The sequence below is a fragment of the Lonchura striata genome, chromosome 1 (genome assembly GCF_050655825.1).
Source record: "Lonchura striata isolate lonStrDom1 chromosome 1, ASM5065582v1, whole genome shotgun sequence".
Taxonomy (NCBI): domain Eukaryota; kingdom Metazoa; phylum Chordata; class Aves; order Passeriformes; family Estrildidae; genus Lonchura; species Lonchura striata.
In genome coordinates, this window is record NC_140703.1 from 62,578,458 (window position 1) to 62,698,666 (window position 120,209).

Genomic DNA, 120,209 nt, shown 5'->3' on the forward strand with positions numbered 1-120,209 from the left:
AACATAAATATTCAAAAACAATTCTTATTATCATATTTAGAGGAAGGGGAGGGGGGGAAAAAAGGCTGACCCAGGCTCTCAGCCACTTAATATTGCAACCACTTGCTTCACTTCATAGGGCTGTAGCCACTTGTCCTTGCACATGTGACACCTGGCCAGGAGTTTGACAACTTGGGGCAAATTACACCTTCTCTCTGTCCTTACCTGACTCTCAGAGAGCTTTGCTGGTACCTGGACAAGCAAGCCCCCAGCTCGCAGCCCTGCTGCAGCTGTACCACTCATCCCTCCTCTGCTGCTCGCCAACCAGACCAGCATCACATTGGCTGTGCTCACACACACCCACTCAGACCAGAAAGAACACTCTGGTTTAAACCAGATAAAAATAGGTTTTCATGAGAATGCAGAACAGATTGGAGTGATCAAGTGCAGGCAGGGCTCAAGCAAGTACACTGACCTGCCCTTTTTACACTCTTTTCCCACACTTGCTTATTTCCAATCCACCTCAGTTCCTTCCTTTCCCCACTTTTAATCCATCCCAAACATACTAAGTCTTGTACATTCCCACGGCCCTTGGAAAACATTCCAAAACAAGTTGTAGACAATCCCAAAAGTGTTTTTTCCCACCACATCCCTCAATAAGCCTTACACCCATCATCTTATTGTAAATACCTCTAGGTGTTTCTCCATGACCCACAAGAGGGTCATGTGTCTCCTCTGCAGGGCTTCACACTTCATTAGCACTGAGGCCATGGAAGCTTAATGATCCTTTCTACTGCTTGGAGTTCCCTTTTTTCTCTTCAGTTGCTTTGTACCTCTCCTGTCAGGGCAGTGCAGGGTTGGCCTGACCTAGAGGGACATCTGAGCTATGTGAAAGCAAGCAAGCCAAACTCCTACTGCTGCTTCCCTATGCAGCACCACTCCCCGTCTGATGCCCCACAGCACCAGGTTCAATCAAATCAAATCAAAGTCGTTGGTTCCCATCAAGGGAGGAAAGGCACAATGGAAAAACAGCAACTTCAGGAAAAGGAGACCAGCTGGCTGCCAGTGTGTACAGAGCCTGTAGCCAGGGGGAAGCTGACTAGAAGCAATGAAGGTGTTCCTGTTGTTTCCAAGGTAACTTCCATCTTCTGCCACCCAGGTGAGGCTCAGCCTTTATCATAATGTGAGCAGAATGCAAATAATGGGCCTGATGTGGAAAACAAAGCACACACAAAATGCCATATGTTACCCCAGCTGCTCTGCTAGTCATTTCTTACCTTCCACCCCTCCACATGAGCCTACTGAGGCAAAGTGGCAGGAACAAGGAATTCAGCCACTGCAGCTGGACCTTCCTGACTCTCTGTCAGTTGGAACTCAGCTAATTCAAAATTATCACAGGTGGCTTTCCAACTGGAGTTAACAACTCAGGAGCCCAGGAACCTCATCAATGCACAGCTCTTTGGAGCCCACACCACATGGATCTGACCTTCCCTGTATGCTTATCTGAGAGGATCCTTGAGTTCTCCAGCTTCCATCAGTACCAGCTAGGCTTGACTCTTGCCTCAAACCTATCCTGGGATCTTCTAGGGAAATAAAGGAGTGAAGGCTGCTCAGATTTTGTCTCTGTGGCAACCATGAGAGAGCTGGGCAGCTGTCACGGAACCAAGTGGCACTTGTATGGAGTCACATGGGTCAGGTGCTATTGACCTCTGCACCACTTGTGACAAAAGTCACTGGGTTTTAATTGCCTCTTCAAAACCAGCATGAGAGAGGAAAAGAGGAGTGAGAGCATGTGCCCACAGTCATGCACTGAGTGCAATACTTTAATCCTTTGATGTATGCATTATTGTTCACAAAGGGAGTTCCCAGGAGCAGAGAAACTTAAGGCCATCACTAAACTCTGTGCAGTTCTTCCTGTCATTATCATGCTGTGTGCTGGCAGGCAGCCCACACCAAAAATGCCAGCCTTCCACAGAGCCCTCCCAGGACACACTCACAGACTGTGGCCCTGCTGCTGCCCCTGGTTCAACATCTTCTTTCCAACATCTTTTCAGAGACCTCAGCAGGAAGAGGGACACAAGCACCAGGCTGAGCTGTTAGGGCAGAATCTAGCACAAGACCAGCACCACAGTGCTGAGGGTTATGGGAGGATAGTCTTTAGGAGGTTTCTGCTCAGTATTGATACTCTAGCAGGACAAGTCTCCTTTCCCCAGAAGGGGATCTGCAATGATACTAAATGCAAACATTATCTGAAAAACTTGGCAGCAGGAGGCCCTCCTTTCCATGTATTTGCAGCTTTCCTGCAAGCTGGCATTATCTACTCCAGGTGTCAGCTCTGATTCACCCGCAAGACTCTGTGTCACAAAAGATCACACAAATATGACTTTTTAAAAGTATTTCAAAGCACAAAACCCCAGCACTGCCAATATTGAAGAGTTCCTAGCACAGTGTGCTAAAAAGCTCTGTTTTGGAATATGGACTTAAATTTGGGACTCTTGCTAGCATAAGCAGTACTTTTTTGGTGGTTTTGTTTTTGTTTTTTTTTAACCAAATATACCCCCACCTACAAGCCTTCAACCCTCTCAGGTCACAAATGCTGACAAGAAATGTGTTGGTGCCTAAGAAGCTGCTCCCCAAGACCTGCTCTGGCAATGCTGTACCCCAGGCAAGGAGGCTGGCTGAGGTCTGCTTACACATGTAGGGGCTTCAGCAATGGCAGGATGAGTGGATCTGTGAGCAAGGAACCTGTCCATCCCAGAGGATCAGACTTCTCCATTTGTGAGGCTGAGCTGACCAGTAGGAATCTCATGGCCTGCTTTCTTGAAGGATGTGGAGAGATCCACTTTGCCTTGTCAGCTTCTGAGATGATGTATCACAACCATCAGCTGAGGCAACCAGTGAAATTTCTGTCCCATACCTGTTTGTCAAATCCTGCTCATCAGGGTCCTGGAAAATGGAGTGTGGAAGGAGCTGCCTGGCTGCCCCCCAGTTGGTGGTGATTTTCTCTAGCACTCAGAGATAGGCACAGGCCAACAAATTGTTACCTCCTGGAACATGGACAAGTAAGCCTATAACGTCTCATCTGGGCTTACGCACACAGAAAAAGCAGAAATCTCGACCAACATGCAAATAACAATAGCAAGTGAAATGATACAGGCAGCTGAAGCATCATCCTATTTTGACTGCTGTACCCTCTCAATTAGCAATTGAATAGTCTTGGTTACAGAGTCATATTAAAAACTCTTCACCAGGAGGAATTCTTGGTTCACCAGCTAATACGAGACAGTGAAAATCTGCCAAATGCTTGGGAATTTGAAATGCACTGGGCACAACTTTGCAAAGGCAAAAGAAATCTTCTTTCTCAGCCTGTCAAAAGATACCGTCTTCAACTCTTCAAAAGAGTCAGCGGGGATGAAGTGCTTCCAACAGGCTATATTTCTTACAGTGTAGTTGTTCCATTTCTGATCCTCCAGCCCTGATTCTCAAAGAAAATTCTACAACATCTTTGTGAGGTAAATCTGGGAACTGTATCACATTACTTTCCCGAATACTAATGTTTTAGAACACATTACCATCCTTCTCTCTGCACCTTTTCCAATTATCAATCTCCCAGTGCTCTACATCATGCTACTATTATTCTACAAATTACCTGCATCTCTTTTCCCCCTAGGATATAACCACCAATATACTCTTTATATTCCACGGGTGCTTTCAGATGTCTAACTCAGACACAGGTCTAATTAAACCCAGGACAACTGTTCCCAAGATGCAGTTAGGTTTGAAATTCACCTCATCTTTTCTGAGGAGTGTACACGCCCCAAAACTCATCTGCTTTCTTCAGATGTATAAGCTGGCACCCGAAAAGCTATTACACCTACATAAAAATCTTTATCTTGAAACATTTGGCTCTTACAATACTGGCATGCCAAAAGGCTTCATAGACTGCAAATAGGAGGGGCAGCAAGGGAGTGACTGGATATGGTTTCTAAAAAATAGAGCACTATGACATGCTTCACAGAAGATCTTAAATTCTGTTTCACAGGACAGAGTGGGGTTTGAGCACTAATTTAAAAGAGATGCTCACTTTTGAGTAGCAACAATGACACACAGCTACAAATTCCTGCAAGCTCAAACTCCCCTTCACTCTTTCAGCCCCTGCCTGAAAGAAACACCTCTGCACTCCTTCAGGAGGCCCCTCTCCATAAGGGAAGCATCATCTGAGCTGCCCTTTCACTGAGCTTCAATTTCCCATCTGTAGAAAAAGGAAGGAGGACAGGCTCAGGCTTAGGCACTCCAGCCTGCCATCTCCCCCACTGCTTATCTGTCACTGCTTGTGTTTGGTCCTAACCATGGCCAGTCTCTCTCCACACAGCACCTGCACTGCCCTTGCCCAGGATTTTGTACATTCACTGTCAACTTACTGCATGAGAGGGACAGTGTATGCTCCCAATAGCTCCCAGGGCAGCTGTGTAATTACTGTTGTACATTTCCACAGTGGGAGAAGACTTGAATCTCTTCTCCTTGAAGCCAGGCATCCTGAGACCTTCAGAGATGACTTGGAGAAGAAGCACTGCTTGTGGAAGGCAGCAAGCAGGGCAGAGGATGAGGGAATCCCCACAGTGTGGGCCAAGCCAATGCTGCAGCAATGCCCCCATGGGAAGTGCTGACAGTGTGGGACTGAGCTGGGCAGAAGAGTGAGTAGTTCTGGGACCAGCAGAAACCCAGCCTGCAGGATAACCTTTGGAAGGAGAATCACCACAATACATATTTATTCCATTTAGAGAAAAGAGTAGGTAAACTTTGACTGTGGCCAAGGTTTTAATAAAGCATGAGACCTGCTGAGGCATTTCTCATACCTGTAGTATTTTAAGCATTCTCCTCCCTCAGGTTGCTCTGTTAGCTGTTAAGGGCTGGGTTTACACTGCTCTTGTTCTCTCTCACTGCATCTCTAACAGCATCTCTTTCCTCAACTGGACCTCTAATTTCTATAGATTTATGGCAGTATAGTACCTTTAGGCTTTGGGTGAAAGTGATGGATAGTTTCAAAAGTTAGGGAGAGAGCCACTGTCAAGCAGGCACCTACAGAGACAACGTGACCCCAAGGGCTTCCTTCCCATAGAAAAACAAGCTAATGCTATGTAGTCATGACATTCAAGCCTCTATTATAATACAGAAGCATAGAAATACAGAAATATTAGGGTGTGAGCAGCCTAAACTTTATCCTTTTTAATGTTTGGCTACTTGACTTTGCAATTACAATGACTCTTTCAAGGAATCATTTTTATATTCAATGCAGTACTTTTTGCAGTGGCATATTAACTTTTATGGACTCTGTTTAAGTAGGGGAAGATGCCTTGTAATTTTCTGCTGATTTTCACCTTTTTTGCATCTTTCCCTCACACACTCTCACTCACTGAGAGTATAGTCACAAACCCGTGCACAGATATGCAGAGGACCAGCAATGCAAAAGCCATCCACATCCTTGTCCCCATGCCACGGATGACGGGAGGTTGATGAGTCTGATCCTGGAGCCTTGCACAGACAGGCTCATTGAACTTGACAGCACCACTTGCGTGCAGGGAGATGACTCACTTGAGCAGAGGCCGTGGGATCTGCCCCTACTTGTTGAGCCACTTTCTTCATAGCAAATACTGGCTGTTCAAACAACACTCTCATTTCTATTTTGGGTCACAGTTTACAAGCACAGACTAACAACAGTGGAAAAATGGAAATCTGCTACCAGCCAGCGCTCTCCCGGCACTCTCAAAAGCAGCTTTCAGAAACTACATTATTGGAGAGGATCGGAATGGACAATTGCTCTAAATAACTTAAAAATATGTTATTATCTGCCAGAGACTTCTCATCTCCTAAGGGGAAGGTGAATATCTGGCACTTGCTCTAGCAGGTTAGAGGAGTAATTACTAGTGCGGAGACATCAACTCATCTTTGATAAGTTGTCAAGGATTTCTGAGACTAGTGAAATATCACAATGTTTTCAAAATATCAGCAAATTTTCTAGTGAAGAGCTGTACAGTCATGGGTGCTTGACTGAAGCATCTCTTAATGGCTGTCAGAAGTAATTTGCACTGTTGCTCAGCAGAGGCAACGGATGGTTTAATATCCAGGCCTTTTGTTCTGCACAGGCATGTCAGCTAAGTAGATATTGTACCCAAAGGAAATTGCTACCCATTCTTTGTACATTTGCTTCTCTTTGTGTGCAATCGCCTGCTACTCCACAGGCCGGTTCAAAGTCCCTCATCAAAACCATAATTGTGGTTCAATCAACAGTGTTTTACAAGAGGGAAAATGAGTTCACCACAAGTGCTCAAAACAGACGTCATGCCAAACTTACAACTCACCAAGGTGCATGGACACTTTGCATGACCTGCCTTGATTTGCAAAAGCTGAGTTTTATTGAGCAGTCATCTCAATGATTTCGTGTTGTTCTTCTTTCTAATATAGCAGTGGGCTCCCTTCTGCAAAGGATTCTGTATGCCTTGAATGTGCACGATGAGCTGGCAGGCACAAGTTACTTCTGATGTCTTGGTTTTCTTCAGCAGAAGCATGGTTGATACGTCAGTGAGATCAGAACAAAAGGTCAAGGAAAGCAAAACAAAGAAATTTAATCATGAATCTGCTACTCATCTCTCCACATGCTGAGAAAATCGTTACGTATTTCTCTTTTTCAGTTTCAGCACTCTACATCTTGAAAAGTGTTATACATCTATTAACATAGTATTAATACCTAAGACTAATAATGAGGGAAAAGCCTACCTCAGCCAAAACAAGGACTCAAAGTCAATCAAAAGAGATTCCAGTGGAAGAGAAATCAGACTTCTTTATTCTTAGTATTGTTAGAAAGATACTTTTTCTTTCACCCGAGAAATTCTCCATGTGAACAAAGAAAGTTCAGGTATTTTAACAAAGAGGTTAACATTCAGCTTTGTTAGAAAAAGATTCAGTGACTCATCCTCATATATCAAATGAAGAGTTGACCTGATCATGTGGGGTCTGCAGAAATGACAAGTACATGTGAAACAGGGAGTGAGTTTCAGGAGGGAGGAGGACATATCCCACAAGCTGCAAGTGCTGATTTGAGGGCTGCTGCTGCCAAATGCTGTCTCTGGGAGAAAGTGTTCTCAGTGGTAAGTCTGCACTTTTCAACAAAAAGCAGGCTATCAAGAAATGGTCTCTGATAATAAGTAATCCTAGAATTACTGTATTTCTTCCCCCCAGCCCCATGTGTCATTTGCCAGAAGATAAAATGAAACAACATGAGGCCATCAGGACTATCTGTGGTCTCTGCCTCTCTCATGACCATTTGGCCCCTGTGTACTCATTGGATTTTCTTAATCTCACTGGTTTTATTTTCTGTTTTCCTTGGTTCCTTTTCTGTTTATTTTCCTCCCACTGACTGAAATGTCATTTCTGTTTCTTTTCTTTTCATGTTTACGCCATAACAATTAACTAGGAGGCAAAATTTCAGACCTTATTTAACCTCATCCATCAATAGAAATCCAGTAAAATATGATCCAATTGCAGGTCTATAACACTTCCTACTCATTCCCGCTTATTTATTTCAATTTGGTGGAAAAACTGTTCTTTGTGTCAAAGAGAATGTATTTTCCTCTGGTCTGTAATAGCATTGTTAGCTTATGCTGAAAGGAGACAAACCACTCTTGCATAATCATATTTATTAGATCATTAGCACTGTTTTAGAGGAGTGCCAACAAGCAGCATATAGGAAAAAAGTGAGTTATCAGCAAAGGCCATTAGGTGGAAAAACTTTGGAGGGAACTGGCAGGCAGCACACCGCAGTAATGAAGCAGACACCTCTGATATCCCCAGTTAATTATCTCAGTGAGAGTTTGTTGTGAGGCGCTGCTCTTTGCTGTGGCTGAGCTGCAACTAGGTGCAAGGGTGGGACACGAGGTTAGATGCACAGCATGTGGCTCATTTCCTTTAATGACAGCAGTGACACATGTGGCATTGAAGAGTCCCAGAGTGATCACCTCTGAAGCAGTGACACCCACAAACTAGATGTCTTTGTTGCATTTATATGTACACACAATCTCAAAATTGTATACACCTGCCTATGCTTTCAGGCTGGCAAGCTTTCCAATAGAAGTGCCCTGTTTTTATATAGGAGCATTGTAGATTTGTTCTTCTGGTCAATAATGTTGTTTTTGCTCAGTTTAGTCACACAGCCTTCTCCTAGTCTCATTGGAAGCTCCCTCTGCAAAACAGTAGTTCATTAGGAGATAATTTATGCATCAATAACATACCTTGGTGACTGTTCATTGACTATACCTACAAAATAAGGGGAATATCAGTGCCATAAAATTAAGTTTGTTAAATTATAACATAAGGGAAATAAATCCATTGTAACATTTTTTTTCAGTAGCTGAAGAGAAAATGCCTTGCTCTTCACCAACTCATTAGTGGAAAGTCCAGGAGATGAGCGACTATAGATGCTGCTGACCTTTTGTGCTGAGGTAGTACATTACTAGAGAAGAAGATCAGAAAAAATATCAAGGAGTGCAGAAGAACAGGTTAAACTCAGTTCTATGTAACATTTTCTATATACCTACAATGAAAAGGCACTTTAGAAAGTAACAAGTTGATGAAACCTCACATTACCTTTGTACTATTACTAGGTTGAAAATGTTGCATGCTTAAAGCTCCTTCTTGAGAGACAATGGTGAAAAAGGCTAGATAATATTTTTTTATGCCTGAGAGGCACAAAAAGTACCTTGAGTTAAAAAGATAATGCCGATTTTATGGTCATTAAAAAAATTATTTTAAATTAGGCTCAAACCAAGTATCTGAAATTCTCTAACAAGTGTTTTCTTCCTTTGAAAAAAATAATTTGCAGTTGCGTCTTTCAATTTTCTCTCTTCCCCCACTCCCACTCCTTCCTTGATATGGTGAAAATCCTAATAAGCAAGAGTACAAGCTGCCTACAGCCAAATTTACTGCACACTGTCAATCTGATGGAAGACATGGTATGGGTTGGAACTGCAAGCAGAGGCGCAGCACCATTACTGTGAAAATGAAGTATTCTCCAATATATAGCATAGATAAAAATGTATGGCTGTAAATATATAGAAAGAATTAAAAATTATAAATGAATGAATGAAGGCTGCCATCTTTTCAGAACTGCCTTTTTGTGTTGTGTTTTGCAGCAGAAATGCCATGTTGAAGATTTCATACTGCCTAGGATTTTACTGAAATAGGAGCTCAGCCCTGTGGTTGATGTTTTCCAACTCTGTGCCACAGAACAGCTTGGAGTAAACAAGTCTGTTATTAACATGTTGCTCAAAAGCAGTTTGAAAACACAAAAGCTCCAACATATATTTTGTCTTAAAAAGACACACTGGAAATTCTTTGCTGCCTCAGGAAATAGGTATGCAGACCATACCCTGTTTTGGAGTAAGTTACACAGAATTTATTTTCTCTTATTTGAAAATAAATAATAATGATCTGCCCAGATGTTCTTTTTGTCTTTGCAGATTATTTCTTCTCTTTTTTTCCAGCTTACACAGACCAACTGCGCTACAAACGAGAGAATGATGCATTACAGTTGAAGATGGCAAAAGTTTTCCCTCCTCTTACTCAAGCAGTTCAAACAATAATGGTAGTTTTGAGATTTAAGTTTGAGTTTTTGTGGCATCCTCATAAGTCCATGAGGTCTTTGCTGACTGAAAATTCAGGTATTCAGAATAAAGGCAGCACTCATCTCCTCCAGCACATGGAATCCTCTCTGATGGTGTCCATCGCTGATACTCTGTGGGAACACCGGCTCCCAGGAGCACATCTTCCCTAGTTCTTGCTGGGCTTTGAGGAAAGCACATGGGTTCCAAAATGCAAAACTCCCATCAGCTTCAACAGGGAAGCATCAGGCTTTTTGCATCTTCCGCTGCACTGATTTTCACCAACTACCACCAGGTTGCATCAATTAGCCTGTTCCTAAAACATTTGAACAGAAATTCTGTGTGGCTGCTGATGATGCTGCCAACTCTTCATCTCACCTAATAGGACAAGAGGAAAATAAAAATGAAAGGCTGTGTAAGTCTCAATTTGGCCATCTCTCTTCTCAGACACATCTGTTTCCATGCAAGCAAGAAGAAAATGGGTGACTAACACACAGCTCTGCAGCTCAACAGCTGGCCCCTGGGTCCTCCTCCATGGCACTAAATGTGTCCCTGGTAAACACAAGGTTGAGATTTTAAATGAGGAATTAATGAAAATGCGTACTTTTTCCTGCTTGTTGTCCCTTTAAATTCAGTTTCCATGGAAACAGCTATGGAAAGGCTGCCTGGAGGAAGCCAGGAAAGATCTCTGCCTGGTCGCCTTCCCCTCTGGGTTGCCAGCTGAGCCACTTCGATTGTCAGGCTTTTACAGAGGTTTTTGCTATCGTCATTTACACATGGAATATGAGTGATGACTCCTCATGGATTCCCTCCCTAAGGAGTCCTGAGGTGGTCAGCCATGCTCCTGCCACCTGCTGCTGGGCTCTCTGCAAGTGGAGCTCCTCTCCTTCCATCTGGTGGAGCACAGGCCCATCTGAGCCCCCATGATGCTGCTTTGCTGCAAATGTCACCCCTGTTAGAGACATCCATTCCATTGCTTTTTTCTTTTGAAATGTGATGGTGCATGTGATCTGAGTACACAGACTGAGCTGGGAGCAGTGGTAGAGGGACAGTTTTGTTGTTAATTCAGTGTTTATCCCGGGGGAACATTTGAGATCCCTCCTGGAGTACTGCATCTAGCCCTGGAGCTCCCAGCACAAGGCAGACACTGACCTGTTGGATAAGGTCTGGAGGAAAGGAACTAAAATGGTTAGAGGGCTGGAGCACCTCTCCTATGAAGACAGACTGAGAGATTTGGGCATGTTCAGCCTGGAAAAGCAGAAGCCCCAGGGAGAACTTTTTGCAGCCTTTCAGTACGTTAAAGGGGCTCACAAGAAAGAGAGACACTTTTTATTCGGAGCCTGTAATGAAAGGACAATGTGCAATGGTTTCAAAGAGGGTGGGTTTAGATTGGACATCAGAAAGAAATGTTTCCAAATGAGGTTAGTGAAACATTGGAACAAATTGTCCAGAGAAATTGTGGATGCCTTATGCCTAGAAGTGTTCAAAGCGAGGTTGGATGGAACCTGGATGGACCTGAGCAACCTGGTCTAGTGGCAAGTGTCCTTGCCCAGGGCAGGGCGTTTGGAATTAGATGGTCTTTAAGCTCCCTTTCAACCCAAATTGTTCTATGATCCTATGAGCAGGATCCAAAGCAGGTTGTAAAGCAATGGTGTTTGTCTGTGTAGATCCAGATCCACTCTTTTTCCAGATGAACAAAACCAAAGGGTCTTAGACCTACAATATTTGGGGGTGACACAGTCCCAGAAAATGGGGCTGGTCTAACTACTGTTGAGATGCACCCACTTCCATTTTTATTAGCATTTGAGGAGCCCTTAGTAGGCCTATGTAAGGTTGTCTTAAAGAAAACTGAATTTTCAGTGGAAGTTAACTAACAGTAAAAGATTTATCCACCCTCCAAGCTGAGTTCTACAGAAAAACACAGTTCAAATGTAAAAACAAAAGCAATTTTAAAATGCAATTAATTTTAAATGTGACTTACCCTAGTCAATATAATAGTTCAGTGTTAGCCATTATTGCTTCAGATACATATAAAAATGTTGTCCTCCTTGGTTACCTAGATGATTGCCTATAATTAGAAAGGCAGACTCTCATATCTGAGATATAATACTACTGAGATCATTTTTTATGAGCCAGATTAGCAATTTCCTGCATATTGTACCAGAAAATACCCTCTGCTTGCTGCTGGTACAGACTCAGATAACCTTCACCGTTGAGCAACCAGACTTCAAAGAGGATGTAAACTTGTACTGGGGGCAATTCAGAGAGCAATGGACATAGCCAGAGGTCTAGAGAATAGACCTATGAGACTGAACTGAACAAACGGAAGTTATTTAGTATGAGAGGAGGTAAATCAAAGGGCTACATCTCAGTAAAAGGATAAAATAAAGAAGAGAGGAAGATAATGAAATGCTTTCCATGCCATAGAATCATAGAGCAGTTTGGATTGGAAAGGACCTTAAAAATCATCTAGTTCAAACCCCCTGCAGTGGAGAGGGACACCTTCCATTAGACCAGGCTGCTCAGAGCCCTGGCAAACCTGGCCTTGAACACTGCCAGGGATGGGGCATCCACAACTTCTCTGGGCAACCCATGCCAGTGTCTCCAGCATGTCCATGTCTTTCTTGTGCCTATAGTGGATAGAAGGGAGATAACAAAGTTAAACTGCAAAGGGGGAAAACTTCCCCAGAGATAGTGACAGCTGTAAAATAAGGACTTGGGTTTTTCTTAGCCAAATACACTCACCTCAACCTAGGATGGGCAGGCACTTTCCTGACACAGGATATTTTCAGTGTCTCAGATGCCCTCCTATCTTTGGACAGCCTAGCCCAACACTTCCTCATGAGTTCTCTTTCTGGAAAGCTAAGCTTAAATCTTTACTTTTTATTCCCAGGAAGTGATTCACCAGCTGTGTTTTCTAACTTTCTTGGCCTTTGAGCACACCATGATGCTCTGATTCCCTTTCACAGAAGCTAGTCCTCTAGCCACCATTTCCCTCCTAAACAGAAGGGCACTATCATGGTAGTACCTCCTCTCTCCAGGCTTCTCCTCCAGTCCTTCTAGATCATTACAGCATGCTGGGATAACTATTCTGGTACCAGGAGGGAATAACTTCCTGCTCTGCTCTGCGCTGGTGCTGCCTCACCTCGAAACCTGCGTGCGGTTTCGGGTGCTGCAGTGTAAGAAAGACATTAAGCTGTTGGAGAGCGTCCTAAGGAGGGCAATGAGGATGGTGAAGGGCTTTGAGGAGAAGCTGTATGAGGAGCAGCTGAGGTTCCTTGGTCTCTTTATATTGGAGGAGACCGAGGGGAGCTCTCGCTGCAGTTACAGCTTCCTCGGAAGGGAAGAGGAGGGGCAGGCACTGATCTCTCTCATAACCAGGGACAGGACCTAGGGAATGGCCTGAAGCTGTGTCAGGGGAGGTTCAGGCTGGGTATCAGGAACAGGTTCTGCACCCAGAGGGTTGTTGGGCACAGGAACAGGCTCCCCACGGGAGTGGGCACAGCACCAAGCCTGACAGCGCTCAAGGAGCATTTGGACAGTGCTCTCACTGTCCAAATGCGACACTCGGGCACGTCCTGTGCAGGGCCGGGAGTTGGACGCGATGGTCCTTACACGTGCCTTCGAACCTAGGCTATCCTGTCACACAGGAACTTTCTGCGGGGGATTCCCGTCCCTTCCCACGGCCCCGCCCGGGCGGGGACCCGAACCCGCGGCCCCGACGCAGCGGGGCCCGCCCCGCCGCGCCGTGCGGGCGGAGGAGGTTTGTCCCTCACGGGCCGCCGTGTGCCGGGTGCGCTCCGCTGCCGCGCTCGTCTCGCCCGGCGCCCGGCCCGGCCCGGCCGCTGCCCCGCCATGAGCGACAAGGGCGAGCTGGACCTCACCGGCGCCAAGCAGAACACGGGCATGTGGCTGGTGAAGGTGAGAAGCCGCGGCCCCGGGCCCGGCCCAGCGCGGCCTGTGGCAGCCGGGTCCCTCCGTTCGTCCCGCCCCGCCGTGCCCGGGCTGGCGCCGTGAGGCCGCGGCTGCCGCGCCAGGCTCGGCCGGTGGCCCGGGACAGCCGCTGTGCCTGCTCCCCTTCCCGGGGACAGCGCGGGCTTGGACCCCGTGCCCGATCAGTAAAGGAGACACCGCAGGGCTGCCGGGAGCTATCACAGAATCAGAATGTTGAGGGATTGGAATGAGCCTTACAGATCATTCAGTCCCAAACCCCCTTGCGGTGGGCAGGGACATCCAGGACTAGACCAGGTTGCCGAAGGCCTTATCCGGCCTGGCTTTGAATATTTCTAGGGATGGGGCATCCACGGCTTCTCTGGGCAACCTGTGCAATGTCTCACCACCCTCACAGTAAAACATCTTTTCCTTGTCCTTGCTAGTGGTTTGCGATGAGCAACAAACGTGGCCATGTAACTTTTATTTCTCCAAAACTTTGAGAGTTGGACAATGTTTTGAATGTGCCCAGATTCACGTCCTGATTAAAACTGTCCACATCCAGCAAGGAAAGAGGATGCCAGTGTCTTGTCATTACAGCTGCCTTTGGTGGTAGTGAAATACAGCTGTAGTGGAGGGGCTGTGAAGAGGTAGCGAGGGTGTCAAATCAAACCTGTTTGGTGCAGGGCCACAGTCCAGCCTGGTGCCACCACTAACAGGCTGGCATTGCTCTGTTCCCTGGAGTCAGTGTTTTTGCTGTCAAGACATTTTGCTGCCAATACCAAGCATTGTTTCAGTAAGGGGAACTTGAAGCTGATGGGGGAGCATGTGCCCTGCCTGCTTTGAGTCCCCTCTGGGTGTGCTTCTCTTTTTCTAGACCTATATTTATTCCCTCTTGGGAGAAACAGTTCCTTCATCCCCTTTGTCCTTTAGGAATAGTTTCAGACCATCAACTTGAAAGAACCTGCGGGGAGAGGTACTAGTCCTGGGTGGTGAGGGGGGTGTAACATCATCACACTTCAGCTACTAAAACTGCTTGCTGCGGCCCTTAAAAACGGTTGGGATTTCAGACTTGCTTTGCTGTGCAGAATTTTTGGTGGGCAGGTTGCTGTGTTGGCTTTCTCTTCTGATGGCTGAGTGTGTGATATCACAAAGCCCCAATGAGCACTGTGCAAGTGCTCTAACTGCAATAGCTTTTCCCTGGTGGCAGCAGAAACCTGCGGAACTGGATCATGACGTGCTGAGTGACAGGATGATAAAATGGCAGATGAAATTAAGAAATTAAGATCTGAAAGAACTAATCTGGTGTGCTTAGAGAAAAACTATCAGAATTATTTGTATGCAGCAGTTGGGTTTCTGCTGGTTGTTGTAATTCAGGAGGAGTGTTTTTTTCTGTACATGGAGATAACTCTAAGAATATGTCAAATGAGCAGAGCCAACATTGGACATGATTACAAAAAGCACAGAAAACAAAAGAGAAAATATTCTTGTACCATCATGTTGCCTCTATCCAGAATGCTCTGCGTAGCCATGGTCTCATTCCCCCTACTGTAGAAAGTGTGCAGACCCGGGAACAGTGAAAAGGAGATCACCAGATCTTGTCTTGGCAACAAGGAATGATGGCTGTGGAGGGAACTCCTAAATACCAACCTTTTAGGCTGGCAAGAGGATTGATTTGGAAATCTTGCAGAGATCTGAAGGAATGAGTAATGTCATGGGTGGATAAGGAAGAAGTGAATAGGCAAAGGTGAACAGGAAAGAATCAGTTCAGACACAAGAATTAGAGGTGTGTCAGATTAATTAATTGCTGGGGCTCAGCAAGAGCAAAGGAGGTATTGTTTTGCACAATGTGCATTTAAATTTTGGAACTTCTTGCAATTAGGAGTTCTGAATTTCAAAACTTTGCAGAAGCTCAAACACAATCAAATTCTGGCAAGAAAATTGACTTCAGAGATTAAAAAGTAATATGCTGACAAACCCCATGTCTGCTAAAACACCCTAGAAATTAGAAGAGCATGCTGGGGAAATAAATTTTCTTCGTATGTTCCTCCTGAAGTAACTGCCATTAGCTGCATTTGGGGACAGGACACTGAACTTGCTTGTCCTTTAGTCTGATACAGTTTGATGTTTCCTGAAGCAAGGACTTTTCAGGCAAATTTGTTCTTACAGCTGGTGCCACTCTGTTTAATGAGAAAACAGGACTGAAAGGAAAGCTGGACTATTACTCTTCCGAGTAAATGTTGATGTAGTCCTTCATGCATGTGTTCTGACCTTACATCTGTCTTCTTTTTTAGTAATGATAGTAAAAAATACTTAAAAGATGCTAACACTGATAGATGATAACATGGGGTATGCAGGATTTTATCTTTTGATTTCCTTTGGACTTGAACTTGGAAACAACCACATCTGTTAGTAGGACTTCCAACTCAGAGGCAAGACAGTGTAGTGTCTGTGTAGTACCTGTACTTTTTATCTTCACTAGCTAGGGCAATGAGGATGAATTTATCCTTCCTTTGAGGGAGAGAGCATTCAGTTCTGATGGAATAAAAAACCTGGCTTATTTGATTTCCTTTTAGCATGCTTTGTGCTAGCACAGGAAGTATTCCAGAGAGGCTACTTAACGGGCAATAAAAAAAGGTAGTGATGAGTATTTTAGAAGCATGAGCAGTAAAAGGAGGTACTATAAAGAGAGTGAGTTGCTTTAGTACAAATCCAGAAAGCCACTAGATTTTTATTTTTGTGTTTTCAGTGAAAGCTAAAGTAGAGAAATAGTAGTAGTATTTGGTTATGTACTTGTGGTAAAGTGAAGCCCATTTAGTGTTAGCCATTAGAATGTTAATTTCTTGCTCTCTGAGTGTGTTGGTCAGATTTTTTAATTTAATCTGTTGCATTGTCTTATAGCTAGAAAGATGATACCTTTATTTAATTATTTTTATATGTTTAAAGAAAAATTTAAATATAGAATCTGACATCAGGCTTAATTTCTGTTGTATGCACTGCATATGTATTGCTATATAGAGAAAGAGCTAATTTAGTTTTTTGCAGAAAAGTGGAATTAGTTTGTTACAGAGAGGGACTGCTTGTGTGTTCCCTTCTAAAGGAGGTAGGAAGCTGTGCCCAGGCTGAAAGATGAGTGGAGCAGGCGCCCTTGTGTCCTACACTGTCTGTAGCATGCCTCGTGTACTGCAGCCTGGGCAGTGCTGTGATGTGAGTAGCAAGAGGAGAACAGCAGTGGGAAGAAGTGAAGCTCCTTAGTACATTACATTTGTTCTAGTGATTAAACTGTAATTTTTTTTCTTTTTTGGAGAGAGAAGTGTTTGTACCTGCAAATCCCAGAATAAAGACCACTTGTCCTGAAACAACATTCAGTTGCTTTTTGGTTGGGCAGGTCGCTCTTTCTGTGCATATGTAGTTTTCAAAATCTTTCTGTGGGATCTGTGAAAATTCTGCCCTATAGAAACAGGTTGCTCTTGTTTTCTGTGCATCTTTCAAGGACTGTTAAGATTTTGAAACCTGACTCTTTACCATATTTATTATGTTAAAGATAAAAGAAAGGTGCAAAACAAGATGTCTATGGCATTTAAGACTTTATTTAGTCTTTCCTGATTGTTTATGTCATTAAGCATGTATGTTTGTGCGCAGCACCTGGTTTTATCTGAAGTACCTATGGGTAGCTGGAAGTAATCCTTTGATCACAGCCCTTCATAATTCTTTGTCTTGCTCTGCATAGCCCTTGACTGCAGGTAGGCCAGCAGAAAGATGATTAAATGCACTCTTTGAGACCTTCCCATACAGTATGATTGATCTGCAACCTCTTAATCTGACTTAATTCCCAGTCTGAATGTATTATATAGCAAGTCAGTGATTTTAACACCATGAGAGCCCTTCACTCCTTGTCCACTCATACTGAATGTGCATCTACCTTATTATCTGGCAGTATAAACAGAGATTAGGTGTAAGCATGTAGTAATATTTCTGTTGAGCCAGCTGGAGCATGTTATAGCATTTATCTTGACTTTAGAAAGAAAACGGTATCTGATCTGGTATGGGATCTGCTGTAGAAAGTTGCCACTTTGAAAACTGAAAAAATACGTACCAATAGATAGTGCCAATTCATGCCTTTCTGTTGTGCTTTTGAGGTATTTTTGACCAAAGTTGTCTGAACTTTATGGGAACCTGGACTGCCATTTAGTTTGTTTGAGCAGTTGGAAGCATCTCGATTTTGTAGCTGTTCCACATGTACTTCATGGGGTGCTGTGAGTCTAAAGGTAAATGCTAACTAAGCACCAGTTCCAAGATCTGGGGTTCTTGAATAATTGATAAATGTAAAGTTAGTGTTAATTTAATTTGAGCTTTAGGAAGTTAGGAGGTTGTTCTTTGTCAGCAAGTTCTTGGAACTGGCTCTTTTTCTCCCTAGCTTGGCTTAGTTTTTACTCTATACAAGACAAAAATTAGGCTTCAAAATGCTTCTTTGCTGCTTGAAACAGAAAATGCCCCAGGTATAGCTTAGTGTATTTCTCTTTGTTACTGGCTGTGCTGCACACTGTTTTTCCACATGGGCACAGATGTTTTCGGTAGCTGTGGACTGTGTGAGCCAGGTCGAACTTTGCTGTGCCAGTAAAAGAACATGGCTGTATAGTTCTGAGGAGTGTACTGCTTGCCAGAGCCTTTATTGCACATTTTGAGCCAGGTCACCCAATGCTGCAGATACCACAGCCTTTGCAATTAGTGTGTAGGTGAGGTAACAGCACTGCAGCAGCTTTTAATTCTCAATTTATGCAGGTCTTGTTCCTGTTCCTGGACAAATCACTACTTCGTGCAGTTGTTCTGTTAGAAGTCAGCCACTGCTCCTAGCTAGACCAGTCTGCTTTCCATATACTGAGCAGCTGCACAAAGACTTTGCCCAATGCAGTGAAGAGATGGGAAGGAGTGATGGGAGGCAGATTTGCCCTAGGGTGGTCCTGCTGTTGGAGGAGTGGCAGTAGGCTGTGCCTTCTGCTCAACGTGTCTGAGGTTCCCAGACTCTAAGCCTTCCCTTCACAGCAGAAATTGCTGAACTTCTCATTGCTGTGATTGGTTGGTTGATTTTTTTCTCCCCAGAGAGATGATAATTTCTAATGAATATTTAAAAGTATAATTTTACCCAATAAAATACTGGGACTCAGTTTAAGAATGTGATGCTGATCTTTTTCTGCCTTTTATTATTGGATAGTAGTATTTGAGATTGAAGTTACTAAGATTTTTCTCATTTGAGACTCTACATTGGTGTTATTTTTGTGCCGCATTATTCTCTTTATTCTCTCTTACTGAATATGTATACACATATGTGTATATATGTGTGTGTGTGTGCATGTACATGTATATAACAGCTCGAGAAGTAGGCTTGCATAAGCTTCATAAAGTTCAACAAAGCCAAACACAAGGTCCTGCACTTGGGTTGGAGTAACCCCCAGTATCAGTGCACAGGGAGGAAAGGACTGAGAGCAGCTCTGAGGGGGTGCTGGCAGATGAGAGGCTGGACATGACCTGGCAATGTCCACTTGCAGCCCAGAAAGGCAATTCTTTCCAGGGCTGAAACAAAAGCAGCCTGGGCAGTATGTCAAGGGAGGGGATTCTGGTGACACCCCACCCTGGATTGCTGCATCCTGCTCTGGGACCCCCAGCATAAGAAGAATGTGGACTTGTTGCAGCAGGTGCAAAGGAGATCACAAAGATGATTGCAGAGCTGGAGCACCTCTTCTGTGAAGAGAGATGGAGAGAGCTGGGTCTGCTCAGCCTGGAGGGGAAAAGGCTCCAGGGAGACCTTACAGGTGCCTTCCAGTGCCTCAGAGGGGCTGATGAGAAAGATGGAAACAGACTTTTTAGTAGGGCCTATAATTGTCAATGAGTAATGGTTTTAAGTGAAAGGAGGGTGGATTTAGTCTAGATGTAAGGAAGAGATGTTTTATAATGAGGGTGGTGAGGCACTGGCACAGGTTGCCCAGACAAGCTGTGGATGTGGCATCCCTGGAGGCATTCAAGGTCAGGTTGGATGGAGTTCTGAGCAAACTGATCTAGTTGCAGATGTCCTTGTTCATTACAGGGGTTTGGACTAGATGTCTGTTAAGGCCCCTGCCAACCGAAACCATCTATGGCTCTCTGCTGTCTACTATGTTTAGCTCATACTTTATTCTGAAGTGGTCAGGGTAAAAGTATTTAAAGTATTTACTTATACACAGTTTGTATAGATTTTTAAAATCTGTTTTTCTTGAAATCTATTGCCTTTTCTTAGGTCCCCAAATACTTGTCACAACAGTGGAGTAAAGCTTCAGGAAGAGGTGAAGTGGGAAAACTAAGGATTGTCAAGTAAGCCTTTACTCTAAATTTACTGATTGCATTTCTTAGAAATTATCTGTGTAAAATAAGAATATGTTGCACCTGTTCTAAGACATAATTATTTTTCTTGCCAACAGTGTGCATATTTCTCTGATCCATGAGTAATGTTTGCTTGTGTAGTGATTAGGAATATAAATTGTACAAAATTATACTGGGGAGTCACAATGTCCCATTACATGAGGTTTGATTTTTTAGGTTTGAGGAACCCTAACTGCAGAATTTGCATTTATTTAGCTGTGTTATTTTGATGCTCCTGTTCTCACATGCTGACTTCTCCCATTTATTCTTGGGCATCTGCATAACAAACAATTGAACAGCCCAGGAATGAAGATGAATAACTAAAGTAGAATTTGAATTTGCTTTTTTTATCAGGAAAGCTAAACTTGAGGAATTAGGTTATGGAAACATTGTTAAATATATTTTAATATTTATATATTTATTAAATATTACATATTTTCTTTTTCAGAAATCAAGGAAGAACGGAAGTAAGTAATTGCTAAAGTTTATGTTTTGAATTATAAAAACTGTTTAGAATGTGCTGGTTTCTAATGTCACGTACTTTTTGTTATACCTCTAGTGAAGCGTTGTTCCACTGAATCAGGAGGAGGGAATTCTGTTAGTAGTTCTGCCCATAGATGCCTGTGAGGCTTGCATCAGGTCTCTCTGTTCCCTCACTTTGTTTACCTTGTCTTCAGACACTTTGAGGTGTGTTAGTACAAAAGGCTAAGGAGGATGCACAGGAAAAGCATGCAGTGCTGGTGTGAAGTATCCCTCTTCAAGCTTCCTTAGCTTCACTATTGAGCGTACAATGTGAACATGGCCAAGGAGCTGTGTTTAAACCTCTTCTGGGCTGTATGCAATTCAGGAGTCCCAGGCTAGTAACACTTGTGGTACTTCATCACTTTTTCTGGAACTCAGCTAGCTATGCAAAACATTTTTCAGCACTCATACTGAGCAATGGCTCAATGCCATATATTTTAACAAGTAAAATCAAATTGTTCTCTGACTTCAGGAGGAGGTAATTTATCTTTTTGAAACATGAGTAAATTTTATTAGGTATATGAAAGCTTTGAATTCTGTATTTCAACAAGAGATCAGTGTGGAAGGACTCTTATATCACCCTTTATTTTTGAAATAGAAATATGCTATACTACTTATGTTTTCTCTCTTTTTGTTTCTCCATAACTTGGGAAACAATTCAGTTGAGTCTGTTTGGTAACACTGTGGCAATTGTGACTGTTAGGTGTCATTTACTTTGAATGAAGAGCTTGCAAGCATCAGTGATATTGGAGGAAAGCCTGCTTCAGTCAGTGCACCAAGGGAACATCCATTTCTTCTGCAAAGTGTGGGAGGACAGACCTTAACAGTGTTCACAGAAACTTCAGTAGGTAAGTTAGAATTAGAGTTGTTATGACTTTACCAGTATGTCTGCTTTCAATAAACTCAGTGCTGAAAAAGACAGAAGACTCCTAAGTCAGATTTTGGCTGTTTTGGTGTTTTCTGTGTAGAAAACACTGTTGTAATTTTTTTGTGTCTGTCTGTTTACTTGTGTGTGATTGAGCAACTGATTTAAGTTCTCTGGGGTTATCATGTACATTTCAGTTCCGAGTCTGCTGGAGACAGCAGGGGGAATGTGGACTGCAATACAGAGTGCAGTACATTGTGTACATTCTCCTTTAGGGTTTTGACTGAAAAACTATCATTTTCTGTTCCCATATATTTTTTGTATGAACTAGTATTTGTCTTTTCTCCTTGAACTGGACTCAGCTGTGACTATAATTTTATAAGAATGCTGATTTTTCCTCTGTTCATTTTTTAAAATTTAATCAATTAATAATTTTTCATTTCACAGCAACTAGAAACAGTTACTTGAGGATGTGGATTTACTGAGTAGAAGTTACTATTTTAACTGGGAGCAAAGGGTGGTTAGTTACATGAGAAATGATTGGGATGAAGCACTGAATAAGCATAGACCCTGTCATAATTGTTTTTGTTTGAGATTAGCAAGCATAACATGCAGACAGTGAGTTTCCCTGAAAGTGATTTAAATGCAAAATGGCTAAAATCTTTTGCTGTTGCATTTAAGTTGGGACAGTGACAGTACAGTCAAAAATATACTTTATTGTGCTTTTCTTACTTGATTTTTTTTTTTTTTTGCTTTGAAAAATGAACATGACACAAATATTCCAAATTTCTGTCAGATTCCATACAGTCACCATATTTCTGAAATTTCTTAGAGGCACCATGTGGTTAAATGTATAGGCATGTTCTGAGCTCCATGTCCATTTTCAACAAATTTCAAAGTGAATTATAGCTAGCGGGAAAACAGGTGTCTGAAGGGTGGACTGTACAGATGTCCCAACTGAAAGAAAGGCTGCTACTGTATTGGATGCCAGAAAATCCCCATGGAAAAACCCACTATACTGACCATGAAAAAACACTCAGTAAGAACTTGCATATCTTTGCACATCGGTCAATCCACCGTAAGGCAATAATAGGAAATTGAAATTCATTCATTCCTAGGTTCACAGACCAGATATAATTAGCATATTTTTTTTCTGAAAAGCATCTTGTCCATTTTCTTTTTTTAATCTGCACCATGTAAAACAATATGTCAGTTTGAACCATGGGCCAAAGATTAAGCTGGTATGGAACTGCAGATGTCATCTAGAAGAGTCCAGTTGAGGAATCAGGCAATGAAATATGGATAAAAAAGATGCACTGTTGCTCTCAGTCAGTACCCTTACTGAGGACTGACTTAAATCAACCAGAGCAAATAGCTTAAAGCAGTTGGGTTTGTTTTATACAAGGTGGGTTTTTTTTTGATTGTGGGTTTGTGATTTGTTCCCCACTCCACCCTTTTTTTGAGGACATTGAATATCCCAAGATCTATTCTCTGTGTAGTCCTTTAAACCTGGGATCCTTATGTTGGAGAGACTGTCTTTTTGATGACTTTTTTGAAATATGCTGTGATCTTGGAAGATGCTGTAGGCAGTTTATATATTCTAGATAATTCAGCACTTCACATTGACTCATCAGGTCATTTAGAGCAAGAAAAAAGATCAGATTTGACAAGTAATTTAATATTTTCTGCATGATGTAATTTCTAGTCTTCTGAATGGATTTTCTGTGGATTTTGTTTTGCTTTGTCTTAACTGAACTTGCTTCTCCTACTTGTAGTGTTGGAAGAAATCCTTTAATTCTTTCATTGTAAATGTCTGCATCTCTGGTGGTCCCTTATGGACAGCAATAGGCTCTTTTAAGGTGAAATTTATTGTGTTCGAAGTGTGATGAATTGCAGTTTCTTGCTCTTCTGCAGTGTGTATGTGTATCTGAGCTAATAGAAAGCTTGGTAAAGTGGCTCCCATCCCAGATACTATTAAAAATCTGTCCTGTGCTGGATTTCACACATGCTACATCCTCTGTTTGGATTAGCTGTGGGATTTCTCCAATTTATTTTATATTCTTTTCTTTTTTCTGTAATTTGAAATAGCCCCAGTGAATAATACTGAGTACTCTGAAGGTGGTAGTTGCAAAGTATCTCCCTGGTCCCTTTGCAAGGCTGTTGCATGTGTGGACCTTGCATTGTCTCCCTGCTGGGCAGATCACTGAGGCCTGTGGTGGCATTCCTAAACATGAATGTAGCAAAGCTGAAGCATGGCTTCTGTCATGTCTGCAGAGAGATCCAAAGCACACTTGTCTCTTGCTGTCTAGGTCTTGCTGTCTAGGCTGGTTTTGGTGTTATTTCTGCATTAAATATGAACCACATTCTGTTCCATAAACATCACCATATGTACATCAACAGTTGCTATGCTACAATGCTATTTGTGCTTCCAGTCATTTTATCTCATCTTTGTCATCAGCTATCATAGCTGTGATTTTTTGGCGGGTGAAAAGCAGAAGATTTTGCATATATTTTAATGTGTCTTATTGAACAAAATGAATTCTTCATATGTGCATATAGCTAGAAACTATCTAGGGGCAATTCATGGGCTTGATACATAGGGTATATTTGGTTAAAATTGTTTTCTGAGGTTCGTGCTGGCAGACACCCTGGCATAAGATAATACTGAAATTCAACAGTTTCTTTCCTCATAGAAGGAATGGGAAGACACTTTTGTTAAACATTTAACTGCAGACTTTTCTGATTATGATAATACATTGCCTTCCTTACTGCTTTAATTGCCCATTGCTTAATTTTTCTGCCAGCACATAGTTAAGGTTTGCTGGATCTTAATATAAGTAAAATTGTTAAAGATACTGATAAAAGTTTCTTATTGAACTGTTTTTTGGAAAAAATGTGCTACTAATATGACTTGTGAAAACATAGACCTTGGCAGGCAGTTGCATCCCAGACTGTAAAGGACTGATGGGTGGAAAAGATTTTACACTGTAGATACAGATAAAGTATAAGATATTTCTGTAAAGTTGGATGAGATGATTCATTTTATTTAAATTTTGAATATATCTTCACAACTCCCCCTTTGTAAGTGGGATAGCCGTATGTCTATTTTTGCATCTTTAAATTCTTTCATGCTCTTTCCATCTTACTGAAAGTAAAAAATGTTCAAAGAATTCCATTGGCAGAACACATACCAGAGCTTTGCTTCTGAGCAGCATTCATGCATGGACTGTCTCACTGTTTTATGCTTTACAGAACATTGCTGGCTTTTAATATTTTGTTTTTCTTCAGTTTCCTGAGCCTTCTCTCCTTCAGAAATTCAGTTAGTGACACTCAATTATTTTTTGTGTTCTTGTTCAATTATACACGTTACTCTGCCTATATACCAAAGAACAGCTCCTTTATTCTCACATTCCTTGAAAATTTTCCCATTGTTTTGAATTGTTGGGTTTTTTCCTTTATACAGCTTCTCATGTATGAAAGGACCTCTTCTGAGTTTGAACATGAATCACACCTACCATAAAACATACAGGGTGCAATTGTATTCCAGTGAAAATGAATATTCAGAGGTTTTTATTCTGTATTTTGTATATCTGTATTTTTAAATATCAGCTCTGCCCAGCCATTAAAGAAATGTAAAGGGAACAAATCCCAATAAAAGTCTTTCATTAAAGCAGTTACTTCTTTAATTACCCTTAATTATTCTCAGTAAAATACAGTGTGCTCAGAATCTTGATGCCTTGCAATACTGTTTCCAATTCTATTAGATAAGTATCTGAATTCTGAAATGCCTCATCAAACTGTTATTTAGGAAATAAACACCCTCACTGTTCTGCCATCTTAGTGCAACCTGATGAGGAGTTTTGACGTGTACCTGTCTACGTTAACAGTACTTTCCAATTGTTTCTGTTCAGGCTGTCACTTAACCACATATTCCAGTCTCCAGAAGATTTTGGGATCTAACCTAATGCTTCTTTGTTCTGTTTTGTACTTCAGTCTTTTCTGGACTACAGAAGCAGAAAACCTATCAGCAGCCTCATGATCAAAAGCAATAGAAGCAGCAGCAGCCTTTCAAATATATGGCATTTATGCAAATTTCCAAATATTTTTGAGATGAAACCCTTGATCAGAAAAGGAGAATTTGAGGCTCAAGCTGGTTTAATTACAGACATCATTTTGATGGCTCAAAATTTTGTGTGTGTTATTTAGACATACAGTCCATTTAGAAAACAATTGCTTACATTATACCCCTTCTCCATCTCAAAAAAATGGAAATTATATTTTTTTAATTACTTATGGATATTGGAAGGTTAAAAAAGTACTGTAAAGCAGGTTCAGCTGGTTGGCAGGGATAAGCTATTTTATTTTCATTTCTGTTATTAAAGCTATAGACTGTTAATTCCTGTACAAATTTAAACAATTGAGGATATAAAACACAAAATATATGGTCTGCTAGAATGGGCTCCATGTGATGGGAATAGTCTTTTTGCAAAATTCATTGATTTAAAATACCTTTTGTTTCCAGTCTCACTGATGTATGTGTAAAAAACCAACACCCCACTACCACAATAGCAGCAAAAAACCCCAACTAACCAACCCCAGTCTGTTGCCATTTGTCAACTCCTGCATGTTGTAGAGGAGGCTGAGCAGCTGTAGTCTGCGTTAATGAAATATATTCAGTAGACATAGTACAACTTCCTTTACCTTCTTCATTATATTAATTCTGAGAAGATTTTTAAAGCAGAACTTGTGACCTAATCATAACAAAACTGATTTGTCTAATGATGAGGAAGAAAAATGCCACTTTTTTGCAAGACCTGGATTTTGTCTGGTTTTTTGTCTCTTCTGTTGAGAACAGATACAAGCACACACACTTTCCCTGTAGACATGAAGTACATTTATTGCTATTTGAATCAGAGATGCTCTTAGCAATGTTCAAGTGTGATGTCTTTGGCAATAGTTTCAGTGAGGTAGCTCTGGTCTTCCATTGAAACTGAGTTGAAATTGATCAGCTTGAAGTCCAGTTCCATCTAGCTTCTCACTTCAGACAAGTGTTTGTATCTTTGTTTGTATGTTCTTCATTTTGTGGTCTCTGCTTGTTGTGTGTATACTGAATGTTTCCTTCATTAAGCTACAATTGAGTTAAGGTATTGGTTGGGCATTTATTTTATGTCATGCTGGAAGTGTGCCAAATATGCACAAAAAAATTACATCAATGAGAAAATACTTGGTTTTCTGCAAACAAGCTATCCTGGATGTATGTCTGCAAGTTGGCAGGGATCTTTACTCACTTTGTGAATACTCATGGCTGGGAAGGGGCCGTATAATGATTGTTTCTCATAGAGAAAGCAGGTGTCTTCGGCTGCTGAGACTAATGACAGCTGCCTGGTGTAAAGAAAGAAGGAGCTGTAAGATCCCGGTTTTTATGTTTGATTTTAGTCCTCAAGCTCTCTAGCCATCTCAATGAGAAAAGAGGGACAGAAGCCTTCAAAGTGAGAATCAGTGGCAAGAAAAAGGTTTTCTAAAATATTTCATATTTTCAGTTCTTTTAATATCCAGTCTGTAAATGGCAGAAATTATCAACCCAACTGAACTTGAAAATTACTCTCTGAGTTAGAGCAGTAATTCACTCTTGCCTGTGAGAGCAGTGATAGCTGTAACTTGGCTGAGTTGAAAGCAAAGGACAAGTATGTTTTACCATTTCTAACTGTATTTCAGGGAAATGAAAATGTTCTTTTTGTTCTCTGCATCAGAGGATGCATAAAAAGGAGAAATATAGGAGGAACAGTCAAATATAATACTGACAAATTAATGGAGGGGTTTAATCTTACAGGACTTGGTAGGGGTTACAACTCAGGTTACCACAATACATCTACTGGTAGCCATTTCTTGAAATGTGGGATTGGAATTTCTTGCAGAAACCTGCTTCTGAATTTGACTCTGCCATTCACCAGAGTGATAATTTTTTAACAAGTCACTTTGCAACACTGTGTCTGTTTCGTACTTATGATTCTCTGCTACATGGAACAGGAGATGTTTCTGATTATATGTATTCGTTGTACTTGACAAAAAATACCAATGGACTATAGTATCATTGCAGGACAAATAATCAGAGAGGAAAAGCTGGAAGAAATAAATTCTTCCACGTCCGGTAAAAAGGGTAGAGAAGAGGTTGATCAAGGTAAAAAAATTACCTAATGCCAATTAGGTTGATCAAGGTCAAAAAATTACCTCATGCCAATAAGTGCAAGTTTTGCAGAGCCCTGGTTATTTTTGTAATATACAGAAATGTTTGTCTAGGCTAACCAGAGAGGTAAATGAATAATGTACATTGCTTGAGCATAATCCTGCTACTGATTTTGTATAAATGTGTAACTTTGTTCTTGCAGAGCTCAGTAAGAGGTACAATAGAGTTCTCTCATTTAAGTTGTGAGTGAGTTTGGGCACTAAAGGACTATTTTTTTGTTGTTCCTGGTAGCAAATTATTCCTCAGAAGATATATTTATAAACATTAATCAAATCTAGTGATTTTGATTTTATCATAATTTATCATTCTTTACTTTGCAACCCAGTTGTTGGATGTAATTTCAAATAATCAACACAGAATCATTGTGATTACTTTTCTGTTTATTTTTTTTCACAGAAAACCAATCAGAAGAAAAATCAGAAAGTGGCAGTGCCGGTGAGTACAGATATTTTCTTTGAAGTACTTAAGAAATTACTTTTTACTGCAGATTTTGAATTTTGCTTCTTAAGAAATTGATAAATTTAAAAAGTGTCTTTTCAAAATATTTTTTAGAATATCATAACATTAAAAATAAATTCATAACTGTTTATCTGCTGTACCCAAAAGTTTAAATTATTAATGTTTTTTATTTAAAAGAGGGGGAATAAAATTATGAGGGAGAGGTTTAGAAATGTAATGTTCTTTGCAATGTTGTTTTAGATTTTTATTTATTTCTCAACCTCTTTTTTTGTTTAAATTTATTGTTTGTCTGCCTTTAGTTTGAATTATTTTCTTTTGGTTGAAAAGTTTGTGACACATTTCAGGATCTTTTGTTATTTGATTCCAATTGCATAGACTAAGCAATCATAAAAATAGTCCATAAAAAGCAGTATTATCTCTGGTGCACATGGATTAAACAGTACTGGGACTGAAGTGCACTTGTTACGTGGTAATGGCACAGACAGGAGATGCTTTATGTGAAAGATGTAAAAGAGTTTCAAACTCTTACTTTTCTTAAAAGCATTTCCTAAACAAAAGTATAATGCAAGTGGGTGTTTAAAATATCTTCCTGAAAGTACTTTTTGGACACTTAAACATGGAGATATCTGCTTTTTCTAGTATCTGATTTCTTTGAATTGCCTTTCAGCATCAAATATTGTCAAAAGTGCATAGTTTGTGTCTGGCTAGTGGTAGGATTTGGGTTTTGTTTTCTGTAGCAGGGAATTTTTTATAAAATGGAGATTCTGTCTATTACACTGACCTAAGCATGTCAGAAGGCTGGTGTTAGGAGTGTTATACTGTGCAGACTTGTACTGAATCCAAGGTGTGTATTATAGCTTGCAGTTCTTCTTAGTTAATTGGTAAAACCTGTTCACTCTGATTCTGTGTGAATCATAGTGCTGTTTTAAGGTAAAAAGGGCTACTTCCTAGAGATTGGTATTTTATACTACTTGAAAACTGAGATTCACTACTGTGCAGTGTCTCGTGTAAATCAGATATTGAGATTTTAACTGCTAAAATGAACCAGAATTTCGATACTTCCATTTAGTTGTTTTTTTTTAGTTGTAAGGGTGCACTCTTGGTTTTGTTTTGTTTTGGTTTGTGTTTGAATGGTTGAATTGTCTGCTCTTCACTTGGTGCCTCCTCCGTGTTCTGCAATCATTGTGTAAGATGGCCACGTGTTTAGTTGTTTGTACTTTTGCTTCAGCCAGAAGAATGACTTGCTCTATGGTGTGAGCTGTTTAAATATGCTAACAAGATGAGTTCTGAACCAATTTTATGGAATCAAACTGGCTATGGATTCACTCTCTGAATGATGGTGGTTAGTTACCCTGGGGCATATAAAGGATGACTCTCAGCCATCAGTTATACTATTAGCTTATTCACTTTTTTCTCAAAATCATTGTGGAACTCAGATGACCCGTTCCAAACTACCTCTCAGGTAATTCAGGCTATTTAGTACTCAATTTTTCTGTTACTATACTGTTTCTTACCCTACATCAAGTACTTTTGAGGCAAAGATGATGTCTTTTATGTATTTATTTAGCATGTTAGTGTAACAAGGTCCTTTTGGGTCTTACTGAAATAAAATATGTAAGATTTATTCATAGTTAGTAAGTAAAGAAAGTAAATGAGATATGACATTCAGAAACCATTTGATTTCTATCCTTAAAAAATTATTACATTGATAAGGTGCTGTCAAACTTTAATGTCATAAATCCTTAGTATTATGTATGACATTTTTAATCACATTCATTGTTAGGATAGTTGTAAACCACTTAGAAAAGCGATGATAGTGTTGCTACTCTGCATGATGCTGTTTGAGAGAGACTGTGAGTGATACTGGATTGCACCAAAGGCCATCTGGCTGGTGTCCTGTCTTCAGTGATGGTTGGCAGCAGATACCTTGAGACGAGAGTAAGAGTGGTGTAGAAGAACAATGGTACCTCCCCAAGGTACTTTTCATAGAATCATATAAGAGTTTGGTTTGAAAGGGATCTTTAAACCTCACTTAGTCCAACACCCCTGCAATGAGCAGGGGCATCTCCAACCACAACAGATTGCTCAGACCCCTGTCCAACCTAACCTTGAAGGTTTTAAGAGATGAGCATTTGCCTCCTCTCTGGGCAACCTGTTCCAGCTTTTTCCAGCCTTCAGTGGTTCACAACTCAGGGAGTGATGGTGTTTTACCAAACAGGACTTCATGGATTTTTCTTCTATGAAGTGTCCCTGTTGGTTGAGCCCATGTAAAATCTTTAGTAGCCATGATATTTCAAATAATATTTACAGTCAAAATATTCAGGAATCAAGACTGTGAGTTTTGTGGGTTTTAGCCCTGGGTTTCCACACAAGACATATCTGAGACAAGTTTCCTTAAACTAAATTTGAACTCCTTTTGCATTTTATCGTTTTAGATCAGTTTTTCCATACAGAAATCCTATTTGTTTAGAGCTTGTGATGAACAGTGCTTGGTGATTCAAATAGTGTTGTTTAGTGCCTGAAGGCTGGTTTATGCTAAAAGTAAAAAGAATATAGCACATGACACACTAAGCTAAAGAAAAAGAGAAGTGAGGATTAGCTTTGCTTGGTCCTATATGAGGATGAGCAAGCAATTTAAATCCAAATATGTGTATGTGGCTCTTGTTTGTTTATGGCATTGCTTGCACCTACCTGAAAGTGCTGTCAGTGGTGACAGAAGCTGTGAAAACCAAGCATTTGTGCCAGTATAAAGTGTGACCTGCTCCCCCCCAATAAAAATACTCAGAAGCTGCTGCTTTGAGCCTGTGTAGTCTGCTGAAAATGATACAGTAAAGAAATGCATTCTCATGTAAAAGCAAATTTAATTGGGTGCTGTCCTTGTGGAAGTGCGTATTATGGAAGCTGCATGGGCAGGAACTGAGTATATAATGTTGCCCAAGTTTTGAGCATGTAGACAGACAATATAGGGTGAATTTAGTAATAAAATTTTACCAATTGTAAGTGTATGTGTGACTGCAGACACAAATATACAACACTCAAACTGTTTGTAGATATCACTTCCTTAATTTCTTGAAATTGTATTTAAAAAAAAATGATTCACACGTTGATTATACATATGTTGGAATATTTGAAATTCATTGTGTGATGATAACCACTGAACTCCATGTGATAAAATCAGCAATTTTTTGGTAAAGATGGAGATTTCTTACAGTATAACATGGGATGATATAAAGCTGCTAAATGCACATTTGATTTTACCCTTTTTCAAGCAGTTAATGTATATTAATTAAACTCCAAAAGCAAAACTCTAACTGAAAAATGATTGTCAGGAGGAATAAAACAGTAACTTTTAATTTAAATACTAGCTTGCAACTCAGTGTTGAAGATAATTTAGATACAGACTCTGCCATGTTCAAGACACAGAAACAGGTTTTTGTCTTCTAAATATAACTGGGTTTGTTGGCAGATAAATACAACAGAACTTAAAATACAAGCTTCCCAGTAATCAGTGTGAGACTCATTGGTAACTGTTGAAACCAACAAAGCAATTATTCCTGCATTAAGGTATATGTAGTCAAGGCCTATGGTACTGGTTATAATAAATATTGTGCAAGAACAGGGAAAGTGCAATGGTAGAGTAGCAAAAGGATATGGGTTTAATGTAGGCCAGCATTAATTTGAGTTAAATTTTTTGAGAATTTGTGTAAATGTCCTTGGTGCCCTTAGAGTCTGGCTGTTTTAGGATATTGTATAAATAGTCTATCATCTATATCTGAGCAAACTAATGCACTTACTGTCATACAGATTCTCTCCTAACAACAGAACCTGATACAAAACAATGGGAGTTAATCCCATGACTGTATTTTGTCCTTCTATGATGTCCATGTCCAACTTGTAGAAGTACTGAATAAACAGAAGTGTGCTTTTGGCTTGTACCAGAGTTCTTGGTTTTCCTTATGACTCTTGAGGAATCCCAGGAATCTTAGCATTGCAGATCATTATTTCACAAATTGTGTTTGTCTTCTGTGAGGTATTTTGCTGATTGTTGCAGTTCACCCACATACCAGCATTTGATGGGTTTGATCACATTTGATGGGTTCAAGTTTTTGAAGTATTGCAAATTCAGAGCCTTGAATGATGGATCAAAGGGGCAGAGGAAAATCAAATGTTTTCTGTGTTGGCCAGTACAAGACTGAAATGTAACAGATGTAAGGCTTGCAGGAGTCAGTTTCAAAGTGAATAATATGAGGGAGCTCTGTGGGCAATCTCAGAAATCATAATCTTGGCGTGGCAGAAAAGTTACAGAAGTAGACTTTTATTTTCATATGGGAAGGCATAAGTGGCCTACATGTTAGATTTCTGCCCTGTTGGGAAAGAACTTTATTTGCTGTTCTTTTTAGAAAATGTGTTGGAAATGTCACGAGACCTGGCAGTGCTGCAGGCCTTAGATAATATTAGTATTGATAAGACTTCTAACCTCAAGAGTGCCTTTTCCTCTCTTTAGCTGATTCTTATCAACCTGGCTGGCAGGACACCTTTAATTTGTCTCATCTGAGACTACCAGTTTCAGCACTGAGAAAATGTACTGCTTTATCTCTAATACTTGCCAAAGGCCTTATTTAAGTAGCAGAGAGGCAATAAATGACTGGGTTTGGTGTTACAGTTGCTTGTTCTGTTTACATTTTTTCATGCTTAGCCTGTTCATTGCTAGTTTGTTTGCTTATTTTTTCTTCCTGATTGAGAGTCTGTATCCACCTCTGACCTGGTTTTTTCTTTCCACTTTATCTGTTTGCTATGGTACGAAATCAGGAATCTCCTAGGAGCTAACAAATAGCTTTCTGTGGAGCTGCAGCAGGAGATTTGTAGCTTGAAGTTTTCTATTAACAATTTTTTAAAAAAATTAATTCCTCAGATTTCTGCTACAGTAAAGAAAATTGCCTCCTTGAAAGCTGGCATATGGAAAGCAAAAAGAAAATTTTATATGATTTTTCCTCCATTATTTATTTATTTATTTCAGGATTATTAGACATTACTTGTATTGTATAACCTCAGTGTTGCACTGTGGATCTGTCTTCATCACAAAACCAAGACCTCAGCTGACAGAGGGTAACACTGAGTCCCTTCCTCTTCATCTCACAGTGCTCATAGGCCCTCTCACCACACTTCTTCCTCCCCATTCTCACAGCTGGGGGAGTCCAGCACTGCAGACTTCCCTGAGCATCAGACTCCAGACTCTAGCAAGCCCCTTGGAACTTCATCTTCCTGGGGCATTTCCCCAGCAAGCAGCCTCGGGTTTTTAAATCTGAATTCTCATTTCCTTGATGTGTTTCTGTTGCTGGTAAAGTGCCACCCCCTGACACAGGATGCCATATCTCTCTTCAAGAGCTGCGATCAAGGAGACCTTGTGCTTTGGTTAAAGCAGGCTTTCCATACTTGGAACAAAGCTGAAAATTTGGTGGTGTCAAAGGGGAAAAAATACGTATTCTGGAAAAGCGTAGAGTACAAAACTATACTATTTCAGTACAAAACTGAAATAATGCTTGGGGTGGAACTAGTGGAATCTCCCTTTAATGCCCAGAAAGATGATGGCTTTCATGAACTATGTGTAAACCGAGGTTATGTCCCCCAAAGTCACACCACCAATGAACAAGGCAGTATTGTAATTTTTAGCATTACCAGGAAAAGCTTACAGACATTCAGAATGACTCAATTTATAGGAGTCATCTTCTAACAACTTGGTTTTGAAATCCTAGCATGTTGAGCTTGCATATCATCATGTTGTAATGGTGTTTTAAATGAGTAGCTGCTGTTTACGGCTATAATTATTGTACCAGCTTTGAACAGCACAGATAGAAACAGCTTCTTGGGAGACTGTTGCATTAGCTGTGTGTGGTACTCCTACTACAAACATTTTTGGGAAAAGAAATCAGTTGTCTAGTTCTACAGAATATTATGCAATTTCAGAAGGAAAGGCAACTGCAGCTTCTTTTTTGGAGTGTTTGCTCATCCGTGTTCCTCAGGTGTCATCATACATCTTCCCCAGTCTTTGCCACACTGCTTGTTTTCTGGCATTTTGTTGGGCATGATGATGATTTACAGAGGCAGTGTTTTGAGACAATGTTCTCTGTGATATACCAATACATAGGAGTCACAGAATGTCTATTTCAAATGTAAATAAACCCCAAAATGTTTGTTTTTCTGATCCTAAATTTCTTGTGCCTTACTTACTGATTTTGTTTCAATACAGTAAACTATGCAAGCCTCTCTCTTCATATAAGGATTCCTTAATTTTTAAACTAGTAGTCACTTTCCTGTCAATATACCCTGTATTGCAGGGCAGCAATCAATGTTGAGTTTATGTAATAGTTATTTTGCAAAGATGATCCAGCCTAGGAAAATAGTATTTATTTTGTCACAGATCCAAGTGAACTTGTGCTCTTCATCCCCAATCCTGATTTATCAGTCAGTAGCATTAGGGCAACATGATCCTTCTACACAAATAAATGAATGGATTAGACTCTGTTCTTATTATATGGTATTATTTGTTGCCTGCCCTTATTCTGCTTGTATCCTAATGAGGAGTGGAGGAAGAAGATAATTTTCCTAACCTCTTCTCACCTTACTTAGTGGAAGCCTTGTAACGCTTTTAAGAAGCGAAAATAACAATGCTACTGATTTTCTGCAAATGTGATTTTTACCTACTGTAGAAGTGACCTGTTGTCACTTAAACAGTTGTAATTGGTACAAATGCAAAAAAGTAAAAATATGACATGAGCCTTTGAAAACATCAATAATACAATTATGAGGCTGTGAAACACTGGTCAGTGGGTGAGTCAGTACTGAAGGTACAGAACTGGAGTTGCAATTTGACTTTGTTGTGCAGCCTCTGTATTTCACAGCATCAAGACTACTTCTAGAAATCACATCTAACTCTAGAAGTCATTGGACAGTAAGTGGTTAGAGACTGAAGAAATACTTTGAGCTGGCATTGTATATGTTTTTCCCATATACATTGTATATGTATATGTTACTCTTTACTAGGCATCCCTGACAAAGCTCCACGACTGGCCTGACAAAAGGAAGTGGTGTGGTGAAACAGAAAAGAAAAATTGTTGTATCATAGGAGGAGAGAACAAGACATGGGAAAGAATGTGAAGGTCAAAGGATCAAAAATGGGAGTTCTCCCAGACATGTGAAGTGTCTGGGTATAGAAACAGTTCTCAGTCACCAGGGAAAACTGGGCTAAAACAGGCCTTAGTGTGACATAGTGCAGCCACTTGTAGCTTTTGTTCTCAATAGAAATCCATATAGTTGGTACCTATGCCAGTGTACTGCCAAGTTTGATAATGTCCTTGGCTTCTCTTCCGCCACTGAGGAAAGGTGGGCATCCAGATGTCAGTATTTTGGTCAGTTTGGCAGCTATTTATATTTTTCCATGAGTAGTCATTCAAGAAATTAATAGGGGCAAAAAAAACCCAAAACATTTTGTAGTCTATGGAATTTAGTCCTGCCTTCAGTTGCCTCTGTCTTTTCTGCTTGGTGACCCCTTTTCTCATCTGACAAAATAGGCAGGGAGGCAAGCAGTACTGACCAAGCCTGGGAGCAGGTTAAGTACCTCCTTGGGGAAATGGAGGGAAGTTCCTTCTTACTCCTACCAGAGCAGTTGAAGATCACCAGGGAAATTATGGTAATTGTCATTCCTTCCTGATACTTGTAGGGCAGTTCTGATAAGTTTGTTGTGATCCAAGTCTTAAGGAGAGAAAGGAGAATAGAAATACTTTACCTGCACATCATATACTAAGTAATGTTAATGTTGTTAGAACAACTGTGGGTATTTCTGACTTAAGCTCTTGGTTTTGAAGCTTTTGTATTGTCATAGTAGTTATTGAATATGAAATTTTCAGCTTTAAAGAAAAGACAGAAAAGGTAGCTGATGCATAACTGGGTACTTTTTCTGGCTCATCATACTGTGATGGAACATAATGGAAACCTGACTGAACATATGCAAAATATATTTATGTTATATTTAGTAATTTTATGGAGTGCAAAGGAAACATTATTCACAGTATTGAGGTTTTTATGTGCTTTTTTGTTCATACACCAAAACAAGACACTCCCACCCTGAAAAAATGCTCAAGTTTATATCTAGTTTGAAGTGTCTAATTGTAGCTGGTATGGCATGATTCAAGACAGTTGTGAATTTCTTTAGTCTGAATAGGGAAGAGAATTATTTTTTACCTCCATGTTCCTTTCTGCTGTGTAATTCAAAGAACTGAGGTGCCTTTGATCAGAGGTAGTATGTAAAAATTTCAAACCCTGGCACTTGCAAAAATGCATCCCTGCTCATGGAAAAGGGGAAATAAACAAGATTGAATTTAGTATTGCAGCAGATGACTTTACATGTGTGCCATAGATGTCCGTGCTACTTACACAGAAATATACAAAAAATCCAGTTAAAATTACATAAGGTAATGAATCATTGAATTTTAAACAAACAAACAAACAAACCTGCAATAAACCAACCAAACAACACAGGTATTTATTTTAATAATGATTAGAGAAGTACATTTTTCACTTTAAAAACTTTTTTTTTTTTTCAAGTTCTCTTTCATAGGTTGAGAAGGCAATAGATACTCAGAACCAAAAGCCTAGCAAATAAATATTTTATGCTATAGAATATTCTTAGAAGATGCTTCAGATGGTTTCCATGTTACATTTGATTATCAGCTTATGAATAACTTATATTCTGAAAATATTTTCTACAATAAATGCAGACTCATCAAATTGTCTACTGATTTTTCATGAGGAAAAGTCATCCTCCAATAAAAAACTGATGCTGCTTCCTGATATGGGAGTGCTAACAATTGATTTCCTGGTGTTTGGCATCCTAAGAGCCTAACTGAAAGGCAAGCAACCACAACATATTTTAATTAACATATATTAATTGTTTGAAATAAAAATTTGTTTTCGCTGTCCTTCTCTTCAGCTGCAATTACATTTTAAATTTTAGTCAAAGACCCAGGACAAATGAAGGTTGTAATCAAAAGTGTTTAAGTGCAAATGGATTGACATCCCAGGAACAACAGCCTCCTCCAGACTTTGTGCTGATGCAGGCTGTGTATTTGACAGCACTGTGAGCATGCTGCTTTAAAACTTGTGGATTCATTATGGAGCTTTTTTAGATTGGCTTGCCACTTTATCTTGTTCATGTAGAGAATTTTATCTACAAAGGGCTTTTCATGTAATTGTTCTGCATGATTGTGTTTCTAGTTCTTGTCCTAGAAGATCAACAGGATTTTGTATTGCTTTTAGGGAAGCTTTTCACAGAATTCCTACAGGTTCTTATAAGCACAAGATTAGTGGTTAATGAGGATTTTTTTTAATATCTCAATTTGAAAATAGCTTGGAGGGGGAGGAGAGAAGATGACACATGCTGGTGGCATATGTAAACAATAGTATTTTACTATGTATCTTTTGTGTGTATATAATTAATGCATTTGGACAAATTCAGAGACGTTTTGGGATACATGGACAGTTCAGCATGTCTGCCTGAAATGTAAAGTAATCTGATTTTTAAACATTAGAGTCTGGAAAAGTTCCACTTAGAACCATATTTTTTATAAAACCACATTTTTTAATGAACTGTAAGTCTGTAACCTCTCCAGAATACTCCATCAGAATGAATACACTGCGTAGAAATTATTAGTATTATGGAGAGGTTGAATCCCCTCATTTGATAAAATCATATTGGAATATGTTTCAGTTACTGCTCCCTGGTCTGGAGATGTAGCATCCCTGCATTAATTCACCTCTAGCAAGGGACCTAGTTAAGAATACCTGTTGTATGTTAAAAGTGAAAAAGAGATTCATGTTGAGGGATAAGTGGACCTTGAATTTGTATTCTCAGCCCTTGATACTAAAGATTGATTTGTTCCCCCTAAAATCCAAACCACAGCTGTTCTCAGCCTGTCTTCTGTTAGCTGTTTTCCTTGGTTGTCACTTCTAGTATGGATTGTACTGCCTTTTGTTGACATTATTTTTTTCCTCTATAAAATCAATGCTTTGGGAGACTACTTAGTTAGTTTTTTTCTTTCTTTATAAGCATTTTACTTGAATTTTGGGTTCATATAAGCTGTGAATGAAGATTGGTTTAAATGACAAACAATGTTTAGAGTTAGTGCTGCTTCTTCTTGCCTTTTGTGATGATTTTTCAGCTTGCTTTTGTGAAGTGGCTGGTTTGTAAGACTTGGGTTTAAATTAGTTACAGTTGTTCTATAGAAACTATTAAAACTCTGTTTAAAATATCAATTAAAAGATTTTATAAATAGTGGAGATGAGGAAAATAAAGATATTTATTCTATTAATTAGAGTGAATAGTGTTTCATGCCAGCAGGTAGTCTGTTCAGAACTGATAGTACTCATTGCATTTCGTAAGCCACTGTGCAAAGCAAGGGCTCTGTTCATTGCCTGTCCTTAGGAGCACAAATGATTGCTAGGAAATACTGATTGTGGCATTGTAGGATGCCAGTACTGGAAACCTGTCACACTAAACTTAATGTCAAATACTTTTTGATATGCTATCAAATAACTATCAAATAGCTATTTGATGTGTATGTATGATTAGAAAATTTAACATTCTGTGCAGATTGAACCCAATTCCTATAATAAAATTAATCTCCCCAAGCATTATTTTGTTGGTTTACATGTTTCTGGCAATATTAGTATAGCAATGTGGTATAAATTTGGGGTTAAGTGAGTTGAGAAACCATTTAACTTGAAAATTAAGTTGGTTATTTTAAACTCTCCTGCAATCTTGACTTTTGCAAATTCAATACAATACATTACCATAAACAATAATGAACAGTCAAAATAATTTATTCCAGTTAAAATCCATTCTGAATTTGTTATAAGCAAAACATACTTTAAGCCTGCTTATTATCTGAAAACACTCTCACTGCTGTTGAGCAGAGCAGTTAGGTATATGTATGTTCATCACATAGGTACACAGAAATTCAGCTAGACTCTGGTTGAAAGACAGCATTGAGAAAACATATTGCAAAGAGCATAAAGCAGTCCATCTGTGTTTACAATGTTAGCAGATAATTCTTGTTAAATTCAGGCATAAAATTTTCATTCAGCTTAAGTAAGCCAGAGATAGATGTCATTATGAGATTTACATACCATTAGCTCACATCAGTTGATTAGCAGCTGAGCTCTGTGGTACAGGGCTAGTTAGATGCATTATTTGTGATGCCAGGAGGCTGCAGTTCAAGGAGGTTTACTGGCTGCGTGCTCGTTTCCTTTGCCTTTGTGATTACTTGATAAAATGCAGTGCATCACTGTGAACAATCGACCCTCTTGAACAGTCCAGACTGGTCAGCAGTCTAAATCCACATTTTAAAGCTGTCATTATAGCCTCAAATTTAAGAGTTTCCAGGGTGCAGACAAAGGTGTTGTCCTCCTTCAGTACCAGTCGTGTACCGTTTTCAGACTTTATGAAGTACTTGAATTGAATAATATTTGAAGATACTGAAAACTCCTCTGGAAATCCATCCAGTCTGCTTTTGGACACCAGTACAATTCTGGATTTTATTTTTGCAATGAATTCAGGAGCATTACAAAAGATTCTAAGTCCTTGTGAACGGTCGTGGCTGTCAGTTATTTCCAGGAAAGTAGTCTCTCGGGATGCTAGCTGTTCCTTCTCCCACCTTGCTTTCACTGCCTCTGAGAGTACCTTAAGCTGGAAGAATTCGGCTTCTTGTGCCAAAAGTTGATTTTCTCGAAACCCCTCTGGTAGAAGAAGTTCTCCGTTCCGTAGGAAGTTGAGGATGTGTCTGAAAAGGAGTCCATCTCTGTCTATGAAGTAATGACCATCTGCATCAAATGGGCACATTATTCTTCCATTTATGATCCCCTCCAGAAAAGAATCTGGATACTTGGTTAGTGTCTGTTTTTGTGTGATATATAGATAACCACCGACATTCAGAGTAATCAGAGACGTTTTATAGTCCTTGTCTAGCTCGGAGCTTTCAGAGTTGCTGGTTTTTTCTTCGCATTCATTTTCTCTCCTGCTTGCTTTTCTCTCCATTATTGAAGCTAGGACAACAATACAGCTATCCTGCTTTGCTCTTGTCAGCTTGCAAAGAGAATGTTTCTTATTAAAAAGCACCTTTATTCAGCTCCAGCTTGATGTTGGAATAGAAATGCTGCTCGCATTGCTCCGACTGTCAGCTTGGCTTTGCAGTAGGTGGCGTATCAGCTGTGTGTGCAGGGAGATAGCAGGAATATGACTGTAAGAGAGAATTTGCATTTAACTGTGTAAGGGAAGAAGCGTATAACAACTGTTTGTTTTATTTCTTTCCCTTAAGTCTAAGTAGTTTGCATAGCTTAGGGTGTTCTGCACAGAAATACGTACTGCTATACTAAATGGCAACTTATTTTTAATACTTGAAGATGTATTTGTAGTGTCAGCTGGCCAAATCGTATTTTGTGCTTATGGTGTTAAACAGCTTCATTTGTGTTTCAAGGATTTTTATTTTCACGAAGCCTGTTTTTTCATGTTGTTTTTTAGTACTGATGACAGTACCTGATGCATACAGCAGGACAACAGAGAAATGAAAGGTGTCCCTGTGTGTATAAGGGGGGTATCATCTATGGAATGTGTGCATATGCATGTCATTTATTTATTTGGTATGTGTGCAGCAGTAAAATGTTTCCACAGAAGATACCCTGGAAGTAGTCCTAAGGACTTGATCTGATTATTCCAGATTTGTGGCAAAAGCTTTTATTTGCAGTCAGAGGGTCTATCCTCACCATCACAAGATCAGCAGCCTGATTAGGTTTTCTTTTTTGCCTTCCTGTGTGCCATAGACAAAAACAGTTTTACACTGAGGATTTACCATTTATATTGATGATGGTTTTTAAATCACCAAGACTGTCTAGCATCAGTTGCTTTTTTCTCAATAGTGAAACTCAGCTGCCCTGTGGAACAAAGGGCTTGTGTGCCTACAGATAGCTTTGAACATCACATAACACCATAGCTTAGCAACACTGGGGTAGAGGGAGGCAGAGACATCGGCACAACACACTGAAATCAAATGCCTGTCTTCTCTCCTGTACTTTGAGCCTCCCAGTTGCCTCTTAGAAGATTTCCCCTTTAAATGTATGCAGTTTGGAGCAGGAAAGGAGAAGCTCTCCACACATCTCTATGAGTGTTGCCTTGGGGAGTGGACAGATAGGAGCCACTGCACGCATTCCCCAGCACAGGTGGGAGCAAAGGCTTTCCTTGGGTTAGACCTGGAGAGGAGGAGGTTCCATCTTCCTCCAGATGTATTTTTCACTTTACAGATAGATGTGTCCTGCTAGCAGTGGAAAGGCAGATTATTTTTCTGTAAATTCTTCGGCTCTAAGTATATTATTCCTACTGCTCCCACTTTCTATAAGGTTGTTTATTGATACCACAGAGTAATCACTGTACTATTTTATTATTTGGTAACTGACTAGTGAAAATAAATGTTTTCTCTAACTCTTCTCCTTGCCAGGGTATCCTATCCCTAGTGTATCCCAGATACACTGAATTTTTCTGCTGCTGTATATGATATATTAAGCAAGTATTATTAATTAGGTTTGATTTACCAGGAATTAGTAATGGTTTTATTTTTAACTCTTTGATGCCATGGATATGTTTAACATAACTTCAGTCAGAGATTTCAATCAGTTTCTTATTTTTAAACATTTAGACTTTTTTTCAAGATTAACTCCTTTCACTAATTACTAAGTTTTTCAAGTTCAAGTCACTGAATTAGTAATTGAGAAAACGAAAAAGACAGGTAGTTTCAAATAAGACTTTTTTTCCATTACAGGAGACATCCATTCAAATTTATTTTATTGTCAAGTGGTTGAAAATTCACATAATGTGCTTAGATTGTGCATAACTAAAATATTGAACCATCTTATTGTCTGTTAAACCTTAAGAGAATGATTGGTGGTGCTTTCATCTCACACAGTGAACTTGAAATATTTTAAAGCTGAGCTAGGAGCATCCTGGTACAAGTAACCAGGGATTTCCAAGGAGAGAAGGGATTTGTAAAAGACAAGAAATTTTCCGTGTCCAATTAGACTGCATTTTAATAGACAGAATTCACAACAATGTGTATTCTCTTTTCATAATCTTCTCGATGTTCTAACACTTGCAGTTGATATTTTCCAGTTTTGTGAACAAGTAAGTATTCTTTAAAAGATCATGCAAAATCATTTTAGTGGTTTGTATGATAAAATATTCAAGATGGATTTGGTGTGGAAAATATACTCTGTGGAGTTCATGAATATTTACACTTAAACCTTTGAGACTTGAAAAATTTAGAGCTGCTGTAAAATTTTCATCCCCACAAACCCATGTAGCTTTATTTCACTGCAGCTGACAGTCATCTGTAAAACAAAACTAAATCCTGGCATTTCTCAGTGAAAATTTTCCACTTTCTGTGCCATACTACAAGACTTTACCAAAAAGCCCTCATTCTTTCTGTGCACTTGGTGATACGTATGGTATTATAGTGCATGTAATTTTAATGGGGTGATTTCATATAACTTACTGTTTTTTGAAGGTGTAGGTTTGCTGGGTTTCCTTTTTTCTTTCCTTTTCTCCATGCACTGAAAGATTATCCAAAAGTTCATTTTGGCAAAGATACTGAAATATTTCTTGCTATCAAGTTAGAGATTTTGACCATTTTTGTCCTCTGAAAGTCTTTTGTGTTGTGTACTGGTCAGTCTGTGATAGGTGAGACATGCCAAGTGCATCCCAGATCTTGCTTCCCACTTGGGTTGAAACAGAGTAGCTTGCTGCTGGGTGCTTTTCCCTGTTATTAGTGAATTGTTTCTTCCCTGTCCAGCTGAAGTCTTCTGCTTAAAGTGTGGGATAGCAATCCTGAAGTGGCTGCTTTTTCATGAATTATTAGTGTCACCTGTATGCTGGGTTTGTTGTTGAAGTATGGAATAGTGCTGGAATCCAGCAATTGAAAGGATATTGTTTTGGTTTCAGATTAAGTCAGGAAGTACACTGAGCACCCTTGTCCACACTTAGGAGAGTGGCTATAGTAGTAGTACTCCCTTCCCAAGTTACAAACACTTTGGGTTGCAGCAGAAGGGCAATCCACAGAGATTTCCAGGTTTTCACTCAGACAAGCTGTCGTAGAGACAGTGAAATTTCAGTGCTGTTGTCTAGCAGCTACACAGAAAAATAAAACTTAGGAGGAGGGGGCTAGGAATCTTCCCCTCCTTCTGCCCTACATATTTCTTTTTGGAAAATAAGTTCACTCTCACTCATCTTCCACCCTCTTCCTGAACCTCCTGGTCTGTAAGCTTGAGCATGCCATGGAGCTGAGGATTCAGGACCAGAATACAACATGGAAAAGTTGGTCCTTTACCCATGGTTCAGCTCACTTGCCTATCCAAAGATCAGCTTTACCGACAGTCTGCTGTCAGAGAAAATAACCTGGGTAACAGAGACCAGCTAAATTTTTTATTAGAGTACAAAAGAATATGAGGACAATTCTGAGCTGTAGGAGGGAGAGAAATTTAGATTAGGAAGCCATGCTAATGCACCCTAATCTGTTAGGGTTATTGAGGTATTTTGCTCGTCATTTAATGTCAAAACACAGAAAATTGGCCAGGTTGTTGGACATTTAGACCATTCAGTAGCTCCTGTCACTCAGTGTTGGTAGCATAGAAATTCACATTTCAAAAATATCTCCAGATGTTGATTAACAGCTGTTGAAGACAGCATAGTAATTAAAGATTTTCAAACCAGCAAGTCTGAATAATTTGCATTCGAGAGTTTCTAAAGGGCTGTCTAAGAAACTGTCAAAGTTGCTGTTGATATTTTTAATAATTTTTGAGCACTGCAATTCTACAAGACTGGAAAAGCAAATGCTGTGCCAATATCTGCAAGATGAATTAGAGGAGACAGGTATTTAAATATGAAAAGGTATTGTATGAAAAATGATAAAATATCTGACTTGGAAATCAATCAGTTAAAAATTAAGGGAGAGTAATATAATGCTAATCAATGTGTGGAGAGAAAATTTTTTTTGCCCTTTTCTTAAATTAGAATTTGTTCAGCAAAGCAGGTGATGCTTTTTTCTGATAAATCCTTCAGTATGTTTCATTTGCAATTTTGTAGTAGAATAAATACTGCCACAGTATGCAACAATATACCACATTAGTTTCCCTATCATTTAGCTATACAGAACTTAACCTGCAGGCTTCAAACTGTCAAATATTAAGCAGAAAATTATCACTCAGATGTTGCTGTGATTTGGTTCTTGGTCAGTTTTTTTCTAGTGAGTGATCAAGGAGGTAGTTGGTGATGGTTTTGCTGATGATACACCTGAGAGTATAGTCAGTAAGGTGATACATTGATGATGCTGCAGGATTTGGATAGTTGGTTTGGATAACATTTTATTATCACCAAATACAAAGTTTATATGCCCAGAAATACACTGTAGACAGAGTTTGCAGTATTTATGTTTGCAGGAGAGTTAGGGAGAGGTTCTGATCTATGTATAATAGGTCACTGACAGCTGAGCATGAGTTCTGTGCAGTGGTCAGCAAAACAAACACAGAATGTATCACTGCATGCCTAAATAAGGGAATGCCAAGTGATGACCTGGAGAGCCTGTTCCATAATTGCATAGCTATCAGGGAAGAATGTTCTGAGAAGGGCACCAGCTTTGAGGCAAGAGAGGTGCCACAAAATGCCTTTTGTCTGTAAGAGCAGAGCTGAGGTCTAGTGATGGAAGGGGCTGTTCCTTTTCCAGCCAACACATGCAAAAGCCTAGGAAGATGCATTGTGGTTTAAGTGAGCAGTGTGAGCTTACCAGGACTTCTGACTTGGATGCTGGTGTGCTGGTTTTGGCAGGGGAAGAGTTAACTTTCTTCACAGTGGCTGGTATGGGGCTAAGTTTTGGATTTGTGCTGAACACAGGGCTGATAATACAGAGATGTTTTTGTTATTCCTGAGCAAGGATTACACAGAGCCAAGGCCTTTTCTGCTTTTTGTACTGACACACTGGTGAGGAAGTTAGGGGTGCATGGAAGGTTGGGAGGAGACAGAGCCAGGACAGGTGACCCAAACTGACCAAATGTTCCGGACCATGTGACATCATGCACAGTATAAAAAGTGGGGGAAGAAGGAGGAAGAAGGAGTTTGGAGTGATGACATCCATTTTGAGTGATGGCATTTTTCTTCCCAAGTAACTGTTATATGTGATATAGCCCTGTCTTTATCCCAGCACATGAGTTTTCCAGCTTTTACCCTTCTGATTCTCTCCCTAATCCTGCTTGTGGGGCAGTGAGTGGCTGCATGAAGTTTGGTTGCTGGCTGGGGTTGAACCATGGCAGCTGGAAAGCAGCAGCCCATCTTCTAACAGCTGAGGATATGGTGGCACATGTGCCCACAGCCTGGCCTTACTGCATTTTCATCTCCTTTTTCCTGTCGCCTGAGAACCATGCATCCTGAGTGTGGTCATCTTCTCCCTTTTTGCTTGGCGCTGCTCACAGCAAGCTCCAGAGCCTGACCCACATGCTATCAAGTCTAGCTGTGAGAGACAGTATCTCAGGAGAGACATACATGAACTGGACTTTCTCAGGCCAGTAAGAACAATTAAGAAGCTGAAGGACTGGCATAATGGAAGGTTCAGGAAAACATGATTTATTTTTATTAGGCTTGATAAAGGTGGAGACTACATAAGTGCTTGGATAGGCAGAAATGCTTTCCTAGCAGGCTCTTCAGCTTAGCAGTCAATGGTCCAACAAGACAGTGGCTGGAAATCAAAGCTGAGTGCAGTCAGACTAGAAGATTAATACATTAAAATCTCCAAGCCGGTCCATTTCTCTCTCTCTCTCTCTCTCTCTCTCTCTCTCTCTCTCTCTCTCTCTCTCTCTCTCTCTCTCTCTAAAAACTACAAGCCAATCCCTATCAGACCATCTACTGCACAATTCCAGTAAATTCCTCTCCTGCCTGTTTATTAACATTGGCTTAAGTGTTTCTACCATATTCTGTTCTTTGATTGTCAGCAGGATTCCCAACTGGAATCTGTGTTTCCCCAGCATATCTATCATCTCACTGAGACAATAGTTGAAATTGCTTTGTTAATTGGCACCGGGGCATTCAGGCAGGGAGTTCATGGTGAGGATGCATTTGGCAGCTAATGATGAACGTATGGGTTCTGTCTGGAGCTGCACTAAGAGGGTCTTTGTACCTGCCAACGTATGTTGGGCATTTGAGAGTGTGAGTCTCTTGGGAAAATCTCTTATTTTCCCTTCTCATCACTGATCTTAGCTAGTCTTTCTGACCTATTTATTTATTTTTACTATTGACTTTGAGTAGGAGTTTTTAACAGAGAATTACCACTTCCATGCCTTATTCATCCATTACCTCCTGGGCTGCTGTGACTGTGGAAGTATCAAGGCAGAGGTGTGTAGACTTTTGGATATCTTTTCATTGCATCTCTGGTCTTGCAACAGTTGAAGACAGACCCAAGTCTCTGAATTTCAGTTTGGTGAATGAGATCTAATTAGGCTACAAAGGGAATAAAAACTGTGTTCCCTCACTACAGTCGTGCATCCCGGATGTTTGCGTGTATCTTTATGTATTCTGCTAGACTCTAAGGATGTGTTAAAATCCCAAAGAGGGTCTGAAAAAGTGGGACATAAGCCTTGGTTTTTGGACAGTGGATGTTCTTAGACAGCAGACAAGCTTAGTTGCAAGGTGGTGTTTGGGAGACTATGCACAGCCTTGTACATTGATTGGAACGTTTTGTCTGGATTTGGCCACAAAAGACAAATCTGGATCAGTGGTAATTAAAAGAGAGTATTAGCCAAGACAACGAGGATGAGATACCAGAGAAGTTGTGGATTCCCTAACTCTGGCAGTGTTAAAGGCCAGGTTGGATGGGGCTTTGAGCAACCTGGTCTAGGTGTTTCTAACCATGACAGGGGAGTTGCAATGGAGTGATTTTTAAGGCCCTTTCTAAACCAAACTATTATGTGGTAATACTAAGGATAAACTTGTTTAGTTGGCATGTTCGTTTTCTAAGTAGTTAGTGAGTAGGAACTCTATGCTTTACTGATTCTGATCCTTGAAACTCAAAAATAATTTGAAAATTCTGCAAGGTGCAGGGAGATTGATAGTGACATGTCAGGGTTCAGGCAGCTTGGTTAGATGGTTCAGGTGAATATAGGTTAGCTAGCCTTGAAACCTGTACTACAGAAGTCAGCAAAAAATTGTTATGGAGTTCAAGATAAGATTGGAAATGTTGTGAATGCTAACAAACATGGCTTTATGTAAAGTTTTTCTGGTTTAACACATCTAATTTAGTTTATTTTGAAGATTGTGAGTTTAAAGGAATAGCACATTTGCAGCCTGCTTAGCATTTCCTATTGCACATAGTCTAGATCCTTGTGGCATTCTGATATATATATAAAAAAAAACCAAAAAAAAAACAAGCACAGAACAAGATTAAAAGCAAGCCAACAGTTATCAGAAAGGAATTATGAGTAGGAAGCCTCTTGAGTTGTAGTTTGGAGGGCTTACTCCAGGATTTGCAAGAAGGACAGTGGTGAGAATCCCTGCTTTAAAAAATGTGTCATGATTGACACAAATGCTGGTCAGACAGTGAGTAACTATGACAGGACTGTCACAGTGTGACTGGGATTGCTTAATTCACAGAATCTGTTTTAACGACAGTGAGTTTTCACCAAGCCAAAGGCAATTATACACCTAGGCAATGCAGAGCGCATAGACAAAATGTAAGACTTAGAAAAGACTCAAAATAGTTGTGTTAGTAATACAATAGCTAGTCAACTCCACAAATCCCCAGAACTTGGTTTTTAGAGACATACTGATCTTAGCCCAGTTTTAGCCATCTAAGCATGAAACAGTCATGGGACACAGACACCGTGTACCCCCTCCTCCAAAAAACCCTACAAAAAAACCACTAAAAAAATCATTGAATTCTGAAAGAGGTGGGACCATTTTTTTCCTGACAGTCTCTCTTCCTCCCTCTCTCTGCTGAATTCTTAGATTCTGAATAACCTTCAAATGGCTTAAGTGAGGTGAGAGAAATTACAGCTCCTATATATGTTATTTTTCTTCCATGTATGGTTTTCATAAAGTCGGTTTGGTAGTATTATATCTAGTTTCTGGTCTCTTAAAGTTTAAAGTCTCTCTTAGTTTCTGGTTATCTTAAAGCATCATTTCAAGATTGAACAAGATGCAAATAAAAAACTCCAGAGTGATTTAAGTATGGCAAAAATGTCATGTAGTGAGATAATGCATGAGCTTAAATTGGTCCATTTATTGAAAAGGTGATTGAGAAGCAACTTGGTAATGATTTATAAGTACTTTCAAAGGGAGAAAACACCAAGTACTGAAAGACTCTTTATCATAGTGTAGAAAGTCATGAGATGAACCAACTGCTAGAAGCTGAAGGCAAATTCTTATTAGAAATCAAGCAGCAATATTAGTACCACTTTAGCCACAAATAAGTTACTAGGTTCTGTAAAGAAGAAAGACCATGCAATTTTTCTGTTCATGATGCATAGGAAGTCAGGCAAATTTGCCAAGTTGTCTCTTTTGACCATTAAGCTGGGAATCTACAAAACCACAAAAAACAAAAAAAAACAACAAAAAACAAATTTTCTTCTGTTTAATTCAAACCTACCTTAAAATATATGGCTTTTTTACTGCTTTCAAAGATTTAGTTTGGCTCAATCCAATAAATTTTAGATTAAATAATTTTAAAATACATTATGTCTAAGTAATTGTTTCTGGCATTATTCAGGGAGAGCACACTTAAATGTGTGGATGTAGTAATATTTCAGTCTATAAGGTGATAGGAAATCCAGAGGTGTCTCAGAGTGCCTTGGGTTATTTGGACATCAGTATTTCTAAGTGTTTCTGTCATCTTCTGTGACATTGCAGCAGTGTAGTGCTCTTGGAAGGACATTTTAAAACTGAGAGCTAATCAAGCCTTTAAAACTCATCCTTTCATGTAATGCAGGGCTGTTCCAGAGATGTTTAACACATATTGCGCTGGCTATGCCCAAAACAGATGGCTAAATTGACATGTGTTCCTCCCACATCCACACATCATGCACTAGAACATCATAGTAGAAGTGAAGAAGTTTGCCCACCATCACTTTTCTCTCTTCATTTCTGCATTAAATTGCTTTTAATTTTTGGGTTTACCTACCTTTATGGTGTAGGCTGCTACTGCTCTGTTAGTCATCGTTGCTTTAGGCAAAAGGTGGTCACGCATGGTAACAAAGTGACTGCGTCACTTTGTGGTGAATGTACAGAGAGGCGTATTACCTAAATACATGTATGTGGTGTCCTAGATTACTAACTGAAAGCTTTTACTTCTTTTCCCTGATTGTTACCATCTGTTGTATTATTACTTTTTTTGCATTGTGTTCCTTTAGTGTACTTTTTAAAAAAATTGTAACAAGGAAAATGTAATAGTCTTTTCCTGAGAATAAGAATAAAATTAGCTTTTTGCTTTATTTTCCACTAATTTTTGATTATTGGATTATCTTTGTTGATTATTGTTTTAATAGTCACTGTATTAATTGCTCATTTACAGAAAAGTTCCTAGATAATAATCTGAGTGCAACGTCTAGAGAGAGGAGTTGCAATCTCTTATTTAAAATTTGATCTCTGTGATCCATTCTTATATGTAAAACATCTGTAGGCAAAACAAGGAAGTCTAGGGTATACCAGCTATGCAAACATTTTTCCTGGTTATTTTTTGGTGTCTAAATAGCAGGGATTTTAGAACTTGATTTGAGACCTTAGAATTAGGTTATATTTAGTAAGTTCTTAATTAGTGAAAAACAATGCAAATGCTGACCATCTTGGTGGATCTTATTTTAATGTCCAGTTTTACTTAATTTTCTTTTCATTCTAGATAAACTTGCCTTGGAAGGAATAGTGGTGCAACGTGCTGAATGCAGACCTGCAGCTAGTGAAAATTATATGAAGCTGAAAAGGTAGGAGTCCTTCATGACAAATGATACGTGATATCTGACTTTGGTGCTTTTATTACTGCCTTACTAAGGAAGGGTGATTTCGGTATTATCATGGTCTTACACCAGATCTACACAGAACCAGAAATGATCTTGCTTTTGGGGTGGATTTACTGCAGGGAGGGAGTGAAGGCTGCTGTGGGCATTGTATCTCCCTCTGGTTTTGTCTGGTGGGATAATACAGACTTCTGCATCCATTCATATGCAAATCTCTTACTAGAGCACATGTACCTTTCCATATTGGAACATATGTGATTCAAGCTGAATTTCCTAGGATTTAAGGGATTACATTGGTCTGCTTGAGGTGCACTTCTTGAGTGTGGTTTTCTGTGGATCACCCAAGTTTAATTCCGCTTTACACTGTGCCATGCTAGACAAAAAGGATTTCTGTAAAGGTATTTAAAATGTCCAAAATAGGAAGGAGTTTCTGGAGAAGTGCTGGATCTAAACTGGCATGGTTCTTAGAAAAGTTAGTGACTGAAAATACCAGAAGTGGCATGGAAACCACAGCACACACATTTAACAGGATCATTTAATGACTTCTGAAAATTTAAGCAGATACCTCTAGAATTTGTCATGTGATTCATATATCTTATGGGTAATTAACTTGATATTCTCTAATAATCAGATTTGGGATTGAATTGTTCCTTATATTGAGTCCATCTTTATATATTTTAAGTATGTGGTTTTCATTAGATCACCTTTTTATACTATGAGTTTGTTGTAAATGGAGAAATTCAAAGCAGGAAATTTGAGGAAGAGAATTGTCTGTGACTGGTTTTAAAATTGTCAAAAGAAACATAAAATGCAAAGTTTTTCTCCGATGCCTGATCTGATTTCTGTGTATCATTTACATTTTCAGTATCTTGTATTTTATTAACCTTCTCTGTCATCTAAATTGCTCCAGTATTTCCTTATGGAGTTAATTCCATTTTGACATTTTTTGACATTTTATGTTCTAGCTGTTGGAAATTAGTACCATAGGTTTGTTCCTGTACAATGAAATACTTAATTTCAGATGGAATTCTATGATTGCTGTCATGGTTTTTGTCATCAGTAGGAAATGGAGTTGAGGCAAATGTAATGTTATAGAAAAGGACTCGTTTCAATCTGGCAATTTTAAATGTACATGAATATAGAATGTAAGATGTATTTGCTTCATACTTGTTCTAATCACTGGTTTCCTGATCCAAGTGCTTTTTTGCATTTTGTACGTAGTTGATCAGATAAGTTTCTTCATGTAAGGCCACAGAAGGAGACCAAAACAGAACTGATAGCTTGAATTAAGTACTACCCAAACTTTGAATTTTTCAGTCTTTAACTTTCTGTCATGCATGCCTGGATGCAGCTCCTCCTGGTCTTCAATTTTGTCATTTTCTACTCCTATAGGAACAACAGAAGTACAAACACAAAAGCAGATTTTGTCTCTGAAAACATTGGCAGGTGAAAACAATGGTACTGTTGTTTTTTCCTTCCTCTAGAAAAATTGCAGGCTGTGTATTCCTACTTTCTAAATTCACATGCTGTTAAGTGATTTTTTGCCTTCTTACCAAGAAGTTAAAAAAAAATTAGTCTGATCTGTTGAGAATCAGCATGAGATTTAGCACATCTAGCAGTCACAGCCTCAGAAGGAATTGGTTTATATCCAAATACTGTATCTGGTATTTGATTAGTAGGATCTAATTTTTCACTCCCTTTATGCTCTCCCACCCTCAACATGCTACAGTCTGTACATAAAAAAAGGTGACAGCATTAAAGATAAAACACATACATTATAGAGCTGTGTTATATTAAACCATTTTGTTCATTTTTCTACTTACTGTTGTGCTTTATATGAGAGAGACTCTTCAAAGATGGAATTTATAATATTGATAAAACAGCAAGTCTATTGTGTAGGCTTTGAGTGCTATAATACTAAGTTGAGTTGGGGAGGAAGTAAAATTAAAAGATAGATGCAATAGCTTCAAACATTTAAGATCTAGAAAATGGAGCTGCACACTCTCAAAATCTGTAATCACTTTTTTCTGAGAGCTGGCAGTAACCAAAATGGATTATATACTTCCTGGTATTAAATGCAGATACAGATCCTGTCTGTTTTGCCGTCTGCATCCTGGTTGAGGAGATCAGCTGAGGGATGCCTGGTGTGGCATTGGTCTCCTTGCTGCTCTGTAGAGTTTCAGCATGAGGATGAAGCCATGGTCTTGAGATGGGCTTGCTGGGAGTTAAGTGGGAGATAAGCATGACATGTGGGTTTAAGGATGGATGAGGAAACTACAGAAACTGGTGACACTTATGAGTGAAAATGTTAACAAATGTAGTAGTCAGGAGGGTTTTTTCCCCCTGGTTTTGATTTGATAACAGAAAGGATGGAGATGGCTGATGTTCTAAACATCTTGAATACAAGGTACAAATGTGTGTCTAGGGATAACTACGCCCTGACTAAACTAAAACAGAGGTTGTGTGACCTTCACTTGGTACTCCATTTTTCAAGTTTTGTTGTTGGCAGATTTATTTAAACTTCTTCAGTTTTCCTGAACTTCACATTCTAGAAGAGGGACAAATACCATGAAACTCCCACCATCCTGCACTAGTAAAGGTTTGTGCTATTGAACTTTCTGCAAAATTTTTATTAGCAGTGTATTTCTTCATAGCACCTTAATGATTGGTTTTACATTTTGCGTTATTGAGGCTAGCTGGAAAATAATATACGTGGTTTCCAAGCACCTGTCATGGTTTCTGTCTTGTGGGAGTGGATCTCATGATCCCATTTAAAAATATTTGGACTGTGTGGGGGAAAAAGTAGGCAGACCATTCCTAACTGCAGTCATCTTTGCTGTGCAGTGTCACAGAAAATACTGTGCCTACACTATGATAGTTCCCTTCTTGCCCCATGGAGCCTGTCAGACAGTGGGGGCACATGTGAACTGTGGTAGCAATGCATGTGTCACAGGTGGGAATCACACACATGGCTCACTGTGCAGCACAGTCTGTATTTGCACCAGGCTTGTGCTCCCACCATCCATGTGATCCTGTCAGGCTGCCTAAGGCAGGCTCCACATCCTCCCTAGCCAGTCCCACATGAACCAGACTATTTCCTGACTGTAGTCAACTTTCCACCATGAAGATGCATTGTCTGTGCCTTCATTTTGTTTTACTGAGGCTTAAGAGATTTTTATTTCCTGATGCCAATGTTTAACCACCTTGAATTAATGACCTCTCCGAAGAGAGAAATCTTCCAAGCAGTTTGTCTGCACTGGGAAGCATGGGGCACAGGAAGAGAGGAGTTCCCCAGACATTTAGAATCGCTTCAGGCTCCAGATGACTTGAGATGAGATGAGAATACTATTTTGATACTCCTAAGGAATCTTTGCTATTCACAAAAGAGGGGAAATGGAGGGCTGGGATTGTGCTGGGGGGGGTGGGGGGGTGGGGGGGAAAGAGGCATAAAACATTCCTTTCTTTTTATTTTTAATACAATTTCTAGCATATGAATTCTATTGGTTATGGCAACTGATACTTTCTTAAATTTTGGAAGAGACCATTGATCTGATCACTGGAGCTCAGTTTCCTTCTTTTTGTAAATGCTGGAAACAGGATAAAAAAAGTAGGTTTTGCTGGCTGACTTAAAATTCTTCTTTTACCTTAAAATGGTGTCATTACAGCATTGCATGAAACTTGCCTTCTTTCTGTATTTTTAATATCATCATGCCAGTTGTATCCATCTCAGATTCTTTCTGCCACGTTACCTGCTTCCATCCTTGCACTGGTTCTCACATCCATTCTCTTCATCCCTCTGATCATAGCAAACCCTCTTCTTCCCCAAATCTTTCTCAGTCCGCCTTTCCCATTTCTGCTTCTCCATTTCCTCATAGAAGAGAATATTTTCACAAGTATTTGGACCACATCAGTATTTTATACATTTCATTTTAAGGAAAAGTTAAGAAGAAAAAAATCTCTGAGAGTGACTTCTGCAAAGCTCCAATTTAGACTGACATGGACAAATTGAGTAGCTACAGAAAGGTCTCTAGGACTGCTCAAGTCCTCTGCACTGGGGTGGCTGGGCAGCAGGCTCGCAGTTCTCAGAGGAGGTTTTGAAGGCACATGTGAAGTGCAGCTCAAGCAGTTGATGAATTGTGTGATGTGTTTGTTAGCACTTCTGTAACAGTGGAGAATGGCAGGCAAAAACGGATGAATTCACTGCCCTTATTTCATTCTTAAATGTGATGCTGAAATGCTGGTCACCTTTCGCAATGGCTTTGGAATACTCTGGTTTGACTATACCTAATCTGAATTACTGAAGTCCACAAACTGTACACTAAGTGAAGAAAAAGAAGGAGTTCTAGGATTACCAAAAGCCCTGAAGAGCCAACATTTAACACTGCAACAAGGGTGGTAATTCCTATAGCTCTCTTAAGTAATTTAAAAATATGTCTTGAAGTGTCATTAGTGAAAACAGTGATTGATGTATGACAGCTTGTAACAAGGCTGGCAAGAATTTTGTGTATCTTCTTGCTTTGTCTTGTAAGAGTTTTATATAGAGAATATAATGAGAGTCCTTATAAAAGCTGCTGGAAGAAACCTGCATAATAGACTTTTAGGAATAATGGGTTGTAAAACATTCTAGAATAATGAACTTCCACATTTGAAAAGTCACATTTCTTTACAACCATATTATGGATGCCTCTAGAAGTCCTGAAGCTTCGTGTTCTAGGTCAAGCAAGTGAAATTAAATTAGTGCAGATGAGTTGCTCACCTTTTCTAAAGTACTGAGAGAGTATTGACTGACTGACAGTTCAGTATATTGCTGAAAATGAGCATTATGCCAGGGGTTTGTTGGTTTTTTTTTGGTTTGGTTTTTTTTTTGGGTTGATTTGGGTTTCTTCCTTTTTTTTTCACCCCCACAAATACTTCCCGCTAGCAGAAGAAAATGAGTCATTTGACCACCTTACTGCTTCCTATATATTCTTGTAGATATGCTTAGTTGGCTATGAATTCCTTTCCAAAATACATAAGTATGTATACTTCCACAAAGGCTGATGTGCTGCACAAATGATGCTCAGTTTGTTTGAGGTGGAAAGCCAGTTTTATGCAGGGCTGAGATTGCATATGCCTGTCAGTCAGTGACCTTGATTTTTTAAGTATCAAAGATCAGTTCCTCTGACTTGAGGTAAGATTCAGCATAGTAAAAAAACACATTCCTAGGATGTTTTAAGTTACTCATCAAGTACAAAATTTTTTTTTTTTCATATGCTATAGTATTTCCAATCATAGTTTTTCCTGAAGAGTTATGTGCGCTTTCTAAAAAAGTAATGTGAATCATGTTCATGTAGTTTAAGCTGTACTGTTAAGTTATGTATTTAATGTGATTCTTGTGTTCTTGGACACCCACCAGTTTTTAAGAATCAAGTAAATAACACTCTAATTGTGAACAATTGGACTGCAAAGTAACAGACACTCTTCAGTATGAATGTCCATTTTTGATCCATTTTTCACATTTTTTACCAGAGTAGTTGAGAGAAGCAAGTAAGAAAAACAAGGCTTAAGTGAGACGAGCTCAGCAGCCCAGAGAAGTGGTTATTCCTCATTTGGTCAGGAGTGTTGCTTTTGTTTGTTTCCTATATTTTTTTTTTGTGATCTTAGACTCTCTTCACTGTCCCTTGTCCTTTTCATTTTGTCTGTTGTTTTTTGTTGTTCTTACAAGTAGTGTTCTGAGACTGGATTTTAATAGGCCTTTTTATAGTACCATGCTTTTTTGTTCAGTGATATGAAAAAGGTTGCAATTTTGGTCATTGCTTCCAGCCATTATAATGATACTAATAATAAGGCATAGCCTACTGATGGTAATGCAGCAGGTATTTTATTGTGTTTTTCTCTTAAATCTGCAGCTGGATGCAGAAGGTTAATATGTTCTTTTTACTCCTTTGTATTCTTCAGCTTCTAGTAGCCAAGTGTATTCAGGGTAATATGAGGGGGATTGGGCAGGGGGGAAGAGGCATAAAACATTTTTTTTTTTTTTAATACACTTTCTAGCATATTAATTCTATTGGTTATGGAAACTGATACTTTCTTAAATTTTGGGAGAGACATTGATCTGGTAACTGGATCTCAGTTTCCTTCTTTTTTGTAAAAGCCTGGAGACAGGACAAAAAAAAGTAGGCTTTGCTGGACGACTTACAATTCTTCTTTTGTTTTACCCTAAAATGGCGTCATTACAGCATAACATGAAAATTGCCTTTTTTCTATTTTTTAAGTATCATCATTTCCAGGTGAGAGTCACAGAATCACAGAATGGTTGAGGTGAGAAGGGACCTCTGGAAGTCATCTGGTCAAAACACCCCTGCTCAATCAGAGCCACCTAGAGCTGGTTGCCCAAGATTGTGTCCAGATTCCTCTGCATTTCTCTGGAACTGAAATAGCTTCTGAATAGAGAGCATAGTGAATGTGTTCTGTGCCATTTTAGGAAGGTATGTTGTTGAGAGAAGCCTAGCATGAAGGTCGTTTTCAGAAAGAAGAGAGATACTTTGGGATGAATATTTAAGAGTTTATGGCAAATACTTCATTAATTTTTCCTTATACCTTGGGGATGGAAAACAGTAGTTGTGATTGGATAGTTCTCATTGTCCTGGGGCTTTTTTGACAAAATGCTCATGAAACAGAGGCTTTGCATTTAAGAACTTATCTAGTTTGCCTTTATGGTAATTAGCAAAATAGCATCCATTTTCCTTCTATCTGTTGAAAGCTGTGAGGCTAAAAATAGTCACCCTGGAGTATGTTCAGGCTTCAGTCAAAGCCAGCTTCTTCAGGCCGGAAAAAACCTTCACTCACTACCAGTGCTCAGCACCAGAAATTCTGGATATTTATAATTCTAGTAAACCTTAATTTCAGGGGCACTGATCTTTCTCTTGAAACCAGAGTCCTTGGTATTGTACAGTGCTGGAGGTCTTTTAACCTTACGGTTTACCAGGGAAGCAATAATTACAAAGATGTCTCTGCTGCTAAGGTGCTTTCCAGATTTTAGTGAGGGATTTGTTTAGTACATAGGAACATCCTTCCTCTTCCCAGGGTGGCACATTCCTTTTCATCCTCTTTTCCATCTGTAATATGAAAGTCACACTGTAGTGGGTTAAAATCTGAGAGTTCAGTTTTAGCTATCATGGCTGACCTGATGTTACTGATGTAAATAAAAAAGCTCATTTCTTTCTCAGTATCAGCATTTTCTTTGTTGCAGAGCTCACTGAAGCTCATGGATCTCTTACTGGCCACCATTCCAAATGCTGTAGTCATGTTGAGTACTGCCAGTGTTCTGGGTTCTGCAAAATTGCTTTGGCAACTACCAACCTGACAAGCTCAATTTTTCACAATATGTAGAATGTCAGCACCATACCACATCTTCTATTTTTAAGCTGCTTTATTCACATACTACTGATGATATTTGGAGTTTGTAGCAGATCAGTAGACTGGTATCATCCAACAGTTTCCTGCTGCAAAAGAGCTCCAAAAATTCTATGGTATCGTTGAGTCCTAAAAGCTACCTGGTGCAGAATCAAAGATTAGAATCATCAGGTGGAAAGTTCTGTTGTTGGTGTATTTATTTCCTGGCTTATCAGAACATTTCTGAAATTTATGAAGCTACAGAAAGGCACTGAGATGATGGTCTGAAAGGTGGCGGGGTGCACATGTGTCCCTCCAAGTAGCACCTGTTACTTGGGATGTCACCAAGCTCAAAGAAATTTCATAGGTGACAAGCTGTCCATCTTCTGTTTCTGGCTCTTTTTTAAAGGAATATCTGCCTGTAGGATTCCAGTGCTTCAAACTGGGTTTCCCTGTTTCCCTGTGAAAGTGGATGATTTAATTCCTGAAGACATGGCAAAATTCCAGTGGGACTTTAAGTCCTAAAGTGCCATAGGACCAGGTACCATGGGGGAAAGCCCTGGAGGTACCTCCTGTGCTCCTCAAAGGCTCTGTGGTTTGAAAAGATGACAACTTTAAAAATTAATCACAGCAATGCATTTTATGGAAGACTCCTTCATTCTCCAGATGCCTCAGATATTAATACAAGATACTGAAGCACTGCAACAATTGGTTAGTACTTAGGCACAATCCTGAAATGTTTTCCAAAAGAGAAGATATTGTGCAGCCACCTGCTAATGCTTCCGTCTGGGATGTTTTAAAAAAATGCTTTGCAGTTGAAATCAAATTTAATGCCATAAAATCGAAAAGGGTAGTAAAGAACTTTTTTTTTTTTGCTTTAAGCGAGAGAGATTATGTAAAATTCTTTGAAATTCACTCATCTAGTCTACTTAAACTCATTTTTTCCTCTTGAATCATCTGGATAGAAAAAATGGGATAGCCAGTGTCAAAGGCCAACAAATTATACTTAAGCTGCAAATTCAGTGAAGGAACTTTAAAATCATGAGGCTTATTTACACTTCAAATGCAAATCATCAGTAATATTTTTCACAAAAGCTCTTCTACAAACTGTTACTTCCCATAGCTTGAAAGAAGCAGAAATTAATACAAAGGGCCACTACCTGGAATATTTCTTATGTACATTCATGTGCATACACCAATTTGACAATTTCATATAAAAATAATGGCTTGCAAATTCATTGTTCTTGCCATGCCTTCATTTAAATACAGATATGTCTGCTTATGGCCTTAAGAAAAACATATGCTGCTATTTTAATTCAGTTACCATTGCAAGACTGACATGATTGTGAGAGAATGAGATGGTTTCTTTTGAAATGGTATTTTATCAACAGAATATGATTCAAATGTCAGTTCTAGTGATGTGTAAGTCCTGAAAGTGTTCCTTCCTTTCAAGTCTACATTGAGTTTGAAATTTTCAAGCTGCTTTGTGCATTTTAACGAAATAACATTTTTTAACTGAACCTTGTATACAGTAATTGCACCTTTCCTAACGTCTGTTATGATGTTTTTGCTAGATTGTTGCCTTCTTTGTTTGTAGTCAGTAGATTTGCCTGGGATTTAATCATTATCATTTTGGTATCTGATACTTCACTGAAAATTTTGCACTGTGCTCTAAGCCAGTACCACCATTAGGACTCAACACAAGTGCCTCTGAGTTAGTAGAAAGAGTATTACAACTCAAATCTGGCTGTATGTTTGTTGAATAGTACAGTGAAACTGTTACAGGGCTGATGTGCTTTATCCATTCCTGAGATTGAAATGAGAAGTATATTCTGAACTAACCTTGTACCTTGAATGCTGTGATGACCCCAACAGAAATCATGAAGAGTGCTCATGGACTCTACTGCTTAGTTCGTCCCCTGCTGGCTTTGGCAGAAAGCTAGACTTGAGGAAGCTTTGTGACAACTACCAGTGATCATTAAGGTTTAGGGTCAATGTTACTTTAGTTTATAATTTCGTAAGAGTTTCTTCTGTAGGACACATAAATATATGATAATGGGCATATTCTGCACCTGCAGCAGGGCAATCCCCAATCAGTGCAAACCAGGTGGCTGAGAGCAGTCGGTAGAGAAGGACTCGAGAATATTGGTAGATAAAGAATTGGACATGAGCTGGCAGTTTGGGCTCACAGCCCAGAAAGCCTCTCACACACAAGTTGTAGAGATCTGTTTTTTGCCTTGGAGTGCTGTGTTCTAGGTGACTCTACTCTGCACTTTCCCAGTGCCTCACAAGAAGACTGAAATGGTCCAACCCAAAGGTAAAAAGGGTAGTACATCACCTGAGAGTTGCCAGCTTCTCCTGTTTCAAGTTTGAAAGCAAGGTATACCATAAAGTAGTGAAACTTAGGATGCTACTTGAAATTAAAGTTTCCAGCAGAGTGCAATTAATATAGCAAAGCCACTAAATAGAAATTATTTAAAAAATGCTCTCATCTTCCCCCAAGTTTCTGACATACCTCAAGGCTGATAATGTTCTGCACTAAAAGTGTCTCTGTATGCCTGAATTAATATCCTATTGATATCCAAACGTATCATGTTGGTAGGGATTGATATATGTTACCTGCTCTATCAAAATGATTTAATTTTCTTTTCTTTGGGATCCATTATCTCTGTGTGGGTGTTGTAACATAAGCTAGCTAAAGCTATTTCTAGTTGAGCCATCTTTGAACAGTTTACAAACCACTGTGTGCACAGACGAGAACTTAGATTTAGAAGGAGGTGAACAAAGTCTTTTTCAAAATGGCTTAGATTTTTTAAGTAGTTGTTTTGTTTGGCCTAGAAGTAGTGAGACATGCATTCTGTCTGCTAAGCTTATTTTTAAAAGTTCTTATGTCATATCTGAAAAGATCCTAGCTCTCCAGCAGTGTTAACAAGAGCTGTTTCTGAGATTAAAGAAAGCCCTGTGCTCAAAACCTGTTACAAGGTTCAATATTATCTGTATTTTAGTTCACTCCATTTTTTTTCTAATTGGAAAAGAGACTGGAGAAACAGGAACACTAAAATATCCATGGACAGATTTTTTTTTGTAAAAAAAGAGAAGAAAATCCCTGCATTCTGGGATATATTCTGAATTGTGAAGTCATCTTGAAAGAGAAATTATACTGTATGTGAGTGTAGGCGGGAGTAGAAAAATATGTGATAAAAATAGCAGACCACGTGGAAATCAACACCAATATGTGGATGCATACCTGAAGATGTTAAATGATAATATCTGGGAGAGAACTACCCTTTAGATCTGTATTTATATAATGCATTTCAAACTAAAATGAAAAAAACCCAAACCACCCGTATATGATTTTCAAATTACATTTCATATAATTTCTTTGTTTTGAATTCTAATTTCAACTCAGGCATTGGCTTCTGTTTTGACTTTGGGAACTGCCTAGAAAAATCATGATAATTTTAACTATTTTGCAGTTGGTGGCTCATGTTGACAAAGAATTTTTCAATGAAGTCCATGAAAATGAAGTAGTCTTCCTCTGAAGTGAAATTTAGGGAATAAGTACTGCATCCTGAAACTGTGATCAAAATGCTTAGAGCACTAAGAAATCACTATATTACAGAAAAGACTCAGTTAATAAGAGGTTAACTGATCAAAACTGTAATTTTCAAAACAAGAGAATGTTTTTGTAGGCTCACATGAAGCACATCTATGGGTACAGCAAACAGAATTTTTTTTATATGCCATGTTTATGGTATTTGGAAGCAAAGGATATATTTTATAGATCGACAAAATATACAACTTCATTAGCTTAATTTGTACTGCATAAAATAAGCTCCCTTCTAAGTCAGTATGGTTAAGCAACTGGGAAAACCACTGATACTTATATTGAGCACTGATTTTTAATTTCTTACTGTACCTAATGTTGTCAGAAAACCACATTTCAGATGTGCTCTTAAGTATCAGTTGGTCTTTGTTATTATCAGCAGGAAGCAGGAACAGCACATGTCTATGAGAATGCAATTTATGATAAAATAGACCTAATTAAATCTCTTGAGGACTTATATTCACGCATGCTGTGGAACTGAATCATATGAATATTTCTTAATAAATTAAAGTATCTGTTTTAAATTTCTAACTCTGCACCTAAACCTTATTTCCTGGTCTTTATGCCACAAATTTAAACTAACATGAAATGCTCTTTATTACTGCAATATTGACCATGAGAGGTACTCAAGGCAACTTGGAGAGAAACACCTACAGCGTAGTTATACTGCCACATATTAGAGTAGGAGTAATGGTGTAGGTTTTATAAATTGATGCCTAAATCAGCCAACTGGAGTAGATTATTAAAGCTGTTTTTATTGCTATTTCTTCTTTTAACTCTTTTTAGCTTATTTTCATATTAGAAGACAAATACCTGATGTAGTATCTACTCTGGGGATAAAAAGCGCTTCCCACAATTTGTAGGATCTTAGCAAGGACAAAGCTAGCAAATAGATCTGCCAGATTTAAGACATTTCATTGTAGTTATACACAGTATTTTTACCCTCTTCTCTATCCTGTACTCTTAGATTTGCATGGTCTGGTACAGAAAGAATTATCAATTAATCCATCCTTTTGCTGCTTTAAAAAATAAAAAACTAACGTTGAATAACACTTGGATATTGGTTTGTACTCTGTGGAGGTGGTTTATTATATAGCATTTGGATTTTTTTTATTTCATTAAGCTGTATGTAAGTGAAATGCTAGGTGAGTAAATGATAGATGTTAGCCACAGTGAGCATATAGGTTTTTGTTCCTGACAGGCCTAAGAACCAATGCTTATGGAAAGTGAGCTCTTGTTTTGTGTATTCAGTGAAGTATGTTAGCTGCTGCATAGTCTGTACTTACGTTACGAAATTTGGCAGAACATAGGTTGGAATACGGCAGTTATTTGTTTAATTGCCTCATAGGCTCTTAAAAATCTAAGGAGTTGTTTTCTGTTACACTCTACTTCATGTTTATATGTGTGCAAAGTAAAGATGAAATAAATATTTTACTTGCTTCAATTACCTAAGTATAGCATTTGTGGAAATCTTCAAACTGGCTAAACAGAGGACAATAAATAGTATTGTATTTTTGTCTTCTGTGTATATAATGTGACTTCAGCTATATGAAGGAAAATAAGACTTGTGAAAGCTGCTTGAAAAGCAGCTGCTTGGTCTAAACAGACACATTCATTCATCTGAAATGATGAGAAAAGAGCAAACAAATTATAAGCTATTCTATTGTTACTGTTTTCCAATGAAGATTTCAAACTGTATTTTCTTTTAATATAATTTTAAAAAAATACTTCAAAATTATATGTAAGGAATAACAGGTAAAGCATCACCAGCTTTAGTGAATCCAAGCTGTCATATTTTAGCTGTAGATATGCAAATTAGGAAATAAAATGGCAGACATACTTTATTTGTGGCTTTATTTCTCTGAAAGGGTCAGTAAATTCAAATGAGTTTATGCACCTCCGGGACTTCCTGGTCCCCGAACATCTGGGTATGAGCCTGGAACATGGCCCTTGGAAACCATAACCTCACTTGTAGAGGAATAGAACCAAATGAAACGTATGTAATTAGTGGTGTGTTCCAGTCTGTACACGGGCAGCTGTGTGACTGGTGCTGTGTAAATGCTGCAGCAATGAACATGAGTAATGAAAATCAGGAATTGCCTAATTATGCATGAAGTAATTTGAAGAATATGGGCAGATCCATTTTGGAAGCTGATGAGTGAAGTACAAGTGTCCTATGTATCATCCAGAGAAGATGAAGAAGAATTATAAGCATATTTGCCCACATGTCACATATGCCATGATTTTAATAAAAGAATAAACACAATTCAAGTCTAGGATTTAGGAAATCTGATGAGTGAAAAATAGAAGTAATACTTGGTATGGAGATCTGAAAAGCAAGTGCACAAGCTCTTACTAAGTTCAGAAAGACCAGTGTCCTTTTTGGAAGCAATGGAACCCATCAAGTCAGCTTTTTTGTTTACCAAGGTCTTTTGATGTATTTCTGTATAAGAATGACTGATGCACAAGGCATTTATTTATCAAAATTCAAAAGGCAGAATTCAAACAATGTTGTGAATTCATGTCATGCTGCACTAACCAGGTAGTTAGTAGGAGCTTTTAGTGCCTGGTCTCTAAATCCTCTCAAATCAAGGAAGACTTCCATCCAGTGCAATAGTTATTAAATCATCCCATTAATGGTGCTACAGAACCCATGTGTTAGCTGTGTTTTGTGATCAGCTAATGTTTGGTTTGCTTTTTCAATTCTTTTATCCTTTTCCCATGACTCTGCTTTTACTATGTAAGCAAAGACGATGCTGCCATAATAGTGAGGGATTTTTCCCTGAAATAAAATGCAATGTGGAGGCCACCCATTCTGCAGTGCTCCCTTCAGAATGATTAAGTGTTGTTCTGTCCCCCAGGTGCTCTTCAGATAACCTGGCTTCTCATACTGGCTTGACAGTTACATCTCTTTATTAATCAATATGAACACAAGCAAGTGCCCTGGACTAAGTTAATGTCAGAATAAAATAAATTGAACCTGGCTTTCACTTCAGTTTTATGTGTGAATTGAAAGGCCCCTGTGAAAGGAATTGAGGCTAAAAAGTCATCTGCTCTGAGCTCTCAGGGACGAGGCAATCAGTGCACCCTGCCTTTTTGCCTTCTATTAAGATAAATCAGTAACTTCATTCAGAGTATAGGCATATTCCTTACTTTTTAAAACATAATGTTTTGCTTTGATTTTGTTTAGAATTTTTCTGAAGTTAAAGATTGTTGAAGTTTTGGCAAAATGCAGTACTTTACGTTCATTGCAATATTAATAAAGAAGGGAAAGAAAAATCGTTTTTAAAGGATTTAAAAGCTAGATGACAAAATGATTCTTGTTCAGATACAGCTTCTTGCTGCAGCAAATATGAGCCTTTTAGAAACAGCTCCATCAAACTAACTCAAGCCAAGGAGCTAGTAGCCAATCTTCAAGAAAGATGAAGCTCTAGACATTAAGAAAACTCAACAAAAAACTCATAAAACACCCCTCAAGATTACAAGAAAGAGATACTTGACTCTGTCCACAGTTTCTATTCCTTGTTGAATTATCCTTGAGGATGCCCTGTTTTGACTTCTGGAGATTAGAGTGCAATAGTAGTTTCATTATGTACACCTACATAATGTTTATCTAAGAACACCAAGTATTCAAAATTCTATCTGATGTCCCTCTCCTAAGTGAAGTACAGAAAATTAATATCTTAGGAAGGCTATTCATGGGCCTCTCCTTTATATTTTTTGGTTATTTTTTCATCCCCATTTTGCCTTTATTGCTTTTTGAAGAAATCCTTTTTTCTTTAAGTAATTATGACTTCTTGATCATACAAAAAAACTCTTCCAAAACCCTTCCAGTTATCTGTCATGTGTTTCTGTCTACATTTTCATTCTTAATTTCCTCTAGTTTTAGGAGGTGGGCCTATCTGAATGTCTGTATTGATGCATAGGTTTCCTGCTTGAGGCTATCCTCATTAAGTCATGACTGTTACTTCATTCTAAATAATACACTAACTCACAAAGTTTTTGTTTTAACTCTATTCTTATAATTCTTTTCTATCATGCATGTGAATATCCAGCTTTGTCATGTATGCCCATCTTGAAGAAGTAATTTAATTTCTCTGCAGTTTCACTGGCTAGCAGAAATAAATGTTTCACTTTTTTTCCTCTTTTGACTGGTTTTGGCTTAACTGTTTAGCTTGTATTTTATTCCAAAGTGGTACCTCTGTGTTTATTCACATGGTCATGGCATGGCCCACTGGGGTTTGTTAATACTCTCTGTAATATGCCTGTACCCAAGGGTCTTAAAAGGCTTTACACTTTGAGTGGTTGATTTTATGCTGTGATTTAGAGTGAGAAAATAGAGGTGTGAAGAAGCTGACTAGTCCTGCTTTGGTGAGTGTGAACTGATGGTACTCTTCTGCATGTCCTGACAGAAATTCTGTGGCATGCTCACTTCCCAGTTGCAGGCACAGACCAGGTTAATCTTATTTTTCTTTTTGTCTATATAGGTCATATGAATGCTTCTTCCCCTGCAAGACTCTGAAATCAAAAGCCTTGGTTTTGAAATAATTTTCTACTCAGAAAATCGTCCTTTCAATTTTCAATTTTCTTCTATAGCTTAGACTTACTTCTACCTATAGGATTGCAGCAATATAATGCCTTTGTGTTTTGTGTATTGGATCCCATCCTTCTCTTAAGAGGTGCCATTGAGCAGAAGCTAATTAAATCTACACACATTTAGCGTGACATTAAATTTTTTTCTTTATCTGCAGCAGCTGTTTATGAAACATGATTGCTGTCCCAGTAATTAATATTTCTCAGGACTGTGAGAAAAAAAAATCAAAAATCACAACAGTGTCCGATGTGTTTTTCTTGTTTTTCTTTCTGGAGTCTCATTTGTATTGAGCTGGAGTGAGTGCTTGGCATATCCAGATCTTCAGAGCTGCACGGAGCTGTGCTTAGTGACAGAGCAGGCTGTGGCTGCTCACTTTGGATATGGCGGGAGGGCAGGGCAGAGGGAGTGCCTCACTCTGCTCGATGGAAAGAGTGCTTGTCTTCTCAGTTTTCCTGCTAAATCCAGCACACTGTGCTTGTCCTGTGATACACATATCTCAAGGACTGTTGGGTTTTCCTGGTGTTCAACAGTCATCAATAAAGTTACTTTTTGGTAACCCATATGCACAGCATCAAGAAATTCCACCATTTTGCATATTTTCTTCACACAAGTTGTATGAAGAACTGCTTTCCACAGATGCAGTGGATTTTCGTGTGATTTAATGGCTGCTATTCTGGTATTAACATCATACAGTTGTTGTTCCCTATTCCTGGACTGAATGAATTCATACAACTCAGTCATACCTTCATATCTCATTTTTTTTATTTTTTGGCTCTGAAGACTTCTACTCTTTTTTTTTTTTCTTAGAATGTAACCTGTTACATTCCTCTGTGCATTTATACCGGGGAAAATTAGTGCCCCAATAGTTCTTGTTTGTTTTATTGTGCTTTCAGAGAGAAGACCACAATTTATAATGAAATACTGTTTCATTAATTGCAGTTGGTATCATACTCTCCAGGAAATAACCATCCTTGCTACTGAGGATACATAGAATAATAATGGTGAAATCTCACCCTGGCTTCTCAAGCTTTTTCCTCAGGCTCATCTTTGCATTGCTGTTTTATCAGTGTGCCACTAAATGTCACACCAATGACTTTTCAGATGCTTATAAGAAGGAGTCTTGTGTGTGAGACGTCAGTGGGTCTAAAGTCACCTGGCTGGCTGTACAGACCATGGGTGGTGTGGGGAGCCAGCTGGCCTGGCAGTGCAGGGCTCTGGCATTCTGAGCAGCTCACATGGCTGCACTGTCAGAGAGAAGGTCTTGCAAGGTGCTTTAGCAGTCCCTGATCTGGAGTCTAAGGTAGATTTTGTCATTTTTTTCTCCACAGCAAGCCATAAAAATGGCAGTTGTGAAATAAAAGGAATTGCATTAATTTCAGTCAGCAGCTGCTGAGGCTACTGGGAAAGCATATTTTGTTTTGGGAACATCATGTTTGGATTTTCAAAACAAAATTTTGCAGGATTTCTGTTCCATGAAAACTTCAAATGTTGGCTTACCTCCTGATTAAAATCTAGGGTTTTTTCTTAAAAGCACAAAAAAACATGTAATAAAAATTAAGATTTCCAGGCAGCCCTACTTAGGCTTCAGTTGAAAGATTTTATTTTTCTACATCTTATTAGTATGAAACTCTATTACATCTACGCTTTTTGCATTTGTATTTCTCTCATCACTGCGATGACTGTTAGTGTCCCAGTGTGCTGCTTAAATTTTCTTTTGCCTAATTTAGTTTCATTACTTCAATGCACAGCCTTCAATAACCTAAGTGCTTTTTTGTTTACGCCCTTGACATTCTCAGATGATCATGTTTTTCAGCCATTCTGTAGCTAAGCTATACCTATTTGTCTCGTAGGCTTCTGATTACAGAGTAAATATGCAGCTATGGAAAATACACATTCTCTAATGTATATTAGTAGAGCAGATGGTGCAATCTGTTCATTGAGAAATGCAGTTTCTAAAACTGATTTAATCTGGTTTGCAGCAAATATCATTCCAGTACCGTCTGTCATGGAACGTGTACAAAGGGAAATGTCCCATTCCAGGTTGTTTGTATTTAATTGCAATAAAGTGTTTATTTAATGTGTTACATGGGGTATGGCATAAGAGAACACCTCTTGTAAAGGCATGTTGTTTCAATTCACAATATTACAGTGTTCATTATTTGGTAGCTTTATATGTTATTATTTTTCATTGCCCTTTTGTATTAGAAAGCAGTGTGCTGCTGCTCCCCCTTGTAAACCCAGTTTTCATGCAGCCATTAACATAATTTGCGCTTGATAAGAAACAATGGACAGGTCTTTTCTTCATTTATCAAGTGGAAAGGAATTTTAAATTAATTATAACATCATTTTGTTTAATTTGGCATTTTTCCCTTTGTGATAAAGAAGTTTCCTTGTTTCTTCAGAATGGAGGATTTTCTAAAATTATGAAGGCCAGATAAACTGTCTATGTTCTGCTTCTGCTAAGCCAAATGTAGAAGAGAATATAGTGCATAATACCTGTCTTCTTTAACTCAGAGATCCTGTAGTCTTTAAAAGCAGGAGGTACTTGGCTTGAGGTGCTGAATTGTCATAGAGGTCTTGAGGCTCTGTATAGCTGGAGAAACAGCCTTGCAGAGGCAGTTTTCTTCTCCCCACTTAGCACAAAATGTTTGCAGCTCTAGCAATAAAGAAACTGGTAGGTAATTTATGTTTCATTTCCTGTTGCAGTGAAGGATGTGTGAATTCTCCAGAGTGAAGTTATTAAATTAAAGGATATGGTGGAGTAGAGCAAGTAGTCCAAAAAGTATTGCAGAAAGAACATGATATAAAAGCATCTATTTGGAAAAAAAACCTGTTGGACTTCATACCTTTCTGAATAATTGCTTGACTGTTCTCTACATTTTAAAAATTAAGTATTTGCTACAGCTGTTTTTTGGGGAGATTTTTAAGTGAATCTGTTCTCCTGTTCTTTTCTCTAGAATGTCTTAACTTCCTGTAGACTTAGAGCTAGAATTTAAAAATTTATCTCCCATGGAATTTTAAACAGCTCCAAAGAGTTTTCACAACTTACACAAAAGATGATTTGTTTCTCTTTTCCCCTAGAGATGCTTATAATTTTGGTTTTGTGCAAAGTCAATGAATAATAACAACAAAAAATAGTCTTTCAAGATGATTATGTAAACCAAAATGAAATTAATAGGAGACATGTCAGTAGGGAAAAAAAACAACTTCTGTTTTGTCTCATCAAAGAATGACTTGGGTTGGAAGGGACCTTAAGGATCATGTGGTTCCAAACCTCTGCCATAAGCAGATGTGCCATAAGGGACATGTTCTACTAGAAGATGTAGTAAAATATTGAGTATATGTGATATCTCATGATTGTTCTTGGAAGTATACCATGTATACCACTGAAGAAAGAACAGATATCCAGCAGTTCACATCATTCTGTGCTGACCTATGTTGACTGCTGTGTGTTCTCTGCCGACAGCACTGTGTATTGTTGAATCCAGAGAACATCTCCCATTGATGTTAAAGTGTTTTTAAAACATTTACAGCTCTAAATATCTCTTAAGACTGAGGTAACTTTTTATAAAGTTACAAGCTTATTTTTAGCATTTTTAAGTGTGGTGGGTTAACCTTGGCTAGCTGCCAGATGCCACCCAGCTGCTCTGTCACACTCCCTCCTCATCAGGGCAGTGGAAAAAATAATTTGGAAAATAGCATGGGTCAAGTTAAAGGCAGTTTAATGAAAGAAAGCAAAGGTTGTGTGTAGAAGTAAAATAAAAATATAGATTTAATCTCTACTTGCCATCAGCAGGCGATGTCCAGCCACTTCATGGAAAGCTGGGCCCCAGAACACATAGCAGCTGCTTCAGAAGAGAACACCTTCATGAGGAATGTCGTCTTCCTCCTTTCTCTTACCTTTTATTGCTGAGAATGACACCATGTGGTACAGGGTATCCCTTTGGTCAGTTGGGGTCCCCTGTTCTGGCTGTGTCCCCTCCCAGCCTCTTGCCCATTCCCAGCCCCTGGGGGTGTTGGTGCTGTGTGGGCATTGCTCAGGCATTTCAGGGTCTACTGTGGGGAAGGCTCAGCCCATCCCTGTCGGATTCAGTGCACTGATAGATGCTGTTTTACACTGCCATTTGAGAAACATGCACACACTGAAGTAAAAACTATAGAAGCTTTTTGAAAACTGATACTTTTCTCAATAATCATGGTATCACAGTTTGTTAGTACAGTAATAATGGTTTCACATTACATTTCATGTTTGGATTACTGACTAACAAATTCAGTTCATGACAAACCAGTGAAATTTATGTGGAGCATTTCTTCTTGTATGAATGCATTTTTTAAAATTGCAACCTTAAGTTTAATTAAGGAACTCTATGCAAATCAAGCTTTAAAATACAATGGTCCTGAAACTTAAGACTCTTTCTTTCCCTCCCCGCCCCCCTGCCCTTCCCTGTGGAAGAAGTACTCAACCAAATTACACATGAATGGAGTCTGCTTTCACACAGATCTTATGGAAAACCCAATTATCTGGCTTCCTGTTGGAGAAGCTAGACAATGGTTGTGCTTCAGCCACTAACTGTTTTTAGAATTTGTCATGCCAGACAAATCTGTAATCAAATCTTTGGGGTTTTTTATTTAATAACAGAATAGGTATGGCTTCACAAAGTCTGGGTGAGTTTCTTTGTGTTCACAAATAAGATGCTCTCTTCTGAAAATCTCTAATTAAGAGAATACTAATGTAGCAGACCTCAAAGTGCATGGAGCTAAGTTTATTTCTTAACAAGTAAGCTCTCTAGGGAATGTTCCAACGATGTTGTTCTGAACTACTAAACTTATGTTGGTTTCTTCTTTGAAACAAAGGCTGAGTTACTTTTTAAGTTACATTTTTCAAATGCAAAATGAAATCTTAATACTTTCTGGACTCAGTAGCCTGAAAATCTAGTCATGTCCTTGTTGTGCCTTGTTGTTATCAGTGTGCTTTTTAAAGAGAGCTATCTTGAAATAACTTTGAGAATTGTTGGTTTAAAGCTATAGCAGAGCTTGAAGCTGAATCTTGAGCCACAGTCTCCTCTCCACTTTACTGAGGGCTTTTATTGGGGCTAATGGTGATACAGCTGTGGCTTTGATAAGCACCACCCTGAAGATGATGCACCGAAGCCAAGGCTTTTTAAGAAAATAACATCCAGGTTTGCCTTCTGCAGCAGCATTTCAAAGACTAGACCATAAGGAGGGTGACTCAAACCAAATTGAATGAGGCAGGGCTGCTATAAAACCTTCCTTCACAACCTGATGAGCAGGAGTGGAGTCCTGTAGCAGGTGACCCTTTGGTGGCCCTTATTCCCCACTGCCATCACCTCCCAGCTGCAGAGCAGCCCTGCAGCTCCCAGCCCTGTTCTGCTTGCTGGGCTCCCTCTACACAGCTGGTGTCTGCCTCTGCCTTTGCTGCAGCTCCGTATTCTCTTGCTCTGCTTTTAGGAGCACAGTTCCCACTTGAGCAGGTGAGGGACGTCCAGCAGTGATTTTCCAGTGGAGATGGGAAGGTATGTAATATATTGGGAGAGGGAGCTGGGGGAGCACTTGTTTTGCAAAATAGGAGGAGGTAAAATGTAATTAACTACTTGAGCAAATGCAGCAGAGCAGTAGTTCTGTACAATTGGCAAAGGAAATACAATTGGCTGAAAGAATGATGATCGAAGTTTAAAAAAAATCTCCAGTTTTCTGGTTTAACTGATATATCTTTCAGTCTGTGCTGTGTTACCTTTTTTTCTTCCTGTGGCATGCAGGAGAAACTGGTACATTTTCCACTTGGGGAATGAGCAAGACTGCTTTTTCACATGGACTGAGGAGAAAGGTTTATTTTCTGCCTTTGCTTTGGTTTTTATAGCGTAGTGTTTCTAGGGTTGCTGAACCTACCTAGTTCTTCTTTTTAACTTAATGCTGGTTTTGTTTGGATTAAACATGATTTCAGAGTTCAGTTAAAACTAATTTCATTCTCTTTGTTTACAGGAAAGAGTGTTGGGTGGGTTAATTCAGCAGTTGTGTGTGAGCTAATTCTGCGTTTTAGTGCAACCATATGTTTAAACCATTGAACAGCAGCTGAACTGTGCAAGATTCCCCTCTAAGCTATCAAAGGCAGTGTGTAGTCATTAACCCATGGGTATGTGCAGCACATTCTCCCAGCACCTGCCTTTCAGTGCCCTTTGCATCAGTTCCTTGACAGTCGTTTCCAAGCATATTTTTACTGAAGGGAGGGGTGGGTCCTCAAAAGCTGTTCTTGCTATCCAGCATTTTAGGGTATGCAAGCTAAGAAAGGAAGAGACTGAGAAAAACCTTGAGGATTTGAGCCAGCTAGGTTTTCTAGGAAAGCAGTCCAAATGTTTTCCAGATTGTCACAAACTGTTAAATTGTTTACAGTAAATTTTAACTGGAAGATCCCCAATTGAGCCAGATGCCATAGCTGTTGCAGAACAATCAGGAGAGTGGTGAAGTATTTGGGAATTGGAGTTTTAGAGATGGCAGCATGTAGCTGGAGTCAGAGTGCAGGCAGCTATAACTTGATAAAGACATTTTACAGGAGAAGGGGAGGAGAGATTCAGATTAAAGAGATGTAGCTGAGGTGCTGTTGGGATTTTTTTTTCTTTGAGGACTTGTAGCCAAGAGTGCCTCTTTCTTTCCACCTCCTTAGCTGTGAGCAGTTTCATTGTGGAGTGAATTGACTGAGCTTGTAAATCATTTACCCTTTTACCAGTAATTCAAGAACTAGACCTTTCAGGTTAAGACGTACCTTTTCTGTCTTAACAAAGTAGTTTTTAAAATTCTCTTCTCTTGTCCCCATTAGCAAAATAAATATGATTTCTCTACCTGCAGCCTGACAAGAACTGTTCGGCTTTGTGTTGCCCGGACCAAAAAACCCCTGTTACTTCTACCATTGATTTCAAAACAGCTCCAAGCACACCAGATGAGTTTTGGCAGGAGTACAAAGATGATGTAATTTTGAGACAAATCTATTTGTTTTACTTTTAAAAATAATAATTCAGAATTTAAAATTCCTCTTCTAAAATCTAAATTAAAACCCTGTCTAGCAAGTAAATCCATTTGTTGTGGAGAAATTTGAGGACTGAGAAAAATGGGAGCGAGAAAGGAAATTGAATCTTTGCAAATGGAAGTGAGAAAGGAGACTATCTGCCTTTAATTCAGGAGCTAATATTCATGTTAAAATTAAAGGGCTGGGCTTTTTCTCTCTTGCTTAGTTTGCTAATGAGTCACTTTTCCTATATCACCTTTTCTAGTATTAGTAATGGGCTTGTGAGGCTGCTTCCCCCAGAGCCAGGATCTGCTCTGTGGTTACTCATCCCTACGGTATTTCATACGCTGGCATCTGCCTGTGCTCTATAAACTGCAGTGTCCAGTGTTGAAGAGTTGGCTCAGAGGCAGAGGCCTGTGGATCGCCACCTGGGTGTCTTAGCTGAACAAACCCAAAAGCTTTTATACCTGCTTTGTCCCCTTCCTTGCTATTTTTCAGGAGCATGTGTACCAGACTCCTGCCTATTCAACCAATCCTATTTTGTTGTCCTTGTCTTGCAGCCTTTGTGTTGCCTCTCTCTCTTTTTCCATGGGGGAATGATGTGTGTCATGTACATTTGCATGGTTCTTTATAGCTCTCTCCCCAAAATCTCACCTGCATTCCCATTTCTCCTGACATGTTACCTATTTTTTTTGTTTAGTATACCTTATCACTCTGCCAGTCTCAAACCTTGCCTGTGGTCAAGGTACCCTTACATGCTCCAAACAGCACAAATGGACATCAAGGTTTTACTTCATCCTAGTTTTACGCCTTCCTGTCACTGGAATAAGCCACAAGTATAAGCACCATGGTATAAAAATCTACTGTGTTTTAATACACTTAGAAAGTAAGATGAAGTGCCCCATATGGAGCTACAGCATGTAACTGAACGTGCATGGATGCACCTTTACCCTGACTTAGTCCTCAGGGAAGACCTTCCCCTTTAGCTCTGCTTTTGCTTGTTCTCCAGCTTGATCTTTTCACTTGTGTTGGACAGGAAACTGGGTAGAACAGAGATGTTTGTGGTATGTGCATTAATAAGAAAACATTGGAAGTATGACAGGAACCAATAACGGAGAGTTCTTTTCCTTTTGGGCACTAATTGATGGGCTAAAATGACCATAGGTTGGAAAGGACTGCAAAATCCTGACATTTTTAACAACTGCAAAGCTGCAAACTTCTCTGCTCTTCCAGAGTACATGAATTGTAATAAGGAAGTGTTCATTTCTTCACAATAAATGGTAGGACAAGAGGAAACAACCTCAGGCTATACTGGGGGAAGTTTAGATTGGATTTTAGGAAACATTTTTTCACTGAAGTGAATGTAAAGCATTGGAACAGACTGTCAAGGGTAGTGATTGAGTCACTATCCCAGGAGACATTTAAAAGGCCTGTAGGGACACTCTGGGACATGGTTTAATAGTGGATTTGGCAGTTCTGTGTTAATGGTTGAAATTGATGGTCTTTTCCAACCAAAATGATTGTGTGGTTGGTTGTATGATTTTCTATCAATCAACAGCCTAAAAAGTGATGAAAGGGCCTTTTCACCTGCGGGCAAGGGGGTGATGCTGTGGCCCAGGTCCTGACCTAAGTCCTGCTGAAAAGACAAGGGGAGTGCAGAGGCTGCCTTGCTTCACAAGGGTGAATGGGAATCTCTGCCCTTAAGGATATCTGGTCATGGATCCTTTTCACTGCAAAAAGGGATGGGTGCTGAATAAAAGGAGGAGGTAACAAACAAAATAGAGACACAGATCTAGGCAGATAAACCTAATGGAGGCAGAGACACGAAACAAACTTTGTCAACCATGGTATTGGATAGGCTGCAAATAACCTCATTTAATGTAGAATAGAATATAGTCATGGAAGATACCTCTGAGGTGTGATTCCTTTTTGAATGTAGTCTCAGATAAAACTCTTCCACCTTGTCCCCAGTGTGGACCAGGCAATGCCAGAGCCTGACTTCATCAGTGTCAGCATGCTTCCAGTGGGAGTATCTATAAACATGCACGAGCTTGATTAAAAATATCTATGATGTCAAGCAGATGTTACAGTTCTTTTTAAGTTAATTGCATTAGTGCATCACTTAACATATTTAAAGTTATGCATCAAGCAAATAGAGAAAATTATTCAATTATATCACTCCTAACGCTAAAATAGGTTTTATTTTATCTTTACGTTATTTGTTCACACAAGCTTAGCTGAGAAGGTTTTAGTCATTTGCAATACTAAATGCAGACAGGAAAGCTTGGATTGGTTTTAATCAATTATTCACTTTTTATTAATCCGTAAAATCAAATACATAAGAAATTGTTAGTTATTGTTGAATTGCCATTTATATCATTTGATGTTCTGTACTGGGGGAAGATACGATAGGTACAATTGGAGACTTCAGTTGTAACTGTGGTGGATGTCTGAGTATTAGACATGAAATTGTCATATACTCATATGATTCATTGCTTATCCTTCAACATACATAGTTGAAGATGTTGACTTCAGGAAAATCTAATATCTGAACATGTAATAATTGCAGCACTTTCCTTGAAATGCCAGGGTTTCAGGACTTAAAATTAGTTATAAATCATATCCTATATTAATAATCTGAAACATTTCATTATTTAACACTGGCAAATGCGCTTCTTAATGCCATTTTCATTCAGCTCATGCTCTTCTCTGTCTGCCTGTCTAGTCTTCATAAATGGGGACAGACTCCCTTTGCTTTGACTGCACTGGAGTAACACTGAGTGTCTGAAGAACAGTGGATTCATCCATGAGATGGAGGCTGTCATCCGCCTCCATGAATATGAGACAGTGGGGCTCTTTGCAATGAAACACAACGTGCAGAATTTGCATGTTGTTCTTGTCTTTGAGAATATATGACAGATTGTTTGGTGTAGCAACAGACTGTCATTTTTATTATTAGATAGTGTATGTTTTTACTGGTGTGGCCATTCTAGTAATTTCCTATGCTGTTTGTGTGTGAGCACTGCCATGGGGTTGTTTTAGCAGGATGTGCACCACAGGGTGCTGAAGTCCCTTAGTTCTCATGGAACTACTGAAACTTTTCCAGTATCTTATAAGAATGTTCATCTCTTGTTGATCACCTACTTGCTTCTTACATTACTGCTATTCTTAGCTTGAAAGGAAAGTCAAGAGAGATGCTACCTGAACCTCAGCAAGGTGCAGAAGTCCCAATGAACAAAAGAGGAAGAGGTGTGAGGCTATATTGTTATATTTATTTTATTAGATTGTTTTTGATGAGATTGTTCAGGATGTACCTGGTTCTGTCCTGTTTGGGATGCTTAGCTGTAGCAGCCAGAGGCCCTGAAGGCCTCCTTGGTGGTCGCTTGCCTAGGATAAGAAATGCCTAATCATGATGACTGGACCACAGAAACTCCCCTTCTGCATTCAGACCCTCCTTATCTCTCTGTAAGACTACAGGTCATGTTTGCCTCGACCCTTACTATTTACAACACCCCTGTACCCTATATAAAACCCCATCTCTGCCCAGCTCGGCAGAAGAGCTGTCACTGTACCACTTCACAAGATAGGCCAATAAAGACACCACTGTGGAACCTCATACAGCCTTCTCCTCTCTCTCCCTACATGTCTGCCGAGGCACTTAGCAAGCAAAGAGCTGAAATCACTAAAGAGCTGAATTCACCAAAGAGCGGATCTCTCTTAAGTGCTGAGCTGCTTGCTAGGATTGCCCATGGCTGGGAGCTTGCCTGAAGGACCTGGGCAGGTTGTGCTTATCAGCCCAGTGCTATCCGGGACACCTACAGCAGCCAGGGTCAGATGGACCCCGGGACCCCAGGCCGTAAGACGTAGCAAAATAAGGAAGCAACAAGAAAGCTTCATGGCCCATACCAGGCATCATGAAACTCCATGTAATGCAGCTGTCAATGCCTGGTTCTGGTACAAAATGACTGAGTAAGGGACTATGAGAGCATTAGGCTCTCAGTTCCCTTGGCTTTCAGTTCCCTGGTGTTGGACAGGGAATTTATGTGAGCAGTCAGAGAAAAGCTACAAAACCATGTAAAGATGGAGAGTTTGTGTTTCTTCCCCTCAAAAAGGTTTGGGCAGTGTGCCTCCTCTCTTCCAGTACATCTCTGCTGGATGTTAGTGCAGAGAGACAAGAAACACAACTTTCCTTTTTTGCATCAGTAAAACTGACTCCTTACTTACTGGTGCCCTATGTACACATAGCCAAGCACAAAATGGTACATAAACTTTCCTCTCTTATACGTAAAATAATTTCTTTAGAAATACAAAGAATTCAAGCCCTAGCAATGTTTCTGATTAATGCCTTCTTCAAATCTTTGAAACATTTGTTTTGTGACAAAAGATTAATCACAGTAGATTATCACTTCTAAAGGTCTTCTGTTTATTTTTTATTGCTGAAAATTACATGTATTTAAAAAATAATGAATATCTCTTCCTAGGAATGTATATACTGTCTTTATCTGTCTTTTTGTATGAGATTGCTACGTGTTGCCAAGTCCTATGGAATGATTTCCAGTCTGTTTGAATGGTTTTTTTTCTCCTTATTCAACTGTAAGCACAATGTCAAATCAAAGCTGTGGTATGAAATGTGTTTTGCTGGGAAATGATCATGATGAATTCCATGCCGTGCTGATTACTTGCTGTATTTCAAGGTGGAAGAGCTATATTTGATTTTGGGGGTGGAAGAGAAAACCACAGTGTGCCGGCTGGTGGCTGCTCTGTTGCTAATTCATTGGCAGTTTTGAGGAAAAAATATCTATGTTTTCTCTTTATTTTTTTAGGCCAGATATTAGCATGAAATACAGCTCTAACTATTTCAGCAAAAGTTCAGTGTAAAATTTAATTCCTTGGAGGTTTGTGTATTGTTCAGAACTATAGCTAAGTGTTTTAACTCCTGCAAATCATAATAAAGAGTAATAGGTAAAAAGCCACTGCTCCTTTAAATCAGTGCCACCTGTGACTCAGAATATCTATTGATTTTTTTAGTTTTTTCCTGCCAGCAGTTTAGTTTAAGATTCAGCAGGTCCACTCTGAGGAAATTCTGCATAAAGCACTGTTGGATATTCTTGGTTAATACTGCTTTTTAACTTCTGTTTAAGAAATTTTAAATAATAAAAGTAATTATATCTGTAACATGTTAAAATATCTGTCCAAAAGGCTAGTATGATTCCCCATTCCTAGGTTTTGTTATGCATATTTGATTGTATAATTACTGGAATGTACAAATTTATTTTCATCAAATTATTTCAAACATCTATGCGAAGTTTAAAAGTTAATTATATTCCCCCAGACATACTACTTTCTGAATATAACAGAATTGCAGCACGATTTTGAAAAAAACCCAAACAACCATGCTGTATTTTCCCTGCAGATAGTGTCTGTGGATGAAATTAGTATGGGCTGTTTGTCTTTACCCTTTGTAATGTGCTAAGCAAATTTCAGTGCTTCATCTCCACGTGAACCACTTGCTAATTTGGTGTTTATAGCATGTTTGTCACTCCCTTCATTCTTGCATTTTTGTGAGACCAATTCCAGATGTGCATCAGCTATTATTCCACATAAGATTATGTGACAATATTCCACCTGGAAGCCTAGTGGAAGGAAAGTAAAGGAAGGTAACCTGAGACTCTGAAATTGTGAAGGCTGCAGAAAAATAAATGGGAAGGGCAGCCATTAGAGAGAAGAGCAAGATGCATGTGTAGAATAAAAGCTGTTAATAAAAAACTTTACCTCCTGGGTCACAGAGCTTCCCATATAAATTTCCATATTGGCATGTGGCCACTGCTGTAATTGTTTCCATTAAAAAGTAGTATCAGGAATGTCGTGGTTTTTTTAGCTTTCACTAAGCAGGAGAAGGAGAAGTAGAGAAAAAGACAGATTTGTAGAAAAGATAGTGATTTCGTTTTGGTCTGTGCATTTTGTGAAACAAAAGAAGATCTTTGGTAACCAGATCAAGAAAATCTTTAAAATCATTTAATTAGATTGAAGGCCAAAAGATAAACTCTTGTGATAAGCAAAAAATGTTCAGTGTTCATTTACCTTCCAATTGATTTTCCGTCTTCCTTTTGCAGACTTACCATTTTTTCAGTAGCTTTAACTACTTTTAAGCAACAGTTGCCTCATATTCTACATTTTTATGATATAAAGATTTGATAGAAAGCATGTTTATCTATGTATGAGAAAAAACTGTCCCCACCTACTGTCCAGGAATACTAGCTATGAGGGATGATTTTCTTCCTTCCAAGTCGCTACAACTAGAGATTTTATTTCTCGATTTAATACTTCCTTCCAGTGTAATTTATTTAGGTTCTTCAGGTATTAATTCAGAAACACTGTGAATTTAAATTTTATCTTTCTAGGTGTAAATGGTATCTTTACAAAAATAAATCAATGATCTCAAACATTTACAGTTTTTAAAGATCTGTCAGTTTTATAATTTGTATGTTTTACACTAGTAAACATGCAGTTATTGTTTTCATTAATGTCACCATATTAATTTTTGTTTGGAAAGAAACAAGCTTCACTGTGCATTTATTGGGCTGTGTTATACTCTGTTTAGTGGAAATTGACTCCTCTCTCTACAAGATACACCTTTGGAAACAAAACAAAACTGATAATTAACATGTTCATCAGATCTGACATAAAGCCATTGTGTCAGAAGGGCCATTGTCCTGTGCTTTTCTAGAGCTTGGTTTCTTGCCTTTTTGTTTCAAGTAGAAATTCTTGAGTGCTAAATCTGAATTAAATTGAACACTCCCTCTACATCATATACAGAAGGTTTAAATTGCATAGGGATAAACTTGACAAGATGTCCTCAACCTCTGACCTTCTGAGAGTCTTTCCCAAAGAGAATTGAAGGTCACCTATTGTTATCTGTGTGTTAGAGACTTGACTGCACATCGATTTGAAGATGGGTGGATTTTTCTCTCTACATGTCTTTATAATGCTCTTAAAACTGTTATTTGCACTCTCTTACTGTAGTGTAGCGCCAAAAGAATGGTCACAGAAATGTATGTTTTTACATTTCAATATCTAAGAGAAGGTTATGGGTTAGCAGAGGTGGATGAAAAGCTTTTTTCATCCCTTGGCTGAGTAAACTGTCAGATTTTGTATTCATTTGGGTTGGATTTGATCTTTTTTAAGAGCAAGGGCTTTTTTTCCATCTGAGCATTAGGTTTTTGCAGTGAAATTTGTGTTCAAAGTTCAGTTTTAGTATCTTCGCTTCAACTGTTTGATTTTTCAGCATTTCAGTATCTTCTGTAGCATACAGCACCCTAATAGTTCAGTGTCCTTAAGCAAAAATAGAGTAGAAAGAACTTAATCCAGAAGAGTGCATCTGTTTTGCCTTATGGATTGTTTGCAACTGACCTTTGATAATGGCTGGTTCATAATTGCAGATTTTTAGAATTCACTTTGAGTGTGTGCTTGTCTAAAGTTTTTGTTCTTGTTTCCTTTTTTGTAGATTACAGATAGAAGAATCTTCTAAACCTGTAAGGTTATCACAGCAGCTGGACAAAGCTGTAACCACAAACTACAAACCAGTGGCTAATCATCAGTATAATGTAAGTAGTTTTTAGTATTCTCCCTTCTTTTCTTCAGGAGGAATTTGACTTAGAACTCCAGGACTGTTCTGCTGCTCTCCAGCAGCTCTTTTGCTCATGGTTGGCTGCTGTCTTTGACAATGCTATGTGTCATCTGATTTCTCCTTGATTTTTGTCTTCTGGGGATCTTCTGTCTCAAGACCCGTATAACCCTTGGGGCTAAGGTCTGCGTGTCGTAACTGTCTTGTATTATCTGATGGAGGGCAGACCACCTTCACCCAACCCTTTTTAAGTGGCTTTATTACATTCTTCCTCTAATTTTTTTTAATGTAATTTTGACACTTGTGGATGAAAGGCAGTTCTGGCTTTGTGCTATGAGATGTGGAAATGTTCTTTTGAGCCAAATAACTTTTCATCTGCAGGAGGGTAATGCACTTGAAAAGAATCATTAGTTTCCAGTCCTTTGGAGGAATTGGCAACAAGTAGAAAAGAGTAACAGCTGATAATTTTTCTCAGTTTCCTACCTTCGCAGTACATGTTATTGGCATCATTGGCTTTGTCAATATTACACCCACACTGCTGTTCCAGATCAGTTGATATACATATAAACTGTAGCGTCCTTTTCCTTAAAGATACTCTTTGAGTATGTTGAATGTGAGGAACATTAAGTCATACTGAAAATGAATCACTGTGTTAGTCATTTAAACTTTTACACTTTTTATTAAGATTTTATTTACATAAAACAAGTGACAATATACTGGATGATATTTAAGCATTATTATGAAAGTCAGTCTATTGCCACAGAACCAGAAATAATAATTTCGCTCTCATGGGTCTGTTTTGTAGTAGATACTGTTCAAAGTCTGCTCGGTACATGGATGATCATACCAGTGTAACTATTGCAGCTGAGGGAATGCCATTTAACCAAAACAGTCAAACTGATGTTTCCTACTGTGCAGATGCAGTTTTACAACAGTATATTGTTTTATGATGCTGCTGGTGTTCTCGTTTAGTTATGGAATAAGCTTTGGTGGGGTTCACCTTCTCTTTTTAGTGGGATGCTGTTCCATTTCCCTGACACCAGCATAATTATGGCAGTATGACTACAGCCTAGAGATAATAGCTTTGTAGCTTTATTCCAGCTGCAAACTGCAGGTCATCATATCATTATGGAAATTTAAATCTTGTGTGAGATTGAGGAGGTATAACCAGGCCTGTTAAAAGTGTTCATGCTCTTATGTCCTAATTATTATATTTTTATTGGTTACATAGCTGTCCATGGTCTTGGGAATCCATCCGCAGTGTGTTTTGTTTTCACGTCTACCTTAAAGGTATTCTGATGGGAAAAATATTGTAAGACATACTTGAGTTACCTTGACTTTGGCTTGACTTTAAAGGCTGAGGCATGACTACTTTCTACAAAATCTTTCTTTTCATTAAGTCTTTTATTAAGGTTCAGGTGGCTGAAAGGGTATTAACTGTGAGAAAAAGTCCATGAACTTCTAAAACTTCTTGGTTGAATTTTTCTGGTTTTCAAGCAGCAGCTGATTTCTTAGAACTTGCTGCATTGCATGTAATCATATGGGTACTGTGTTGGGGACAGGACTTTAACAAGAAAGAAATAAAAATGTACAAACTGTCATAGATGTTAATATAGTCACCATTTGGGTAGTTCCTGAGGGAAGAATGAGTATCTACTAAGTAAGACAGAAAGGGTTAACATTTCTTGAAGGAAAGAATATAAAATGGGGCTTAAGTGTGGCTGCTCCATGTACCTATAAATGAACATACAGCAGGAAGCAGGAGGGAAATAAATTACATGTGGATGGGGAATAGTAATAGCTTGTTTGAACTGAAGAACTGGGAGAGGGATTAGGTTATTTTTGCAAGAAATTATATTACACCTATATTTTTGTTTGAAGAAATTGCAATTCCATTACAATATAGACTAAGATTGTAATTTAGCTTTTCTTCTCTGGGGAAAAGACCTCCATTATATCTATAAATATTAAATGTATTTGCAAAGTTGCAAGGTTAATATTCTGGAACTTTTCTGTGACTTAATTATTTTTCATAATACAGCAGAAAGGTTCTTCAGGGGTTCTGGTTACCCCTTCAGAGGCTTCTTCTAGTGGTTTCTTTGTAGTCCTCTCTTCCCAGTATCCTGTACTGTAGAGGCTGGTACCCATGCTCCAAGAGACAATAACACCTTTAGGACTACTTTAGAGCATCTTTAGATGAAACTTCAGATTTATTCTCACGTCTCTATCACTTTTGTATTCACTGTCTACCAAAGCAGTTACATCAGCTTCAGTATTAACGATACTTTCAAGAAGGCAATTTTGGCAGCTTTTCAGCAAGCCTAGCAACATCCTGGGAAGGTAAACAAAGAGAAATTGATTTCCGTATAAAGTCTTCTGGGGATAAACTCACAACATCCGTGCTAAACAGCTTGTTCTAAAATGGTTCTTTCTTGAAATCAAGTAGTATTTGAATGTTTTTTTAAATTAAAAAAAACCACTGAACTTTAAAGACATCTAATTAGTTTACAGTGTAAGTGCATTCTATTACATGACTATTAAAGAGTGCCTACTACATAGAAGATTCTGTTTGCAAAGAAAACAGGAAGGAAAAAAGTGAAAGGCTGCATTGTAACTTCCTATGAGCAGTGTATTCACAAGGCCAAAAAGAAGAAATCAACAACAGAAGACACCAGGCTTTTTTTTTTTTTTTAAGCACTCATCAATGTGCTCTTCTATTAGACAACAGTGGAAACTGTTGCTGAAATTAGAGGAAAATGCTAGAGTATTGCTAATTAGAGAGTAGGCAACTGGGGCACCAGCAGCTAATAAGCTAATAACTATTCAATAAAAGGAGGGTTTGATACTCAGTTTTTTATGTGACTTGATTTTATACATTAATGAATTAAGAATATTCACATGGAATTTTTAAAATAATCGTCTGTTGGACTTCCAGAAGAAGCAAATGTTTTGACATGCTATTGTTTAAAGGAAGGCCAGTGTCATAGTTTTATGTTCCTCTTCTCGTGTCTGTGGTACAGCAGTTCTGCTGTGGATCCTGGCAACCAAGATGATGTACTGTCCCGCTAGTTTGCTTAGTGTTACAGTTTGCTATGTTGCAAAGCTATTCCTGTTTTGAAGATTTAGTCTTCTTTAAATGCAATGGCTAAAGAGTTAAATAATTACACTAAACTGTGTTATTGGATAAAAATCAATTGCATGATGGGTTTGTGTGGTGAGATTGTAGCTTTTATAATACTGCACGGAGTTAGAAAAGCAGGCAAGTATTTAGTTGTGCACACCTATTTTATTTTAAAGCAGAAGAGACTTCAAGCTACAGGTTGGGAACAATTGCTCTGGATCCAGTTTAATGATCCATTTCAGAATGTGAAGAAGGAAGTTGGCTGGCTGGGGACCTGGGAGCCATGGCAAAAATGGCAATAATCTTTAGCCACTTTGGGACAGCTACCAAGAGACAAGCTATTTTCACTCTGAGAGTAGGAGGGAGTTGGCTGGCAAGGATACATAGGAAAAAATTAATTGTGCCGTAAAACCAATCTTTCTTCTTAAAAATAAGATCTTTAGTATCTAGTAGATCTGTGCATTTTCATTTCTAGGCTTTTCATCTGAAGGTCTTTCTTTTTAGAGTAAGCTTTGAGCCATCAGAAGCAGAACAACTCCCATAGTGAATTATCTCATTTACAGCCAGGCGTGTGTCTCTTATTGATCACATGCATCTTTTCTTCTGTACATTGTGCCGCTATGGATTCACCCACACAGTTTCACCCACAGTGCCTGGAAGCACTTGATGATTACATGACTTACACTACCTTCTGGATCACTTTTGTTGGTTTCAAGGAGCTGGCTGGTTTTCTGTTTGAGGGTGGTTTTGGGGGTGGGTGGGGTGATGTGCTGGCAGGTGTCGCGGTTGGTGCTCTCTGGTGACTGGGGTTTGTTTGGGGTGTGCTGGTCTGTGCTTCTGATGATGAATCAGAGGAAGTATTTTTGGAGGCGATAAGTTTCTGTGAAAATATATAGTCATCTGGTACAGATCATAATGGTTAAGTAATTTTTAATATACATTTTGAAGTAGGATGATGTGTGGCAACAAGGGGCCTCTGCCTGCTTAGAAGGTTTGGTTTTTTAGGGACTAGTGCAACTTCATGTGTGCTACTTTGGTTTCTCTTGAAGAGAAACAATCCAGATCCTCAAAGTGTGTCTTTGAAGATTGGTGGTATATTGATGGAGTTGATACCTTGAGTGCTGTTTCTGGAAAAAATGAGGCAGTGTCCAAGGGCCTGTGGGAACATTCATTGGGTGGATGCTTGTTATGATTGTGGATGTAGCCATGTTAGTCTGTGGATTTTCCCAAGCATGGCAGTTTGGAGGTTGTTTGACATTTGTCATTGTACCTTAGAAGCTGGTACCAATAGAGGTGGAGTGAGAATACCATCTCAGTTTGGATTCCTATATTATTGTTAGTTTTTTCCCAGGTTTGGGAACCTGCAGGCTTGGTTTCCACTTTTCTTTTTTTTTAAAAAAAAAAGCAGATACATCTGAGAAGCTTTTTGTGCTGAGGACAAAATGCTTAGTTTATGTTCATAAAAGAATATTTGAATGTTCAAAAGAAAACTTTCCAGCTGAAAAGCACTGAGTCATTGAATAGGGTTTTATTAAATAAAAGAGGTTTTTTTGTAGCTTAATGTTCAGCACTGGGAATTATACAGCATTGCATGTGAATGACTTTAAAAAATGTTTTGTAACAGATTGAATATGAGAGGAAGAAGAAAGAAGATGGAAAAAGAGCTCGAGCTGATAAACAACAAGTGTTGGACATGCTTTTTTCAGCCTTTGAGAAACATCAGTATTACAACATTAAAGACCTTGTGGACATAACCAAACAGCCAGTGGTACGTACTGCAAGTCTTGTAAATACAACCATTTTCAGTAGTCACTATTGTGTGTGTTTTACATATCTAGAAAATAGTTTTATATATACTATTTGCCTTAGAAACTCTTCTCTAAATATGTTTTACGACAAACTGAAATCACCAAGTTTTAAGTTCAGCATTATAGGGCAGTGTAGGATACCAAAAATTGTAGTGAGCGTGCTTTTTCTTGACAGATGGTTGAAATAACCTAAATGGTCTCTTATTTATGCTTGATTTAATACTAGGAACCAAATTCTCATGTCTCCCCTGCTAATCCTGTCCTCAAAGAAGCTTATTCTCTTGGGAGTTGCAAGTTTGCATTTGTCTATTGTCAGTCCTTCCCTCAGCTTCTGAACTTTATTTTGGCACAGCAATAGGGGTTGCTCTTTTTCTATATTTCATGGCATTTGTATTAAATGAAGGGATTTAGAAGCTCATATTAGAAGCTCAGGCATCATGAGCTCAGGCTCAATACCTCCAAAATCACTGGATCGGTGGTTGATGTTTAGGATTTATTTGAGGTTTTCTTTTAAACAGTGTTTTGATACACAGACAAGAAAAGCACCAAGACATCTGCATATGTGATGGTGTTGTTGTCTTGCAGTGTCTGTCAGTCTTTTCATGGATGAACCATAAATTTTCCAGTTCTTTCCCTTCTTTCCGTGTTCAAGCTTTCCTTGAGCAGAGCAGGCAAGAATGGAGAGTGATAGTGACATGCAAAGGACCTTTGGTGTTTTTGATGTTTTTCACTGCCAACTTCAATATCTGTCCTCAACCCAGGTGCAGATTTCAGAACACTTAAGGGGATCTAATTGAGTGTAAATGGAGCAACAATGTCAGAGGTTGTTAGAGCTAAGACAGAAGACAGAAGAGTAACAGCTGGATTATGGAAAACATACTCTGTAAAAAAAAAAGGGGCAGAAATGAAGATGCATACTAGTTTTGCTCACTTCACATTTAGAATGAAGTGTATCTCTGTCAAGCCTTTGTATAAGTGAACAATCTGTTTGGTTAGAAGCTGCACAAAGATGTTACCCAAGTAAAATCCATGTAGGTTCACTGTGTTCTAGTGCCTTGAAAGAAACTTGAAAGTTGAGTAACATATCCATGTCTTCCATTCATTTATCTCATGAGTCAGCTCCATATCTCTGTGGCAGAGAAGTTGTGTGGGCCATGGGAGCTGAGAAGGAGGAAGGAATAGGAGGAAGATATGGAGGAAGTGGCAAGAAATTTTTAAGTGGGTTTTTTTTTTTTGGTAAGAGAAGTGTGGCAGTCACTATCTCAATCACTTTAAATGCAAGTCAGTACAGATTTATCTCATCTACTATGACATCAGCTTGCAGTAGTCACCCACAACTACCACTTAAGCTACTGAAGAACCTGAAGTTACAAATAAAGTTACTTTTCTTATGTAATTGTAAATGTAAATAGTAAATTAAACCCTTGCTACAGAATATGTTACCTGTTACACAAGAAGTTGCTGCCATCTTTTAGCTTTAAGTAATGGATATCCTAAATACAACAGGGTTTGTTTCCCCCTCAAAGTTTCAGAAGGATTTTTAGATCTTGTAAGTTTATTCCTCAGAAATTTTTATCCCATAATTACATTATAACATTTCACTTTATATGGAAAAAATGAGGAAAGGTAGAACAGAGCAGAAGATGCTTTAAATATATGAACAGATCACCTACAGATGAGCTTCTGTGCTAGAATTATATGTACATAAACACACTGGATCCCTTTCTGAGAAAAAATTGTGGCCCCCTGATTAGCAATCACCAGGCTCTAATATTCAGTATTTGGCATCACTGGGAGTAGTGTGGGGTTTCTCTCCATGGTACAGTATCAGAGCGCTATACTTCAAGATACATAGGCCAGCCTGGTGCAGTGCAGACCCAGGTGGGGACTCCTGGTTTCTAGGAGGAGAACTGATCCTGCAGGAAAAATCATTGCATCCCCTGAACTCATCTCTTCAAGCCACTTGCTCTCAGGTGTACAGCACAGCACAGTGGGATTATCCATGTTTCCTAATTGTCTAAAAATTCCAGCAGTTCAGTGTTGTCTGTGAATACACACTGATGCTTTGGGGTTAATGCTGTCAGCTGCCCTCCCTAACACCTCTCCTGCCTGGTTACCCCCTGCAGCAGAGATGGAAAGTAAGTGGAAATCCTCAGCTGCTGCAGTTCATGATTCCAGCTTGAAGTACTGTTTATCTGTGTCACAGACCTTATCTTGCTATTCTGTTTGGGTTGGTTTTGTTCCATTTTGTTACACTCTTAGAAGTTTTGCCCTGAGAGAAACTGAACTGCCTGGGTAATTAAGTCTGGAAAGTAGTTGAAATTAAAACTACTTTAAATAGCTGGGTGGGTGGGTTTGGGTGGGTGCTGTGGAAAGTTCAGCCAGAGTGGTTTCACTGCCTGAGCCCAGCAGCAGCTTGTGACCCAGCTTCCCAGGCAGACTGGATCTGCCAGCTCGAGAACTGCAGATCAGTGTACCTCATAGCACCGAGTGCAATGATAGGAGATTTTTTCCAGTTCTCTGTCCATGCGATCTAGAGCAGAATTTAACCTTGCTGCCAGATGTTTCTCCCACCCACTTCTGCCATGCTTTGAAGTGTCTGTCGGTGACACTGCCTCGAGTGCAGGGATTGCAAAGCAGGCAGTGGGTATGCAGGTGTGCACATCTGCACACACCCATGCAGAAATGGCTGTTTCACCTGCTCCCAGCACCTTTTGCACCGTGCGTGGTGCATCGCTGCCGTAGGGAGCGTGTGTCCCGGGTACCTGAGGGAAATAATGACGGCATCTGTGCAGCAGACGAGGTGTGCGAGGGGACGTCGGTGATCTCCTGCTGCCACCTGCTGGGGTTTGCATCCGGCGCCCAGAAGGCTCAGGAGCCATCCCTGCACAGTGAACTCCCTGCTCCTGTACCCGGCTGCTCTGCTCAAAGGAAACATTCTAAAAAACCCTAAGAAGCTAGTCCATATGCACATCCCTGACAGTCACCTTTCTTATGTGTTGGGCTGCTTTGCATACTTTTGATGTGTAGCTGGAGAGGGAGAGTAAGGATAAGTTTTACTAAAAGACACTTCTTTTACTGACTGAGAATATATTTTTTGTTTATGTATTTCCTAGCTTTTCCATTTAGCAAAGGAGGAAAGAGTGTAAGGAACGCTTAGACCATCAGCTTTTCTTATTTTCCTGTGTCTTCAACATGTATTTGTTGGTTTTAGTAGCTTGGAGTATGTTGATATTTGCACTTAGTGGAACCGTAGATGCAGAAAATACAAGCATTCCAACAACTTCAGTTCAATAGAAGCACTCCAGCAGGATTAAATTGCTCAAACTCGTGCAATTATTAATTTAATGTGGGATTCTTAAACTGTGGTCTATAGTTGCCATGACAATCCACTCATCTCAGTCCCAATTAATAATTAAACAAACAAGCAGGCTCTTGTGACTCTTAAGAAAATTACTGGTGTTTATTATAAAGAATGAAGGAGGGCAATATCAGTGAGTTGTGTTTTTTCAAAGATTATTATACTACTGGCATAATAGCTCTACTTGTTTTGATTTTTTCTTTCTCTTCCAAGCCCTAATATTTTAAGGTATTAGAAAATCCTCAGACATACACTCAGCTCTCCTCTAAAAATGAAGCCATAATAAAACGCTTAAAGCTTTGCAAAATGGCATGAAAACCAACAGCTTGAGGCTTTGACAAAGTCTGAATAAGGCAAGGATTTTCAAGATAATCTCAGCCCAAGCAGGAGGAAAGGTCAAGAGCTTTTAGCTCAACTGGAGGAATTCCGGCAGGAGGAAGATGTGTGACATAATAGTTCTCAAGAGGTGCTGGTAACTTCATTTCAGCCGCCCCTGGAGTACTTGCCTCTCAGAGAGACTGCCAGTGAGCCATCACCCCTGGGACTCCCCGTTGCATCCCTGGGGCTTCTGCTAATTCCTGCTGGTGCCTGGGGATCAAAGTCTACCCCAGAGTCCTTCCCTCACCAGTTAGTGCCCATCAGCCAGCCAGGCTGTCTGCCCCTTAGGAACTGAATCCATGCAATTGAGCAGGTGTGCAGGAACTGTGGCAATTGCCTGCCTGTTTCATTTGAACTTTTGTTTCCTTTCAGATATACTTGAAAGAAATTCTGAGAGAAATAGGCATCTACAATGTGAAGGGGACCCACAAAAACACATGGGAGCTGAAGCCGGAATACAGACATTACCAAGGAGAAGAAAAGAGTGATTAAAAAAAATACTTATGATGTAAGAGGGATTGCACTGAGGGAACTGTGATGTTTCCAGACGGGACTGAGCACAGTGCAATTCTGCAAGGATAAAGATAAATTAAAGCAGCTGATACTTCATAATTTTCTGTAGCTTTTTTCCCCAAGGAATATTTCTTATATGTTTCTATATATGCTTTGTGTTTTGACAGGAAAAGTTTACAGAATAAACTTGTATTAGATTTATCTTTATTAGAAATATTCTGAGTTCTCCTCTTACTTTTTCTTGGTAGCTTTGTGGCTTTTCCACAAAGTCTCAGTAACTTTGATGTAAAATGCTTCTTAAAGGAAACCATAACTTTGTGGGTTTGCATTCCAGTGTAACCAGGTTAATACCTTCAGTTCTGCTGGCATCTGTCAGGGCTTTGTCTGGAAGCTGGCAAATGTGCACAACCCTTTGTGCAGTGTTTGTGTGGAATGGACATGATGCTCCTCCTGGTATCAGGCTTTAGGAAAAACAGCCACAACCATGGTGCTCATCACAATCCTTATACTCCCTAGCAACAAACCAGTGCAGTTAAAAACCCATAAAGTCAGTGGGAAGATGTCAGTCCCCTCCATGTAATCACTGAGGAAAAAAATGAAATGTTTGTTAGGTACAGCAAGGAACAGTTTTCTCTTTTGTTAGGTTTCTTATGATACCTATGTTCTGTTTTAAGCATATAAATAAAAGTATTATTTTAATTTGTACCACACAATATTGACTTGAACACATTGTGATTTAGGTGGCATAAGTCTGAAGTGTTTTTTCAAAGCATGTTTTTATTGCTGCTTTTGCCACTGGGTTCCTCTGTGGTTTGCTAAATGTGTCTGTGCCTCTGTTCCCCCATTTTTGAAATGCACACTGCAAGGGTTATTCCTTCAACATCCTTTTTAGGAGGGAGCAGGAAAGGGACTATTTAATTTCATTCTCAAAGCTTTTATGTTAAAGAAAGAGCAAAGAACACAGAGTGGGCATAACCTCATTATTATACCTGTAAATTAAGCAGGTGAGGTTTGATAGCTCAGCTTTCACATTCTCTCATGGCCTTCAGGTGTATGCATCATTTCTGTTCACTGTAATGACGCAGGAGGTCTGTGTGAGAAGCAAACATTCTATTACTGGTCCACTTGGAAGCAATGACAGGCTTTGGGAGTGGTCAAGTGCTTTCAGAGGTTTGTAAAACAACTCTTATACATAAGTCACACAATTTTCCTCAATTCATTTTTTTCTAGAGTTATGTAGGTATCTCTCTACAGCTACACTTGGGGCTGGTGCTCAGCGTCCTTGCAGCATTAAGTGCTCAGTTCCCAGAAGAGAGACTGCTGAGAGTTTTGAAGAGCAGATTGCATTCCAGGGGCATGTGCTTTCATAAGTACTGCCACTGCCTTGTGTCTCCTCAGGCTCTACAGCAGGACCCAGCTGGCAGATGGCTGCAGGAGCCATCTGAGGATGCTGAGGAACACAGGAAGTCAGCCTTTGTATCTTGCTATGGAACATGATGTGCTCCGGGGCAGTAGCCAGGGCCTGCTCACACTGCTGTCCTCATTGTACTGCTCGAGTCCTCTGTGGATCTGTGTTCAGGGGTGAGTAGGATTGCCTTTCATGGGCTGGGCTCCTCTCTAGGATCCATGTTCTGCTTCAGCAGGTGAAGCAGAAGCACCAACCAAGTCTACGTAAGCATCTCCCTTGTACTGCTCCTCACATGGTCCTCTGAAACCATGCAGGGGCATGCCATGCAATCCTGACTAAGTAGTGGTGTAATTCCTTACGACAGGTAAAAATGACTGTGACATTCAGCAGGAAATGGTTACGTTGAGTGGAATCTCCAGCAGGATTAGTTTAGCAGAGTTTTGGATCTACTTGTATTTCTGGTTTTATGTGAGCTGCTTCACAGTTTGTCTTCAGTTGAGAGGGACATAATCAGTCAACACAAAATGCCTGAACATGTAAGTAAAGGAGGTAATTTATTGATCTGCAGAGTGCCTTTGGACAGGGTAAATAAGCTCTGCTCAGGAGTAATGGAAAATGTGCAGAGCACTTTGTTTTTTATAGGGTTTATGGTCTTTGCAAAGGGCTGATTTTATTATCATTAAAAACTTGTAGAATGCTAGAAGTAAACAGAAAAAAGCAGTGGAGTTTTCAACCAGCAAGCAACCAGAAGGGATGAGGAATGCCAAGGTGTACTGGTTTGCTTGCAGTCTTCTGTGAAGTAGCACCAACTATAAATAATGAGCAGGACAGTGAGGAAACACCATTTCAAAAATGGAAATGCTATATCAGAGTAAACGAAGAAAAGATAACCAGTGGAGAGTCCAGAAGCCAGGTAGCTGGTGAGCTACTTTTTTATGTGCTTCATGCATGAAGATTTTCTAGCATGTTCAGGTGCAGTTGGAATTTTAGCCTCAAAAGCTGCCACAAAATCCAAGTGGCATGAGAGAAGGGAACAATGAGCCCACAGAGATATTGATTTAGAGCATCAAAGATGCTCTCCTGTGCTAGCAGCAGGATCTGTGCCATGCATTCAAGGGCTCTGCTGGCTCCTGCCTGGTGGGAGCACGTGGTAAAGATGAGGGTGGTGTTTTTACGTGCCCTTGGCAGATCATCATTCAGCCTACAACTAAGCCATGGGATCTTACAGTACAAACATCATAGAGACAGAAGCAGCAAGCTAAACATGCTGCATATTCTACCTTCTGCAGTAACCCAGGGCACTGCAGGACTGGTCTAAATTCATGCAAGGCTTGAATAATGATTGAGCATTTGGGAGAACCTTGTTTGGATCCATTGCATAATAATCAGCAAAACCTCTCCAGCTCTGCTGCACTTGTTCTGCATGACACCCTTACATAAGTGCTGTTGGCAGGATTTCCATCTGCCAGAAGAGAAAAAGAGGCTTGGAGACATTCAGGTTCAATTCCCTGGTCCCCACATTTGGATTAAACTCTGGACTGGCAGCAGTGATGAACAATTCCCTGCTGGTCTTCCCACGTACTGCTGTCTCTGCTCAATGCTGAACTCCGCTCATGCAGATGTTCTTGAATATTAGTGGTCAAAACCCCGCTTGACAAGAGGGTCCCACAGGCACGAGCAGAAGTTTCTGTGTGCTAAACACCATTAAACAGGAGATTAAAAGCACTTCCACTCTCCAGTCTTGCTTGTCCTGAATGACCAGTTTGAGTCATTGGAAACTTCATAGACAGTAAGCTCAGGCAAGGACCTGAGCAGACATGAGGTGACAGCCACCCCTTTAAAGATTCCCTGCTCATCCAACCTCCCTTCGCTTTCCCTCCACCACAGGGAAATTAAGAGGATAATCAAAGTAAAACTCATGTGTTGAGAAAGAACAGTGTAATAACTGAAAATTAGTAAAATATAGTAGTAATGGTAAAAATTATTAAATTTATAATAAAAAGGGAAAAAACAAATTATGGACAAGTGCTCATCACCCTCTGATGGCAGACTCCCCCTTCTTGAACCCAGGTCAGTCCCCCCCCTCCATTATGTGTAAGTGACCCTTGGTTTATATACTGAGTATGGCATTCTGTGGTGTGGAATATCCCTGGTGAGCCCAGGTCCTTTGTCCTAGCTGTGCTCTCCCAGTTCTTTTGCATCCCTTCTCACTGGCAGCGCATGAGACAACCGAAAAATGCATGGGAAAACAGAAAAACGTCCTTGACTTAGGGTAAACACGACTTAGCAGAAAAACAACATCAGTGTGTTACTAACACCACTCGGATTCTGAATCCAAAACACAGCACTGTAACAGCTACAGAGAAGAAATTAACCCAGAAATAAGCATAGCTGAAAATCAGGACACAGGGGTACTGGGATGGCACATGCTGCCAGGGGCAGCTGGCAGGCTGGGGCAGCTGCAGCTGAGTGAAGAGCAGAGCTGACTCCTTGAAACACCTTTTTGTGGGCAGTGTGAGGAAGCACCAGCAGCTGCAGGCAGTTCTGTGGCTGCAGCAACCACACAGCTGCAGGGACAGCAAAATCATCCCTCCCTACTGCCATGGGAGAGGCCAAGGGCATCCAGCTTGGGTACAGACATAGCTGTAGGTAGAGCAGCTAAACCTCAGCCCTTGTAGCAAGAGCGGGGTTTTATTAGCTGAAGAGGGCAGAGGTACCCAGCTTTACATGGCCATTTTTCAACCACTGTTACAAAGAATTTGGGAAGTTGATCTTTAAAAACTTTCTTGACATCTATGTTCATGGACATTCCCTATTAAAAAAAAAATATCTAACAGCTGTACTGCTTTGTGCCAGCACATCTGCACCTCACTGGGGATAGGAAAAAAGGTTTGCTCTCTGAAATGCCAGCAGTGCTTCCTACTGCTGCTGGTTACAGATGGGGACACGAATCCCAGCTGTTAACTCCCAGGATAAAGTGTGGGCTGCAGAGAAAAAATGGTTCAGCATTTTATCAGTGTGTCCAGCTGCTGCCACATTGGTAATATTGCTATCACACAACCAAAATGGTCCTAAAAAGGTCTTCAAGGGTGTTTGAATCCTATCTGCCTGAGGTGGAAGGTGATGAATGCAGCTCTAGTGGATTAAAATGCCCAGCAGCCATGTGCATCCTCAACAACATCCCACCCACTCCTGCAGAACACACTGGCAGGGTTGCCAGCATTTGTAGGCACCCAAAAAAAGTGCCCTCAAGCCACCAGTCCTGGCCACAAGCACTTGGCTGTGATCTTTGCACAACAGCTTCCAGCTGCAGCTTCAACCAAAAGGCAGCCAGACACAGGGACTGGCAAACCAGCAAGATTGTGCTCTTAGGAATGGATTTGGTACTGTTTAGGGCAAAAACTTCCAGGCTTGGCTAGGGTTCTTTTCCTCCTACCAAGACATTTATCCTTGAGTTAATGAACATGTCTGACTGCTGCTCTGGCCCCACAGAGCCTGAGACCCAAACCTGCATAAGGAAGGTTTCTACCCAGCTGCCTAACCTGCTCCATAAGGGAAAATGCAATTTGGATCCTTCCCAAATCTACTGAAAGTATCTTTCCAGGAATGCAAAATGCAAGCCTGATAAGCACATTTTAAAACAAGACTGTTAAAGCTGTCCTTCAGTTCCAGTTGTATTCTAAGCAGCACCAGGGTAATTTGCTATCTTGGGGGATTTTATCAATTTAGTAACTCCAAAGCTGTTGTCTGGAGACTTTCCTTTCCAAATCACTTCAACTTTTCAGGCCGAGGAAAGAAAGAGCTGCTTGAGATGAAGATGGGCCGGAAGAGGAGGAATTACGCTGACTTCCTTCCCGACACAGAGCTGCGTCACGGACTGTGGATAAGTGCATTTACCAGCACGGGCCTCCCCCTTCACGGCATGCGGTGACTCCCACCTCTCCCTCACCCTGACTCCACAGCAGCGCAGCTGTGACAACCACTTGCCACTGCCGCAGTCCTTCCCTGCCACGCCCTCCCTGGTGCATCTGACAGACGTGAATCTGCAGAGGAGTAAGACTTATCCTCTTCCCTGAGAAACTGAAAGCAGCAATGCATTTTTAGGAAGTGCAGTGAGTGCAGCAGGAACACTTCACTTGCAGCTCACTGAAGAAACAATATCCTGCCTCCAGAGCCTTTGAACTGACACTTCCTTACAGCAAGCTGGAAGGAGCCTTTCCACCAGAGGCTGTGCCATACAGAAAAGCACACTTGCTTGGAGCACAGAACTCCCTAGTTAGGAATGTTTGCACACAGCAATTAAATATCCCAGTGAGCCTGGAGTACAGACAGGATGACACACAATTTGCCATTCAACCAAGCAGCAAGGCTGTGCTCATCCTGCTTTGAAGCACCTGCTTTTCAAAGCAGCTCCACGTCTGTACACAGGTGCCACGTGGCAATTTGCTCCAGGCTGGTGCCCAGGGCTCCCAGCCTTGGCAGGACCAGCCAGCAGGGCAGGAGTCATTTCCACTCCCACAGATCACCGCCAGAATTTTAAACATTGACTCACAGGAAGTGGGAGCCAGGCCTATGAAGAGCAGCACAGGCATAGCACCACTGCCCTGCCCACACTTAACTTCACTCAACTGAGGACTGCTTCCTCTCCCTCTCCTTTAATGCTCCCTTTTTTAATGAAGATGCATCAGGAAAGGGAAGATCTTCACCTGGCCCCGTTAAACACATTCTCGTCAAGAAAAGCACAAGCTGCCTCAATGACTTTTATCTAGACTTTGAATCTGCCTCCCAGCCTCGCTGGGTGAAAACAGGCTACACCAAAATTGTACCTCATCCAGCACAGCTGACCCAAAATCCTCTCTTGAAAAAGCTTAAAAAACTAAAAAATTATAAACCCCCATACATATATGAAGTTCCCACAGAACTAAAGTAGGGTGTATTTCACCAGACAAGAACCTGAGAGGTAATTAAAGCATACTCCACTCCCTCCTCCAGTCTCTCACTCCTCCCAGCCTTCTGCCACATCTATCTCACCCCTGCAGAACTCCCCTCCATCTCCACCCTCCAGCACCAGGGGCCAAAAATTGACACAAGACAGAAAAGATGTGAAAACTCTGAAGGAGATAAACAGTTAGCAAGTGGGCCATGCCCTCCTCTTTGAGGCACCGTAACCACCAATGCCTCTGCCATCACTGCAGCAGGTAAAAAGTTAATGATTACCAGTCCAAGGCAACATCCCTGGTCAGGACCAGGTTAGCAGCATCAGACACCCCCTTGCTCCAGGTGGGGCTCTGAAGGAATTTGTGTTCCTTTATTCAATCCAAACTGCCACCAGGTCAGACAGGCAGAAAGCGCAAGGAACCCATTACTGTTGCATCTCAAAAGAGAACCCGAGAAGCAACAGTATTTGCTCCAGGTCTGTCAAACAGATGCATTCCCTAACAAGGAACACAGCAGGAACATAAATTATACACACTCAGGTTAAGTCCCAAGTACAGGCATTCACCTGGTTTGGAGGAAGTCTAGGGCAGGGCTAGGCCATTCCAACATCTCTCTCCAAGAGGCCAAGTACAGAAAAACCCCAAGTCCTGCAACTTGACTGAATTCCAGTTCACATGCTCCCCAACAGATGTCAAATACCAAGTACCACAGCCAAGCTGTGTTGGGAAACTGAGCCATTTCACTTTCAGTATTCCCATTCGGCCTCCTGCCTTGATCTTGGAAACATACAGGAAAGGCTCAAGTACTCGTCTCACAAAGCAGCTCAGCCAGCACTCAGCTTGAGTAGCACATATTCCATTCTGAGATGTTTTTATTAATAATTTCTAATCTCTTCCAGAGATAAGTCTGCACAATCACAAAAGATGATGCTGGTCCACTCCACTATGGCATTTCTTGAACTTTGCCTTATTAACCTCAACCTGCTTTTGCACTCCAGTGCCACAGGCAAACTGAAATCTGTCTGGAAATAGTCCAGTTGTAGTGCTCTAGCACCAGCTGTGCTACTAACAGCACTCAATCCATGGTGCAACCTCTCCGAGTCACCTTGAGAGACACATCAGACCAAAAGACATGACCTAGAATCAGTTTAAATGAGTTTTATTTTAGACAACCTACATGATAGATGTTTTTTCATTTTTTTAAACAATGCCTCCACTCCAAATCAGGGTCAAAGTAAGTGAATAAAGCTCAAGATGACATCAGTCCAGTTAGACATTGCTGATTCCTGGTGTTGTGCCGATGAAGAAGAACAGCAGCCAGCTATGAAGACAAGTGATCCAAAACCATACTGTTTGATTTGTTACTGAAACAAGAGTAGCAAGTGTTAGTTAAAGGTCATGACAGTATCAGCAAGTTTCTGTAACTTGTGTATTCCCTAATTCAATCTGGGCTGCCACAGTCAGGCAGGCAGAAAGCGCAAGGAAATTATTTTTGCATCTTAGTGCAAACCAGGGAGCAACAGGACAAGTGCCCATGGTCTATCAGAGGATGCTGATCATTTTTACAATCGTACAGAGCAACTGGCACCACCAGCTGCTGTGCAAGCCAGGCTGAACACTGATTCACACCCTTCCTACTTGACATATCAAAGTTCAGATTCCCTCTCAAGCATATCCTAAACAAGTACCAGAGCTTACAATGTACCTGGCTGCCTCTGGAAACAGCTGCACCAACAAGCTGAAACGGGTTTTACTGCACGTAAGAACACTCTACTACTGTTTTACTCCACCTTGAAGTATGTGGAGTTATCTAAACAACACATCCAAAAAGTGTACCCCCATAGAGGGATGTCTTCCCATACAGGAGGTGCACAGAAGCTTCTGCTCCCACGAGGTACCTTTCAGGTGATCACCTGTTCCAGGGCCAGGACAGACATCTCCCCTCCATCAGGCTGTGGGAGGTGCTGTGTCTGTCTGGCCATTTGAAGTATTCCTTTAATTGGGCTACTGCTCCACACCAGCATCTGGCTCATATTTACATGACTTCCATACCAACAAGCCTGCGAGAGGCTTTACAGATAAATTTAGCTGTCTATATACAGACTTCACAAGTCCACAATAAGTGGGCAAAGCAACTGTTGATCCCACGCTGTGGTGAATTCCACAGGTCTCCAAGCAAGCCAAAAGCTCACAAGTGCTGGGATCCAAATAATGTCTTGTGGCAATCAGATTCCAACACAGAGTAGTTAAAGCAGACCACAGGAGCTCAGGTAGTTGGAGATGCCAGAGAGAAAAAGGTTAAGTACCTGGTCAAGTAATACTGTGTTCCCAAATTTCAGGCAATATTTAAACTGACAGCTCTTGTATAAAGGCATCAGATTAAGTGAAAGATGAAACAAGACCATGCAAGGTACTTCACAATCAACCCCCAGAAAAGGGACCCAAAGTAGAAGTGCTCCATTTCAGAGGACCTGCTCTTTAATCTAATGGTTTAAACCCATTCCCAATTATACACATCCCAGCAGGGCCAGCCCTTCTGCATTTCTTGGCCATTAAATTGCCATGAATCACAGCAGTGATACTACATCCCCCCTTTTAGTACAGCTGAATAGTACTCAAAGTTTCAGGAACTTTGTATACTATGAAAGCACCAATCAGGCTGTACTTGCACAATACTTAAAGTTTTCAAACTAGCAGCTACTGTTCAACTTGAACAGGGATACAGGAGAACAAGAGATGAAGGAGCTCACCATCTACTTGGATGCATTCACCCAGTTCAGTACTTACACATTTCTCGATTTCTAAGCCATCCTTAAAGAAAATCATATATGGGGTCACACCATCCTCACGGAAATCCAGGAGAGCCACCATTCCATCTGGATTCATGTTCTCCCCTACAAAGAACTTCAGAGGAACATGTCTCTAAGACATTTAATTGATTAATGCCAGAAGAAAATGCCTTTTTATACAATACCTTCGTATAAACAATACAACATCACCAAGCTCAGTTTAAAAGTCTCCCTGACCAGCCACAGGGATTTTCCTTCTCTGTAGCTTGTCCATCTTAGTGCCACCATGGTTGACACACCAGAAGAAAGGGATGCCATCCAGAGGGACCTTGACAGGCTGGAGAGGTGGGTCCATGGGAACACCTTGTAAAGTTCAACAGGCCAAGTGCAATGCCCTACACCTGGGTCAGCACAACCCCAAACATGTGGGCCCTCTTGGGAACGGATTTGACAGCAGGATTTGACAGCAGCTCTCGGAAGGACTCGGGGTCTTATTTAACCCCATGTAACCCAGCACTGTGAGCTTGCAGCCCAGAAACCCAAACATCAAAAGAGGTGTGACCAGCAGGTCAAGGTAGGTGATTTTGTTCCTCTGCTTTGCTGAGACCTCACGTGGAGTGCTGCATCCAGCTCTGGAGCTGGGGTCCCAACACAAGGAATTGGACCTGCTGGACCAAGCCCAGGTAGGCCACTGAGATGGTCAGATGCCTGGAGCACCTCTTCTGTGAGGACAGACTGAGGAAGTTGGGGCTTCCTCAGTAAGTTCACCCCTAGAGGCTCCAGGGAGACCTTACAGCCCCCAGAACCTAAAAGGGGCTACAAAAAGTCTGAAGAGAGGCATATTGCAATCGGACAACAGGGAATGACTTTGAAACTCCAGAGAGGATAGATTTACATTACATATTAAGAAGAAGTTATTTACTGTGGTGCTGGCAAGACACTGGCACAGACCGACCAGAAGAGCTGTGGATGCCCCATCCCTGAAGTGTTCAAGGCCAGGTTGGATGGGGCTCTGAGCAACCAGGCCTAGTGGAAGTTATCCCTGCCTATGGCAAGGAATTGGAACCCATGACACTTTTCAACCCAAAGCATTCTGTGATTCAATAATAAGTTTGCTTTGAACAGAGTAAGAGACAGCAAGGGCCAAAGTGATCCAAGACTACTGCACAGTCCCTGAATCACCATAACAACAAATGTAGCTAACTGCAAGCATTACCAGCTGAAATTACATCTCCACACAGGTAACAGCCTTTGGCTGTTTCTCCTCCCCGACTCTCAGGGCCCCTAAAACTCCCAGAGACTGTCAGGTTAGCATCCTCGCAACAGGAGCCCTCAAAATTCTCAACAAGCTGTTCAGCAGATGAACCAACCACAGCTTATCAATAGTGCTATAAGAAGACATAACTTACCTGGTAGTTTTTGAAGTTGGCAAGGATGTGTTTGATTTGTTCTGCAGCCCCAGTCATGAAAGGCTTTACTCTCTCTGGCTTGTGTTCCTCAAGTCTGGCTTTGATTCTGGAAGGAGAATGAAAGAATGCTCTGAAAACATGTTCTAGCTTAATATCTTCACTGTCTGGCATGTCATAGCAGAAACAATCTACCCAGCTATCTGTCAAACTTAGATTTTTGCTGCCTTTCCCCCACTCCCTCTCAAAGCCGCTAAATTTTAACTTAGCTTTTCAAGTGAAATCACAGAACAGTACCTGCCCTCCTAATGAAGTAATTTTACAACCATGCTAGTGCTAGGCAAAAATCAGCAAGCCCTTTCCACAGCACCAGGAGTATCACCCACCCACGTCACAAAGCTTTTTCACTTTCAGTATTAACCCCACTGAACACCAACTGATATTACAACATGAACTAGCAAAAAGACCCATTCACACACATTTTTGGCTGTTTACACTGTCACTCTAGAAAAGCTTCAGAAGTTTTTCTTTACCACCTCATTCCCTTCCACATAAAGGTTTGGCATGGAGAAATATAAAAGAAAATAGCAAGGCCACAAATAAGATCCAAAGCACATGATCAGGTGCTCTACCTCAGCCAAAATAAACATAGATATTCCATCCCCCATTCTTTAGGGCTCCAGTTCTGCCAAGCATTGAGACATTACTGAAGTTCACAGCCAGTTTCACAGCTATATCAGAACTAACACCTACTAGGAATAAAGCCAATGCTGTTTTTAAATCTCGAGCACATAAAACCCACTGCAATGCAACCAAAAGAAAAAGCATACAAACACTTACGCTTTCATGTAATCCTTAATGTACTTCTTGTAGGATTCTTTTGTGAAGCTGGTCTCCTGAAGGTGGTGGTTAATTACTATGTCAACACCAGTTATGACCGTGGCTTCTGTTCCATCTCCCTCAGGACCTTCAGCAGAGGCATTGCCACCAATTAGAGAGTCATCAATTTGACCCTCTGTCCTGGTGACCATCTAGATTTAGAGACATCAAAAAACTTAACGGCTCTGCAAAAAACCTTAGCGCTACCGCTTTTACACACCTATGACCTGAGAGCAGGGCACAACTTGAGAGCCACAGTTCAGTGCGAGGAACCTGGCTGCAGCTTGAGCACTAATTTCCCAGAGACAGGAAAAGTGGGAGTGGATTCAAATTGAAAGGCAGTAGGTTTAGATTAGATATTAGGAAGAAATTATTTACATAGGAGGCACTGGCAAAGGCTGCCCAGAGAACCTGTGGATGCCTCACCTCTGGAAGTGTTCAAGGCAAGGCTGGATGGGGGTTTCAGTAACCTGGTCTAGTGGAAGGTATCTTTGCCCATGGCTGGGAGGTTGGAACTAGATGATCTTCAAGTTCCATTCCAACCCAAAGCATTCTATGATTCTATGACTCCCAAGGACAACTCCCACACGGTGCATAACCCAAGCTCCATTACACTCCAGCCTGGCTGACCCAGGCTCTCTCAGGCACCACGGGACACCGGGCCAAGGTAAGTCTTCCCTTCTCTCGTTCCCTGCTCGGGCCCTTCGCAGGGACGCCGCCCCCACTCCCCACCGGCCGTGAGTCACCGCGGCAGCCCTGCCTCCCTCCCTCCCTCCTTCGGGGCGGGCGGGCACTCACCTTCCCCTCCACTTCCAGGCACAGGCCGTCCGCCACCTCCCGGATCTTGTAGATGTCCGAGAACATCTCATCCTCTGCGGGGGACACACAAGCGCACACACACCCGGCCGGGTCAGCCTCCGCTCCCCCATCGCTCCCGCCCCGGCCTCCGCGCCCCCCCACCCCGGCCCGGCCCCGCACATGCGCGGCGGCGCCGCCGGGCCCAGCGCACGGGCCCGGCCCGCGCTTCTCCCCCCCAGCTCCGGGCGCCGGCCCGCCGCCCCTCCCGCCCGCGCCGCGCCCTTGCCCCGCGGCCTTACGGCTGATGCAGTCCCGGTAGATGATCATGGCGGCGGCGGGGGGCGGCGGGGGCGCGGGGTCTCAGCGCAGCGACCCGGGCGCGGGGCGGGAGCGGGGCGGAAAGGGCCGAGTCAGCGCCTGCCGGGGCTCATATAGCGGGCACGGCCCCGCGCGTCACCGCGCACGCGCACTGCTCGCCGCCCCGCCCCGCCGCCGGCTGCGCCCCCGCGCGGCCGCGCCCGGGACTGCCGCGCGAGGGGGCGCGAGCGCGGGGCTCCCGCAGCGCGGGCCGGGGCAGCGCCCGGTCCCGGTCCCGGTCCCGGTGCCGGTGCCGGTCCCTGGCACTGCGGGGAGCCCTCCCCTCCGTCTCCTCCAGGATGGACATGCCAAGCGCCTCACTGAGGCGTCCCCTCAAGGTCCTTCAGCATGGTCACTGCCTCCTTTGGCCGCCCTGACAGCCCCGTGTCTGCCCCAGCACTCGAGGCGAGGCCGGCCCATGCCACAGTAGAGCTCTGCGCGATCCGCTCCCTTGCCCGGCTGGGATGCTGTGCTGAGGCACCCCGGGACACGGGTGGCTCTCCTGGCTGCCAGGGCTCTGCTCAGATTCAGCTTGCAAAGCTGGGAGCAGGATTTCATCCTTCCCAGTCAGGGCTGGCAGGGACCTCCAGAGAGCAACCAGTCCCGCTCCATGCCAGAGCAGGGCTGGTGCCTCTCCCTCATTGCCCATGGTTGCATTTCATGGGTTTCAACAGCAATTTTCCTCTTTCTCCTAATCTTTTAAGCTCTCAGTAACACTTTTCTTTTTGTCTTAACTTTTTATGAGGTGTCTGGGATGTATGACCACTGGCTCTTTTCTCATTACTCAGAGTCACCAAGCTGGAACAATCACATTTTCACTTTCTTTTTCCATTTGGTGCAAGATGGTACAGCTTTTGGGCACATCTATGCATCCTTTCTTTTTTCCCAACCTCTTTTTTCAGGGAGACAGTTATGTATATCCACTCTCTTTTCCTTGTGTCGTATTAGGAAGAATTTTTGCACCCATATTTCCAGACTAGCCTCCAATTTAACACAGACAGCCTTGTAAATCCACACACTGACTTTCCAAGGAGAACTGCACCCAACTTTTCCCAAGCACCCCAGGGAAGCACTGCTGCCCATGTCCCACCACAGCCAGAGTGTCCCCTCCATGGGCAGCCTGACAGGTGTGTGTCTTTGTCAGCTGTCCTGGCCACTTCCAGCTGCTGCCTCCTCGCCGTGATCCCCACACACCATTGAGTGGCTCTGGACTTTGCAAGGGCTGGGACACAGGGACACAGAAATTCATTCGCCCTACTGGCGAACTCCAAATACGTGCTGTTTTCAAAACATTTATAGGGGAATAATTAGGAAGCTGTTGGACTCTTCTTGTTATTATTCCCTCAGGGAAATTCAGTAGGGTATGTTCAGAGGCACCACTTGTGCACTTGCAAAAGGGCTGGCTGGGGCAGGTATATTTTTCTTATTTTTCTAAGGATAAGTGAGATTTAGCCCAGTAGTCAGGGTCGAGATGAAAAACGGAAGGCAGTTATGCCTAGACCTCTTTTTCCCCTTTTGGACTTGCTTTTCTGCAGCAGCCTGTCACACCTAGAACAAATCTAGACCTCACTTGAACTCTGATTCTTAAGAGACATTGAAAAAATACCTTCAAAAGACATCATGGGACCTGAAATGCTTAATGCTGCTAATGATCTCGGACTTGGCAGAGACATCAGAGCAGAGGACACAATTCCCTGTCCCTCACCTTCGTTAGGCAGTGGAGCTCCCTTTTTATCTCCTTCCCTGCTCTTCCTTCCTTTGCTCCAGATATCAGTGCCTTTTTTTTTTTTTTAAGATGGTCTAGCTTCTTACATAATTACATTTATAAGTTGTTCTCTGTTGGTTTTCACCCTCAAGACTACTGCTGTTATTTCAGGCCTGAAGAAGGGGCTTCTTCCCAAAGCTTTTCCTGTTTGTTTGTTTTTTTTTCTCAGTGGCAGCTGGCCTGATAAAAGATAGCCTCTCTTTTTACAAATCACAGTAAAAAAAGAGCAACTTACATCTTTAGCAGTGTGTTGAGTGACAGGGGAACATTTGGCTCCTTCTACATAGTGTAATATGCAGCTAAAAACATCCAGTTAGTAGGTGTGCTTCAATTTGGTTTTATTTTCAAGAGACCGTTCTAGAAAAATGGGTATTTCTGCAGTAGTCTGGAAGCCTCTTACAAATTCATCAGTTGACTCAATTGGCTGAAGTCAGGGTAGAAAGCTTCTAGCACAGTATGAAGGTAGATGGACCTTCAGGTTGCTTTGCCTTGCCAGTAGGTCTGTATTAAGAGTTGCAGGTGTAAAATGTGAGATGTCATCTAAAAATGCATCTGTTAAACGGGTCAAGGCCCCTGTGTGAACACCAGCTTGATGTGGAGTTAAGTTAAATCAGTATCAAGCTGAAGTTAGCAGTGTTTAAATTGGCATAGGTGTCACTGAAGTACCAGTGCTGAAATTTTCCTGTGATCCCATATAAACACAGAATTATGTCATGTACTGATACTTTGTGAAATAGATTTGAAGATGCCTTTTTTTTTTTCAGAAACCAGTGACATTTGAGAAAATCTTAGTGTTCCTCACCTGCTTTCTGTCCAGGCAGCCTCTTAGAGCATTTCTCACATCCAGCCAGAGCTGGATTTACATTTCAGAGTGATAGTAAAAATGTGGTCCCTCCCTCCCTCCGCCTTTTTAGTTGCCAATTGACAACGAAAATGACGTGAGAAGTTTTCCTGATAGTGTACCTCACCTTTGGTGTTGTGTAAATCCCGAAGGACTGATGGAAATCCTGTGGCTTTATAGAGGAGTCTTCTAATAGTATCTGAGGAGGATTTTCTAGGCAGGCGTCTGCAGAGTCTCACAAGAAGCCTTTCTCATGGAAAGCCACACCTCAGGCAGTTGTGAATTACTGCAGTATTATTTCCATCAAGTATTGTGTGGATATGGCTGTACTCAACTAATTGTGTCTTGGATTTAAGTGCCAGATGACAGCTGATACTACACCGTTCAGTCCCTAAGTAAATGGTACATTTTCACCCCATTGTGGAAACTCCTACTGAGCTGTAAGAAAAGATCCTGCCTTCAGCTGTGTCTCCTGCAGGGTGCAATCAGTGGAAATAAAGCAAAGGTGAGGCTGGAGGAAGAGAGGTGATACTGGGCTATGACATAAGGGATGGCACCAGTGTGTTCTTCTAACCTTTGTAAAAGGCTGTGAATGTCACGTAAAAGTGGTGATGTTTTATATCATTTGCTGGGTGTGGGGAGAGGATCCCAAGTACACATCTATATCTGCTGGTAGAAAGAAATTGGAAAAAACGAGGATTAAAGGACTGAGCAAGCCCTGGTGCTGCAGAAAGGCTGGCAGGACAGTCTATGCCCAGTGTTCCCTTTCCCAGTGCATTCTCAGCACAAAGGCTTTGGGCGAGAGGATGCACGTGATCAGCTCATATCTTCACAAATCTATCTGGAATTTAGGACTGACTCTGTATCCCCTCTTTTAACACACACAGTTGGAAAGTGTAGTTTTTAATTGGTTTCCTTCAAGTTCTTTCCCCAGGGCATTTCCAGACAATAAAGAGTTGATGACTGTTTGTTACCCTTTCTTATAAATTGGGAATTGATCTTACAAAGACAGACCATCGGTTTGATTCTTTCAGGTTTGATTTCTTCCAGTGCTTAGAAACCCTTTGACTGTTTTGGATCTCGAGCCAAAATTCATAATTTAGATTTACATTGGCAGTGTACTAAGCCAGAATCTCAGATCCCAAGATTAATATTTGGAAGAGTTGAGCTTTGATCATTAGTGTAGTTTATCAGCTGAGGTCTATTCGCAAATGATAGACCATATTAGACTGGACTAGATAGAGTAAGGTATCCCAGACAAAGGCATCACTTTTTAGAATACAAGGAAGATCTTTTGTTGAGCAACAACCCCACTTGCATTCAGAACAAATGCAGGTGTTCTTACCTAGGTGTTCTTACCTTGGCATTTTCAGTATTTGCTGTTCCTCTCGCTGGTGCACTTCTGCGAACAGACACAGAGGTCACTGCGCAGCCACAAACCCCTTTTATCTGTGGCACAGCTTGCACCGGGCCAGCTCGCCCAAACCCTGCCCTGGGGAGTGTGAGGCTGTCAGCAACTGCTGCGTTTTTAGGAAAAACAGGACTGCCATTCCCACATGAAGAATTATGAAGCAAGGTGCCTACCCACAATTTTATACTTACTAGCTGTATAAACATCCAGGAGACTGAAATGGATGTGGTGGAAAGGCCTGCACCTGATCCTCAGGTCTGCTGCCAGTGTGTCCCACTGATGTGCTCAATGATGGAATAGAGAGTGCATTCATTAAAGTGGCAGTAACGTTACATTGGGAAGGACCACAAATGTATTGGAGATTAAGATTGGAATTCAAAAGTGATTTTGACACACTGAACGAGTGGCCTGAATAGTTAGAAGGCATTTGGACAAGGCCAGCAGGTCAATGAGCACTCATTTACTGAAAGGAAAACCTAGGCTTTTGAACACAAAGATGCATAACATTCAAACAAGCTCTGAGCCACACATTACTATAAACTGAAAGAGTGCACAGGGGAAGTGCTGCCTTGTCCTGGCCCTGGTCCTCTGCTCTGCTGTAGGCTTCTGCTGTTGGCAAATGCCAGGGAATGCTGAGATGATGATGTGCTCCATATGGGTACTCTGATGTCATGCTCGTGAGTGCAGGGCAGAAATGATTAGCCATGGACACAGGACAGAGATCTGGGCAGCAGTTCTACAGAAAAGATCTGGGATACTGGTGGATTCAAAGCTGAACAAGAATCATAGAGGCATAGAAACATTTAATTTGAAAAAGGCCTCTGAGATCATTGAGTCCAATCATTAACACAGCACTGCCAAGTCCACCACTAAACCATGTCCCTGAGTGCCACATCTACTTGCCTTTTAAATACTTCCAGGGATGGCGGCTCAACTATATCCCTGGGAAGCCTGTTGTGATGCTTGACCAGCCTTTCAGTGGAAAAAAAAATCTTGATGTATATTTCACCTGCTCTGAGAAAAACCCACACCATATTGGAGTAGATAAGTGGTGATGTTATGTTTAAGAAACTTTTGCTGTCATAGATATGAGGGGCTGAGTTCTGTTTAATGGTGCTGATATTTCCTGGAGCACTGACTCCAGCTTTAATAACACACTTTGAAAAAGGTATGCAAGGGTTCACAAGAGCAGAGGGAATGAATAGAAGGAATATGAGTTTGTTTTGTTGTGAGAAAGATTTAGATTAGCCATCGGAAATGCTTTTCAGTACAGCAAACAGAGAAGCAAAGAATAGGCTGTCTACCTAGTTGTCCGTCCCAGCAGGTTTTTGAGAATAAGCTAGAAACCTGCTCATGGGAGATCAGAAAGCATGTTAAATCTGTTATTATTGACACAAATAACAGCTGATTCTGCCTGTGTCTAGGTCCTTTTTAACCCTATTCATCACCAAGTGATTCTTAGGTGAACTATGTCATTTATACATGTTTAGAGTGGTTACACAATCAAGATAAAATTAATATCCTCAAATCACTATTCAGAATGAACAGGAGGGTTTGGAAAAGGAACATTATGAGAGAGGAATGTTGCCCTGCATGGTAAGATGGGTCTGCATGGAAATCATATGTACACAGAAGGAGAAGCATTCGGGTTCTGCAGTGCCCAGAGTTTTAATCCTAGTAAGGCCCTATTTTAGTCCTATTTAAATACAGTGTGGTACAATCCTTTGACTCAGATTAGAGGTATGTTGCAGAAAGGGCTCCTTCCATGTCAAACTTAAGGCAAAGGTAATCAGGGATCTAATTTCTTGTGTTGGGACTCTCCTTAGTCCATGGGCAGTAAGCCTGGATGTCTCTCTGCAGAGACAGCCACTCTTCCACCAGAGTTTCATAAAGTAATCCACCAAAAAAAAAAAAAAAAAAAAATCAGTGCATGCCTAGCTGGTTCAATTGTTTTGCAAAGAATGGGAATGGAATTTATCCTATTTATCATCCACAGCAGAGATAGCTCACTAGTAGATCCATTTGTTAAGAAAGTTCAAGCTGACTTCTCATGGAGCAACGAGGCAGGCTACATAAGGGAAGAGGAGCTGGAACTGCAGACAGGGGAAGTGTCTTCCCCAGCAAATTCTCAATCCCAGGGTGTCCCAGCTGGGCCAGCAGTGTGGGACCAATGTCTAAAGCCATGCCAAGGGCTGGGATGAGCCAGACATGGGGCTGGACACAGTGTGGCTGCAGCACAACCACGGTGGGGAGTGGAAGGATGGGCCTGAGCACAAACAGCTGCCGTGCCCTGGGGAAGATGGTCCCAGCAGGGCAGCTCGCGGCTCCATCCATAGAGCTGGTTTTACTGCAACTTGGGTCAAGGGTACAATTTCTATCCACAGGCACCACTTCAAGTTAGCCAGTGCTTCTAAGGCAAACATCTCTGGACAGTTCTTCACCCTGAATACATCTTCAGTTAACTCAGCGATCCCTGTTGAGAAGACCCAAAGAAGATGTCCTCCTGCGAGCTAGTTTCATGCCAGACTTAAGGCTTTCTGAACGCCTGTGCCATGTGGAGACGCTCCACTAGATGGCGGGACAGGAGCCGGGGGATGGCAAGCAGGGCTCTGCTCACCTTGGTAGGAGGCCAGAGCTTTTTCCACTGCTGTTGGTACCGTTCCCATGTCGCCTGAAATGCCCCAGGACCAGCGCAAGTAAAATTCGATCTTGGGCTTGTAACTGATGCAGCCACTCTGGGCTCCTGGCCAGCTGGATGCTGCACACCGATACCATTCCCTCCAGATAATTAGCATCCACTCGTAATGAGCTGGGGTTTGTTGAGTTCTTAACCATTATAGGGGCTTATCCTGCCATGCTAAACTCACTCAGTTGCCATTTTGAAAAATTTGCTTCAGAAATCTTATGAAGCCTGAAATTGAGTTCTGCCATTTTAATCCATCCCTGTGTGCTTTTTAGGTCATTGTTACACAGTGTGAGTTCTCAGTCTTGTCAATAGGGAAATAACCATCAGAGCACTCAGCATGTTAATGGTGTCATCCCTAGAATTCTGACACTACCAGCAGGTAACACAATTACATTTAGAAAGCAAACTTTGCTGCAGATGCACCAGGAAAATGGCATGATTTAATACCTATTATGAGGAAATGGGTAGATGAACTTCTTGGTCTCTCAAAGCATCACTTTAAAATACTGTAGGGGACAGCAGGCAACAGGACTAAAAGATTCCATTTTGGAAAACAGCTTCTCAAATGGCAATCCAGTAACTTGAGGTTCTAACAAATGTCAGCTGGAAATAAAAAGCTACTGTCATTTTCAAATATCGCAAGACAGGTATTTATTATTTTCTGTTACATTCCTCCTTTCTGCAAAAAGGTACCTGGGTGACAAAGAATATGTTGGACACTGAGGAGGTATCTTCCAGCTTCTGAGTGATTTTGAATTGCTCTATTGTTTCATAAAGGTATGACAGCACTGTAGGAGCTACTAAAAAATGGGGAAATTTAAGAAAAGGATGAGAGAAGGTGTTTGCAGATTCTATCCACAAATATGCTCTGGGGAAATAGGCACTGATTTGGTTATCTATCAGATGGCTGATGGTGAGATGGCTGATAATCTGAGGCACTTCAAGATAAGGGTAGAAAAGGACCTTGAGAGTTCAGTCAGACAGTCTTCTTTCATCAGGGGGATTAGTTAGACATGCACTTCTCTGGGGAGATGTTTGCTTACCTTGTTCTTCAGATTTCCTGGTGCTGGAGATTTCCATCATCCTCTGCAGAACAAACAGAACTGCTTACTGAACAGGGGGCTGGGCCCTACCATTCCCCTGTGAGTGTTGCAAGTATAGGATGGATCATAACCTGCATTAATGTGGATATAGAGGTCTGTCTGATGCTCAGATCCTTATGGAGCTCACTGTGCCCCATTCTACACAGACACTTGGCTGTGTAGAATAATACAGAAATAAATTTCTGTATTTATTAAAAAAGCCTACCTACATTATTTGTGAGTACTTTCACACAGGATGAACCAGAGTGTTCCTCACTGTATGGTTCTTTCACTGGGTCACTGGGCACATGTCTCTCTCCACATCTATTATACTGTAGGTAGAGAAGAAAAATGGAAAAACCAGCTCATCTCATGTATTTCTTCAGGAGCTTTACATAAAGAAAAAACAGTTTAGCTAATGAATACAATTCAGGACTGAATTGCCTGAAGCAATAATAGATGCTTCTGTGAAAACATAAGAGCATCTCTCAGTGCTGATCACAAGACTAAACTGTTAATGAAATTTTAAGAAGGAAATAGAGAATAAAAGCAGACACATCCCTGCCATATGTCTGTATACACACACACACACACACACACACATTTTGTAAGTAATTGCTGCATGCCCAAATGTCAAGTGCCATGTGCAGGCCTGGCCTCACAGTGTCAAAAAGGTATGATAAAAGTGGGACCAGTACCAAGAAGAGAGGCAAGGAGCAAAATATTATCTGAAATAGGACACACTAACTTTAAAAAGAGATATCTGGAGTGGTGGGTGTGATGGCAATCTTTGAAATCACCAGCAGAGCTGAGAAAATTAGAAGAGACCAACTATTCACTATATAATCAGACAGGAAATATGGGAACATCAAGAAAATGATGAGGTGACAAATTCAGAAGAGTCAAAAGATAGCTCCTTTTAACACCTTGTGTTTAGTTACCCTGTGAAACTTATTGCTTGAGGATGCTGTGGATGCCAAAAGTTTAGATAATTGTAAAAGCTATTTTTAAAAATTGCAGAAAGGTCTACTAAGCACTTCTGGCTCAGAAAGAAGCACTACAAGGACTGCTGGAGGTCAGGAAATTCAACACTGAGATATTGCCTTCCTCTGCATAGATTTGTATGTTTTTCAGGAAGGGGTTTGAAGATATCTCTGTATCCTTAAATGCCCTTTATTACCTTGTTAATCATATGCAGCCTTAGGGGAGAACATTTCTAGAAACACTGAGGGGGAAAGAAAGTCATAAGGAGGCTAAGGAATCATTTCTGTTTCTCTGCCCTGAAATAACACTTAGCAAACTTTTGGGGCCATGCTGAGGTGAAGGAGGACTGCTGTCCATTCTGCCTCACCAGCTCCCAGCTATGCCAATTACATTAGCTGCTGCCCTGAGGATTTCTCCTCATCTAATCCTGCTGTCTTGCAGTTCTGACCTGGTTTTGACATTTGAAAGAGCAAGCAAAACCTTCCTCACATGTGACAGGTGGTTTAGCTGCCACCAGCTTCCTTACTGTTTAATGACTGTGCTCAAATGCCCAGCCAAGGCAGTGTTGGATATCCCTGAGTAAGCGAAGGATTACAGAGGTGATGTGAGGTCAGGCTGCCTTGTTTCAGCAGTGCCAAGAAATCACATCCACCCTCTGCACTCTTTTGTATGGCTACAGGCCTCCTCTGTGTGTCTCATTTTTAACTTGCTCTGCAATGTGGTCCTAGTCCTGTGTTCCTCCAGCTGTGTCTCATCAGACATTAAATCACTGCAAATTTCCTGTCTGGGACATCCTGCCACACATGAATACCTCAGCCCACAAACATGTACACATATACAAGCAAAGTGCATTGGGACGTAGAAAACACATTTGTGCATGTCCAAGTTGAGCACACATATTTTTCTGCTGTAAATAACAACCACTGTGGCTATAGTGCACACAGTGCCTGTTAGGTTTGGGCTTGTTTTTCCTAAAAGGTCATGCTATCCTTCAGTCTTGAAAAGCTCAAGAGCGTGGGTGGGAGCACAGTACACACCTGTGAGGCAACAGAGAAATTCCTGTGTGTCAAAACTGGTGCTTACAGCCCCTCCTCTCTGCAATGGCAGTCTGTGCATAACCCTCCTGTCTCAGATTCTCCATGCATGAAATGAGGCCAGTAATGTTTATCCACCTACTGCAAGGCTTCACAGAAGAAATCATTAGTACTCTATGGGGATAGGAAACTAGGAAGAAATCCCCCACAAAAAAATAATACATATGGGAGCAAGTGAATGTGGAGAAATCAGGGAGGCGTGGGGCGTAGCTCTTATAGCACAAAGCAAATGATTCTCCTCTGAGAACAGCATGAATATGGAAACCATGCAACAGATGCATTATGCTGAACATCAAATATATGCAAATTATTCTGATCATCTTTTTGGTGCATTTTCTCACTATTCACTGGCAGGTTTGTGCTGAACATCCTGGAGAGAAGCTGCTTTTGGGTAGAGTGAATCTTGCATACACAGGGTGAGAGTGTGCCAGGTGTGATGTGCTCATGATGCCCAGAGCTGTGCTGGGCTCCTAAGCAGCAGGATAGAAACTGGCCTCAAAATCCTCTGAAGCAAGGCAAAGGGGTGAGCTCCAGTCAGGCTCAAAGGAGCAATGCCATGAAAATGGGGATAGTTTTTCTTTCTTTCTGTTAATCTGAGTTTACTATCCACTGCTTTAGATTTCTACTGGTGGCCAGTGCTATTTAAAGACTTGGCTTTCATCCAAAGTCCTCAGTTGCATGCTTCACACAAGAAACACAGACAGAAAAATAGCAATTTCTCCATTAGTTTATTGAACAGGTCTGCTGCTGCTGAGCACAAAAGGCACCATTTCAGTTTCTGCATGCAGTTCTATTTACAAGCAAGCTGCTTTCCTGAGGGCCAGCTTTTTCAGAGGAACAGAGGATCATTCGTGTGTCTTTACTACCTGGAGTCTGACCTAGGCAGACAGAGGCTCAGGGTATGATTTTTATTTGCAATTCTTTTTTTTTTTTTTTTTTTTAGAGCCCTTCACATGGAAAGTGCAAACATAAAGGCCAAATCTTTTGATATTTGTAGCCCACTGAAAATTAAGGACCAGGAAAATTATTTTTCATAATTTCCTTGATTTCTGATTATATTCTCCATTCCTGAACATAGCCATGATGGTGGGTAGTTATATTGACCAGATATGTTTCTTTGTTCGTAGCTTTTCTTCTGGTGCAATACAGTCATACCGAATTATTACTTATTTCCATAGATAGGGAAACAAAACTGTGGAGATCATGGATATTCAGGATGGATAGTGACAACCTGAGATCTTATCATGATAATAATATTTCAGTAGTGCTGATGATGAAGTATTGGTCTACAGAGAGGTACAAAGTTTGTTTTCACAGTGTGGCATTTGGCCCAAGTTACAAAATGTTAATCTTGAAAGAGAAGGGCTGAGTTTTGGACTGACAGTGGGGAATTTCCATGTCCCAGCCCTGCTGGAGCCATGCCACTTTCTAGGGTGTTCAGGGCTAAGCCTGTAAGTATGTTTTAGGAATCAAAGTACTTCTCTATTTCCCAGCAGAGGCAGGAGCTTCCTGTGATGCTCAGGTCTTGTTCTTGGCAAGCAATTTGGATTTCCATTTTTTGCTTTCAGTCCCTTTATTTGTGATGTGTACATGTGGGCAGTTACAGACCACACAGAAATACCCTGAAGATCATTGCTAACAGCTCAGAAGGGCAGTCTATGGGATGAGACCCCTTAAGGCCTCAAGGAAGAAGACTGATTATTACAAAATGTAGGAATTGCACCCTCCTGTTCAAGCCCAGTTGCAAAGATGTGAACAGCATCAGGCACTGTTACAACCTTTTTTCAGTCAGTGCAATTTCAGTCATATTCAGAGTTCTGAAGTCCTTTAGTTGTTTTTTTTATATCATTAACATGAAGGACATACTAGTTTAAAAACTGTAGCTAAGAATAGCTATGAATTTACCAGAAAGCCACAAAGAGGAGAAAGATGGATTTGTATTATCACCACAAAATTTAAACATTATCATCTATATATATCAAAGATTAAAAATTATATAAAAATGCACACAATGCTAACTACTGTTAGCTTATCTAAAAAGACTAAAAAATAATTTTTATGTGAAAAACATGAAAGCTACAGATTGTATACACTGCACATCTGAACTTACATATTGAACTCAGGCAGAAAGTACTTTAGTCTTTTAAATGTCCAATAGACATCTGAAAGCTAAAGACTGTTGAATACACGAGTTCTGGTTTTGCCTAGTGTGTGATACAGTAGTAATATTGAGCTGGCTGCAGTTGTTATATTTTTTAATCACGTAGTTTGCAAGACAAGAGGTGTGGTTTTCAACGCAATGTTTTATTTTCCATGCTCTGGGAGGTGATATCATGGCTTTGTTTTGACTTAATGCAAACACCAATTCTTATGTTAACAGTGTATAGTAAGAGGAAATGAATTGCAGAAGTGAAACAAAAAAAAGAAAATTATTTTTTGTTGCCCTGATTTTTAAAATGCTTTCTTTTATAGTTCTTTTGAAAGTTTAAAAGTTCTCATAAAACTTCTTCAGCCTTCTGATCTGTTTACATATTTCTACTGGAGTTCTCACACACTGTTCATGTAAATAATGAATTTTTAAATTCCTCTTTGTGGGAGGAGAGAACTGATGGACTGTTAGTTTGACCAGTGTGGTTGGAGAGGTAGTAATTCCATCCTCCAATCCATGGTCACCTCTGTAATTCTATGAATACCAGATGCTCAAAGAAACTTTCTCTTTTTTCTCCTTTGAACTTACCACGTGTCTGTGTACTTACTTTGTGTCCAATAGCGACAATTTTTTAATATGTGGGCACAGCGTGACCCCACAGTAAGGTCACACTGCCTGCTCTGGCTCCAGTCTGTGGTCAGGAAAGGTCTCTGGGAGCTGATTTTGGAACCTGGCACAAACTGGCTCAGTCATGTGCTACTTGGGGGAAAGTTCAGACATACAAATCTGGGCTTCAAAACAGAGGCAGCAAGAACTAAGATGCAGTTTGGACAGAGGAGATTTATTACAATCTTTTTACTTGTCCCACTGCCCTTTAACCTGCCCTTTTGTCTGTACTTTTTAAGGTTCATGTTTGCAAGAACCTCTTCAAGTATGAAGTAAGGTTGGGAGTGGGGTGGAGAGTATCTCTATTAGTATGTGGGTTCTGTGATGGAAATGGAAATGGAAAGCATTTCAGAGTATGCTTCAGAAGATTTTAAAATTGAGATGCTCTGGAGCCAAGCTGGACCAAGCTTTAAGTATAAATAAAACCAGCCAATCTCAGTCATCAAAAATGCAGAGTGACTACAACTGTGCCTCCATTGACTCCTCAACCCAATGGTCATAGTCCACTCAAATCAGCAGAGCAGAGCCTCTTATGAGCTCAGAGCACTGTTGGAACACACATCTCTGTATTTACAGTGCCATCATCACAGGATGTCTGTATGTATAATGTGCACTAGACAGGATAACCTACTTCATAAATTCAGCCACATCTTTTGCAGTGCTGGTGCACATGGAGCATTTTGACATTGCTGTGTCTAGCCTAATATTGGATGATCAGACCCTTGGTTCAGGATGAGAAGTCGGTCTCCTTGCAAGAATATTTTACTCTTGATTTTCATTCAAGTATTTTCCCCCAATTTTTACTACAATTAAAGTTATGGTCTGAGAACATTACAAAATAATAATCAGCCTCCCACCACCACCCTCTGAAACTAAACTGGCTTTTCAATAATTTTCACAGTATATTGCTAACAAGGCTGAGAGAGATCAGCTAAAACTTGGAGGCAAACCCAGGTCTGATTAATGAGCCTGTAATTCATTAGCATTTATGTGGCCATTTTTTTCAGTGCATTTGAAGTAAGCAAAACAGGGAAAATAAAGAAGAAAGAACTGAATGTCAGTGAGAAACTCCAGGGCCTGATGCCATTGCCGCTTGTCAGCAAATGGCAAATACCTTCAAACCTTGCAAATGCACGCTGGAACTGTTGAGAGAGTGGATGGGAGCTGTGTGCTGACTGAACAATTGTTGTCTACAGAACTGGTGTATTTTGCAGTGGATTTAGAAGATTTAGTAGGAAATGCTATTCAGTTGAGCTTTCTGGGTGCAATGATTTTGACCAAGAATGTTAATGAAAATCTGAAAATGTAAAAATGTTGCTCATTGTTTCTAAGGCAAAACAGCAAAACAAAACATCTGCAGCACTAACAGAACAGCTTTGATTATAAGAGTCCTGATTCTGATTTTCCTGCTGCAAGAAGTGCTGCACTTCTGACAGCACACCAAGAATTCATTCCTAATGCTGTCCTGCAACATGTAAAGGAAGTTTCAAAGGTCTCACCACTGCTGAAGCTTTGTCTCCTATCACAATTGTTAGAACATTACAGCACAATGCAGAATTTAAGAAAATTCTTAGAACTCTTTCTGGGATGGTATCAAGAAGCCTGTGTTTGGCTAAGAGTAGAGGGCTTTTGGGACACAACTAATCTGATACTTGAAACCTGTGAAGTCAGGTGTGTTAACTTTTACATGGAAAAGACAGACACATAACTATGTGCTAACATGGTCAGATAAGCTCGGTTTGGGAGCTAACTCCTTCTGCACTGGTGACGTGGGCAGTGGTTAAATTAAGACCTTCTTTGCTGATTAGAGACTTGGTGTGCTAATTGAACGAGCTCTGTTCAGATAAACCAGATGGAGCTGCAGGAGTCAGCACACCACTGTTATTTTCCGCACCTAGTCTTTAACCACACCATTTAAATGCCTCTACCATGTAGTGGATTGTATGGAGTAAGATCATCTATACAGTACATTTTATTGCTCACACTTTCACCTCTCACATTCCTTTCACATGCTGTATACTTACCGATCAAAATCAACATCAGAAAAAAGTGCTGTAATTTACATATTGCTGAGATACATTTGGAAAAAGGTTATGTAGCTTCTATAGTTACCTCATTTTCCTACACATACAGTTACCTCCATTACAGAAGCCTTTCAGGTAGGGACTGTCATTTAAGATATAAAAACAATAAAAACAGTGGATCTTTTGGAATAACGTAAAATCTGGGATGTGTAAGAACTATAAGAGCTGGGCTAGTTTCCTATAAAATTTATAGATGTTACAAATCCACAAAGTTTAACTCCATCTTGGGGGAAGCATATTATCTATTGCTAAGTCCTGTGCTCCAAGCAGCCTAGGAGGATGGCCATGCTGGGTATCCTGGGGTGTGACTGCATAGTGCTGTGACCTTCTAGGACCCCTCAACACCTCCCCCAGGAAGGGGAGACAATCACTCAATCCCCAGACACCTTCCTTAGAACATTTCTTCTCTAAAAATCCTCAAAGTGTCAGAAGTAGCTTTTACCTGTAGTGCTTTCCTCCGGAACCAGCTACGTAGATGTCCTAGTTCTCATGGCAACTATCACTGAACTAGCAAACCATCTGTTTTCAAAGCATCACTTATTCTTTTTACTTACAAAACCCCCTCTTGTCATTTCAGACTGTCTAGCACCAGTAAAACCTTTTGCACAATTCATATAGGCCTGTTCTCCTCATATCTTTTGTCTCAATGTTAATTTGCACTATCTTCTCTCGTTCATCTTTGTTACTCTTAATTACTTTTTTGTGTCTCCCTCTCTTCTTGCTGGCTTTGCATTTGAAATGAAAAGCAAAGAAGTTTGTAGGCTGGTTCTTTGATTAGCCAGAACTGGATTCCACATGGCCTTAGAGCTGAAACAAGGCCAACCCGTCTTTGGCATGAATTAAAGCCTGCATTTTCAACTGTGTTGTAGGCCATCCAAAGTTCTTTGATGAGATTTTACACATGATCCAGCTGGCAGCCTGCAGGCTGCAAGGTGGCTCTGCCTTGCCTCTGTTGTCTGGCCTTGAAGGTCAGAAAAAGTTGTTAGCACTGTGTGAAGTCTGGGCGTTAATGACACCTCCTGTTCTTACTGCAAGCCAGACAGGAGGCTAGAGGTATTAGGATAGGGTGTTAAAGGCAGGATGCATACTGCAACCCCTCAAGAGTTTTTGCTCTGCCAGGATATTTGTGGCTAAGTCCTGTGAGATGTTGAAACAGTCTAATATTTCAATGCTTCCAACAGGATGAGTCCACTTCAATTCATGCAATGCTGCTCCTTTTACATTGGTGCTGCTGCCAGTGTGAAGCCAGTTCAGCTGCATCAGCTGGCAGAAGCCTAGGGTTTGATGGGTGCATTCTGTAATTAGTGAGTTGAACCCACTCATAAGTCAGATGAGAGCAATCAGCAGCCTGAGCAAAGGGCCAGAAGTGTGCCTGGGAATGGGAGGGGAATATGGGAAGGTAAGGGAGCACCTGCCCTTTTGGCAATGAGATGCTACAACAGTGCTGCCTTGTTGTAGAACAAAGACCCTTTTTACAGCTGTGAGGCACATCACCCTGCTCCCTGGTGCTGCCTCCTAAGGCATGAGAACGTCCAAAAGCTGGCATCCACTGAACCAAGTATAAGGAAGGATAATTGGGAAATAGAGGGACATGAGTACGTCAGCTGCTGTGTTTCATGGAAACCCAGGATGTCCACCACTGTAGTCTGTGCTTCTTCAGCCTCTGGAGGACAATTGTTCTCCCACTCTGCCAGGCTTTGTTACTAGGAGCAGTGGAGATGTGAGTTCCTACCAATGACTGCTGCTTTGCTGCATCAGCAAGGAATCCCACTGCACATTAAAGGTCCTGATTGACTTGTTCAGAATGTGGTTTTTGTGACAGACAACTATTACAAGGACAAAATCCTACAGCTGTTTTTCCCTGCAGTGCAGAATAACCTGTCTTGCTCAAGGTTATCAGCAATCAGCTCATCTCAGCCAAACACTGTGTTAATTCTGGTGTTGTCATCCTGTGGATCAGCAGGACTGTGAAGCAGGGGAATACTTCTTCAGAAAGCATCCTGCCTTTTCAGAATTTTTTATTTTAAAAAAAGTTACTTAAACATTTCATTTGACAAAAATTTATAAAGTATATTTTTAAATTTAAGGGGAAGGAAATGGTATTCAGATGCTGATAGTGAAAGCTAGGTTACTCAAAGCCAGACTGGAGCAACCAGAAGAAAATCTGTACTATTTGCATAATGATTTAATGCAAGGCTTTCTGTAAAACTAGAGGAAAACCCTCAAAACTTGAGAATTGGGAAAGAGAAAGCGAGGCTCCTTTAAGAAGTAATAGCACTGAAAGTTTTAAATTTTCCTACGTAGGCAGTTCTGTATTCTGATCAACCTAAATCCTGCATTGTGAGGGACATGGCTTGGGGTCACCTGCCAGTACATCTCCCTGATCATTGTCTTGTTTGTGTCATGTTTCTTTTACTGTAGAACTACTTCAGCTGCAACTCTGCTTTCACAGGAGACTGTAGTGCAAATATGTATTTCCCCCAGCAGACACTTCCACAAATATATTCTTCCTCCGACAAATGCTTTCTATTATCTCTGGATATTGAGTACGGCCAGCAAGGGGTGTACTGAAAGTGGCAATGAACATATAACGTGTGAGATGTTATTTGGTGTCACTCATTCAATGTTGAATCATCTCCCATGTGGGAAAGGTTGAGCTGTATCTTACACCATATTCTGTCTGTTTTTTAGTAGAACATAGAAAAATATTTGCTCTTCTTTTTATTGCATCTTCCAGCATTTAAATTGGCATTGTTTCTTCCAGCTGCTACTTGTTTAGTGCAGTGCAATGTTGGACAAAAGCCTCTGTGAAGCAACTGTGACTGATCTTTATTTAGCAAGGACCTGGAGGATCACCCTTTGAGGTTGGAAAGTATTTTGTAGCAGTGAAAAGCCTCCTATAGTGCCTTCCTATCTGAGCAACTTTAGCAGCTTTTCATTTGCTCATTCAAATAACATCAAGCTGAACACTGTGACGTACATAGGAGTTATTATCTCTGTATGGAGTCTCAGAAAAGAAGATAAATCAATTTCCCAGGATCTGTTGCAAGATTGCAACATTTTCAGAAAATTTTGTTTGGTTTAAAAGTTTACATTTACTAGAACTGCCTTGCTGGGACCTTATGCTGTATGACTCTCGTCCACTCAAAGCCTGGAACTGCCCTCCTTTCCTTCACCCTTTACCCATTAAAAACAAATAACATGTCCCTTTTATATCCACAAAACAATGACACAGTAAAGACCTTTGGCTCCTGACAATGCCAGAGTCCAAATCAGATTATAAGAAAAAAATTATTAAAAAAAACATACAAAATAACATTTCTTGTTACTCCTGATTTCACTTTCCTTTC

At 40.5% G+C, this 120,209-nt stretch overlaps 3 protein-coding genes and 2 non-coding genes across 5 annotated transcripts; 1 reads left to right on the forward strand and 4 right to left on the reverse strand.

Annotated features, from left to right (window-relative positions):
• The first annotated feature begins 13,416 nt into the window (after window positions 1-13,416).
• GTF2F2 (general transcription factor IIF subunit 2) lies at window positions 13,417-90,236 on the forward strand. Its single transcript, XM_021528463.4, has 9 exons — window positions 13,417-13,553; window positions 19,834-19,907; window positions 20,404-20,422; window positions 21,181-21,325; window positions 27,983-28,021; window positions 50,011-50,092; window positions 80,223-80,322; window positions 85,088-85,231; window positions 89,383-90,236. The coding sequence occupies exons 1-9, from the start codon at window positions 13,488-13,490 to the stop codon at window positions 89,500-89,502; spliced, it is 789 nt and encodes a 262-aa protein (XP_021384138.1). The 5' UTR covers window positions 13,417-13,487; the 3' UTR covers window positions 89,503-90,236.
• Window positions 38,905-40,288, reverse strand: KCTD4 (potassium channel tetramerization domain containing 4). Its single transcript, XM_021528464.3, has one exon. The coding sequence runs from the start codon at window positions 40,131-40,133 to the stop codon at window positions 39,360-39,362; it is 774 nt and encodes a 257-aa protein (XP_021384139.1). The 5' UTR covers window positions 40,134-40,288; the 3' UTR covers window positions 38,905-39,359.
• A 5,991-nt stretch (window positions 90,237-96,227) lies between the features above and the next one.
• LOC116184339 (small nucleolar RNA SNORA31) lies at window positions 96,228-96,363 on the reverse strand. Its single transcript, XR_004149105.3, has one exon. It is a non-coding gene; the product is annotated as a small nucleolar RNA SNORA31 (small nucleolar RNA).
• Window positions 96,364-97,011: 648 nt separating this feature from the next.
• TPT1 (tumor protein, translationally-controlled 1) lies at window positions 97,012-102,146 on the reverse strand. The gene is made up of 6 exons (XM_021528465.3): window positions 102,040-102,146; window positions 101,741-101,814; window positions 100,904-101,094; window positions 100,067-100,172; window positions 98,656-98,772; window positions 97,012-97,232 (listed from the first exon to the last, which is right to left on the reverse strand). Exons 1-6 carry the CDS (start codon window positions 102,065-102,067, stop codon window positions 97,230-97,232), a joined length of 519 nt encoding a protein of 172 aa, XP_021384140.1. The 5' UTR covers window positions 102,068-102,146; the 3' UTR covers window positions 97,012-97,229.
• LOC116184338 (small nucleolar RNA SNORA31) lies at window positions 97,294-97,423 on the reverse strand. Its single transcript, XR_004149104.1, has one exon. It is a non-coding gene; the product is annotated as a small nucleolar RNA SNORA31 (small nucleolar RNA).
• Window positions 102,147-120,209: the final 18,063 nt, after the last annotated feature.

What these genes read in the sequence shown, in the direction of transcription:
- GTF2F2 (XM_021528463.4), top strand. Translation starts at nt 13,488, where the DNA reads ATGAGCGACAAGGGCGAGCTGGACCTCACCGGCGCCAAGCAGAACACG. An exon ending in AATTATATGAAGCTGAAAAG is followed by an intron (nt 50,093 to 80,222) that starts GTAGGAGTCCTT and finishes CCTTTTTTGTAG; the next exon opens with ATTACAGATAGAAGAATCTT. An exon ending in TGGCTAATCATCAGTATAAT is followed by an intron (nt 80,323 to 85,087) that starts GTAAGTAGTTTT and finishes GTTTTGTAACAG; the next exon opens with ATTGAATATGAGAGGAAGAA.
- KCTD4 (XM_021528464.3), bottom strand. Translation starts at nt 40,133, where the DNA reads ATGGAGAGAAAAGCAAGCAGGAGAGAAAATGAATGCGAAGAAAAAACC.
- TPT1 (XM_021528465.3), bottom strand. Translation starts at nt 102,067, where the DNA reads ATGATCATCTACCGGGACTGCATCAGCC. An exon ending in ATTAAGGATTACATGAAAGC is followed by an intron (nt 100,173 to 100,903) that starts GTAAGTGTTTGT and finishes TTCTCCTTCCAG; the next exon opens with AATCAAAGCCAGACTTGAGG. An exon ending in CCAACTTCAAAAACTACCAG is followed by an intron (nt 98,773 to 100,066) that starts GTAAGTTATGTC and finishes GTTCCTCTGAAG; the next exon opens with TTCTTTGTAGGGGAGAACAT.